This window comes from Gymnoscopelus microlampas (assembly GCF_963454915.1).
Source record: "Gymnoscopelus microlampas genome assembly, chromosome: 10".
Lineage (NCBI taxonomy): Eukaryota > Metazoa > Chordata > Actinopteri > Myctophiformes > Myctophidae > Gymnoscopelus > Gymnoscopelus microlampas.
In genome coordinates, this window is record NC_139947.1 from 53,187,338 (window position 1) to 53,331,516 (window position 144,179).

Genomic DNA, 144,179 nt, shown 5'->3' on the forward strand with positions numbered 1-144,179 from the left:
GAGAAGGAACTATGGATCAACACACACACACACACACACACACACACACACACACACACTCGCACGCACACACCATCCCGTCTGGTCTGTCCTGATCATGACGAAACAAATAGCAGATCTACAAGTGTACAACGTGCGTTACATTCACACAGCGATACGTAGTATAGGGCCTGCTCCATGACTGAGGCACTGGCACTTGTAGATCAGCTATTTTCGCTACAGATGTGACTCCTTCGTATACGACAAAGTACAGTACAAACGGGTCTCAAACGGTGACTCAACGGCCTTTGCTTCCTGGAGACAATTGAACAATGTAATACGGGCCCACGTGCACGCCCACGTGCACGTTCCGGCCTTTTCAAAGGCAGAAATGATTGTGGCCAAGTTAATAGTTAACAATTAAAACAACAAATCAATGAAGTCGATAACAAGTAATAGGTCTGAGAGGTTCGAACAGGTTCTTGTATCAAAATAAAACATTATTGTCTAGAAACAGAGACCTGAATTATTCCCCCTCTGTGTGTGTGTGTGTGTGTGTGTGTGTGTGTGTGTGCGCGCGCTCGTGCGTTTCATGGGAAAGTCTCCCCACACAGGGCCTATGGGAGACATTGAGGAACCATTGGGCTGTGTCATTGGGGTAGCGACACGCACGCACGCACGCACGCACGCACACACACACACACACACACACACACACACACACACACACACACACACACACACACACACACACACACACACACACACACACACACACACACACACACACACACACACACACACACACACACACACACACACACAGAGGGAGGATATCCTCAATCACAATGAACAAGCTAGCTGACAGACAGACAGACAGACACACACACACACACACACACACACACACACACACGGCTGCATGGACGCACTAACAACCTGTGGGATTACTGTAGTGTATAACACCCTGTTACCACACACACACAAACACACATTCAAAAACATCGAAAGTAGCAGTCAGATCTACAAGCTCCAAACACGTAAAAACATACATTAACCACTTTAGCCCTATTTTATAAGCTATTTGAAAATGGCAGATCTACAAGCTCACAACGCGTCGCATTGCGACGCATTGTGAGCTTGTAGATCTGCTATTTTCAAACATATTAGTACTTTTACTTTTGGTACTCTAAGTACATTTTGATGCCAACACTTTTTTACCTTTACTCAAGTATTAATAAAGTATTCAATCAATTCATTCCTGCATTTTTACATGCTCAAAATGGGGCCACCAGAGGTCAAGTGGGTCCATGTGGTGTGTGGTGACATCATCACCATGTTGTCATCATCATTAAAGCTCTCATTGTTTTTAATCCTCCAGCTGCTTGTAAACCCAAACACCTCAGTGTCCCTGCACCCCTCTATTCATAACCTACAGTAGGATCCTCTATTAATAACCTACAATAACCTACAGTATATCTGGACCTCCTGTCAACAAAGAGAGCTGGTTCCCTCGCATGAAAATAACAGGATGAGACAAAACGGTTCAACCTGTTTGATGTCAAAGCCACTGACAGTATCTATACTCTAACAGGTCTATACTCTGACAGTATCTATACTCTGACAGTATCTACTCTGACAGTTCTATACTCTGACAGTATCTATACTCTGATAGTTCTATATTCTAACAGGTCTATACTCTGACAGCTCTATACTCTGACAGTATCTATACTCTGATAGTTCTATACTCTACTGACAGGCCGCTGAACATTTTGTATAAAAACTTCACACGTGGCACGACTGAGGCTCATAGTAGTTATTCAGATTCAAAATTGTGAGTCCAATTGTCGAATATGTATAATTTAACCACTTGAAACCATACTCTAGTGTCCCTCCCTATTCTGGGCTGAATATTCTGTATGAAAAAAAAAGGCATGACCTTTGACACGATCTAAATGTCTCAATAGAATAGCAGGGAGACCAAATACAACCACCCCAACTGTATAAGTTATATTGTATTAACATACAAACAAAAAATGACATGGTAAAGCTTTAAATAATAATAAGCTTTATTTGTATAGCACCTTTCATGACATGAGATGCAGCTCAAAGTGCTTTACAGAGCAAGAATAAAGCACAAGAACAGAATTTAAAGGAATAGTTTACCCCAAAAACATTACTTTAAAAAACAATCTCCATGAATTCAAGGCTTCATGGGGCGTGTAAAATAAGTACTTTTTTGGGTGAACTAGAAAGAAAAGAAAAGCAAAGGCGTTCTTCTCTTGAACATATTTTTCACTCTTCATACCAGTAACCTGTAAGCTGATTGTATGACATTCTGTAGTAGTGTGTATATCTGTCTGTCTCTTATATGTCATCATGATGTGTGTGCATGGGGATCTAATCTTAAACAAGCTCAGTGCTTAATGAGTCTTCCAGTTTAGTAGACCTTGTATTGTGAATTTGTACTTCCATGTACTGTTGTTCTCATGTCTTACTAAATAAAGTACATCAATCAATCAATAAAACAACATTAAAATAATAGCAAAAAAGTAAGTGAATCAGGCAAAACAGTGAAGACATAATTATGAACAACACCACCACACCACATGGGGGCGCTGTGCCTTCAACAACACTGGAGCCCAGATACTGTACGTACTGTATATAGTACACATGGAAGGTGTTGACAGGAAATCCTCTGTGATTATGAAACAGTGAAAGGTAAAGCTGACGGTTAGTCCAGCAACAGAGGATGATTCTGCTCTTAATGCTTCTCGAGGTGAGTATAGACTTCATAAGAGAAACATTTAGAATGCATGTGTGACTGTGTTTGTCTGGGAGACAGTCAGTCATCTGACTGCTGCCCATTCTTCAGGAAAGCAGAATGTGTATGTACTGAATACAGAGTATGTCTGAATACATGTCAGAGCTTAAATCGACATGTAAATATGAAATAAATGCATTAACATGTAGCTAAGATATAAGGTTATGGCTAGCAACCTCTATTTCAAGTGGTGTTTCCTCTACTTAAGAGTTTTAACTTGACTTCAGTTCTATAAGCTGTAGTTTCAAAACTATTCACTCAATTAACCAATATATCCTTATTTTGCTATGATTCCCTGCTTTCATATGACGTGAAAAAATGAAAATGAAAAAATGCTAGATGACTGTCTCCCAGTCAAATTTGGCCGCATTTAAATAACCACGTTTTATCTGCATTATTTTGACCAGGCACACGAACAAAGTTGATGAAGTGATCAGATCTCATGATATAATCTTATCCATCAAGTGTTTTCGTCTCTGTCGGGGGGAAAACCGAAACCTCATGCATTCAAAACTGTTAGTTTGAGTCAAATTCAAAAATAGCAGATCTACAAGCTCGAAACGCGACACTGTGGTATGATCCGTGGTGTATATAGTAATTAAGTACATGTACTCAAGTAATGAACCTAGGTACAATTTTGAGTTATTTGTACTTTACTTGAGCATTTCCCATTTCCAATACTTGTACTTCTACTCCACTACATCTCAGAGGCAAATATTGTACTTTTACTCCACTAGAATTATTTGAAAACTTGAAGTTACTAGTTACTTTATAGATTTTGAATACTATTACAAAACATATTAACCACTTCGGCTTTATATACATTTCGACCATTTGAAAATAGCAGATCTACAAGCTCACAATGCGTCGCGATGCGACGCATTGTGAGCTTGTAGATCTGCTATTTTCAAAGAGTACTTTTACTTTATGATGCCAATACTTTTGTTCTTTTACTCAAGTAGATTTTAAATTCCTGGACTTTTACTTGTAACTTGTACTTTAACTCAAGTAAGAAATGTGAGTACTTTTTCCACCACTGTGGTAATATGATCAAGTATGGCGTGAAGTGAATTAGTTTGTGTTTTGTTTTCAGCTGCTGGCGTGTTCAGCCACAGATGTAAATGTGTCACAGATCCAAGCGCAGTGCAAACAGGATGTCTCTCTGCAGTGTGAAGGCAACCCTCACAGCAACCACATCGACCGCACTGTTACGTGGTATAAGGTTAGACATCATTTAGAAAGAAATACATATTCTATCCACTGTGTTATCTTTTCCAACCCATTAAGACCTGGAACTGTGTCATTTTTAGATTTGAGCTAAAAAAGCATTATTTTACACTTTGGGCTATTCAAAAATAGCAGATCTATGAGCTTGTAGATCTGCTATTTTTGAAAATTTGTGAAAATGTGTGCAAATCTTTGAATATATATTTTTTAAAGCGAACATTTTTAACTCAAATCTTTGCTTCTGGGGGGTCCCTGGAACAAAATATTTTGATGGGGGTCCGCGGCCAAATACATATATTTTTGGGGATCCTTGAAATGAAAAAGATTGAGCACCACTGATATAGTTTTTCAGAATACTGTTGAGATTTAGGAGACATGTAGAATCAGCTTCAGGTCTCAATGGGTTAAAAGGACCATATCTGTCATGGCCTAAGTCTTTTTTTATGAGGAAAATTATATTTTTGCCCAAGTCCGCTCTTCATGACACTGGCCACCTCTGGTAAAAATGGCCTATCTCCTAATTCAGGGGTCGTCAACGTTTTCAGGCCAAGGACCCCCTAGCTGAGATAGAGAGATGAAGCAGGGACCCCCTACTCTATATTGTATAAAATTGTGTTTCAGATTAGTTTGTTTTTTTACTTAGTCTGCTCTTTTTTCCCCTCTACACCTATAGCCTCTTTGCCAAAAAATAGCCGATCTACAAGCTCTCAACGCCTCGCGCTGCTATTTTCGGCTAATGTTCCCCTCAGAAAAGGAATTCTCGGGTTCAAGTTGTTAGATTTGGCGGACCCCCTATGGTAGCTCTGAGGACCCCCTAGGGGTCCCGGACCCCCCTGTTGAAGACCCCTGTCCTAATTGAAAAGGATCATGCTGTTCCCTCCTCTGTTAGTATAATGGCCTAACTCCCTAGTGTGACTTAAGCCAAAATAGTCTCTTTTTTTTGGCCTAAGTCACATGGTTTTGTGAAAATTGTAAAAAAAAAAAAAGCCTAATTATTTGACCTAAGTCAGATGTAATCCTATTTAAATCTCTTATGTTACATAACTGACAGACAGCGTTATTTTTATTTTAATAGACATCATTTCTTATAAACGTTTTGGGTGAAATGATTAAGAAATATCATATCGTTTTGGATCAGTTTTAAATTGTTCCTGAAAAACTTTAAAAAATGACTTGGGCCATTAGTTTAGCAAGGTGACGATATTGCATGTTCAGCCCGTTGACTACAAGTAATGATGATGTTATAATGACTAGATAAATACAAGCCAAGAAACACACAGCAATGGTATTTAAAGGGATAGTTCACCCCAAAAAAATGAGAAAGACTTGAATTCATGGATAAGTATTTTAACTGTTGTATTTGACATGCAAGTGTATGTGAGTGCAGAGAAAAATACCATTTTAGGTGGTGCAGCTAGCCATTTGAAATAATGTCTTGGAACCACTTTTATTTGAAATTGCGTGGGGTGGTGGGGGGGGGGGGGGGGAGACACTGCAGCAAATATCCTCCAATTGAAAAAATTGAACCCCCCCCCCCCCCCTAACCTACTGACATATAGTTTCCATCATATTGTAAATGTTGCACTCTGTGGTGACTCAGAATTTCCCCCCGCTGGGCGTATAGCGTAGGACAGGGCTTCCCCAAAATGATATGCATTTGGCTGCGGACCCACATCTCAACATATTATTTAAGCTGCCGCACGTACATCTACAGTTTTAACCATAAGCATTAGACATCATTTACAAATCAACCCCATACCATAAAAACATCCCTTGCCGGTCACGCTGGCTCCCACTCTGCTCGCTCCATGTTCAGTCTGGCTTTGTGCCAGAAAACATTGCTTTGAAAGGGCACTGGCACCACACCCACAAACACCTGCAAGCAATGAAACAAGCAATTAGTTGGTCTGAATGACACACCCACACATAGACACCAATACATGACACATCAAAACTCCACCCGGTTACAAGTATATGTGACCATTTTTGACTAGAGGACAGTCATCTCGCTGGTGCCCATTGTTCAAGAAATTTGTTTTATACAAAATAAAATAAAGAGTTTATAGCCCAGTGAGACTCTTCACATACTACAGTATGCCTGACAGAAATTTCAGAGCTTAGATCAACATGTAAATATGAAATAAATGCATAAACATGTAGTAAAATATAAGGTTAGAGCTATAGCATTGCTAACCAAATCCTCAGTTTCCATTCAAACATCGCGAAATTGCGGTAGAATCCGCTATTTCTACCCGATCGTTTTGTAAGTTATCACTAGTCTGTTGGCTTGTGTCTGTGACTGTTTGTACTTTTAAGTTAATTCTGAATTCTGGACTTTTATTACTTGTAACAGAGTATTTCTACATTGCAGTATTGATACTTTTACTTGAGGAAAACATGCGAGTATACTTTTTCCACCACTGGTAAAATGTGGGACATTATCGTGTGGGAGGTTAGAAGAGGGACAGTCCCATCTGCTCACACAACTGCATAGGCAGATCATTTAAGAAAATAGGCAAATTGCATAATTGATTCCAAAATTAAAACAAAAGAGAGGGGAGAACAAGGAGAAAAAAACATACAGGAAAGAAACGGGTGAAAAGAAAATGTTCAGATACTGTATGTACATTAATGCATGTGGCATAAACCAGAAGCTGGTAGTGGACTAAATATGGGCTTAGCATGCACAAACACAGCAATGGCTCTTTAAAGGGATAGCTCACGCAAAAAATGAGTTTTTTTGTTGTTTTGGTCTCATTCCTAAACCAATCATTTGATGACCAGCGGACCTGGTAGGCAGCGGTTCCGGTAGGAGAGACAAAGGAGACTCTATGTGTCTCCTACCGGGACCACTGCTGGTCATCAAATTATTGGCTTAGGAATGAGACAAAAAAATATATCCATGAAGTCTCCATGGAGTGACTAATCCATAGACATTTTTATTTTGGGGGGGTGAATTACTCCTTTAAAGTCACCCATCAGGAAAAAAAATAATACTTTTAAAGTTTGCTCCTTTTTTTTTATTTTACATAATTTACCAGCAGCCATCAGCCACTGCAGAAACTTCTCGCTGTATGTTATGTTGGTGTTTTTTGTTTTGGTTGATGCCCCAAAAATGTCCCATCTAACAAAACAAACAAATGTTACACAATAGTGTGAACAAAGAAATAAGCCAAAGGCTTTCGGTTCTAAACAGAGACCATGTATGGGGAGACACAGTGGTGGAAAAAGTACTCAAATGTTTTACTTAAGTAAAAGTATCAATACTGCACTGTAGAAGTAGTACTCTGTTACAAGTAAAAGTCTGGAATTCTAAATTTACTTGAGTAAAAGTACAGAAGTATTGGCATCAAAATGTACTTAAAGTACCCAAAGTAAAAGTACAAAAATGTTTGAAAATAGCCGATCTATAAGCTCACAACGCGTCGCAAAGCGACGCGTTGTGAGCTTGTAGATCTGCCATTTTCAAATAGCCTACAGTATGTATAAAATAGGGCTGAAGTGGTAAATGTATGTTTCGTAATATCATAATTTATATCTGAAAAGTAACTAGTAGCTAAAGTTTCCAAGTAATTGTAGTGGAGTAAAAGTACAATATTTGCCTCTGAGATGTAGTGGAGTAGAAGTAAAAGTATTGGAAATTGGAAATACTCAAGTAAAGTACAAATACCTCAAAATTGTACTTAAGTAAATGTACTTAGTTACTTTCCAGCACTGGGGAGACACCACACAAAACCACACAGTGAGGCAAGAAGTCCAAAGTCAATGTTCTTTTATTCAACCTAAAAACTAATAAAAGCAGAGCAGTGGAATGGGGCAGGGGCGTAGGGAGGGGAATGCACAAATCCAATGGGGAAAGGGGGACTTTCAGAACCATCCAGTGTTAAAAGCCATTAAAACTGTAAGATGCAGAGTCATTAAATGCCATATAGGTTCTAGTGTCTAAAATCCAATCACAGCATAATAAAGTGTCTTGTGCATCTACTTGCCTTTCCAATGGGGGGTCCAGTTAGTTGGTTTCTTCCAACCTCTTCCAAGTCCTCCTCCTCTGCCCTTGCTGGAGGTCTGTGTGTCTCTGCATCTGGAAGAGTCTGACTCACTCTGCAACAGTGGCTCTTAAATAGGGAGAGCCTTCCTAATTAGCTCATGCCCTGCACCTGTTCCACTCACTTATCCAATGGGAGTCCTCCATGCTGAACTGCTACCATAGACTGGCTTCAAAACACTGCAACTCAAAATGAAATAATAAAGAAAAGCAAACATGCAAATAGGAATTGAAAAGCCAGCTATAATCAGTGGTGGAAAAAGTACTCAAATGTTTTACTTAAGTAAAAGTACAAAGGTATTGCGATCAAAATGTACCAAAAGTAAGTACTGAAATGTTTGAAAATAGCAGATCTACAAGCTCACAACGCGTCGCGGTGCGACGCGTTGTGAGCTTGTAGATCGGCTATTTTCAAATAGCTTAGGTATGAAATAGGATTTAAGTGGTTAATGTATGTTTTATAATGTAACAATGTATATCTGCAAAGTAATTAGTAACTAAAGTTTTCAAATAATTGTAGTGGAGTAAAAGTACAACATTTGTCTCTGAGACGTAGTGGAGTAGAAGTAAAAGTATTGGAAATTGGAAATACTCAAGTAAAGTACAAATACCTCAGAATTACAGTATTTGAGTACATGTACTTTGTTACTTTCCACCACTGGCTATAATACAAACGAATAAGCAGTCAGCATGACAAAAACACCAAAATACATCAAGAGGGCCGTGTGTTTCTGCAGGTAAACACCATCACACTACTGCAGTGGCTGATGACTGCTGGGAAATGATTGGTATTAACACAATGGCTGCCAATGACGTATATATACATCTTTTAATTATCAGCTGTTGTCCGCCAAAGACGTATATATACGTCATGGAAAAACAGGGGAAAAAAAAAAAATTTTTTTTTTTTTTTTATTTTTTTTATAATTTCAACCCTTGTCGAATTACGAACAGATTAGGAGCTAAAAATGTTCGAAGATTTGCTGCTCCATTCACTTCAATGTTAAAATTCAAACGGACAAACAATTCATGTTTTTTGGTTTAAAACTACTGGTTTTGAGCTATATTGAAACATCAAACAACACATGTCAACGAGGTCAAAATGACCTCGTTGACATTTGTGAAACCACACCTGAATCTCATCTGTGATTAGAAACCATCTGGGGATCAATCATACTGGAGGAAAAAAATCTGTGGCTACGCGAACAGGTACCAAAATCATGGCAAAACCCTGGCAGACAACAGCTAAAAATCTGAAAAAATTAATAGTTTTCATATTGTTTTGTTATGGTAAACACAGGGCAAAGTTATAGACTATATTAACAACAGGTGGTGATCTATATGAATGAATGTGTTCTGTTTTGATGTTCCATTGCAGTGTGAGGACTTGTCAAAGTGTGACCAAGGTAATGGCATCATAAGGAAGAAGGGCAGTGACATCCAGAGGTTTCAGACCTCTTCACGGGCGAGGATCAGAGACGACTGGAGTCTGATCCTGCCCGCTGTGACCCCGGACGACTCTGGCTTCTATAAGTGCAAAGTCGCTGCAAAGATAGGAGGGCAGACCTATGAGCGCTACGCCAACCTGACTGTTCTAGGTTCAGTATACGCTTTGAACTAACATCTACCTGTGAAAATATATATGATCTCTGCTGCCAGGTGGAAACCTTTTAAAATGTTACTTTCACTTTGAAAATGTTTCAAATATAGCAGAAAATAGCAGATCTACAAACCCGCAATGCGATCCGTTGTGGGCTTGTAAATCTGCTATTTGTGCCATAGGCCTACTATTGTGCGACATTCGCCCGAAGTAGGACATTCATTTACGATTACGGCAAAAGTTGAACTTGAAACAAGAAGATACAATGTTTCTGCCAGACAGCCATGATATTCCTCATGGACGATATAAGGAAATCTTGTCTGGCAGAAACCTTGTATCTCAAAAGAACAGCAACAACAACAAAAAAGATTTTTGGATCTCTTCTCAGCTCCACACAGCTCCTGCACTAATGTTTCATTTCCCATTTTTTGGACATTTCCCCTAAAGTTTAAAGGTGCAGTAAGTGATATTTGTTTGTTAAGACAAAGATCTATATTGTGATAATAATCATTGCTATAGAGTGTGTTCAGTAACAGGAGTCTCCACGTCTCTCCAGCTCTTTATTAAACACAAAATTCATTTTTCAGGTCAGGATACCAATTTTAATCAAATCAGGAGAGAGAACTCATTCAGTATATGAGTATAAACACATGAAATTGGAAGTGATGACACACAGAAATGAGCAGACAGAATTAGAAATTGAACACTATACAAACTAAGCTGACAAATGGGTTCCCTCTCCTGATTGGTTGAAATTGGCAACCCACATGAAAATGTATTTTCTGCTTACTAAAGAGCTGAACTCTTACTATCACAATATAGACGTTTAACACGTTAACAAAATAACATGAAATATCACTTACTCTTATGAAAGTCCACAAACAGTGCATTTTGCTGTCAATATTCTGTCTGCTTTCAAACTAAAATAAGATCATTTTATTGCATACTAATGTGTTTAGCCATTTACACATTCCCTCAGACGTACACTTAGTTTGTCTGTCTTGTGAACCTGTTGCAGTGTGTGTGACCCCGCCTCCAGTGACATCATCACAGGTGACAGAGGTGACAGGTGTCACTCATGTCACCACAGAGCAGCCTGCGGCGTCCAGACGAGACGAGCTGATGAGGAAGAGTGATGAAGACGAGGGCTTTCCTGTCACCTGGTGCGTGGTGGGCTTCGTGGCTCTGCCGCTCGTCAAGATCCTCTTATCTGTCGCCACCGTGAAGGTACATCTTTCTCTTTTCATCTGTTTGCATCGGGGGTCTTTTTCAGCCCAAGGACCCCCTAGCCTAGCTCAATCGTTCTCAACCTTTTCAGGTCCACGACCCCCCAAAATAATAATAATAATTTGAACTGGGGACCCCCCACCCTGACAAGCACTTGGAATTGTAGGCGGTTGACTCGGTTTCACAGATACATATTGTGAAAATAGCAGATCTACAAGCTCACAAGCTTATAGAATGTAGATCGACTATTTTCTAAATGTTTGCCTCTTTCTTTGTTGATTACTTTTGATGCAGTACTGGCCTTTTTTCTGAGGTACTAAAAAGGTTTTAAAAGTCCTTAAATTGTCACTTCACTGTCATCTGGGGGACCCCCCCCGGGACCCCCCCCCCCAACCCCCCCAAAATCAACAGTTTGTATTTCGGCCCTAAAATAGGGATTTTAGGGTTCAAGTGGTTATTGTAAAATATAATAGTTTTGTTAACGGTTATGAAAGAATCACGGTTACAGTTTATAATCTACTCTGACAATACAATACAATACAATACAATACAAACAAGTGTCAATTTAACTCTGACACTAAAACATTTCATTTAACTTAAATAAAAATCTTTTTTTTAAAGGAACACAGCAAACAAACAGCACAATTGAATGTAAAACCATCTTGGTTTTAGTTTCCCCACCATAACATTCTTTCATCTTTTCAGCTTCTACAAATCAAGGCTTTTAATACTGTACTTGAAAAACTCAAACTGAACTAAAAGCTCCCAAACTTATAAAACTATTTATACATCTGAGGAGAACTGAAAGCTGAACAGTGTACTACCTCTGGGTACAAATGGAACCAAATGGACCTGTATTTGGTTTCATTTGAGTTCCAACAACACTGCAGAATGTGATGGTGCAGTGAGGTTAGTCATGTTTGACTTGTGGTGAAAATCATGTGATGATACACAAGAAGAAGCTGTGTGTGTGTGTGTGTGTGTGTGTGTGTGTGTGTGTGTGTGTGTGTGTGTGTGTGTGTGTGTGTGTGTGTGTGTGTGTGTTGCATAAATGAGGTTGTGGGTTTTCACATCTCGCATGTCGGGTGAGAGGTGTGTGTGTGTGTGTGTGTGTGTGTGTGTGTGTGTGTGTGTGTGTGTGTGTGTGTGTGTGTGTGTGTGTGTGTGTGTGTGTGTGTGTGTGTGTGTGTGTGTGTGTGACAGCACTGTAGGCGAGCTTGGTAACTGTTTTGAAATGGCATTTCCTCAGTTTCCTGGCAAGTACAGTACCAAGGTAGGGGTGGGGGGGGGTTGTTTTGTTTTTTCATTCTATTTTTTGGTATCCTTCCAGATTGTTGGGGCCATTTCTGAGAGGTGCTGGAGAGGAACAGAGGACAGCCTGTCACGTTAAAGAGCTGGAGAGACAGAGACTCCTGTTACTGAACCTACACTCTATAGCAATGATTACTATCACAATATAGTGCTTTAACCTATTAACAAAAAAAACGTTTTGTTTTCACCAAAACATATCACTTACCCAACCTGTAAAGTTGGTAGAACGGCCAAGATTGACAACATCCATGAATTACATTTTTGTTTTTATTCCTCCCCAAAACACCCTCCAACAAAAGGTCTGTGCAGCCTATGCACAGTGCAGGCCTGGAACAATTATAAGTATAACTTGATGGAAAAATAAGACTCGCAAAAATTAAGAAATGCGAATAAACACTTGAAGGCAAAACTATAAGAAAACAACCCAAACAAAAACTACAAAAAAAATGTACCAGGCTAAACCTTCTGCAAAGGCCCTGACAGTTCTCTCCTGGGTGTCGTCACCTGCTTGTTGCTTCAGGACTAACCACACTGAACACTCAGGACTTCCAACCTGCCTTTTCTATCAGGTGGAACCTACCAAGTGACATCAATTAGTAATTGGTAAACCCTTAACACTCATAAGAAGCAAACACATGGCCCATGAGTCATTTACCCAATCACATGACCTTTTATATACTAACCCAAAGACATTTCCAGGTACCCATGCAGTCACAAGACTAACATTTATCTTAAACATAGAACGGAACACCCCTCCTCCTCTAAAGTACTTGGCACCCTCCTACTGTAAACCTACAGAGGCATGCCAGCACTGCAGAGGAGAGACAGGTGTCAACCATCAATACAAGTACAACAAACCAACATGTTTAAAATTACAGTCCTTGTTATGTGCAGTGGTGTAAAGTAACTAAGTACATTTACTCAAGTACTGTACAATTTGGAGGTACTTTTACTATTTCCAATTGTCTATCCTTTTACTTCTACTCCACTATATCTCAGAGGCAAATATTGTACTTTTACTCCACTACAATTATTTGAAAACTTTAGTTACTAGTTACTTTGCAGATATAAATTATTACATTATAAAACATACATTAACCTCTTCAGCCCTGTTTTATACCTAGGCTATTTGAAAATAGCCGATCTACAAGCTCACAACGCATCTTGCAGATCTGCTATTTTCAAACATTTTAGTACTTCTCATGGTATCACAACACCACTAAGGCCTTAAAAACAAGGCTCCAGACATCCCAAAACAAACTGGTAAGGCTACTTCTTGGCCTCAATCATACAACCCATCTAACCCCTGCTTATTTTGCTAGGGTTGGATGGCTCAGGGTTGAGGACAGAGTACAGCAACTTGCTTTGGGCCTGGTCTACAAGATTCGACTCAACATTGGGATCCCCCTGTATTTGTCTAAATACTTCCAAAACGTAAATGAAGTCCACAATCATAACACCAGAGGCAGCTCCACTGATCATGTTCAACCCAGATTTGGCACAAACAAGGGAACAATGAACTCTTTCTCATGCTATACAACAAAAATGTGGCATGCCCTACCTAAATGAGTAAAGGAGAGTAAAACCCTACTCACTTTCAAAACTGCCCTAAAGAATCACCTTCAGGAGGCTGCAATTCCAAACTGGCCCCTGTCAAAGTCTTAACCTACCCCCCCCCCTCCTCCTAAAACTGTCTATTGTATATACTTCTTGTTTTTCATACCAGTAACCTGTAAGCTGATTGTATGACGTTCTGCATAGTAGTGTATATTTGTATGTCTTCTTAAATGTCATCATGATTTGAGTGCACAGGGATCTCATTTTAAATAAGCCATTGTTCTTTTATTAGCGATCCAGTTTAGAGGACCGTGTATTGTGAATTGTACTTTCATCTACTGTGTTTCCATGTCTTTCTAAATAAAGTATTCAATCAATCAATCAAACACTTTTACTTCTGGTACTTTAAGTACATTTGGTTACCAATGCTTTTGTACTTTTACTCAAGTGCATTTTTAATTCCGGACTTTCATTTGTAACAGAGTATTTCTACATTGCAGTATTGATACTTTTACTCAGGTAAAACATTTGAGTACTTTTTCCACCACTGGTTATGTGTACATTGTCCAAGAATGCATTCCTGTGTTAAGACATGCAGCACAGACTACGGTACTTAAACAAGACACTTGTCTATTTTGTCTACAGGGCTCAGGCTGCCCCGTGACACTGCCTTTATGTTTTACTGGATAACGTGTACAGAGGCTGAGAACCGATATCCAAAGTGCCAGAGTGTTCATACTAGCATGAGTCCCTAGAAAATACGTTTAAAAACAGTGAGCTAGTAAGAAAGTAAACTGAGTTCAAGAAGATACAATAAAACACATTTAATAGTCAATATGTTTCATGTGTTGTAAGGATGACTGGAGAGCGTGGGTACAATTCTAATAATACAGAGGTATGCTTGCACCATCTAGTGGTATAATACATGTACAGCAGACAGATGACAACAGATTGCAACATTATAACTCACACACACACACACACACACACACACACACACACACACACACACACACACACACACACACACACACACACACACACACACACACACACACACACACACACACACACACACACACACACACACACACACACACACACACACACATCAAGGAGAGCATACAAGGACACAAATGGTAAATGGTGAATTTACAAATGGTGCAAATGGTAAATGGGGCGGCAGTGGCTCAGTGGTAGAGTGGCCGGGTAGAGTGAACTGGAAAACCACAAGGTTCCCAGTTCGATCCCGGGCTGGGGCGCTCCCCTAGAGTTAGTGTGGAAGTGTCCTTGAGCAAGACATTGAACCCCTAATTGCTCCCGGTGAGCAGGTTGGTGCCTTGCATGGTTTCCTCCACCATCGGTGTATGAATGTGTGTGTGTATATGTGTGTGAATGGGTTAATGGCACAATCAATGTAAAACGCTTCGGATAGAAGCGCTATATAAATGCACAATTTACCACAAAAAGGTACAGTTACGGTTACATTCACAAAATCATGTCACTCAGTACTTTAGAAATGTGCAGATACAGGGTATCTGCACATTTCTAAAGTGACAAGTTAAGGACTTATAAGACATGTTTAATACCTCTTTAAGAACATAACATAAGAATACTGCATCACAAGTAATCAACAAACTATACAATAAAATATGGTCAAACATTGGCCAAATTGTCAAATATAAGAAAGAGGGGAAAATTTGGAAAATAGCTGATCTACAAGCTTCTGCTATTTTCACTATATTTATCTGTGGAACCGAGTCAATCTAAATGTAATGCCTCAACTCCTACAATCCCAAGTGCTTGTCAAGGTCGGGGGTCCCCAGTTCAAATAAGATTATTTCGGGGGGGTAATAATGACTACTGTCATAGAGCAGTGGTTTTCAAACCTTTTAGTGCCAAGGACCCCCAAAATTATATGTATTTGGCCTCGGACCCCCATCTCAAAACATTTTGTTTCAGGGACCCCCAGAAGCAAAGATTTTAGTTACAAATGTTCCTTTAAAAATATATATATATTCAAAGGTTTGCACAAAATGTAATAGCAGAAATAGCAGATCTACAAGCTCATAGTGCTTGTGCACTAGCACACTATAAGCTTGTAGATCTGCTATTTTTGAATAGCCAAAGTATAAAAGGTTAAAGTGGTTGAAATTATAGTGACGCTATATTAACACATTTTGCTGGGGACCCCCTGGAACCCCCCCAAGGACTTTGAGAACCACTGTCATAGAGGACACACGGTGTTGCAGAGGTCTCCTGACGTGAACAGGTCAAACACGTTGACCAGCGGGAACATGGTGACCGAGCCCACCAGCGAGCCCATCTGTGCCGCCGCTCCGCACCACACGAGGGCGCTGTGGCTCCTGTCTCTCAGGATGACCCCCACCATCACCTTCACGAAGGACAGACTTCCGGTGAAAGAGACCCACGACACCACCTGGAGACGACAGAGTCATCGCTCAGTCACTCTTTAACTATAACACCAAGGAGCCGCTCACACATCTGTGTGTGGTAACGTCAAAGACCTTTTTGAGGAAGATCTGCCATCCCAAATGGAGCCACTAGAGGCGAAATGGGAGACAAATCCTATAAATGGTCTCCTAAGTGGGCGACTGAAAGTCACGTGACTCCCATAGGAAATTAATTGAAACTCCCATTACACCTAAGACTCTGTGGATAGCTTTAAATTACACCTAAAACAGGCAGCCTCATAGCTTTAAAGCACCATTACACCTAAGACAGACAGGCCTCTGTGGATAGCTTTAAAGCACCATTACACCTAAAACAGGCAGCCTCATAGCTCTAAAGCACCATTACACCTAAGACAGGCAGCCTCTGTGCATAGCTTTAAAGCACCATTACACCTAAGACAGACAGACCTCTGTGCATAGCTTTAAAGCACCATTACACCTAAGACAGACAGCCTCTGAGGATAGCTTTAAAGCACCATTACACCTAAGACAGACAGACCTCTGTGCATAGCTTTAAAGCACCATTACACCTAAGACAGACAGCCTCTGAGGATAGCTTTAAAGCACAGCTCAAGACCTATTTCTTCACTCTTGCTTTTAGTTGATTTTTAAATCTCTGTGTTGTTATTCATGTCCTCGCTGTTTTGCCTGATTCACTGCCTGTTTTGCTATATATACTGTATATGTATGTTGTTTTATGCCTTTGCTTTCCTTTGTTGCTTTATTGTTAAATTATTTATACTATTTCTGTAAAGCACGTGTGCTTTATTCTTGCTCTGTAAAGCACTTTGAGCTGCATTTCCTGTCATGAAAGGAGCTATAGAATAAAAGCGTATTATTATCATTATATTCTATCGTCACCACTTACAATGAGAGCCTCTCCTATGGTAGAGCTGTGAAGCAGGGGACATGGACTCATGGCTGCCATGGCCATGTTGTAGCCTCCAAACCCAGAGCCCAGCGCACACAGCATGCCTAAGAAGACCAGAGACCTGCAAACAACACAACAGCTTTAGCAGAGGTGGAGGACAGTTCATAAACCTGCCTACCAGTGACATCATCAATGGGGAATCGAAGCCAACAGAAACCACACGCTTTCTATTCCTGGAAAGTTAGCGTTCTAAAATGGAAGCCATTGTTCTTGCCTTAATACAAATTTAGAGAGCCCTGGAGTGGCCGTTGAGGGGGAAAGAAATCCCCTCAACGGCCACTCCAGGGCTCCGTACAAATTAAAATAATTCTTTGAAAAAAAAAACCCTGCCTAACGATGATGTCACTGGTAGGCGGATTTCTGAAGTGTCCACAGCCCTCCCATGTGACACAGACCGAGTAGAAAAGAATGGTACCATTTTATCATGAGTATTACTGAGGACGAATTATATGAAGATACAGTAGGTTGAAAATGGGTGAAGTCGTCCTTTAAAGGGTAGTTACTAAGGTTACTTTGCTTGAAATAGTTGTTAAATAGCTCTGATAGTAGTCATTGCTATAGAGTGTTTGTTCAGTAACAGTGTTAAATAGCTCTATATTCTGATAGTATTCATTGCTATAGAGTGTTTGTTCAGTAACAGTGTTAAATAGCTCTATATTCTGATAGTATTCATTGCTATAGAGTGTTTGTTCAGTAACAGGAGTCTCCATATCTATCCAGCTCTTTATTAACCAAAAAAAAGGAAAAAAGTCAGGATACAGATTAAACAAATGTAATTGGAAGTGATGACACAAAAACAATGAGCAGACAAAACCTAACCCCTGACCCTAACCCTGAATCTGGAACACTATAAAAAAGAAAATGATAGATGGGTACTCTCCCCTGATTGGCTGAAATTGTGTACCTGAAAATGTATTTTCTGTTCATTAAGAGCTGAAGAGACAGGGAGACTCCTGTTACTGAACAAACACTCCATATAAATGATTACTGTCACAATATAGTGCTTTAACCTTTTACCAAACAAAGTTTTAACCAAGAAATATCACTTACCCATCCCTTAAAGAAATACCAGTGGGTGACCACCAGTACAGTAGTACCTGTTTGGAAAGAACATGGCAACGACACAGGCCAGCGGGTTGGCCACGGAGGCCAGGGCGGCGGACAGGTGGTAGGCCAGGTTGCCGTAGGGCATGCAGGAGTAGGTCTGCACCGACGGCAGCAGCCCGTTGGTGGCGGCGTTGATCCACACCACCAGGAAGTAGATGAAGGCCAGCTGGTAGACGGAGTGTTTGGGCCGGGCCAGCAGAGGTCTGCTCTGACCGCTGTCCTCGCTCTGCAGCTGCTGCTGCTGGGACGCCTTCACGTCCTGGGCTGTTGCTGCTGGACAGTTTGTTCACAAAACGACATGATCACTTCTGCACCACTTTTTAAAAAAAAAAGCTAAATCTATTATCTGTTTAAGTTTAAACATACTTCCCCAACGCCATTCCCAACCTCAGTGGCGTGCACAGGCATTTTGAGGGGCAGGTGCTCAAGTAAATTATACTTTTTTTTGTTTACTTGGTCTGCTCTTTTTTCCCTCTACACCTATACCTCTTTGCCAAAAAATAGCCGATCTACAAGCCCACAACGCCTCGCGCTGCGAGGCGTTGTGAGCTTGTAGATCGGCTATTTTTGGCTAAAGTTCTCCTCAGAAAAGGGATGCTAGGTTTCGAGTGGTTATGGTAAAAAGAAAAATCATATCACACAAAGATTTGGCGGACCCCCTGTAGTAACTCTGAGGACCCCCTAGGGGTCCCGGACCCCCTGTTGAAGACCCCTGCTGTAAACTGAAAAAAGGGCACTTCTGGTCAAGAGGGCAAAGGGCAGGTGCTCCAGCGACACCTAGAGTCTATCTGTGCAAGTCCCTGCCCTTACAAACCTTTCAGTAATTACTTCCAAACAAATTCTCAAATACACAAATACAACTCTGCCAAGCCAAAGTGCAGTAACTACGAATACACTGAAATCACTGAAAAATGGGTTTAAAAGTGATTCAACTGGTCAGCCAAATGAGATATCGGCATATAAATGATATTACACTAATTGTACATCTCTTCTTGAGGTAATTGTTTATCGCCCAAAATCACAAAGGCTAATTTGACGTTTTGGATACACAAATAAGTCGGTGTGTCCAAAAACATAGTTACTGCACTTTGGCCTGGCAGGGCATAGACAGGCTACAAATCTTGCTTGTATCTGCTATCTTTTGGCAATATCATGGCAAATCTTTGAATATATATATATATTTTAACTCAAATCTTTGCCTCTGGGGATTCTACAAATGTCTTCTAAATCCTAACAGTTGTTTGAAAAAACATGTTGTAATCAGTGGTTCTCAAACTTTTTCATGTCAAGCACCACCCTCAAAGAATAAAATAGGGTTGAAGTGGTTCATGTATGTTCTGCAAACTAACCAGTGACTAAAGCTGTCAACTGGCATTGGGCTTCTGAGATAGTGGAGCAGAAGTTTAAAAAGTGTCCAAAAATGGAAACACGTAAAAAGTAAATGTACCTCAAAACTGTTCAAAACTGTAACCACTTTCACCCCAGTATCCATATTCTGGGGTGAACATAATAGACTAGCGATTAGACAGAAACAATCTGTCACGGTGCGGGGCAGAGAAGTGTAGGACCCAAGCGCAGACAGTGAGCGGAGACAGAGCGATTCAGATGCAGGGGGGTTTATCAACTAAACAGGGAATACTAGGTAACAGACAGAACACTGCAACAACATTAATGAACCAACACAGACTGGAAACAGAGGGGCATATAAATAGACAGGGACTAACTAGGCACAGGTGAGAACAGGACAATTAACACATGATTGGCTGGAACAGAACAAGACACAGGTGAACTACAATTGCAAAGACATACAGGAGAGACAAGACAGGAAACAGCAACTAGGGCAGACAGGAAACACCAAGACAACACTACAGAATAAAGGTACAAGGAGAACAGGGAACAATACAACAGGAAGAGTGGCCAAAAGGGTCCAAAAGGGTCCAATACCGTATAAGGTCAGACAATGGCTAAATAATAACGTCACAGTCCACGGTCCGAGGAGCGGACCGTGACACAATCGGTCAAAGTACAGTAGTAACTCAAGTCCGGTTTCTCTAAGACTACGGGGTCTAAGTGGTTAAATACAGTACCTACTTAGTAGTAAATATACTTAGTTACTTTCCCCCACTGCTGCTGGGTTGTCCAGGCCAGAGGGGACGGACGCCACGGCGCCGGTGGACACCAGGTTGGCGGTGGACAGGTCGTAGGTGGACACCAGGTTGGCGGCGGACGGGCCGGCGGTGCGAGGGAGTCGGTCCAGCGCACAGAACGCCGCCAGGCTCACGCACATCATGGCGGCCAAGAAGAAGAAGAAGACCTCGGTGGAGAAGTGAGGAGGAAGGTACTGCGTCTGCAGGAAACAGAAGCAGTTTTATTGTCACAATGCAGCCTTTACAGGCGTAAAGAAGTTGGGAAATTATGTTTTTTGTGCAAGCTACATCGTTTGTTGTTTTCAGGGGAAACAAAAAAAAAATTGGGGGGAGGGCAGGGAGAGGAAGAGCGAGGAGGAAATTAGAAAAGAAACGTGTGTAAATGAAAAGTCTAAGACAGGGAGGGGTGATGCAACTTTGATGATGGAGAGGGCCACTATATTTCCACACTCACTCCAGAGGGACACATTGTATTGTCGGGCAGACGCCTCTTATCTCCGTATTTTAACTTTTTTCGTAAATGAATGCCGTACTTCGGCATTCTATGTCAAATTATATGGCAAAAACAGCAGATCTACAAGCTCAAAACGCGTCGCAGCGCGTTTTGAGCTTGAACTTGTAGATCTGCTGTTTTTGCAATTTTTGAATAGGAATCCTGAAAAGTAACATTTTCAGTTAATTTCAAATGCATTTAGTTATACTTAATTATGTTAACTTTTATTAAAAAAATACATTGGATATGAAAAAAGACAATAGCATTTTAATACTAGTCATTAAGCTACTAATAGACTGAAGTAATTAAAGTGGGTCATGTTTGCATGTTTGGAATCATAACAGCCGAAATCAATAATATGTCAGTATTCTGATATTAACCTGTGGGCCGCATTAAGTGAAGGTTGGGGCCGCATGTGGCCCCCGGGCCGCCAGTTGCCCATGTATGGTCTAAGATATGCACATTTATAAGAGCATGAGGTTAGACATAAGGTGCAAAAAGTAGCAGGTACTGTTTGTACATGAGGATAGAAATAAGGTGCAAAGGCGCTCGGGTGGCGCAGTGGTAAAGTCCCTACCCACCACCACACGGAGGTTGTGGGTTTGAATCCACCGTGGTGCATGCGGCTTTGTCGGCCGTCTATGTGAACAGAATTAGGCTGGACCTGTCAGCAGGGAGTGTTGGGCGGGAGGAGTAGGACGAAGACCCTACGTCCCTCCCGGTGGGGGCTCCTCACTGGCCGGTGAGTCAGTAGGATAAAACAGCAGTGACAACACAGCAATGTGTGTGGGGAGGAATTAATTGGCATAACGACTAAATTGGGGAGAAAAATGGGGTAAAAACAATTGGCTACTCTAAATAAAAACAAGATATGACACAGTCATATTATACCAGGTTGCTCTCTCTCAAGCGTCCCCGCACGGAACCAAATGGACCCGTGGTCCTGTACCCTTTCGCTCGCGGACTAACAAAAACAGCCAAAATGGCAGTAAATAGTTTATGAACGGAGCTAAATCAGTTTGTGTGCCTCAGTAAGGGCTTGTGTGCGTTGTCTTGTTTTTTCTGGGTCGCTGTTGGAGGCGGCGCTGTGTGTGTGTGTGTGTGTGTGTGTGTGTGTGTGTGTGTGTGTGTGTGTGTGTGTGTGTGTGTGTGTGTGTGTGTATGATGAGTCAAGTCAATAGTTTGTTTGGTGGCGACGACCACACTTTTGCAACAGCGCCATTTACCATAGAGATACATACATTGGGTCGTCTTTAGATCCCATATTCTGAGAGGACATTGAGCCCTCATTGGCTAAAGGACCAGCCAATGAGGAAAAAGTCACGCAAAAGTCAGGACTAGCGAGTGTAGATGTAGACCAGGTTTTGCAACCTGGTAAAAACACTAGGTTAGACATAAGGTGCAAGAAGAGGTATGTATACATGATACTGTACCTGCAACGAGCTGGAGTTGGCCGTGGCGTTGGTAGTAGTGACGTTGACACACTTGGCGATGCCGACGCCCTGCGCCAGAGCCACCAGGCCGGGGATCAGACCGCTCAGGCCCTCGCCGATGAAGTAGGTGGTGACGTAGTGGGCGGGAAGCTGCATCATGAACGGCAGAAAGGTGACGGACGAGGTGCAGTCCACCAGAGCCAGGAAGAAGGTGATGACGAAGAAGGCGGTGCTACGTTTGGCTCCGCCCACCACCGTGGTTTCATCCCAGAAGAAGGCGAGCAGGAAGCAGGACACCACGCCGATGGACAGGATGCTGGGTGGTGGAAGAAGTACTACATCGTTTTTACTTGAGTAAAAGTATCAATACCACCATTTAGGAATACTCTGTCAGAAGTAACAGTCCTGTATTCAAATTGTACTTGAGTAAAAGTTAAAATACCTCAAAAGTGTACTTAAGTACAGTACTTGAGTAAATGTACTTAGTTACTTTCTACCACTGCTGGACATAGATAAGCCTGTCACATACATGTAATTATTTGAGATAATTGCAATATTTTGCATGTATCTGTATGTGTATGTATCATACATTTCATACACAAATAGCAGATCTAAAATACCATATATACGAAATACCATTATTGTTGTACTATATTATATTATCATATACTATCTTACGCAATTATATTTGCTATTATTGATATTGCTACTTGTGTCTCTCCTCTGCCTCTCCCTCTCCCTCTCTCTCTCTCTCTCTCTCTCTCTCTCTCTCTCTCTCTCTCTCTCTCCTCTCTCTCTCTCTCTTCTTTCCCCCCGACACGGTCGAGGCAGATGGCCCCTCCCACCCTAGAGCCTGGCCCCTCCCAGCCTAGAGCCGAGGGTCTGCCGGACGTTTCTTCCAGTTAAGGGGGAGTTTTTCGTTGCCACTGTCGCAAAATGTCTTGCTCAACGTGGGACTGTCGGGTCTCTGCTCTACAGGTTAAGTGTCTTGTTGCTCAGGGTGGGATCGTGGGGTCTCTGCTCTACAGGTTAAGTGTCTTGAGACAAAAAGTGATTTGACACTTTAATAAAATTGAATTGAATTGAATTGAACGTTGAAATCACTAATCACAAGTATTGGCATGACAATGAATGGTTAAACTAAAAAGCCATGGTGGTGACAGGCCTGCTACAGTACAGTACCTGTAGATGACGGCGTTCTCTCTCAGCAGGCCCGGGCGCGCTCTGTGCATGACGGTGACCAGCAGGGGGCCCAGGTTGGCCAGCTGGATGATGACGGTCAGGTAGGAGGGAAGCTCCCAGCCCTCCGGGAGGACGTTGACGATGAGCGGCAGCTCCACCCACAGGCCGTTGACCGCCACCCAGGAGCCCAGGCCGAACGCACAGGCCAGGAGATGGACCAGCAGAGCCATGGTGATGATGCTGAGGAGGTCTGGAGGAAAACAACACACTATCAACCTGATATACTGTAGTCCAGTGGTTCTCAAACTTTTTCATGTCAAGGACCCCCAAATTGACACTTATTAGCCCACGGACCCCCCATTTGAAAAGATAAGCCAGGGACCCCCATAAGAGAACTTTTTTACGGCTCTAGCAGTGATTCTCAACCATTTTAATTTAAAGGACCCCCCAGTTTGACATGCATTAGGGCTGTGGACCCCATTTAATAGCATCTCTATCTCTGGGACCCCAATTTTTTTGTAAAATCAATGTTAATGTAACTCTGAGAGTGTACAAATGGAACCAAATGGACCCGTTAGGGTCCATTTGGTTCCATTTGTACGCTTTCAGAGTTACAGACCCATAAGGGTCTATTTGGTTCCTATCCATCATTTAGCTGGGGACCCCCTGGAACCCCCTCAAGTACCCCTGGGGGTCCCCGGACCCCACTTTGAGAACCAATGCTGTAGTCTCTGGAGCCAGACTGTTCGACACAACGTTCAAATGCTTCCATCAGAACAGTCTGTAAAAACGAAGCGCTGAAATGTCCCGCCCCTTCCTCACTTTGTTTCGTCTGTGCCCTCGCATACATTTGACCTACTGTAAATCAAATCTAGTCTAATCGAGTCTAAGCATATCGTTGCTGTCGGGCAGAAACGTTGAATCTCCATATTTTTACTTTTTGTGTTTTTTTCGTAAATTAAGGCCCTACTAGATCATACTACAGCGTCACACAAAAGCATCAGAAGTAGCAGATCCACGAGCTCGAAACGAATCCACTGCACGAAGCGACGGGTTTTGAGCTTGTAGATCTGCTACTTTTGAATAGCAAAAGAAATCTAAAATGAAACAGATGCGTTCCGGGATTGAATGAGGGTTAAATGAGGACTCAAATTATGTTTCAAATCAAAACAACAGCGTTCACACGAACAGATGCTGACTGGCCTCTGCTGTATATTCACACTGCGTTTTCGAGCTTGTAGATCTGCTACTTTTGATGCTTTTGTCTTTTGTGTGACGCTGTCTGTCTGTCTGTCTGTCTGTCTGTCTGTCTGTCTGTCTGTCTGTCTGTCTGTCTGTCTGTCCACAACGACTCAATACAGTGTGTCATCATCATCAAATCACAACTCAAGGATATGAAACTTCATAAACGCGTCGCAGTTGGAATCCAGATATAGTTTTTGCTATTTTTGAATTGGAATCCTAATACAAATACATTGGACATAAAGAAGACAATACCATTTTAATACTAGTCATTAAGCTACTAATACAGACTGAAGTAATTAAAGCGGGTCATGTTTGCATGTTTGGAATCATAACAGCTGAAATCAATGATATATCACTATTCTGATATTAACCTGCGGGCCGCGAAGGTGGGGGCCCCCGGGCCGCCAGTTGCCCATATATAGACTAGATGCTGTCCTTAAAGAAGCAACACCCTGAAAGGAACACAGTATGACATGAACTGAAAGTGTTTGTGTCCCAGAATGACCTCAGCACAAGTAGGTCAGTCGCTTTAATGCTTAATGTGGATTAATTACAGATTAATATTCCCATTCCTATACCTTTTATACCTTTTATACCTTTACATATCTGCTAGTACTGTCTTTTATTTTAGCATAAGAGAGTGAGTTACCATGTCATACACTTTATGTACATTCTATGTTTCATAGTTTTACTTTAACACTTCAAAATGTTTCTGTTAATTGCAGTTTTACGTGAATAATTGCATCCACTATTTTTATACCAACATGGTGTAAACTTGTTGTCACGTGACAATGATGTGAAATTGAAGTTTGTTGTTATATTGCTGTCATGTTGTTTAATTAATAGTCGACCCTAACTAACCCTAACCACAACAGTCTGGTTAATTATTTACAATTTAGCTATAATATAGCTAAATATTATTTAGCTATAAAATCATAGGCATAAACTTTGTTGGATGACGGTGTTGCGAAAACAGCAGACCTACAAGCTGACAAACGTGTTGCACAGCAATGCATTGTCAGCTTGTAGATCTGCTGTTTTTCGCTATTTGATTGTTTGTGTTTAGTTTTTATGAACAATTCTGGGAAAAAAACGTCTCCTTTAATGACTTGCCCGCAGCAGAGAAACATGAGGGAAACAGAAAGAAAACAGAAATAGGAACAGAATGATTCACATGAATGAGCTCCTTCCTCATCCATATTGTCAAGCAGCTGTTAAAGCTGTGCAGCATACGGAGCCATTAGTTTGTTTATGAACAGAACAGACATGTGGTCTGTTGTTTATGAACAGAACAGACATGTGGTCTGTTGTTTATGAACAGAACAGACATGTGGTCTGTTGTTTATGAACAGAACAGACATGTGGTCTGTTGTTTATGAACAGAACAGACACGTGGTCTGTTGTTTATGAACAGAACAGACATGTGGTCTCTGTTGTTTATGAACAGAACAGACATGTGGTCTGTTGTTTATGAACAGAACAGACATGTGGTCTGTTGTTTATGAACAGAACAGACATGTGGTCTGTTGTTTATGAACAGAACAGACATGTGGTCTGTTGTTCATGAACAGAACAGACATGTGGTCTGTTGTTTATGAACAGAACAGACATGTGGTCTGTTGTTTATGAACAGAACAGACATGTGGTCTGTTGGTCAGGTTGGAGCGGGGTCTCATTAGCCTGGTAAACCCCCCCTCCCTCCGGAAATCTCATTTGCATTCCGGAGGGAGGGGTTTACCAGGCTAGGGTCTCGTGACGAGTGAAGACAAAATGTAAACATGTCTCACGTGATGATCAGCCTAACCTAGTTGGCAAAACCTTGTGAAACAGCAGCTTTATGGAGAAACCATTGTCCTCATTCTTACTTGATATTATCCTTAGTATCCTGAATCATTTCACATGTGTAGCCTCATTTTCCAGAAGCACACATACATAATGTTGTACAATGTACACACAATGTAAAGAGCTACAAACGACAGTATTGAGCAGTACAGTGTAACTTCATTCATACTCATCAGTGTGTAGTTAGCTGTTATGATGTGTAGTTGTATAGTTGTGTAGTTGTAAGGATGTGTTCATACTCACAGGTGTGTAGCAGTTGTTATGATGTGTAGTTGTCTAGTTGTGTAGTGTTAATGATGTGTTCATACTCACAGGTGTGTAGTTTGTTATGATGTGTAGTTGTATAGTTGTGTAGTTCAAATGATGTGTTCATACTCACAGGTGTGTTGATGTAGCTGTTATGATGTGTAGTTGTATAGTTGTGTAGTTGTAAGGATGTGTTCATACTCACAGGTGTGTAGTAGTTGTATTGATGTGGAGGTTATCTGTCATCTTACATAGTTGTAGCTGAGAGTCATTCACTAACACACGGGGGAAACACCGATGCCTTGTGGGTAATACAGGTCAGAGTCCAGCCTATTAGTTAACACTACATAATGTTGAGTAATGTGTGTGCGTGCGTGCGTGCGTCTCTGTCTGTCTGTCTGTCTGTCTGTTATGTATTAATTATGTGTTCTTGAACACAGCATGTTGTGTATATTAGGAACCATGATGGAGGGTCAGATAAATGCATGTGCTGTACATGTACATGTTGTTCACTGAATGGCAACAATTCACCTCATTGTTCATGAGTTTAAAATGTAAAACGTGTAATAATGGACTCAGTCAGTTCACTGAGTGAATGGATGTGATGGAATGCGTGAGATCTGAGCATTGTGTCCAGTCATTGGTTGTCAGGAAGATGCAACATTATGCAACCAATTAAAGTAATGTGCCACTTAAAGACATGCATTGCACACGCACGCATCCGCACACACACACACACACACACACACACACGCACGCATCCACACATCCACGCACGCACGCGCACGCACGCACGCACGCACACGCACACACACACACACACACACACACACACACACACACACACACACACACACACACAGGGGCCCTACACACTCAAACAGAGTAGTACTGTCTGAATACCAGCAGACACTCATCAGTAGGCACCACTACTCACACTGGGTGTTATATCTTTTTTCTCCCTCCTTTTCACCAGTAATACTTTATTGTAATTGCAATTACCTCACTCCACCAGGAGAGGGAGACAACAGAAATGAAACATATGGATTCCTACTGGCTTCATGTCAAATAGGCCTAGTGCCTATATAATAAATAGGCATAAATAGTATTTATGAATATTCACCCATGTATTTCTTTTTGGATGGTCTCCAAAACACTCTCATCTCATATTGTTCATCTAATTATTATCAGGAGTAGACGACCTAGCCTGGGACCAGACAAATCTGACAGTGCAAAAAAGAAATTGGCCTCTGTGATTTGTGTCTGGCCCCACTCAGTTGTGAATCCATATCCTGCTCCCGAAGTCTGGGATGACCAATCAGGGCCCAGTATTCAATTATGGGAGACTATAATTGATAGTTGGTTGTAGGTCTAACCAATTGCGTCCAGAGCCATTCTTTTGATCCCGCCCCTTGGGAAAAAAACGTCCTCATACAAGCACCAGACTCATATCCACAAAGTGATATAGTCCAATTATTTGTTTACTAACATTGAGACTGGAAGCACAGGTGATTGTTTCACGCAATCAATTCCCAACCTGTTATTTCGGGCTGCGCACCCCAACCCCCTCTTGTGTGTTGGCTAGTGAGGCGCGTCCTAGCGAGACCTGATAGAATGGGTTTCATTGCACGCATACTGGTTGCACGCATACTGGTTCTTATCAGTGTGACGTCGTCTGTTAAGGGGTCTATAGTCTGGCCACATGCACATAGAAAGATACCAAGCCCTCCTTCTTGAATGATTTTTCCTTTCTCAAATGTAACCAAATGGACCCATTCTATTTGACCCCATGACTCTCTACTAGGCGCTCGTAGGCGGCCCCCTCTATTTCCCCCTCAACACCAAATCTCTTCCCCGAAAATAGCCGATCTACAAGCTCACAACGCGTGGCAAAGTGAGTGTCCATGGCTCAGCGCCATACATCAGTACTGACTCACTGTAGCCACAAACAGCCTCCTCTTGAGGTCTTCTCCCACTTTACTGTAAAAAAAAAGTTTTCCAAAATAATAGATGAATCTGATTCATAAAGATTTGTTGGACTGAAAGTTTGGGAATAAGTGTAGAATGTCTACAGTATATAGAATGTGTCAGAAGTAGTCTACTGTACAATAAGTTAAATTCCTAGTGCCTGATCATGGCCAGTCTATTATGCATAGTTCCAGTAGGCTATTCAATGAAAATAACTCACACTCACAGTTATTTTTAGATCAATTTATTTGCCAGAATACATCGATTGAGCAACACAACATGGTGCAAAATGTGCTTTCTTAATCCAAATATGCAAATTTGAAAACTATATGAAACTAATTCCGATTGGCTCACATGGTAATAACTGTGAGGCCTCTTACTATGGGTAGGCCTTCTGTTGTGTTCCTGAGATCTGGGGTAAGATGGAACTCAGAATGGTGATGCGTTTGGGGTCCCAGACCCAAGTCTCTTCCAAACGGTCTTTCACCATGCTACAATTGGGGGGCACCCAGGCTGTGTCATAACCATGGAGGTGCCAGGTGGTCTTCTTGGCATGGCGTTTGTTATCGATGGTGATCACTTTGCCCACGTTGACTTTCACCTTAAAGACAACGCGCTGGGACTCATGGAGATTGAGGGGGAAGCGGCTGCAGGCTTTCTCCACGTCCCGGCTGAGGTACACCCCAGGGCCCAGCCTCCCGGCCCACGGGGTGAAGCCCTGGGCCAGGATGGACTTGACCCTTTTACTGGTGGTTCCATGGTACATGACGTAGGTTCTATCACATGTTGGAGCTGACGAGTCAAGGCGGCGTTCTACTCCATGTGGGAGAGAGAAGTCATCTTCAGCCCATGTGAACCTACTGTATAAGTGTCAAAACAGAGATACTATTAGCAGGAGTATAAAATGAGCTGAAGTGAAATGCATACAAAATAAGAATATCTTTGAGCAGAATATATATATATATATATATATACATATATATATATATATATATATATACATATATATATATATATATATATATATATATATATATATATATATATATGTATATATATATATGTATATATATATATGTATACATATATGTATATGTATTTTAGAAATACTGCATCGTTTACTCAAGCGGGATGCCCAATGCCTGTCTAAGTTGATGATGTAATTTGTCCATGTGTGGTCCAGCCCTATGACATTTATGGAATGCATGTGCAAATAAAACATATTTAAAATACTGTTGTGATGCTTATATTAACCTTAGGAAGTATTAAGTTGGTTATTATTTGCACATGCATTCCATAAATTCCTTAGGGCTGGACAAATGACATCATCAACCTGCGACGAGCATTGTTCGCTTGAGTAAAAGATGCACTATTCCAAAATGAACTAAAATATTTGTTTAAAATTTAAAATTTTAGTTCAATTTAGAGGTCAATTATAATAGGTTATATTTGGTTTATTAGCCAGGGATCCATTTAAGCTTAGATGTTAATAGGACCAGTTACCAGGGTGTGATGGTACTCAGAATGGTGATGCGTTTGGGGTCCCAGATGCAATTCTCTTCCAAACCGCTTTTCGCCAGGGTTGTAGACTCGGGGGGCACCCAGGCTGTGTCATAACCATTGTAGTGCCACTTCTTCTGCATTGGATGGCCTTGGTAATTGATGGCGATCACTTTGCCCACGTTGACTTTCACCTTAAAGACAACACGCTGGGACTCATGGAGCTGGAGGGGGTAGGCGCTGGCTTTCTCCACGTCCCGGCTGAGGTACACCCCAGGGCCCAGCATCCCGTCCTTAGACGGACGGAAACCCTTGGCCAGGATGGACTTGGTACTTTTTGCAGAGGTTCCATGGTACATGACATAGGTTCTACCACATGTTGGAGCTGAGGAGTCAAGGCGGCGTTCTACTCCAGGTGGGAGAGAGAAGTCATCTTCAGCCCATTTGGTGTCACTGTCAAAACAGAGATATTAGGTGTATAAAGTGAACTGAAGTGAAGGAAGACATACAAACTCACGCTGCAAGTTTGTATGTCTTCTATTTTAAAACATTTTTTAAATATCTTGAAAGTGTGAGAACTATTGATTTAGAACACATTTGTAGAATCAGCCTCAGGTCTTAATAAGTTAATATTGGTATCCCCACCGTTGCGATGAGATCTTGGGTGAGATGGTACTCAGAATGGTGATGCGTTTGGGGTTCCAGACGCAATTCTCTTCCAAACCGCTTTTTACCATGCCACAATTGGGGGGCACCCAGGCTGTGTTATAACCATTGTAGTGCCACTTCTTCTGCAGCGGATGGGGTTGTTCATTGATGGCGATCACTTTGCCCACGTTGACTTTCACCTTAAAGACAACACCCGGCTTGTTGAGATGAAGGGCGTAGTGACTGGCTTTCTCCAGGTCCCGGCTGAGGTACACCCCAGGGCCCAGCATCCCGTCCTCGGACGGGCGGAAGCCGTGGGCCAGGATGGACTTGGCGCTTTCCGCGGAGGTTCCATGGTACATGACATAGGTTCTACCATCTGTTGGAGCTGACAAGTCAAGGCGGCGTTCTACTCCAGGTGGGAGAGAGAAGTCATCTTCAGCCCATGTGAACGTACTCATGTTGGTGACGGTGTCACTGTCAAAACAGACATACTATTAGTAGGTGAATAATATGAGCTGAAGAGAAATGCATATATACTGTATATATATATATATATATATATATATATATATATATATATATATATATATATATATATATATATTAGGGGTGGGCTATATCGATATCGCGATACTTTCTAAATGTACTTTCTAGATGTGAAAATTACATTCATGTGGCTTTTAGATTGGTCCAATCCTCGTTCCAGTTTATTTTAAAACAGCACTTTAAAGCAGCACTATGCAACTTTTTAACAACTATATAGCATATTATGCCCCCCAAAAAAGTATAAAGTTACATGTTTAAGCAATAACAACCATCCTTCCATAAATGTATAGACTCAGGGGGGTCCCTGCTATAGGGGCTTGACTGTATTACTATGTAAAGGGGAGACAATGACTTTCTGGCATATTGCCAAGGCAGAGACTCTTGGTAATGAAGTCAAAGACATTGGCTGACATGTTATTTGTGTCCAAAGTCACAAGTGGCCACTGATACCCCAAACTAGTGATGCTTTAAAGTCAAGTGATACTGATGAATACTGTTACAATATATGTTGACTGTGTCACACAAACAAAAACTGAAAACACTATTCATTCTTATTGGTTTAAAAATATTAAACAAGTATAAAAAGTTTCAACAAAAAATCATGAACTTACCTCCTGAAGTTGGACTACGTCGGTATACAGGCTGACAATATAGAGGTTTGCCTGACTTGCCTGCAGCTTTATACGGTAGTGTCTCTGAGCTGGGCGAGGTTTATCCCTGTAAGTTTCGTTTCACCTCTTTTATTACTGTTTACAATCATATGAAGTCAGTGTGGGCGGAGGCGAGTGTTTAAGCTGTAATGTGTAGACTTTGGTCCAACAGGACACCTGGACCATTAGTCATGTGAATTACTGACTGAGAATAAGATGCCCTGAGAATCACTAGAATCTGAATAATGTAACTAAGTGATGTGATTTTGAATCCAATGTTGCAATCCTAAAACCTCTCTATTAAATGTGGTGACTGGTCATTCAGATATATGTGGATAAACCCTGTGATAAAGAGAAAGTATCGCTCTTGGTTTTTCACTTGTGCTATAGGGAATACTTTCTATAGAATATTTCAAGGAAGGAAACTGGGACTGGTACCCCTGACAATTACATTTCCCATGCTTTGAGAAAATGATAAGCAATTTAGTTTTTCTCTATCACTCCCCTTGAACTTCTTGGCAAATTGAAACTACTCATTTGTTATGATCCGTAGCTTATCAAAAGCCTAATCTCTCAAGACAGATTCAGCTATAGATGAAATTCTTTTTTTTTTTAGAAATTGCCAATGGCTTCACAGATTGTTGCTCACCTACAGTATTTTAAATGAATTTGGAATAAAGCTGAATATTTGTACCAAATAAAGATTTATATTTTTCTATTCTACTTGAGAGTCCTGCCTGTTAATCATGATAGCGGGGTTACACTGATATCCTGACATTCTGCTTATTGCACAGCGTTTTATCTCTAAAGGTCAAAGTTTGATTTGATTTAATAACCAGTTTACACAGTAACAACGAAGGAGTAAGGGGTGGGCTTCTGTGGCCTCCAAAGGCACAGATCAATTAAAAACAAAAAAAAATGAAAAATATATAGCCTACAGCAGGGGTGTCGAACTCATTTTGGGGTCCGGGTCACATTGGTCAAATGGTGACTTGATGTGGGCAGAAACCAGTTGCGGACGCACATGTGCGCTCACGCACAGGGCCGCTTCTCCCTACACGCACACTACGCAGGTTGCGTGGGGCCCTGCCTACCCGCCGATCAAAGAGGCCCCCTCTCCGCCCCCTCCCTTCAGCAGAAAATAACGTGAATTACTGCGTTCACATCAGCGCAGCCTGCGCAGCACACTAAAACCGAAATAAAGTAACAAAAAAAGTAACTTTATCCCCGGGAGTCCCTCGCGCGCATGTGTCCCGTATCCTGCGTAGGGCCCCTGTGGAGTCTAAAGCGGCACTGCTCACGCATGTGCTTTCCCGGATTGAATGGTTTAAATACGCTCAATTAACACTGAGGATTTCACTGGGCAAGCTCCTGAGAAATAAAAGAAGCAGCTTTGATACATTTGTAAGTCTTTAACACATATATGATTAATGCTTCTAACTACTAGCCTGGTTCCAGACCATAGACCCCGCCCACTCTCTGAGTGAGCTCCTCTTGGTCTGGTGTCATAATGTGAGCCTAAGGCTTTTCACGATCAAAGAAAAACCTGTCAACTCAGAGTCGGGGGTGGGGGTGGGTCTAACGACAAGCCAATCAGCGAATATCTGCTAAAACAAGCTGTGCGATGACGTCAGATGTAGACGGATCCGTAGATCTCTTGTGATTGGTTTAGGGAAATTTGAATCCCCTCCCCCTAGTGATCGTGGACATTGGAGCCAATTTCAGACTGAAGCTCTACGCAGCTTCAGGCTGATAATAAGGCTATCTAACTACCTAATACCATTATTATATTTTTAAAAATATCCAAAATGGCAAATTTACATGGTGTAGCCAGCATGAAATTTCATCTAAATCACTTGCTGCTTCCAGACACCTGACATCTCTTTGCTTTAACCAACTTGTCAATGTCAGGAACCAGTTATTTTTATAACACTGCACTACGTTCACGTGTGTGTGTGTGTGTGTGTGTGTGTGTGTGTGTGTGTGTGTGTGTGTGTGTGTGTGTGTGTGTGTGTGTGTGTGTGTGTGTGTGTGTTTCAGACAGACAGACAAAATTCACGTCTGTGCTAGGCTAGCCTCGGAAACCCATGGCTTTAAATGAATACCAGTGAATACCAGTACACACGTAAACAGAGTAGTACTGTCTGAATACCAGCACACACCCATCAGTAGGCACCACTACTCACAGTGGGTGTTATATAGGTTTTCTCTCTCCTTTTCACCAGTAATACTTTATTTTAATTGCAATTACCTCACTCCACCAGGTTAGGGAGAAAAGATGAAACGTAGGGATTCCTGACAGCTTCATGTCAAATAGGCCTTGAGTAAGTGAGTACCTAGAAAGGCGCTATGAAAATGCAATTTATTATTATTATTATTATTAGTGCCCATTTATGAATATTCACCCATGTATTTCTTTATGGATGGTCTCCAAATCATCTAATTATTATCAGGAGTAGACGACCTATCATATTCACATGCAAATAGAAAGATACCAAGCCCTCCTTCTTTAATGATTTTTCCTTTCTCAAATGTAACCAAATGGACCCATTCTATTATACCGGAGTCCCCCAGGACTGTCTACTAGGCCCCCTCTTTTTTCCCCTTTTTTAACACCAAATCTCTTCCCCAAAAATAGCCAATCTACAGTGATTCATACTGTACCATACACACATTGAGCTACTTGTTGTACATGTACAGTACCTGCATCTGCACGCGTGCGTGCGTGCGTGTGTGTGTGCCTGTCACTAAGAATGTTCAAGCTGACGATAGCAGTCTGCGAGGAGGAAACGTTCCTGTAAGTAGCAATCTGATTCACAAAGATATGCTGGACTGAAAGTTTGGCAATAAGTGTAGAATGTCTACAGTATATAGAATGTGTCAGAAGTACCGTACAATAAGTTAAATTCCTGGTTTCTGATCATTCTATGATATCTGTAGTTCCAGTCGGCTATTCAATGAAAAAAACTGTTCTCACACTCACAGACTCACTCAAAGCTCACTCTTTTATTTTTAGATAAATTTATTAGCCAGAATACAGTGATCGAGTAACAAGACTTCGTACAAAATGTGCTTTCTTAATCCAAATATGCAAATCTGAAAATGAGGCTATGTGAAACAAATTCAGATTGGCTCACATGATAATAACTGTGAGGCCTCTTAATAGTGGGAGTCCTGCTGTTGTGTTCCTGAGATCTGGGGTGAGATGGTTTTCAGAATGGTGATGCGTTTGGGGTCCCAGACGCAATTCTCTTCCAAACCGCTTTTCACCATGCCACAACCGGGGGGCACCCAGGCTGTGTCATAACCATGGGCGTGCCAGGTGTACTGCTTCGGATGGCCTTTGTAAGTGATGGCGATCACTTTGCCCACTTTGACTTTCACCTTAAAGACAACACGCTGGGACTCCTCGAGATCGAGTGGGTAGCGGCTGGCTTTCTCCAGGTCCCGGCTGAGGTACACCCCAGGGCCCAACATCCCCTCCTTAGACGGGGTGAAGCCCTGGGCCTGGATGGACTTGGCACTTGTCTTGGAGGTTCCATGGTACATGACGTAGGTTCTACCATCTGTTGGAGCTGACGAGTCATGGCGGCGTTCTACTCCAGGTGGGAGAGAGAAGTCCTCTTCAGCCCATTTGAAGATGACTTGACTTTGAATACGAAACTTACTCATGTTGGTTTCACTGTCAAAACAGAGATACTCAGGTGTATAAAATGAGCTGAAGTGAAATGCATACAAATTAAGAATCTCTTTGCGTGGAATATATATAAATAATGCATTTAAACGGCCTCTGCACAATCAAACTAAACTTTTTTTTATAGATTAGAGCTACAGTAACTTTAAAGCAGCTCTGTGTAACTTTTTAACAACTATATTGCATATTATGTCCCACAAAATTATAATGTTACATGTTTAAGCAATAACAGTCATTCTTCCATAAATGTATAGACTCAGGGGGGTCCCTGCTATAGGGCCTTGACTGTATTACTATGTATACATAATAGGAGAGACACTGAGTTTCATCCTGTATGTACACAGTTCATGAAAACTAAAAAGAATTAATGGATCAAAGTGTTCCCTACATTTCTTTGAGCAGTACACAATACAGATTATATTTTAAACAAGTACAACAAATGAGTTGCAACAAACAATCATGATCTTACCTCCTGAAAGTTGGACTACGTTGATATGCAGGCTGACAATACAGTATAGGAGGCTTTATACAGTAGTAGCCTGGCGTAGACAGACTATATCACTGCGTGGATATGAGTCTGGTGCTTCCATGAGGACGTTTTTTTTCCCCCAAGGGGCGGGATCAAAACAATGGCCCTCGACGCAATTGGTTAGACCTACAACCAACTACCAATTACAGTCTCCCATATTCGAATACTGGGCCCTGATCGGGCACACACGTCTTCTGGAGCAGGAAATGGATTCTCTATGGAGCGGTGCCAGACCGCAGAGTGCAATTTTTTTTTTCACTCGCAGATTCGTCTGGTCCCAGGCTAATACAGTAGTGTCTCTGAGGTGGGCGAGGTTTCTGCTTTTAAGTTTCGTTGGCTTCATACAGTAGTGTCTCTGAGCTGGCCGAGTTTCTGCTTATAAGTTTCGTTTCACCTCTTTTCTTACTTTTTTATATCATAGGAAGTCAGTGCGGGCGGAGTCAACTGTTTTCTCAGAAGCTGTAATGTGTCCCCAACAGGACCAACAGGCATTTAACAAGGGGTTAAATTTGTTCTCCTGCTATGCCACAAAAATGTGGAACGCTTTACCAACAGTCGTGAAGGAGTGTAAATCCTTACTCTCCTTCAAAACCGCTCTAAAAGAGTACCTACCGGAGGCTGCAAATCGAGTAGAATCTGAATAATGTAACTGTAACTAAAGTGTGATCTTGAATCCTATGTTGCAATCTTAAAATCTCTCTATTAACCCATTAAGACCTGAGGCCGATTAAAAACAATATCTTCTAAATCGTAACAGTTTTCAGAAAAAAAATGTATTTGGTCTCGGGCCCCCCCATCTCAAAATATTTCGATCCAGGGACCCCCAGAAACAAAGGGTGTGTGTGTGTGTGTGTGTGTGTGTGTGTGTGTGTGTGCACGCGCGTGCGTGTGCGTGCATGTGTTACACAAGACCTATGATAGTGAAGGTAGTTGTGACACTGCATTCCTTCAAATCCTGTCATGTCACAACTATGCATGGCCTAAGACTTTCTCACATGATAGAAGATTTCTCATCAAGATATCACCGTAATGGAAACCACAGCTACCTTGCCAAACCAAAAAAAATAGTTTTGGTTTTGGTAAAGTAGAACTGGTAGAACAAGCCAGCAATCTCTATAATGACACGCACCCCCTCACCTCTGCACATAAAGGGCCCTTTGCTCATGTGCGATGGTAGCACTGTACTGATAAGACCCACCTATTAAAATCCCAAATACGGAATACACTTCCATCATGCCACATTTAATGTGTGTATCTGGTGGGGGGGGGGGGGGGGGGGGATAGGCTGTATTAAGTGGTGTGGCGGCCGCGGTCCCTGCACCTGGTGCTGATCCTATGAAGCCTGAGATGTAGTGGAGTAGAAGTCAAAGTACTGAAAATTGGAAATACTCCAGTAAAGTAAAAGATACCTCAAAGTTGTACTTAAGTACAGTACTTGAGTACATGTACTTAGTTACTTTACACCACTGCTAGTGGGACAATGGTGTTGAAAGCTGAGCTGTAGTCCACGAACTGAGCAACATACGCACGTACTTGTCGTTCAGCTTTTTGTCATCCATGTGTGACAGGACGGTGCAGTGTTGCCAGATGGAAAATGTTGCATTATCGTACCGGAGGCTTAAAGGTGTAGTGAAATGAAAAATATGTTTTTCACACTTTTAGAGCATATCCGTGGTCATCATATGGGCATACCATACAATAGATGCCAAAAAAAATGAAAAAAACCCATTTTTGTGTATTTTTACATCTAAAGTCCCTAAAAAGCCAATCTTAATTACTTCCTGTAAACGAAAACGTGCTGCGTGATGACATAATACAGCCTTCACGAATATAAATGAATCTTGATTACATGCACCTGTTTGATTCCCATAGCTGCACGTTCTTCAAACACAGCTGATTTTAATTACAGAGATACTCCGTTTTGAATCTCATTGAAGATGAGTGTATTACTCATTTTAAACTTCATCTGCACACTAAAATATGTATCTGAAAACATTATAGGTTAGAAATAAGCCAGGTAGTAGCAAACGTGCTTCACTGGCCGTCTCTCTCTCTTGTAAACAAACACTAGCCGTGTGCCAGCACGGCTGAAGTGATTGAAATCCAACGTCCCATAGCCTGAAGGGATGGGACCTTCTGATTGGTTTAGAGTCGTTGAGCCGACGTTTCGGGCTGAACCTTCAAAATAAAATGACCGAAAATGTCACTTCAGTGCGTCTTTAAAATGATCGTATTTGAAAGAAAACTATCGTACACAGCCAAAAAAGATAAATCACATGTGTAAATATGTCATTTAAAAAAAATAGCGTATCAAGTGTAAGAAACAACCCTGTTTGAGACTCCTACGTGACAAAAAAAAAATCACTTATGCTGCGTGGAAGCAGGCAACTTCCTGTACCTTACACAAATAAAAGCGTGAAACTGGACTGGAAAGACGCGACCGGTGTTTTTAATGCCTCCAAGTATAGATCTAGGGTCAGATTTACTGATTTACTGACTTATTTTGAAAAGCTTAACCGGATCCTGAAGCAGAAGCCAGGGAATGTAGTAAATTCACACACTATTTTTTGTGATATGGCGAAATTATCATACCTTTGGGCATTTTTGGAATTACTGATCGTACATCGTACAGAGGGTGAAATTATAGTACAAATAGGATAATTATCGTACATCTGGCAAGTACTGGGACGGTGAGAAGAGCCATGGTAATTGCATCATCGATGGATCTGTTTTGACGGTGTGCAAGCATGCCACGGGTGGAGTGAGGCAGGTAGCGTGGAGCAGATGTATTCCCTCTCCAGCTTCTCAAAGCATTAGCTGACTATCAGGGTGAGAGCGACAGGTCTCCAGTCGTTCAGACATGTCACCAGACTCCCTCCCCAGTCACAGTTCAGAGTTCTCTCTCACACTTATGCCAGTGTGCCAGTGATTACCCTCCCTGTGTCAATGTTGGCACAGAGATGGTTGCCTACCCCTGGATTAGAGTGTAATGTTGTGAGAAGAAATTATAAAGGTGGTAATGCAGTGATAAATTGAGCTTTGTGTGTGTGTGTGTGTGTGTGTGTGTGTGTGTGTGTGTGTGTGTGTGTGTGTGTGTGTGTGTGTGTGTGTGTACTGTGTGCGTGCGTGTGTGAGAGTGAGAATGACGATGTGTTCTGCAGTGTGTTGTGCACCACAAATGTCAGATCTACAGGCAGAACTGCGTGGCATCACGACAGCATTGAGAGCTTGTAGCTCGGCTATTTGTGGTGCGTGTGAGTGACCCCCTGCCGCAAGGGTACATGAGGCAACAGCAGAGCGACAGCGCATGATAGAAATACTCCTGTCTATATCTGTCCAATCTCGGAACCCAGATTCAACTGAAAAAGGAAAAACAGCGACCTCTGTTCGTCCCTCCTCAGTTGACTCTGGGCCAATGCTAATGTGGGACCCGTGCGCACGGAAATGGGGTTTAAGTCTGCCTTCAGCGCTCCACTTCCGGGTGGTGCGACTATGTTTTCATTCCCACTAACAATATTTCTACACGGAACACTAACACCACTTCTCCCAGAGAAAATGGATTGTTTTGGTTATAAGCCCACTTGTTTCTATGATGAAAGAGTAAGTTAAAATGTGAATATCTTTCCGTGGTTTTGTCTGCTCCGCGGACGCTATTGTTAAATTAGTTTTGGTTAGTTTCCAGTAGGGAAAGCTCGACGGACACGTGAATCCCGCCCACTACATTTGATTGGATAAAGCGCAGCCTGCTTCCTGATCTGAAGGCACGCCCACTCCCACACAAGTGTACACGTTAGGACGAAGCTTCAGGACAGATTCTCTCACGCAGTGCAGAATCTGTTCTTGAGAGATTAATATCTGTCTATCTGTCTATCTGTCTATCTGTCTATCTGTCTATTTGTCTATCGCTAATAATTAGGGAATTGTAACAGCCATTCGATGTCATTCAATGTTTTCACAAAGTGTTTTGAAAAAAGGAGTCTAAAAACTAGTAGTTGCAACACAACACACACCATGTAGAGTTTGCTGTTTAACGTTCTTCAGATAGCTAAGCAACAATTCTAACCCATTGTGTTGATATCCATGCCCGATGTTGGCAAGGAGGAAGGCAAACTGTTGTGCTTCTTACCATATCACCTCCTTCACATGGCAAACCTTACTCTACAAGTGTGAGCTAGCCGTCCCGTCAGTTTAATCTACCCCCCCACCCCTCTCTCTCTCTCTCTCTCTCTCTCTCTCTCTCTCTCTCTCTCACTTTATTTTAACCAGTGCATTCTGGGTTATGATATTTAGACTGCCATGTCAACAGACTAGGGAAACTGAGCAAATTGAGTCTGTGTAGGATCTGTAAAAGAGAGTCATCAGGGACCTGTCAACATGAAACTTGGTGAGTTTACTTAGGCAGAAAAGGCTACAAACCATGAAAAGTGAGATTGTTATTGATTAATGAACCAAGGTATTTGTTCCTCTTGACCCTCAGTGATGGTGTTCTGAATGAAAGGACCATTATGTCTTTTTTCTTTGATACATTGAGTTGAAGGAGTTTGTTTTTGCACCAGTTTGAAAAATAATCAACCACAGGGCCATGAATGATTCATCGTCATGGTCAAATTGTCAATCTTCACGATATATCGGTTATCAAACTGGCCTGACAGTCATATATAATATAGATGAGTAAGTACAGAACACAGCCCTGGGGTGAAGCAGTAGATGAACAGAGCTCACCTGACATGCTCTCATTCAATTCATCCAATCAACACAACTAGAGTCAACACCAAAGTAGTTTACAGAGTTCATCCAGCTTGGCATGATTCTGAACAGGGACGTGCACAGATAGACTCTAGGTGGTGCTAAAGCACCTGCCCTTTGCCCTCTTGACCAGAAGTGCCCTTTTGGAAAAAAAAATGTTTTTCTTTTCTCAGTTTACAGCAGGGGTCTTCAACAGGGGGTCCGGGACCCCTAGGGGGTCCTCAGAGTTACTACAGGGGGTCCGCCAAATCTTTATGTCATATGATTTTTCTTTTTACCATAACCACTCGAAACCTAGGATCCCTTTTCTGAGGAGAACTTTAGCCAAAAATAGCAGATCTACAAGCCCACAACGCCTCGCGCTGCGAGGCGTTGTGGGCTTGTAGATCGGCTATTTTTTGCAAAGAGGTATAGGTGTAGAGGGAAAAAAGAGCAGACCAAGTCAACAAGAAAAAGTATAATTTACTTGAGCACCTGCCCCTCAAAATGTCTGTGCACGCCACTGATTCTGAATAAAAAGGTGACAGTAGCGTCCTGTACACCCTGAAACTCCTATATGCAAACAGAACATGAAACAATAACAATCTTTCTAAACAATACATTCAGGGGGCTTATTTATCAACTGTCAGGGTAGGACTGCTGATCTACAACCTTATCATTACTTTTAATGACATGTAAAACAGGTCACAGGTCAGCGCACCACTATGCACACATTGGTCCAGGTCTGGGCTTTTATCTCTAGACTGGCCTTTATAGACAGAACGTTTATCTAAGTCATTAATGCGTGTGTGCGTGCGTCCATATGGACAACATAAAGAAAGCTATTCTGTATTCAAACAGACATTGATTATATAAATGATACAAACCAACAGCAGAGGTAGGTTATATGGAGGAAACAATTATTTTTAATTAATCATTCATACAGTAAATATTTTTTAATTAATCACTGTTACAGTAAATATGTATGCTAATGAATATTATGTTTCAGAGCACTCATCTCTAAGTATCACTTATTGTTTCCTGAATTTGACATTTATTCATTTTTATCTTTGCATGATCATCTGGAACTTCAACAATTTCAATGATATTCATGACGAACAAAAACCTAACCAATAAAAGCCAATGAGGCCAATTTATTACCACAAGCAATCCTGAATAGCAGGTTTGAATAGAAGAGAGTAAAACATGTGGAGAAGAGAAAACTGATAATTTCTAACTCCCCTCCTCGTCTTTGTACTCAGACTCAGCATCAGAATCAGAATCATCTCTGAAGGTGATCTTAAGGAACATCTCAGAGTTCTGACTCCACCTGTGCTTGGCCCTCAGATTGAGATCATTGCTGAGCCACTTGTACTTCCCCTGGTTCTTCCCCACATAGTCCACATTGCACCACAGCTCGGACATCTCATTTGTATCGGACACAATGTGTTTGATGTTGGTCGAGTCCTGTCTTGTCACTACGTTTGAAACCTCAATACCGGCAGAAGCATCAAAAGTAGCTTTTGTTAGTGGACCTTTACCTTCAGCAGAAGCGCTAACCCCCCCTCCCACTGTGACAGCGCTCTCTGTTTCCTGGGTGTTGCCGCTCTCGCACGACTTCACGTTCCTCTTGAAGGTGATGGTTCCTCCGCAACCCGCCGGGGTCCCCGAACACCTCTCTATACGGATCATGCCGGGTTCCTCCGCCGCCACCTCGCCGCCGTCCAGCACCGGCTGCCCGTGGTCCAGGCTGGTCGGGTGGTTGATGATCACCGCAGCGTTGCCCATTCTAGACTCTAAACAAAAAGACAACCGTTTGAATCTGACCAGTAGCTGGGAGCAGTGTTGATTTCGATCGACTAAAACTAAGACGAAAAATCTTCGTCGACTACCAGTGACACTGACGGAAAATAAATAAAAACGAAATAAAAATCAAGCTGTGATGACTAAAACTATGACAAAATATATTGACAATTTCGTCAACAAATAAAAACTAGACTAAAATGTTTGGGAGGGACTATAGTGGAGAAGAGATCCAGTACAACTAAGACAAGTCATCATGGATGCACGCGGGTGTCACAGACCGAAATTAGCCGATCTACAAGCTCACAACGCGTCGCAGCACGTTTCTAGCCTCTAGCGTCACGCGCCTAGCCTCTATTGGAGAGGATCCAATCAACACAACTAGAGTCAACACCAAAGTAGTTTACAGAGTTCATCCACAAACAGGCGGGGTTGAACAGTGTTGAAAGATGATGAGAAATTGTCGGGAATAATAGGGGGTCCTTGGTCTCCTTGGTATAGTAGATTGGTAGAAATGAAGGCACTCTCAAACCCGAAGTAAGTTATAATAGGAAAGGTTTATTACAGCAAGCTCCAACGATACAGCAAACAAGGTCGTCGCGATATTCTCTGACTCTAATCCATATATATCTTTTGGACTTTCCCAATGCCTCCTCCTCTCGTTAGTTATTTTCCAGGCATTATCTCATTCTCACTGTCTCTAACTATGATCTTAATTATTATTGCTCAACATTCGTTCTCCTCTGCTGTCCCAGCGGACCGCAGAGGAGAACACAACATGTTATTGTCAGGCTCTTTCCCGTTATGTCCCCGAGATCACGTCCCCGATCACCCTGACTTCACCTTATTGCTCAGTCAATACTCTTATTTCTCATCCAATTCTGCCCCCCTCCCTTTCTCTTCTCCTGATTAGCCGACTCAGCTTTTCTAACTCTGGGCAAACGCTATCATGTGGAATGTTTTGCTGTGTACTCCACAATACAGCTCTTCTTTAATGTCCCAATCTCTCCATCTTTCCATTTCTCCCTGTATGGCCTTTAAGCTGTGTCTTGCACCCACAAAATATACAAACAGCTTGGCATGATTTTGAATAAAAGATCATGCATGGTGGCAGTAGCGTCCTGTACACCCTGCCACTCATATATGCAAACAGAACATTAATATACTGTACGATACAACGGTCTTTTGAAACAATAAATTCAGGGGGCTTATTTATCAACTGTCAGAGTACACAAATTGTTTTCAGGATACAAATTGAAGTTCCCAAAAAGTGTATGCTTTTCAATCAATAATTCACTGTTGTCAAAATAAACATCCCTTTCAGAACTCTCTAAAACTGGTTTTAAATATTTGGGTGTAAATGTTACTCTAAAGATGTTTGCCTTACCACTGGTGTCTGGCTGCTGTTCTGTGATGTAATCTGGTTGAGTTCAGCTGCTGATGAGAAAAGTAGAGATGCTCCTGTGTTTTTATAGCCTCCTGCATCCTGTACACGTACAGTATGTGGGAGGAGAATAGGGTTGGACCAATGCAAGCACAGTTGTTTGCAACTGAATCTGACTCCATGTTATTCATCAGCTGTCAGAGTTCACAGTTATCATTGTCTCTTACACGATAGGTTTGATTGATTGCCGTGTGTCTTATGTTTGGATGCCTCCCCTCGTGTTTGATTGATATCAACACTGGATGTTTCGCAAACAACTTTTTCATGACATAAACCCGCAGATTAGACGCCCTTATTATACGGCTTGGTTGAATGCTCGATTTTGATTGGTCAGTCATCGGTCATTATGACCGATGAGCTCTATAACGGACCGATGTGTAATCAGAGACTCAGAACACCTGCTCATATCAACCTGCTGCTTGGTTTTATGCTTCATCCAACATGACAGCCTTGTAAACAAACAAACAACGTCATTTACAACTAAACGTTGCTCTCAAGAATGTTTTTGAAAACATTTGAAGTGAGAAATAGACGATGCAAATTAATAACCGAAAAGCCATTCTATTTGATCCACTACACTTCCTTGTTTATCTGGCGCAACAACGGGGGAATACCAAAACGCTCGCCCCAAAACACAGTTGCCCCGGGGGCAAATACGGCGGTATTACAGGCAAATCGGCGGTATGTAGAATGGGGGGCGAGTGTGTTTTTGGGGCGAGTCTTCCCGGTACCTTATGGAATACTGTCATTTGTTTTCCGAGGCGAACCTGTCCGCCCAGCCCAATACTTATGGAATACTTTCATTGCCGTAAGCAAGGAAATACTTTGTTTTGTTGTTACTTAAGGTGCAATATAAGTGATTTATTTTTTGACTCATAGTTTATGTTTAGGCAAGTTCAATTATGTATTGTTACAGTATGTTTCTGTCTTATTGTATAACTTAATCTGCTGTGTTTTTACTTAACCTGCACACTGTTCTTTATTGTATTATTATCATTGTTACATGTCAGGGATTATGGATGTAAATAAGCTTATATTGTATTATCATGTCGGGTTTGTATTGTTACATGTGAGCTAATATGTTTATCACATCACAAGTTTACTGGTACAATTATTTTTCATACAAGCTGCACACACACTGAAGTTACATATAGATAATAAGAGTAGAAAATGTCTATGAAATATCACATTTCATAGACAAAGCAATATCAAATCTCAACGTAGTGTATGAAAATAAACACATAAAGGCTGTGTGTGTGTGTGTGTGTGTGTGTGTGTGTGTGTGTGTGTGTGTGTGTGTGTGTGTGTGTGTGTGTGTGTGTGTGTGTGTGTGTGTGTGTGTGTGTGTGTGTGTGTGTGTGTTTTTTTTTTTTTTGTCATTAAAAGTATCATTCATCGCCTCCTCACCTTGTAATAAAATACTTTCACCAGTAGATGGCAACAACTACACAGCAATAACCCACCCATCTCCCAGAATCAGAATCCTCATTGTCACATCACAGGTTTTCAGGTGTTAAACAGTGGGTGGAATAATTGTTTGTGGTCTTTTTGGTTGAGAAGAGAAAGAAATACAAACAGGCGGGGTTGAATAGTGTTGAAAGATTATGGAAAATCTACAAACAGCTTGGCATGATTCTGAATAAAAAGGTGACAGTAGCGTCCTGTACACCCTGCCACTCCTATATGCAGGCAGTACATGAACAAATAAGGATCTTTTGAAACAATACATTCAGGGGGCTTATTTATCAACTGCCAGAGTAGGACTGCTGATCTACAACCTTATCATTACTTTTAATGACATGTAAAACGGGTCACAGGTCAGTGCAACACTATGCAGACATTTTATCTCTAGACTGGCCTTTATAGACAGACCTTTTATCCCAGTCATTCATTTTGATCATCTGTTCTGCTGGTTACAGACAGTGTAGTGTAAATGGAATTGCATAAATATGTATTGTGTGTGTGTGTGTGTGTGTGTGTGTGTGTGTGTGTGTGTGTGTGTGTGTGTGTGTGTGTGTGTGTGTGTGTGTGTGTGTGTGTGTGTGTGGGTGGGTGGGTGGGTGGGTGTGTGTGTGTGCTGTGTATCCATATGGACAACATAAAGAAAGCTGTTCTGTATTCAAACAGACATTGATTACATGAATACATAATGATACAAACCAACAGCAGAGGTAGGTTTATGGAGGAAACAATTCTTTTTAATTAATCATTGTTACAGTGTATGTATGCTTAATACATTATTGTTTCAGAGCACTCATCTCTAAGTATCACTTATTGTTTCCTGAATTTGACATTTATTCATTTGTATCTTTGCATGATCATCTGGAACTTCAACAATTTCAATGATATTCATGAAGAACAAAAACCTAACCAATAAAAGCCAATGAGGCCAATTTATTACCACAAGCAATCCTGAATAGCAGGTTTGAATAGAAGTAACGAGGGGGTAAAACATGTGGAGAAGAGAAAACTGATTATTTCTAACTCCCCTCCTCGTCTTTGTACTCAGACTCAGTATCAGAATCAGAATCCTCTCTGAAGGTGATCTTAAGGAACATCTCAGAGTTCTGACTCCACCTGTGCTTGGCCCTCAGATTGAGATCATTGCTGAGCCACTTGTACTTTCCCTGGTTCTTCCCCACATAGTCCACATTGCACTTCAGCTCGGATATCTCATTTTTGTCAGACACAATGTGTTTGATCTTGGTCGAGTCCTGTCTTGTCACTACGTTTGAAACCTCAATACCGGCAGAAGCACCAACAGTAGCTTTTGTTAGTGGACCGGTAGCTTTAGCTTCAGCTGTAACCCCCCCTGCCACTGTGACACCGCTCTCTGTTTCCTGGGTGTTGCCGCTCTCGCACGACTTCACGTTCCTCTTGAAGGTGATGGTTCCTCCGCAACCCGCCGGGGTCCCCGAACACCTCTCTATACGGATCATGCCGGGTTCCTCCGCCGCCACCTCGCCGCCGTCCAGCACCGGCTGCCCGTGGTCCAGGCTGGTCGGGTGGTTGATGATCACCGCAGCGTTGCCCATTCTAGACTCTAAACAAAAAGACAACAGTTTGAATCTGACCAGTAGCTGGGAGCAGTGTTGATTTCGATCGACTAAAACTACGACGAAAAATGTTCTTCGACTACCTTTTTTCACTGACAAAAAAGAAATAAAAACAAACTTAAAATTAAGCTGTGATGACTAAAGCTATGACAAAATATATTGACAATTTCGTAAACAAATAAAAACTAGACTAAAATGTTTGGGAGGGACTATAGTGGAGAAGAGATCCAGTATAACTTAGACAAGTCATGGTGGCTGCACGCGGGTGTCACAGACCGAAATTAGCCGATCTACAAGCTCACAACGCGTCGCAGCACGTTGTGATCGTCACGCTCATAGCCTCTAGTGTCACGCTCATAGCCTCTAGCGTCACGCTCATAGCCTCTAGCGTCACGCTCATAGCCTCTAGCGTCACGCGCATAGCCTCTATTGGAGAGGATCCAATCAACACAACTAGAGTCAACACCAAAGTAGTTTACAGAGTTCATCCACAAACAGGCGGGGTTGAATAGTGTTGAAAGATGATGAGAAATCTACAAACAGCTTGGCATGAATAAAAGATCATACAAGGTGGCAGTAGCGTCCTGTACACCCTGCCACTCCTATATGCAAACAGAACATTAACTGTCAGAGTAGGACTGTGTGTGTGTGTGTATATATATATATATATATATATATATATATATATATATATATATATATATATATATATATATATATATATATATATATATATATATATATATATATATATATATATATATATATATATATATATATATACATATACATACATATGCATACATATACATATATATACATATATATACATATAAATATATATATATATATATATATATATATATATATATATATATATATATATATATATATACACACACACACACACAAATTATTTTCAGGATACAAATTGTATGTTATGTTAAATTGTAAGTTCCCAAAAAGTGTATGCTTTTCAATCAATAATTCACTGTTGTCAAAATAAACATCCCTTTCAGAACTCTCTAAAACTGGTTTTAAATATTTGGGTGTAAATGTTACTCGTTCTCTTGCTTCCTTAGAGAACATACAGCATTTCACAGCCTTGCACAATCCCCAGCTAATCTAGGGGTGCAGTACGTTAGTCCGACAGCGCATTCCTCCGACAGCGCAGCGCTCCGACGTTTCAATACTAAACCCGAACCAAACCCGCACCCTAACCGCACGCGGATGCCACATAGTCGGAGAAAAGGTCTGTCGGCTAGCACATGCTTTTTGGTCCTAAACCCTGAGATGTTTGGTCTACCTTTTTTTTAAATGATCTCTGTAATTCTTGAGGTGGGGCTCCTCCTTGTGCGGACATAGCCATCTTTGGAGTGCCCGAATCGGTTAAGTCCTTCACATTAAAGCTAGGGTGAGTGATATTTTTGGGTGAAAAGGTTAACGCTCTATATTGTGATAGTAATCATTGCTATAGATAGAGTGTTCGTTCAGTAACAGGGGTCTCCCCGTCTCTCAAAGAAAATACATTTTCAGGTGGGTTGCAAAATTAGAAATTAAACCTAAAGATGTTTGCCTTACCAGTGGTGTCTGGTTGTTGTTCTGTGATGTAATCTGGTTGCATTCAGCTGCTGATGAGAAAAGTAGAGATGCTCCTGTGTTTTTATAGCCTCCTGCATCCTGTACACGTACAGTATGTGGGAGGAGAATAGGGTTGGACCAATACAAGCACAGTTGTTTGCAACTGAATCTGACTCCATGTTATTCATCAGCTGTCAGAGTTCACTGTTATCATTGTCTCACTTACACGATATGTTTGATTGATTGCCGTGTGTCTTATGCTTGGATGCCTCCCCTCGTGTTTGATATCAACACTGGATGTTTGGCAAACAACATTTTCATGACATAAACCCGCAGATTAGACGCCCTTATGACAGACAGACATTTCAGAGGTTATGACAGGTCGCCATTGTTTTTCTAATGTTCGTCGTCTTTTTAATACAATTTACTCGTCACCTTCCTCAGACGCAGCCCAAGTGGTCTTCTCATTGGATGCAGAGAAGACATTTCTACATTGAGTGGAATGGGATTATTTATTTGCTATTTTGGTGAAATATGGCTTTGGGGATTATTTCATTCGTCCGCCTACAGACTTTCCCGCAAGCCAGTGGCATCACACATAAAATACAATCATTTTGCCCTCTCACATGGTACTCATCAAGGATGCCCGCTCTCCACACAACTCATGATTGCCAGCGAAACACTCCCCATGCGATGCATCCAAACACTGTCTTTATATGAAGACCATTTATTATATTATTATTATATATCTTAGATCCTGTAGCCTTTGTTTTAGTTTTTCAGCATATAAATTGAATTTCTAAAAAAAAGTGCCTTTCAATAAATATTTCAGCACTGTTGATTGATCAAAATAAGCATCCCTTTCAGACCTGAAAGGGAAGCTAAAGCTGGTTTTAAATATTTGGGTGTAAATGTTACTCGTTCTCTTGCATCCTTACATACCACATTTCACTTCCTTGCACAATCCCCAACTAATCTACTGTAACACAAGATTTTTGGTCCTAATGTTTGGTATCTACCAACTATCTCCACTATCTTTAATACATCAGTGCTATAGAGCGTGCCAAAAATCCTGAAGGAGGCGTCAACAAGTGTCTTTTGGTAGCAGCGGACATCTTTGAGGGGTATAAACCAGGTTGACTTAACATTGCCCAAAACAAACATGTCTGCGCTACTATGCCACACCCCCCCCCCCCCCCCCCCCCGTGGTGACGACACGTTGGCACGCTCTATTGAACACCCTATTGAACACCCTTTACGTTTGTGTCGGTTTTACAAATATTGAACCAATGAAAAGTATTAGAAAGCGCCTCTGACTAAACCTCCTAACTCCATTGGATCCCAAACTGTCAAACCATCTAACTCCCAACTTGAGGAGATAGTTGTTTTGTCCATCATTGATTAGAATGACCGAGTCAGATGGAAAAAACAACTGTCTCCACATTAATGGTCAAAAACCTCCTATAACTCCACTTGAGCTGTATTCGGGTAACGCGATGATAATATAAGGACACAACCTGACACAACCTTCTTAGAAATGAAACAATAAGGTTCCTGGCCCTGAGCTGGACAGGGAGCCATCTGGCGCCAGCCTTGTTTATATAAACAATGTTGTTTATAATATAACACAGCTCTCTTTAACCTGCATGCCCACATATCTACTGTGTGTATTTTTATACTACTAGATTCTGACAAGTCCCGGAAAATACGCGCTGTGATTGGCCAGTAGTTTGGAAGCTTGCCTTCTCCAAAATGGCGCCCGAGATACAGACGCCTCAGAGCCCGGAGGAGGCGTCTATACCCGTATAAGTCTATGTTAGGCACAGCCACAACTGAATGAGTGATTGAGTGAGTGAGTTATGATGTAATGGCCAAACGCAACATCTACACAGTGTGTGCGCGTGTGTATGTGCGCGTGTGTTTGGGTGCGCCTGTGCGTGTGTGCGCGCGTGTGTGTGTCAGCGCCATTGGAGTTGGTACTGACCTCTGACCTATGACATTGAACTATTTAATGCACACATCTGACCATTGTACATCACTTCGTGTTTAGCTTTGTTTTTCCTCTAATTTCATTTTATTTTGTATTTACTTTTATAATACAGATTTCCATGCTCCCAATAACTGTTTGTCTTTTTTTCCGGCCTAGTATGTTTTTTTTTTAAATTTCTTTATTTCGTACCGGATTAAAAGTACTGCTACCTTAAGTACTCATATTATGAGCAGTGAGTACTACTAGTGACAACAGGACAGAAAGGCAGTACTCTAGGTCGGGACGTACCCCCCAGATGATTCAGAGGATTAGCTTAATGTGGGAAAATTCCACGTGCGGGGGTCCCCAGTTCAAACATGATTACTTTGGTGGGGTCACAGCCTGAAAAGTTTGGGAACCCCTGCTCTAGGACAATGGTCCTCAAACATCCTTGGTTTCAGTAGCCTACCCCTTTTACCCAACTACACAATTCTGCTTATAAAACTTATAAAACATAGAAAACGACAGAAAAAAAAAATCTCCCCTTCTAGCACTGACCAACACCAAGAGGCAGAGAGGCTTGAATTTCAAAAAACGTCTTTTATTTACCGGAATTCAACAAAGGCGGGGGGGAGGGTTAATGCAAAACAAACTTAAATCTTCTTCCCCAATGGGGCGTTTGAAACAGAGTCCTTTTTCCCCTGCTTAGTATGAAACTCCGGAGGTTGCCTACAGGAGGAGAGACAACACTGATTAGAATACACCCAGCTAACAACATCTATCTAAGAACAGTGGAGTGTGTGTGTAGCTTACCGCCCGACGCTGCTTTCCTCTCCCTGGAGTTTGAGCCTCTGACCGAGCAGGGTGGCTTCAGTCTTAACCCTGGCTGATCAGTACACAGGTGTCGTCACTTGCTTGAGTAGACACAGCAGTCATCATGTCAGTCTGATTGAGGAGGTACCGGGGAATGTACCGCCCCTCAATCACCCTGCCCAGGGTCAGAGAGCTCCACTTACTCTGGGAGGCCGCAAGTCAGGACGAACCCACAGTGACACTCCACAATATATATATAAAATTATTATTATTATTATTATTATTATTTAGATTTGAAAATAGCATATCTCCATGCTTTGCGTTGTGAGCTTGTAGATCGGCTATTTATGCTATAAATGGTAAAACATTCTGATGCTAAATGAAGTCATTATGTTGGGGACCATGTTATGTTGTGGAATGCCTTCAGTTATTTCTGCTATGTGAATAAACACAATGTACACACTGACCTCTAGGGGTAGAATGTAAACGATACAGAAACATGACATTAGTTTTAGTGGTAGAACGTTGTGTGTGTGTGTTGTTCACACAGAGCACTTCAAACACCTCAAACAGCTACAATGTATCTGTTTGAACTCATTATCATTATATCATTATGTGTACCAAGTCAAGATTTATATTGTTCTATTCTACTTAAGAGTCCTGCCTGTTAATCTTTATAGCGTGGATCAGTAAAGGATTATATTATTCTGCTGACTCTTTTTATTACACAGCGTTTTATCTCTCACGGTCAAAGTTTAATTTGATTTAATAACCAGTTTACTCTGGAACCAATACAAAGGAGCAAGGGGCGGGGCTTCCGTGGCCACAGCCACACATGTTTGCTCCAAAGCCACGAAACTAACATTTGATTTAAATGTATTTCATTTCCATTTTGGGAAAAAATATACAGCCTACAGTATTAGGAACAACCAGAGATACGTTTATTACAAATGTGAGGTTATTATAGGAGCACCTATGTTCCATTCACGTCTCTCTGACTGTGGAGTCAGTGAATGACTACAGCTGTTATATGCAGGGAGCTGATCTACAAGCTCAAAGCAAATGTATTTTATCGTTGTGTTTAATGATAATACACTGACAACGCCTGCTGACCTGTACAGTTTAAACCAATTTAAATCAAAAACATTACTTGCACAACTGTTATTGAGTAGAAAGTAAAACATTTGCAATTATTTGAACATAATTCTAACATAATAATGACTGCTTACTTACAAAAATATGATGTCTTTAACTCCATTTCTTTGTTATGTTATGTTCTTCAAAAGATGGTTTATCATTCATTCATAGCATCTGCTAGTAGGGGGTCCCTGCTTCGTCCCCTAAGGGATCCTTGGCCTAAAAAACGTTGAAAACCCCTGTTCTAGATCATGGCTCTGAAGGCGAACGAGAACGCTGAACCCAGCGTCAGTCCCAGGGATATGAAGAAGACCATGATGGCTCCTGTTGTCTCTGCCTCATGTTGTGCAACCATCTTTGGTCCAAAGCACATGCACAGGCTGGCCAGGTATCCATTGGAGAACCCGAAGAGGATCATGAAGAGGATGTACCAGGAGTCGTGGCCGAACCACACAGGTAGGTAGTGGCGAGGCTGCACGTTACACAGCATGAACAGAGGTACGAAGACCACCCGCACACCCACCAGGATGGGCAGCCAGATACTGTCTGCACCCGGCCACTTACAGACACCCGTCAGGCTCTTACCAACGGTGTCCATCACGTTGAAGAGCAGGAAACATGAGACGGGGATGAAGTAGGTGTCCCAGGCTCCTCCGTCCGCTATCGTGGACTGGACGTCCACTGTGACTGATGGGAACATTCCGATGGTGATGGTGAAGATGAAACACACAGACATGGCAATCACCCAGATCTGTTTGAAGATGGCCAAAACAGATACAACTGGCTTGTCCTCCTCTTCACTCGGACTGACCACAACACCTGTCTTGTCCTGGTTGTTCTCCTGGTCAGTGGATGTCCTGGGTCTGTTGCTCTCCATGTAGTACTGGAAAAACTCCATCCTGGGCAGTGCGAGGTAGCAGAGGATGGCCAGTAGGATGACAACGCAGGCTGTGATGAAGTAGCCAAAGGCACTGTCCTGCAGAGTAGAGCCAGTGGCCAGAGCACAGATCATGGAGACGGCAGCCACGATGCCGGCCAGCCCTTCTCCACTCACGATGGGGGTGGTGTAAGACACAGGCAGCAGCCCTGCCAGTCCATACACGCTGCCCTGGAAAATGGCACCAAAGGAGTTGATGCAGATGATTTTGATGATGGTGAGACAGAAGAAGGTTAATGGTGCCATCTCCACCTTCACCAGCACGGCCGTCAACAGGAAGACCACCAGAATGGCCGTCAGACTGCCTGAGATACGCAGCTTCTGAGGAATCCTCTGGTGGATGAAGGAGTTGAGGCAGCTGAAGATGAGCTTGGGTGCCATGGCAGACAGCGTCATCACGTTGCTGAAGATTGATTCCAGAGCATTCCGTGTGTCGCCGCCAAATGCGGTCCCATTGGCCACAACGCTGCCATTGATGGGCGGGTCCTTCAACCTACTGGTGAAGTACATTGTTGCTGTCATGAAATAATTCCATGGCAACAGACCTCCTAGGCCCAAGATGAAGAAGGTTATCCACACTGCGTGATATTTATCCCTCGGTGCGTTGGTGGCCATCAGAAAGTCTGTGAAAGTTCTTCAATAATACTGGGCAGCAGTGTTATTTATTAAAGGTTTCTACCGCGCTGATATCTGATTCTGAAAGTAATGCCTCTGACTTCATATCAGCTGTGATCATAAACAGATAATATAACCTAGACAAACCTATAGTCCAATCACAGATGAGCTCACAGTTTATGCAATAATGAAGAGGAATTTCACATGGCTACCCTGAAGTACACACACACACACACACACACACACACACACACACACACACACACACACACACAGCACAGCACAGCACAGAGGGCAGGAAGCCATATCATCCTTGGCTATAACAGCAACAAAGGAAGATTGACCTAATTCACAGACCAATGGTGGAGGAAACCATGCAAGGTGCGTCAAAGAACCATCACAAAATGTGGAACCCTATAGCCTTTTAAATAACTATTTAAGAACCAATATTTTTGTGTGTAAAATGAGAGGAATGGAGCCACACATGACACCATCATCAAGTACTGTACGCGGACGACACGACAGTGATAGGTCGGATTGTCAAGTCTGCCTATAGAGATGAGATCAACTCACTGGCACTCTGGTGCCGAAAGAACAACCTCGCCATCAACGTTGAAAAGACCATGGAGCTGATCGTGGACTTCAGGAGACCGCGGAGAGATCATGTGCCCATCCTCATCGATGGTGCTGCAGTGGAAAGGATCGGCGAGTTCAAGTTCCTTTTGAGTACACATCGGGGAGGAGCTCAAATGGGAGACACACACCACACACGTGAGGTGTGGTGTGTACTACTGAGCTGTACTACAACAGCTCAGTTGAAGGCGTTGTATCAGGCTGTGTTACGGCCTGGTATGGAAACTGTACGGCCCGAGAAAAGAAAAACCTACAGCGAGTGGTGCGATCGGCAGAGCGCATAATGGGAGCTCCCCGCTCTCCAGGAACTGTACAAGAAGAACTGTACAAGAAGAACTGTACAAGAAGAACTGTACAAGAAGAACTGTACAAGGAGAACCGCGGCCGGGCGAGGCCTACCACAGTATCAAGGGCAACATCACCAGATTCATGAACCACTTCCACCCGGATACCGTCAGACTGCTGAACAAGGCATGATGATCACCGCCTGTTGTCAGGCTGGTCTTATGCTTTTTCTCTTCCTTGGACCTACCTGGATTATACCAGGGACAGTGTTTTGGACTTTTTTGCTCTTCCTCGTGGACCTACCTGTATTCCAAGTAATTGGCAAAACGTAAAGATTTGTGAAAAAAGTACAAAGGTATGTTGCGTTAGTTATTGATCAACATGCTCTGAAAAAGCATGAGGCAGCATTTTCCTCAAGAGAAATGGTTTGTAAAAGATGCATGTTTGGGGGGTTAGGCTTAGGCTTACTGTTTGTGTTAGAATTAGCTATTTAAAAGTTAGGTTTAGGGTTGGAGTTATGCCTGATTTAGACATAGGCCTACCTTGCATAATACCTGTGTTTCCGGACAGAGAAAAGCCTGTAGATTGGCTATTTTCAGCTTTAGACTTAGGGGTAAAAATGGCACACAAAATAAAATAATGATAATGGCATTCATAAAGTGCCATTCTTAATAATGTTGATGTTCTCACGAGTATAGTAATACAAACCTATTACTATACTGTCAAGTAGGGCCTAGTTCATGCTTTTTCAGTTTACAAAGTTCATTGTAAGCCAAAACTGTTTCAGACTTTTAAACTCAATGAGTCTGGTCTTGCATATACCAGGACTTGGAGAAATGTATTTTCTTTGCAATAAATATATATTATTGCTTGATTTTTTTTTTTTACAATACTTGTTTTGCATGTTGGCCAGGTGGAATCATTGTGATGCATAACTAAACGCGGGTTGTGCTCAATCTCACTGATAATTAGGCATAGATGCCATTTTAAGTTCCCCTTTTCACCAGTAATACTTTATTGTAACTGCAATTACCTCACTCAGACAGAGACAATGGATAGGCTATAAAATGTATGAATTCCTGGTGGCTTCTACTATTTTTAATTCTATGACTATAACTGCGTATGAATATTCACACATGCATTTCTCCATGATCTCTACAACACTCATATAGTTAATCTAATTAATATCATGAGTAGACGACTATCATCTTCACATGCAAATAGAAAGGTACCAAGCCCTCCTCCTTACGTATTAACTGCATGTTGAATTCAGATACTCATTGACATTACAATGGACAGAAAGAGGTTGCTGGTTTTAGTTCCATTGTCAAGCATGGTTTTCTTTTACATGAATGATGGTCAACATTTCTCCATAGATATTCCTTATAGATGTTCCTTCCCTTGGTGTCCTCTACAGCATATTATTTGGCAAAAGTAAACTCATAACTCCATCTTGGGACCAGAATTTCAAATCCCAAACCGAATAATTAGACCGCACATTTTTCACTTTTGCCCCTGTATCAATCAATATGAAAAGGACCCCCCCCACCCACCCACAGCACTGATTCCTAAAAGACAATGAACAGATGTGCAATTATGTTTTAGTAATATTGTTCCTGCATGCTGTTCTACATACTGCCCACCAGGTGAAGACATCACACACTGAGGCTTTAACCATTGTTGATTATACAAAAGTTATGAAATATCCTAGACTATTAAGATTTTATGGAAAATGCTTCTGAACATATTGCTAGTTTGACCATTACAAATGCTTAAAATAATAACCAAATCCTACCAAGTCAGTAGGATACAACAGCAGTGACAACACACAGGAATGTGTGTGGGGAATTAATTCATTGTCATAACGACTATATTGGGGAGAAAAGGGGGGAATTCTTTGTAGCTGTCCATGTTCACTCCAGCTCTCTCTGTACCTGCCTGTCAAACACCCCATGATGCAAAACTCAGGCCATTGTGATGCATGGATCATGATCAAAATCCTTGAAGCTACTATGCTGGAGGTAGGTAGGCGTGTGTGTGAGTGTGTGAGTGAGTGTGTGAGTGAGTGAGTGAGTGAGTGAGTGTGTGTGTGCGTGCGTGCGTGCGTGCGTGCGTGCGTGCGTGCATGCGAGAGAGAGGGGGGGGGGCGGGTAAACGAGATAAGATATAAACTGTCAGTGAGAATGTTCAAGGCTGACGATAGCAGTCTGCGAGGGGGAAACTTTCCTGTATAAAAAAAAAGTTTTTCAAAAGAATAGAGTTCCGAATGATTTGTTGGACTGAAAGTTTGGGAATAAGTGTAAAATAAGTGTAGAATAAGTGTAGAATTTCTACATTATATAGAATGTGTCAGAAGTAAGTAATAAGTTAAATTCCTGGTGTCTGTTCATGGCCATTCTGGAGTTCCAGTAGGATATTCAATACAAAAATTACTGTTCTCACACTCACAGATTCACTCAAAGCTCACTCTGTTATTTTGTATCAATTTATTAGCCAGAAAACAGTGATCCAGTAAGAAAACTTGGTACAAAATGTGCTTTCTTAATCCAAATATGCAAATTTGAAAATTAGGCTATATGAAACAAATTCCTATCAGCTCACATGGTAATAACTGTGAGGCCTCTATTGGTAGTCCCGCTGTTGTGTTCCTGAGATCTGGGGTGAGATGGTACTCAGAATGGTGATGCGTTTGGGGTCCCAAACACAATTCTCTTCCAAACCGCTTTTCGCCAGGGTTGTACAATTGGGGGGCACCCAGGCTGTGTCATAACCATAGTCGTGCCAGGTCTTCTGCATCGGATGGTTTTGGTAATTGATGGCGATCACTTTGCCCACGTTGACTCTCACCTTAAAGACAACACGCTGGGACTCAAGAAGATGAAGGGGGTAGCGGCTGGCTTTCTCCAGGTCCCGGCTGAGGTACACCCCAGGGCCCAGCATGAGCATCCCGCCCGTAGACGGGTGGAAGCCCTGGGCCTGGATAGACTTGGCACTTGTCGCGGATGTTCCATGGTACATGACGTAGGTTCTACCAGATGTTGGAGCTGACGAGTCATGGCGGCGTTCTACTCCAGGGGGGAGAGTCAAGTAATCTTCAGGCTCAGCCCATTTGAACCTATAAGTGTCAAACAGAGATACTATTAGCAGGTGTATAAAATGAGCTGAAGTGAAATGCATACAAAATAAGAATCTCTTTGCGTGGGAAAAAAATATATATATATATATATATATATATAAATAAATAATGGATTTAAATGGCCAATCCTCGTTTCAGTTTTCACTCCTTTTTTCACATTTTGTGTGAAAAAGATTAAACAGATTCCGATCGGCTCAGATGGTAATAATGTGGGGCCTCTTAATATTGGTAGCCCCACCGTTGTGTTGAGATCTGTGTTTTTTTTTATTATTATTGAATAATATAATACTTTATTAACAGTTTGCAAATAGTACAGTAGTATGATTATTACTCAAAATAAATGTGTAAGAATAGCTCTTCTAGCCATTTGGCTCCATCTGCTCCTCTGTTTAAAAAAGTATACTTTTTAATAAGACCAGTTACCAGGGTGAGATAGTACTCAGAATCGTGATGCGTTTGGGGTCCCAGACGCAATTCTCTTCCAAACGGCTTTTCACCATGCCACAATCAGGGGGCACCCAGGCTGTGTCATAACCATGGAGGTGCCAGGTGTACTGCTTGTCATGGCCTTGTTTATTGATGGCGATCACTTTGCCCACGTTGACTTTCACCTTAAAGACAACACCAGGCTGGGGCTCTTCAGGATGAAGGGCGTAGTGGCTGGCTTTCTCCACGTCCCGGCTGAGGTACACCCCAGGGCCCAGCATCCCGTCCTTAGACGGGCGGAAGCCCTGGGCCTGGATGGACATGGCGCTTGTCGCGGAGGTTCCATGGTACATGACGTAGGTTCTACCAGATGTTGGAGCTGACAAGTCATGGCGGCGTTCTACTCCAGGTGGGAGAGAGAAGTCATCTTCGGCCCATTTGAACTTACTCATGTTGGTGTCACTGTCAAAACAGAGATACTATTAGTAGGAGTATGAAATGAGCTGAAGTGAAATAAATGCAAAATAATAATCTCTTTGTATGGAATATATATTTAAATAATGCCTTTAAATGGCTTCTGCACAATCAAACTAGAATCGTCTGCTGTTTTAAAGATGAATTCATGTGGCTTTTAGATTTGTCCAATTCTCGTTCCAGTTTTTACTCATGTGATGTGTGAAAAATATGTTTTTTTCATACATACAATACAGATTAGAGCTAACTTTAAAGCAGCACTAAGTAACTTTTTAACAACTAAATAATTATGTCCCACAAAATGACAAAGTTACATGTTTAAGCAATTACAATCATCCTTCCATAAATGTATAGACTCAGGGGGATCCCTGCTATAGGGGCTTGACTGTATTACTATGTACAGGAGAGACAATGAGTTTCATCCTGGCATATTGTCAAGGCACCAGACAGAACTGCCGGACAAAGCAAAGACTGGCCAATCACAGCGCATGCTCGCCAGACAGAGACTCTTGGGTAATGAAGTCAAAGACATTGGCTGACATGTTATTTGTGTCCAAAGTCACAAGTGGTCCACTGATACCCCAAACTACATAGTGCTGCTTCAAAGTCAAGTGATACTGATGAATATTGTTACAATATATGTTGACTGATGCAAACAAATGTCAGTTATGTCACAAAAAACTACTGAAAATGTATTCTTATTTGTTTAAAAATACAGATTATATTTTAAACAAGTACAACAAATCAGTTCCAACGAACAATCATGAACTTACCTTCTGAAGTTGGACTACGTCGGTATGCAGGCTGACAGGCTGACAGGCTGACAATATAGAGGTTTGCCTGACTTGCCTGCAGCTTTATACGGTAGTGTCTCTGAGCTGGGCGAGGTTTATCCCTTTAAGTTTCGTTTCACCTCTTTTATTAATTTTTCCAATCATATGAAGTCAGTGTGGGCGGAGGCGAGTGTTTTATCAGAAGCTGTAATAGACTTTGGTCCAACAGGACACCTGGACCATTAGTCATGTGAATTACTGAGTGAAAAAACACCCTGAGAATCACTAGAATCTGACATATTTCACTAAGTGTTTTTTGAATTTTGAATCCTATGTTGCAATCCTAAACTCTCTCTATTAACCCATTAAGACCTGAGGACGATTCTAAAAAATGTCTTTAAATCTTAACAGTTTTCAGAAAATAATTGTTGCTTTATCAATGGTGCTTAACTTTTTCATGTCAAGGACCCCAAAAATTATATGTATTTGGCAACGGACCCCCCCATCTCAAAATCTTTGTTCCAGGGACCCCCAGAAACAAAGTGTGTGTGCGTGCGTGCGTGCGTGCGTGCGTGCGTGCGTGATCTATGCTAGTGAAATAGTTGGGTGTGTGCTGACAGAAATATGGGCTCTCTCCACCCTGACACGCCACATGATCAGAATCCACTGAGAGACGTGGAAATGACAGCTGTGGTAAGAAACTAATCAATACCAAAGCAACAGATGAGACATCCCCAACCCCAACCCCAACCCCAAGCACAAGCACAAGCACAAGCAAATAGAAACCAAAGACAAGAAAGGCGAACAAAGATAATAACATGCAAAGGCCATGAAGAAAACCACAAAAAGGCGTTTTACACAAAAACAGGCCTTCACTTCATTCAAGCTCCTGTGATAAAGACAAAGTAAAGTGTCACGCTTCACTCTTGGTTTTATAATTCTGCTAATAGGGAATGTTTATTTCTCTCTCTATCACATATGATTGAGTTGATTTGCTTCAGGACCAGACTCATGAAGCACAAAACACGGTCACATTCGTGTCAGAAGAGCCAGCATCCCATTCACTTCCATTCTAATGGGAGCTAATTAAGGTATGGAGGTTTGACACATCTCATGGAGTTCAGCATTGGTAAACTTGACCGGGTGTCAACCAATAAGGTTGCCTCTAGAGGCATTTTGTTAGCAGCTTTCTTTCAAAATGATATGCATTTGGCCACGGACCCCCATCTCAAAATATGTAGTTCCAGGGACCCCCCAGAAGCACAGATCGGAGTTAAAAATCTATATTCAAAGATTTGTTCAAATTTTCAACACTTTTTCAAAAAATAGCCCAAAGAAATCTTAAAATGACACAGATGCGTTCCTGGTGCGCTGGTTACTCACTAGAGCATGTTTTTTTTAATGTTGTCATTGCTCACCTACAATATTTTACATTCATTTGGAATAAGACTGACTTTTATTGCAATTCCTTATTTGTACCAAGTCAAGATTTATATTTTTCTATTCTACTAGAGAGTCCAGCCTGTTAATCTTTATAGCGGGGTTACACTGATATCCTGACATTCCATCTGGGGATCATTAAAGGATTATATTATTCTGCTGACTCTGCTTTTTATTACACAGTGTTTCATCTCTCAAGGTCAAAGTTTAATTTGATTTAATAACCAGTTTACGCTGTAACCAATACAAAGGAGCAAGGGGCGGGGCTTCCGTAGCCACAGCCACAAATGTTTGCTCCAAAGCCACAAAACTAAAATAAAGATAAAGAATAAAGAAAAAAAGATATAAATACATTTCATTTCCATTTTAGGAAATATGTATAGCCTACAGAATATTATAAGAACAACCAGAGATATGTTTATTACAAATGTGAGGTTATTATAGGAGTATGTTTCCTTCACGTCTCTCTGACTGTGCAATCAGTGAATGACTAAAGCTGTTATATGCCAGGGAGCTGCTGATCTACAAGCTCAAAGCGACTTTGGGTATAAAAACCCCCCTGGGGGTACATGAGAGAAAGTGAAAGAATATAAGAATGTATTGTATTGTTGTGTTTAATGATAAAAAACTGACGTTTGTGTGAACCTGCTGATCTGTACAGTTTAAACCAAATTAAATCAAAAACATTACTTACACAACTGTTATTGAGTAGAAAGTAAAACAATTGCAATTATTTGAACATAATTTGAACATAATAATGACTGCTTCCTTACTAAAATATTATGTTCACAGTCTAAAATAAATCTCCACAGGAGGCACTGATTGCAACTCTTTAACTCCATTTCTTTGTTATGTTACAGCATGTTCTTCAAAAGGTGGGTTGTCATTCATTCATAGCAACTGCTAGTAGGGGGTCCCTGCTTCGTCCCCTAAGCGGTCCTTGGCTTAAAAAACGTTGAAGACCTGTGTTCTAGATCATGGCTCTGAAGGCGAACGAGAACGCTGAACCCAGCGTCAGTCCCAGGGATAAGAAGAAGACCATGATGGCTCCTGTTGTCTCTGCTTCATGCTGTGCCACCATCTTTGGTGCAAGGCACATGCACAGGCTGACCAGGTATCCATTGGAGAACGCGAAGAGGATCATGAAGAGGATGTACCAGGAGTCGTGGCCAAACCACACAGGTAGGTAGTGACGAGGCTGCACGTTACACAGCATGAACAGAGGTACGAAGACCACCCGCACACCCACCTGGATGGGCAGCCAGATACTGTCTGCACCCGGCCACTTACAGACGCCCGTCAAGCTCCTCCCAACGGCGTCCATCACGTTGAAGAGCAGGAAACATGAAACGGGGATGAAGTAGGTGTCCCAGGCTCCTCCGTCTGCTATCGTGGACTGGACGTCCACTGTGACTGCTGGGAACGTTCCGATGGTGATGGTGAAGGTGAAACACGCAGACATGGCAATCACCCAGATCTGTTTGAAGATGGCCAAAACAGAAACAACTGGCTTTTCCTCCTCTTCACTGGGACTGACCACAACACCTGGCTTGTCCTGGTTGTTCTCCTGGTCAGTGGTTGCCCTGGGTCTGTTGCTCTCCATGTAGTACTGGAAAAACTCCATCCTGGGCAGTGCGAGGTAGCAGAGGATGGCCAGTAGGATGACAACGCAGGCCGTGATGAAGTAGCCAAAGGCACTGTCCTGAAGAGATGAGCCAGTGGCCAGAGCACAGATCATGGAGATGGCAGCCACGATACCGGCCAGCCCTTCCCCACTCGCGATGGGGGTGGTGTAAGACACAGGCAGCAACCCTGCCAGTCCATACACGCTGCCCTGGATAATGGCACCAAAGGAGTTGATGCAGATGATTTTGATGATGGTGAGACAGAAGAATGTTAATGGTGCCATCTCCACCTTCACCAGCACGGCCGTCAACAGGAAGACCACCAGAATGGCCGTCAGACTGCCTGAGATACGCAGCTTCTGAGGAATCCTCTGGTGGATGAAGGAGTTGAGGCAGCTGAAGATGAGCAGGGGCACCATGGAAGACAGCGTCATCACGTTGCTGAAGATTGATTCCAGAGCATTCCGTGTGTTCCCGCCAACCACAGTCCCATTGACAGGTGGGTCCTTCAACCTACTGGTGAAGTACATTGTTGCTGTCATGAAATAATTCCATGGCAACAGACCTCCTAGGCCCAAGATGAAGAAGGTTATCCACACTGCGTGATATTTATCCCTCGGTGTGTTAGTGGCCATCACTAAGTCTGATCAAAGGTCTGTGAAAGTTCTTCAATAACACCGGGCAGCAATGACAAGGTTTGTACCGCGTTATGGAAATATATTGTCCATCCGAAAGGTGAATGCATAAGTCCAAGTTTATTCAGAAGAACAGCAACAAGCAAACAGCATCTCTCCTGTCTGGTATCCCCCAAACAAGTCTCTCAGTCAACCTTTTATCCTAATTTCTAAGCAGGAATTGACACCACCCCCCGGCCAGGGCAAACCAGATCTTTGTCCACCCGAGAGTTACTCCCCTGGCCACCCACATCAGTTGGTGTGGAGCAAATGGAACCTCATGATATGCATACAATCAAGAAATGATAGATCAATATTTAACAGTCCAATATTGCCCTAACAACCGCGCTGATATGTGATTCTGAAAGCAATGCCTCTGACTTCATATCTGCTGCGATCATAAACAGATAATACAACCTTGACAAACCTAAAGTCCAATCACAGATGAGCTCACAGTTTATGCAATAATGAAGAGGAATTTCACATGGCTAAGCTGAAGTGTGTGCACGCACGCACGCACGGATGCGCACGCACGCACGCACACACACACACACACACACACACACATACACACACACACACACACACACACACACACACACACACACACACACACACACACACACACACACACACACACAGTAAGCCATATCATCCTTGGAAACAAAGGAGGACTGCCTTTATGTGCAATACATTCACTCACTCACACACCGATGGTGGAGGAAACCATGAAGGTGCCTCAAAGAACCATCACAAAATGTAGTACCCTATAGCCTTTTAAAGAACTCGGATATTGGCGGATCCCAGTGAGAAATTGTTCAGTAGAAAAGGCTTGTATTATCCATTCCAAGTTGTATTAGCCTTTGGTCGTGAGGTTAAACTATGTACCCGTATCCCATGGTTTTCTTTTACATGAATGGTGGTCAACATTTCTACACTAGGCCATTTCGCCATAGATAAGATGTTCCTTCCCTTGGTGTCCTCTATACTGAATATTATTTGGCAAAAGTAAACTCTTATCACTCCATCTTGGGACCAGAATTTCAATTCCCAAACCAAATAATTCTGTACCTGGAAATTAGACCCACATTTCTCACTTTTGCCCCTGTATCAATCAATCTATTGTTTGTTTTTTCTTTGGATGGATTAAAGCAAAAATAAAATATCACGACTGAAAATGTTTGTAAGACCAAGTCCTAATGTGCGATTTGTGAAACAGTATGAAAAGGAATAGAGTTCAGAATGATTTGTTGGACTGAAAGTATAATGTAGAATTTCTACATTATATAGAATTTGTCAGAAGTAAGTAATACGTTAAATTCCTAGTGTCTGATCATGGCCATTCTATGATATCTGGAGTTCCAGAAGGATATTCAATGAAAATAACTGTTCTCACAGATTCACTCAAAGCTCACTCTCTTTTATATTTAGATCAATTTATTTGCCAGAATACAGTGATCGAGAAACAAAACATGGTACAAAATGTGCTTTCTTGATCCAAATATGCAAATTAGAAAATAAGGAAACAAATTCCGATCGAATCACATGGTAATAACTGTGAGGCCTCTTAATATTGGTAGCCCCACTGTTGTGTTCCTGAGTTCTTGGGTGAGATGGTATCCAGAATGGTGATGCGTTTGGGGTCCCAGACGCAATTCTCTTCCAAACCGCTTGTCACCATGCCACAATTGGGGGGCACCCAGGCTGTGTTATAACCATTGTAGTGCCAGGTGTGCTGCAGCGGATGGCCTTTGTGATTGATGGCGATCACTTTGCCCACGTTGACTTTCACCCTAAAGACAACACGCTGGGACTCCTCGAGATCGAGGGGGTAGCGGCTGGCTTTCTCCAGGTCCCGGCTGAGGTACACCCCCTGGCCCAGCATCCCCTCCTTAGACGGACGGAAGCCCTGGGCCCGGATGGAAGCGGCACTTGTCGCGTAGGTTCCATGGTACATGACGTAGGTTCTACCAGATGTTGGAGCTGACAAGTCATGGCGGCGTTCTACTCCAGGTGGGAGAGAGAAGTCATCTTCGGTCCATGTGAACTTACTCATGTTGGTTTCACTGTCAAAACAGAGATACTATTAGTAGGAGTATACAGTAACATGAGCTGAAGTGAAATGCATACAAAACTAGAAAAAGGACTCGGAGCACAGGTCTCCGCCAGGTCAGGTAGGTTAATGTGGGACAGCAATGTTCGGAATCAGGCGGGAATGTGAAAAAGTAGGCGGATCCGTCTTGATCACTTGACTAAAGAGATAATATGTACCGATTTGCGTGATGTTTTGACAACATTTGCAAGAGGAATATAAAAATAATGTTTAGCAAAAATCGGCCTCCTGATGGCGTTATAATAGAGCAATGTTGAAAGGGTGGCATTTGTTCCTCAAAGTAGTGCAAATATACGTGCAAAGTTTCACCACAATCGGACGCTGCGTTCATGATTTGCTGCATTTTGTTCAAAATGGGCCACAATGTCAATCTTAGCCAATCATGATGGAATATGAAAAATAAAACAGATCCGTCTTGATCACATGACTAGATCATAGAGATCATGTGTACCGATTTGTGTGAAATTTGGAGAAAATCTGAAGGAGTAATATCCAAACATGTGTTTTACATAAGCCTCCTGGTGGCGCTATAAAAGGCAGATGTGAAAAATGCAGTTTTTCCTTGGCCTATAGGGAGTGCACTTACAAAGTTTTGCACCAATCGGTGCAGTTGTAGGTAAAAACACGAATCGGCCTGTTATAGCACCACCATGAGGCTGATTAAAAAAATTCAAGTGGCATTTCTTCCTCGGCCTAGTGATGTGCATGCCAAATTTTACGGAAAGTGCATGCTGTGTTCATGATTTGAGGCATTTTGTTCAAAAGGGAGCACTCCTGCAAACTTTAAGAGCCATTCTTAGCCAATCAGGATGGAATATGAAAAATCTGAAAGACTACTTTGTAACCTTTTAACAACTATATAGCATATTATGTCCCACAAAATTATAAAGCTATATATTTAAGCAATAACAACCATCCTACCATAAATTTATAGACTCAGAGGGGGTTGACTGTATTAATGTACTATGTATAGGGCAGACAATTAGTTTCATCCTTGCATTTGCCAAGGCACCAAGGCAGAACTGCCGGTCAAAGCGAAGACTGGCCAATCACAGCGCGTCCTCGTGCTTGCAGAGACTCTTGGGTAATGTAGTCAAAGAAGTTGGCTGCCATGTGATTTGAACCCAAAGTGGTCCACTGATACCCCAAACTACATAGTACTGCTTTAAGGTCAAGTGTTACTAATGAATATTGTTACAATATATGTTGACTGATGCAAACAAATGTCACAACAAACTACTGAAAATACTATTTATTCTTATTGGTTTACAGATTATGTTTTAAACAACAAGTACAACAAATCAGTTCCAAAATCATGAACTTACCTCCTGAAGTTGGACTATGTCGGTATGCAGGCTGACAGGCTGACAATAGAGGTTTTCCTGACTTGCCTGCAGCTTTATACAGTAGTGTCTCTGAGGTGGGCGAGGTTTATACCTTTAAGTTTCGTTTGCTTTATACGGTAGTGTCTCTGAGGTGGGTGAGGTTTATACCTTTAAGTTTTGTTTACTTTATACGGTAGTGTCTCTGAGCTGGGCGAGGTTTATGCCTTTAAGTTTCGTTTACTTTATACGGTAGTGTCTCTGAGGTGGGTGAGGTTTATTATGCCTTTAAGTTTTGTTTACTTTATACAGTAGTGTCTCTGAGCTGGGCGAGGTTTATGCCTTTAAGTTTCGTTTCACCTATTTTCTTAATTTTTCCAATCATATGAAGTCAGTGGGCGGAGTCAACTGTTTTATCAGAGGCTGTAATGTGTAGACTTTGGTCCAACAGGACACCTGGACCATTAGTCATGTGAATTACTGACTGAGAAAACACCCAGAGGAACACTAGAATCTGAATAATATAACTAAAGTGTGATTTTGAATCCTATGTTGCAATCCTAAAATCTTAAGCCATTAAGACCTGAGGCTGATTCTAAAAAATGTCTTTAAATCTTAACAGTTTTCAGAAAATAATTATGTTGCTATATCAATGGTGCTTAACTTTTTCATGTCAAGGACCCCAAAAATGATATGTAATTGGTGTGTGTGTGTGTGTGTGTGTGTGTGCGTGCGTGCGTGCGTGCGTGCGTGCGTGCGCGTGCGTGATCTATGATAGTGAAATAGATGGGTGTGTGCTGACAGAAATGTGGGAGATGAGACATCCCCAACCCCAACCCCAAGCACAAGCACAAGCAAAGGAAAATGGACACCAAAGACAAGAAAGGCGAACAAAGAAAAGAACATGCAAAGGCCATGAAGAAAACAATAAAAAGGCGTTTTACACACAGACAGGGCCTTCAGGTCAAGCTCCTGTGATAGAGAAAGTAAAGTGTCACGCTTCGCTCTTGGTTTTATACTTGTGCTATAGGGAATATTTATTTCTCTCTCAATCACATATGGCTCAGTTGATTTGTCACATTCATGTCAGAAGAGCCAGCAGCACTTCAGTCAGCACATTCACTTCCATTCTATGGAAGCTAATTAAGGCATGGAGCTTTGACACATCTCATGGAGTTCAACATTGGTAAACTTTGACCGGGTGTCAACCAATAAGGTTGCCTCTAGAGGCATTTCGTTAGCAGTTTTCTTTCATCGTGTCAACCATTCCAACCCAACTTAAACAAACTACACATGCACCGTGGCCAAATACATATCTAAAAAATGTTTTCTAAGTCCTGACAGTATGTTGCTATATCAGTGTTGCTCCAACTTTTCCATGTCAAGGACTCCCAAAAGGAAAGAGGCATTTGGCCGCGGACCCCCATCTCAAAATAAGTTGTTCCAGGGACCCCCCCCAGAAGCACAGATCGGAGTTAAAAATCTATATTCAAAGATTTGTAAGAATGTTCCACAATTTTTCAAAAAATAGCCCAAACAAGTCTTAAAATGACACAAATGAGTTCCCGGTCTTACTGGATTAAAGTTGCTCAACAGAGCATGTTTTTTTTTATGTTCTATTCTATGTCATGCTTGTACCAAGTCAAGATTTATATTTTCTTATTCTGCTTGAAAGTCCTGCCTGTTAATCTTTATAGCGGGGATCATTCAATGATTATATTATTCTGCTGACTCTGCTTTTTATTACACAGTGTTTTATCTCTCAAGGTCAAAGTTTAATTTGATTTAATAACCAGTTTACTCTGGAACCAATACAAAGGAGCAGGGGGCGGGGCTTCCGTGCCCACAGCCACGCATGTTTGCTCCAAAGCCACAAAACTAACATTTAGATTATTTTCATTTCAATTTTGGGAAAATATATAACCTAAATAATATTATAGAAACAACCAGAGATAAGCTTATTACAAATGTGAGGTTATTACAGGAGTATGTTTCATTCACGTCTCTCTGACTGTGCAATCAGTGAATGACTAAAGCTGTTATATGCAGGGAGCTGATCTACAAGCTCAAAGCGACTTTGGGTATAAAACCCCCCCTGGGGGTACATGAGAGAAAGTGAAAAAAATGTAAGAATGTATTTTACTGTTGTGTTTAATGATAAAACACTGACAACGTTTGTGTGAACCTGCTGATCTGTACAGTTTAAACCAAATTAAATCAAAAATGTTACAATACTTACACAACTGTTATTGAGTAGAAAGTAAAACATTTGCAATTATTTGAACATGATTTGAACGTAATAATGACTTACTAAAATATTATGTTCACAGTCTAAAATAAATCTCATCAGGCGGCACTGATTGCAACTCTTTAACTCTATTTCTTTGTTATGTTACAGTATGTTCTTCAAAAGGTGGGTTATCATTCATTCATAGCAACTGCTAGTAGGGGGTCCCTGCTTCGTCCCCTAAGGGGTCCTTGGCTTAAAAAACGTTGAAGACCCCTGTTCTAGATCATGGCTCTGAAGGCGAACGAGAACGCTGAACCCAGCGTCAGTCCCAAGGATATGAAGAAGACCATGATGGCTCCTGTTGTCTCTGCTTCATGCTGTGCAACCATCTTTGGTCCAAAGCACATGCACAGGCTGGCCAGGTATCCATTGGAGAACCCGAAGAAGATCATGAAGAGGATGTACCAGGAGTCGTGGCCGAACCACACAGGTAGGTAGTGGCGAGGCTGCACGTTACACAGCATGAACAGAGGTACGAAGACCACCCGCACACCCACCAGGATGGGCAGCCAGATACTGTCTGCACCCGGCCACTTACAGACGCCCGTCAAGCTCTTACCAACGGTGTCCATCACGTTGAAGATCAGGAAACATGAGACGGGGATGAAGTAGGTGTCCCAGGCTCCTCCGTCTGCTATCATGGACTGGACGTCCACTGTGACTGATGGGAACATTCCGATGGTGATGGTGAAGGTGAAACATATAGACATGGCAATCACCCAGATCTGTTTGAAGATGGCCAAAACAGAAACAACTGGCTTGTCCTCCTCTTCACTCGGACTGACCACAACACCTGGCTTGTCCTGGTTGTTCTCCTGGTCAGTGGATGTCCTGGGTCTGTTGCTCTCCATGTAGTACTGGAAAAACTCCATCCTGGGCAGTGCGAAGTAGCAGAGGATGGCCAGTAGGATGACAACGCAGGCTGTGATGAAGTAGCCAAAGGCACTGTCCTGAAGAGATGAGCCAGTGGCCAGAGCACAGATCATGGAGACAGCTGCCATGAAACCGGCCAGCCCTTCTCCACTCGCGATGAGGGTGGTGTAAGACACAGGCAGCAACCCTGCCAGTCCATACACGCTGCCCTGGAAAATGGCACCAAAGGAGTTGATGCAGATGATTTTGATGATGGTGAGACAGAAGAAGGTTAATGGTGCCATCTCCACCTTCACCAGCACGGCCGTCAACAGGAAGACCACCAGAATGGCCGTCAGACTGCCTGAGATACGCAGCTTCTGAGGAATCCTCTGGTGGATGAAGGAGTTGAGGCAGCTGAAGATGAGTATGGGCGCCATGGAAGACAGCGTCATCACGTTGCTGAAGATTGATTCCAGAGCGTTCTGTGTGTTCCCGCCAACCACAGTCCCATTGACAGGTGGGTCCTTCAACCTACTGGTGAAGTACATTGTTGCTGTCAAGAAATATTTCCTCGGCAACACACCTCCTAGGCCCAAGATGAGGAAGGTTATCCACACTGCGTGATATTTATCCCTTGGTGCGTTGGTGGCCATCACAAAGTCTGATCAAAGGTCTGTGAAAGTGCTTCAATAATAATGGGCAGCAGTGACAAGGTTTGTACCGCGTTATGGAAATAATATATTGTCCATCCGGAAGGTGAATGCATAAGTCCAAGTTTATTCAGAAGAACAGCAACAAGCAAACAGCATCTCTCAGTATATAAATGCACCATTTACCTTATAATTTCTAAGCAGGAATTGACATAAAGGAGGTGTCATACCTCCTGGCCAGGGCAAATCAGATCTTTGTCCACGCGAGAGTTACTCCCCTGGCCACCCACATCAGTTGGTTTGGAGCAAATGGAACCTCATGATATGCATACAATCAAGAAATGATAGATCAATATTTAACAGTCCAATAATGCCAACAACCGCGCTGATATCTGATTCTGAAAGCAATGCCTTTGACTTCATATCAGCTGTGATCATAAACAGATAATACAACCTTGACAAACCTAAAGTCCAATCACAGATGAGCTCACAGTTTATGCAATAATGAAGAGGAATTTCACATGGCTAAGCTGAAGTGTACACACACACACACACACACACACACACACACACACACACACACACACACACACACACACACACACACACACACACACACACAGTTTAACAATGTATTTATGTCCACACACAGGGAAAGCATACAGGGGCACACATATTATAAGCGCAGTAAAGGTTACATTAACAAACTCATGGATATACAGTATGTCCTCATGATACAACACACATGTCACTCAGCCCTCCAAGTAGCAGCGGCTCCTCCACATATGGCAGCAGAGACAGCACAATACTTTGCCAGCCTTTCTGCCTCGTCTTTGGACATCCCAAGTTCGAACCCTCCAACAACCAGTGCGTGGGTATGTCCTAGGCTGGATCACCAGAGGAAACAAAGTTTTTAGTCTTGCACTGCTGCTTGGTGTTAAAGCTCTCTCTGTAGTTGTTCTCGTGGGCCTGAGATCAACTCACTGGCACTCTGGTGCCGGGAGAACGACCTCGCCCTTAACGTCGACAAGACCAAGGAGCTGATCGTGGACTTCAGGAGGCTGTGGAGAGATCATGTGCCCATCCTCAATCGATGGCGCTGCAGTGGAAAGGGTCAGCGAGTTCAAGTTCCTTTTGAGTACACGTCGAAAAGGAGCTCAAATGGGAGACACACACGTGAGGAAAAAGGCTCAGCAGCGACTGTACTGGCTCCGCCGGAGTAGGACACCCAGGGCCGGCGCGTCCATTAAGGCGACCTAGACGGCCGCCTAGAGCGGCAGTTTGGAGAGGCGGCAAAAAAAGTCGGGAAAAAATAATAATAATAATAAATCGGTAAAATTAAATAACCTAACCCTAAACCTAACCCTAAAACCGAAATAAAGTAGCCAAAAACGTATCATAACCCGCCCAAAACCCGAAAAATTCGGGCGCGCAAGGGACCCGCGCGTGCGGGAGCCTATCAGAGGAATCTCGCCTAGAGCGCTGATCAGCCTAGAACCGGCCCTGAGGACACCGCATCCTCAGGCTGCACTACAACAGCTCAGTTGAAGGCGCTCTATCAGGCTGTGTTACGGCCTGGTATGGAAACTGTACGCTGTACGGCCCGAGAAAAGAGAAGCCTACAGTGAGTAGGCTTCAGACTTAAAGTCTTGAGCCAGCGCATCATCAAGGACAAGCACCACCCAAGTCACAAACTGTTGAAACCCCTACAACGACCGCTGCTGTCAGACTGCTGAACAAGGCATGAGCCTTGTTCAGCAGTCTGATGACAGGCGGTGCTGTCAGGCTGGTCTCGGACCTTTGCTCTTTCTTGGACCTACTTGTGGATTACACCAGTGTCAGTCTACTGTATGTGGATTATGTGGTCGACACGCACTGACATGTTGCACCTTAATCCCATGTACAACGCACTGACTTTTGTCTTTTTTATTGTGTGTTTTCTAGCACCTTAACTAACGTCCATGAGTATATAATTTATACTACAGTACACATCTGATGCTATGCTCACGCACCTTTATATCTCATCTCAGGTATCATGTGTAAATATGCAGATAATCTGTTTGTTTGTTTTTTTGTTCTCTTGTTTGATCTCCTTAGTCTGATGGCCTTTTTACTGTAAACCTGTGATGTGACAATAAAGCTTACGCTGATCTACAAGCTTGTTGCTGCGTTGTAAGCTTGTAGATCTCTCCATTTTGAGGAGTGGTGACGTTTTTCGTCCGACGTAGGATGTTCTCGATTACCTTTTATGGTCTTAAATGGGGTGTGGCAGAATGCAAATGATTCTCCACGTGAACAAGCCTTTCAGACAGAAATCAGGAACATCTGCGATACACACATATCAGGGTTGTACCAAGGGGCAAGGCTGAGATATTTACTATGAGGCCAACCCGGATGTTTAGTAAATGTCCAGCGAGAGGCGCTGTTTCACCCGTGCCGACCTGTGAGTTCAGAAAGAATTTATTTTAACGCAAGCCTATGGGTTTTTACCAACTTTCAGACTCGATTTTCTTACTGTAATAAAAATTGTCATAAATTCTATATGCTTCCAGTCGCTAGTTTAAAGTCTCCTTTCAATCATCAGGATATGCGTTTTGCTAAATTATGGTTCTATTTATTATAAAATTGACGATAAAGTAGGCTATTCTCTAGGAGGGGCGGGATGATTTGATTGACACGCTACACAACCAATAGCATTCATTCCCCGCCCCCCGCTCTTGATTGACAAGTTACCCAACCAATAATGGTCTGAACTCATTCTGACGCGTAGTGAAAGATGGCGGAGCCACAGTCTGCAGCAAAGGATTCATTTTCGGTCTGTAGAAAGCAGCGGAGGGGGTTTGTCCATCTCATTTATACAGTCTATGGGTTGTACACGCCATTTTGTGAATCTCAAGTCAGTTTGGTTGATCAAAAACCTACACTACACCCCTTTAGTCACTTTATTTACACGCTAATTAGGAACAGCTTAGTGAATGAGGCCCATCAAAAGCAGCCTGCCACAAATACCATGCAGGCCTACGTTTGCAAGGCACACTGCAACCAACCTGTACGCACACTCACTCACACACACACAGTTCAAAGACGGTAATGATTTATGAGTTTTGTGTTAAGTTAAGAGCAGTTAAAACAGACAGGTCAAACTTGACTGGTAACACTGACATGGGGGGGGAGTGCGGGGGGGTTCAAACATGCTTGTCTTTAGAGTTAACCTTACATTAGGAAAAGATTCAGGTTAGTGTTAGGATTAGGCATGTATAGGCCTATTCTGTGCTTTGGACCTAAAATAGCCAATCTACGTACAAGCCGAGCTGGCAAAACAAATTAAAAATGGCATTCATAATGTGGCATTATTTATAACATTGATGTTCTCACGAGTATAGTAATAACGAGTATATCAGGCTAATACTGACATTTGGGAGATGGAGGGAGCCCGGCTGAGTTTTGTCATCAGAGCCACCAGCCACGTATGACGTGCTATACCTTCACCTCAAAACTTGAAGCTGTGGTTCAGAGAAGATCCCGCCTGTGCCCTTTGTCAAGCACCTGAAACCCTAAGGCAGTGGTTCTCAAACTTTTTCATGTTAATAGAAAAATAGACACTTATTAGCCCGCGGACCCCCCCATTTGAAAATATATGCCAGGGACCCCCATAAGAGAAGATATTTACGGCTCTAGCAATGATTCTCAACCATTTTAATTTCAAGGACCCCCAGTTTGACATGCATTAGGGCTACGGACCCCATTTAATGGCATTTCTATCTCTGGGACCCCAATTCATATTGTAAAATCAATGTTAAATTAACTCTGAGAGTGTACAAATGGAACCAAATGGACCCATTAGGGTCCATTTGGTTCCATTTGTACACTCTCAGAGTTACAGACCCACAAGGGTCCATTTGGTTCCTATCCATCATTTAGCTGGGGACCCCCTGGAACCCCCTCAAGTACCCCTGGTGGTCCCCGGACCCCACTTTGAGAACCAATGCCCTAAGGCACATTCTATCAGGGTGCCCTGCTAGGAGGCTTGCCCTACTTGCCCGAGGCCACTATACACTTGGCCACATAAATAATCAAGTAGTGGCATCAACATCGGAACAGAGGCGAACCACAGTAAATGCTCTCCCACACAAAGATCATCAGAAAAAGGACGACTTCACACCAGTCGTCCCAGCAGGCCAACCTCAAGAGCAGCATACGTCAAATGATGGAAGCATTCAGCGGTCTGCTCCAAATTGGAGAATGGAAGTGGACGTCGACAAAAAGCTTGTATTTCCACCAGAAATTTAAAACAGCATTTAAAACTCACCTTTCTGGAGGCAAAAAGGAGGTAATACCATTTTCCCGTTAGACAGACGACCCCCCCCCCTCCCCATTTTTTTTTACATGTTTTTTTTTAATGCATCTTTGTTTTTTTTGTACATATAGTGTTATCTTCGCTGTATTTTGTGTTGATATTTGAACTGTTTGGTTGCTACTATATATGTCTATGAACTGAATACCAAGGACCTCAATGGAAACAAGACCGCAAGGACTTTTTTGGACGGACCTTTTAGACAAAGTATTATAAATGTAATTGTGATGTTTACTTTTTTTTTGCCTAATAAAATATTCAATCAATCAATAAAAACCACGGGAAGAAGGGGTTGAAGAAGTGTATGAGGTTTAGCAAATACAACCCAACCCACTTTAAATCTGAGGCTTTTTTGTATACTATTTAAATGGTTTTGAGAAAAAAATATTTGTCCCAAAGTGACTGCAAAAGATTAATGCCATCTGTCCCAAAGCTCTATACCCTGTAGATATAACATGTACATAACATAGCTGTTTACACAGTGCTGTTCCCCCTACAACATTTCCCCATTTCAACTGTTTTTAATACTTTATTGTAATTGCAATTACCTCACTCCACCAGGAGAGGGAGACAATAGATATAAAAATGTATGGGTTCCTACTTGTGAATATTCACCCATTATCATCTATATCTACTTATGAATATTCACCCATGCATTTCTTCACGGATGGTCTCCACAACACTCCTATAGTTCAATAATTAACATAATTAATATCATGAGTAGACGACTATCATCTTCACATGCAAATAGAAAGGTACCACGCCCTCCTCCTTACATATTAACTGAATGCTGAAGTTTGAATTCAGATTCCAACTGATTGACATTACATTGGACAGAGAGAGGTTGCTGGTTTCAGTTAAATTGTCAAGCATGGTTTTCTTTTACATGAATGGTGGTCAACATTTCTCCATAGATATTGTTATAGATGTTCCTTCCGTTGGTGTCCTCTACGGAATATTATTTGGCAAAAGTAAACTCCTAATTCCATGTTTGGACCAGAATTTCAAATCCCAAACCCAATAATTCTGTACCTGGAAATTAGACCCACATTTCTCACCTTCGTTTTTTTTTTTGGATGGATTAAAGCAGAAATAAAAGTTCACGACTGAAAATGTTTGTAAGACCAAGTCCTAATGTGTGATTTGTGAAACAGTATGAAAGGGATCCCCCCCCCCCCCCCCCCCCCACACATACACACACACACGAGCACCAATTCCTAAAAAACAATATATATATATATATAAAATGGTGTTTTAGTAATATTGTTCCTGCTGTTCCACATACTGCCCACCAGGTGGCGCAGGCAGACTGAGGCTTTTAACTTTTGCTTTTAAACAAAAGTATGAAATATCCTAGACCAGGGGTCTTCAACAGTGGGTCCGGGACCCCTAGGGGGTCCTCAGAGTTACTACAGGGGGTCCGCCAAATCTTTGTGTGATAGGATTTTTATTTTTTTTACCTTAACCACTTGAACCTTAGCATCCATTTTCTGAGGAGAACTTTAGCCAAAAATAGCAGATCTACAGGGCAAAGAGGCTATAGGTGTAGAGGGAAAAAAAGAGCAGACTAAGTAAAAAAAAAAAAGTTAAATCTGAAACACAATTTTATACAATATAGAGTAGCGGGTCCCTGCTTCATCTCTCTCTCAACTAGGGGGTCTTTGGCCTGAAAACGTTGAAGACACCTGTCCTAGACTATGAAGATTTGATGGAAAATGCTTCTTAACATATGGCTAGTTTGACTACAAATGCTTAAAAATAACCGAAAATATCCGATCTAACAAGCGACGCATTGAGAGCTTGTAGATCGGCTGTTTTACTCTACATGCTTCCATAGAATGCAAATGACCGACTCATCAGTCATGGAGACTGAGAACTTTAATACACAAGTTCTCAACCTTTTCTGGATCAGGGACCACTCTGAAATCTTCAAAGCGTTGGCGGCCATGCCCATCTGACCCCGTAAATATGGAAGTTGACTAGATAGATATTTTGGTGACGAGCAGCAAAATGAACTATGCATGAATATGGTCTGTCAGCTGGGAACCATGTATGTCAACGTTTTTTTTCTGGAAAAAAAGGGAGAAATAAAGAACCTGTGTTTCAATGGATCCAATGTAGTTATTATTGCTACGTTTGCTTATTTTTGCGCAACAATCTAGTACGTACATGGGCAACTGGCGGCCCCCACCTTCACTTAATGCGGCCCACAGGTTAATATCAGAATAGTGAGATATTATTGATTTCAGCCGTTTACGATTACAAACATGCAAACATGACCCGCTTTAATTACTTCAGTCTATATTAGTAGCTTAATGACTAGTATTAACATTCTATTTGTCTTTTTTTATGTCCAATGTATTTGTATTTAAGTTCATAAAGTTAACATAAGTATAACTAAATGCATTTGAAATTACATAAAAAGGTTACTTTTCAGGATTCCAATTCAAAAATGGAAAAAAGAAAAACAGGATTCCAATTCAAAAATAGCAGATCTACAAGCTCAAAACGCGTCGCGCTGCGACGCGTTTTGAGCTTGTAGATCGGCTATTTTTGCTACTTTTGTGTGACATAGAATGGCGGAGTACGGCATTAATTTACGGGAAAAAAAAGTTAAAATACGGATATAAGAGACCCAAAATAAATAATGCGCACCACATCAGACGACGCCAGGCGCTTTTGCGTACCAACAGCTGGGACAGGAATTTCCAAGCTTTTATTTTTTAGCAAAACTAAAAAATAAAAGCCTGGAGATCGAGGCTAGGAATTTACTTCCTGAAGCCACACTCACACAATCACTCTAAAGCACCCGTCGGCCCCATGTACAGCCATTAGGCGCAGGGGTAGAGGACGCATGCTGCACGTGATTGTATGAGTGTTGACTCGCGTCGCCTCGCATCGCCTCGCATCGCTTCGCTGCGTGCACGCAGCCAGCAGCGGCTGTTAGAGGCACTCGTCACCGATGATGAACGCACCGTAATGGTGCAAAATATGCCGTGAACGTCCCAATCTGGCGGATAAAATCAGCGCCGCAGCACAGAGCACCAACCTTGGGGGCTTTACCTAACAGCGTGAGAGAAAAAAACAGTAGGGCCTTAAAGTAGGGCCTTAATTTACAAAACAAAACAGTAGAAATACGTTGAGATACTTAGTTTTATGGCCGAACAACCAACGACATCATATCAACATACTATTATTCTCAACGTCATCATGCCAAAACAAAAGGCCACACACACACACACCGTGGTACACTCAATAAGATTATTTATGTTATTGTACAATCTGCATTTATAACAAATAATAAAAAAAGATTAGTTAAGATGTACAGTATTTGAATGATCGCGCCTGGTGTGTGTCTCACACACACACACACACACACAACTCCAGTGATGGGGAGGGGGGGGGAGGAGGAGAGGAGGAGGGGGGGGCGTCAGCGCCTGAGAATGAATGTGTGAACAGTAAGTGTGTGTGTGTGTGTGTGTGTGTGTGTGTGTGTGCGCTAATTTAGGTATATACCCATGTATGCTTGTGTATATCTGTTCTCATCGCGCGTGTGTGTGTGTGTGTGTGTGTGTGTGTGTGTGTGTGTGTGTGTGTGTGTGTGTGTGTGTGTGTGTGTGTGTGTGTGTGTGTGTGTGTGAGAGAGACTATACTTGTGAGGGACAGAAATAGACATACTAGTGAGGACACTTGTCCTCACAGTAAAGATGGTCGTTGTATGGTTACCTTATTGTTTTGTTTTACATTCAGGTTTGATTTACACTCAAGTTGTTGCGCTGCGGTCACGCCCCCCCAAGATAGCCAATCTACAAGCACACAACACGCGGTGTGAGCTTGTAGATCTGCTGTTTTGGGGGTGCATGATGACACCGGTGCACAAATTAAACTCAGGCTTTAACTTCAGGATAAAAATGGGCAAAAAACGAAAATGGCAAAGATGACATTTTTGAAAATGTACCGTCCGAATGTGTAGATGTCTTCACAAGTATAGTGTGTGTGTGTGTGTGTGTGTGTGTGTGTGTGTGTGTGTGTGTGTGTGTGTGTGTGGCCAAGCGTTGGCGGGCGACTGAATGTCACGAGATGAGAAGATGGAGGGATGAAGTCAAACGGAAAAGAGAGGGCGGGAGAGAGAGAGAAAGGAAGGAAGAAAAGAAAGGAGCGGGAAAACAGAAGGTTTGGAAATTTGGAAGTTTTCATTGGGCAGAGAGTTTGGAAGTGGTGACGACGGTTCTGATGGTTCTGCTTGGTTCAGATTTTGACCCTCTGGTTGGTTCTGATGGTGTGGGGGGGGCGTTTGGATTCAGTTGGTGTAGAATTTACCCCTCTGGGGGGGTGGGGGGGGGTGTTTGGATTCAGTTGGGTGTAGATTCTGACCCTCTGGTTGGTTCTGATGGTGGGTGGGTGGGTGGACTGTGGGTTCAGTTGGTGTAGATTTGACCCTCGGGAGGTTGAGGCAGCTTCATGTTCTCCTTGCACATCATCAGTCGTCTGAGCTCCTGCAGAACCACCCGGATGCTGTACGAGTTCTGCCACTTAGCCAGCGCAGACACCGCCCTGGTATCCACCTGGTAACAAAACAACACATTATATATGACACCGCCCTGGTATCCACCTGGTAACAAAACAACATATTATATATGACACCGCCCTGGTATCCACCTGGTAACAAAACAACATATATGACACCGGGCGTGATAATTGGACTGTACCGTAAGACCACAAACCGCGACCATGCAGATGACACGGTCATATACTGTGTCGCTGACTCGGCTCATCTTGCCACCAGGAAGCTGCAGCTTGCTTTTAATGCTCTCCAGGCTGCCCTGGTTGAGCTGAGACTGGTTTTAAATGCAAGCAAAACCAAATTCATGCTGTTCACTAGAGTTAAAGCCACCAACCTTAGCAACATAGTCATAACCTCTTCAAGTGGTGCTACAATAGAAAGGGTCTCGGAATACAATTACCTGGGCATCTGGCTAGATGAGAAATTGTGTTTTAAATTTCACATTGATAACCTTGTCTCCAAATTGAGACAAAAAATGTGGTTTCTCTATAGAAATAAATCATGCTTTCCTGCATCCAGTAGGAAAACAATTATTGAAGCAACTTTTCTCTCGGTCTCTCGGACTCATCACTGTACACTATACGGGAATGCAGGCTTATCCTCTTTAATTGAGAGGCGTGATAAGCACTGGTATCTATTTATTTTTAAAGCCATATCAGGAATGCTTCCACCTTATATTTGTTCTATGTTTGTAAAGAACCCTATTACATATCAGACCCGCTCGAGTGATCTCCTGACGCTCAAGGTTCCTTTTGCGCAGACGGAGTTAGGCAAGACAGCATTTTCTGTCAGTGCTCCATCTGCCTGGAATGAGCTCCAGAGGTCCTTGAAAATCAAATCATCTTTAGGCAGTTTCAGGGAAATGATTTCCAACATTTTTATTCAGGATTGTAACTGCTTTATTTAATTAATTGATTATCATATATATGTTCTAGTTCTTTGACTATTTTTAGTTTTTTAGTTCTTTCTGTATTCTGATTCATGTATTTATTGCTGTATGTGAATGTCTATTCCTGTTGAATTACTGTGTTCTGTATCTCGGCTACATTGAAAATGAGGGCCTGCCCCTCAACTGTATGTACTCCGAGCTGAAATAAAGGTTATGATGATGAACTCATCGCAAATGATTTACTCGTACAGTATGAGCGGTAGTAAAAATAAAACATTTATATAATCGCACAGTGAATGGCCGCATTAAAGCAAGCTGCTGTGGCATGCAACCCTGCGATCAGGGGGAGAGAGAGAGACCCATAAAATGTTGTGACTTGTCAGTGGGGATATCTAAACGGACGAAGGAGGAGCCCAGCCAGGAGGCCACCCACAGAGCCTAGTCCCTCCACGTGCCAGAGCCCCTGTCTGGCCCTATTAAGAGGGCTGACCGTGGGGTAGCTACTGGGAGTCGTAGGTCGGGGCTTGATCAACCCCGGCTGGGTCACCTGGGCGAGGGCGTATGTTGTTGTTGCGAGACCCCCCAAATACCCGATGAACCCAGGCTACAACACTGATGATACGTCTCAGGTGCATCCATGTGATGTTTTATTTATAACAGATCATTATAAGTAACACATTACTAACAATTAGGGATGGAGCTCATTAATTTTTATTGATAATGAGCACCTTATCAAGCCCGCTTATCGAACCGAGCTTTTATCGAGCCCACTATCGATCTTTTTCTATTATTAAGAAAAAAGACGTGAGACGAAAAACTCTGAACAGAACCGGTATCTTTTTTTTATTGGCCAGCTGTAACAGTGAGTTTGTGGCTGACCACTATCTAAAATTAAATGAAGATGACAAAAGTAAAAAATATTTTTGCCTATCATTAAAACAACCATTCATATAATGTGCAATAAGTGTTAAATGGCTTTATATTATGAATAGTACTGTAATAATTACTATAAAATCTCCATGTCTCTTCAACTTTTTATAAACAAAAAATGCATAGTTATTTTTTCTATTCTTTTTTCTTTGTTTTAACCAAAATATATCACTTGCACTACATTTTACTAGGGCCTTCAAATACAGTACTTTTCTAACAGACAGAAGGCAAGTGACCTTTTTACTTTTGGAAAATAATATTGAAGAAACGGTTAATGTGTGTACTGTCACTTTAAAAGCGCAATGTATACTTCATCGTACGACGGTGTCACGCACCAAAACATGGCCGATCTCCAAGCTCACACTGCGTCTGTTCGCACCACGTTGTGAGCTTGTAGATCTGCCATTTTTGGCAACGATAGACTGAGGGACGGACAGCACTGTTTGGCACAACTTGCAGCTATCAATACACTTTTAGACCAACATGTTTGTGCCAGCGTGGGTGATTAGATTTATTTCTTGATCGCCTCTTGTATTGATAGTTTAGACATGACGTCATGGGCCGCTACACTCGATAACAGACTCGACAAGCCTAAAGCTTATCGAAAACCGGGTCTCGATAAATTCATGCCCGGGTATATAATGGACCCGGTTTTCGAGCTCCATCCCTACTAACAATGAGCCTGCATCTACCAATCATGTCACTGCACCAATATGAAGAATTGCCTTTAAGACTTTTGAAAAACCTAAATGATTACATTCAAATACAAGTGGGGAGATCGTCCATATTATCCATTAAGAAAAGTGTTTAGAGACTGACTAGTGGGTCTAGACTGTAGAATGAACCGGTTAATCTCCAATTAAATCATACCATAAATAGTTCTTGGTCTTTTACTGACAAATGTGAGAGGAAACAGTCTTAAAGGGCAGCAGCAGTAGTCATGTCAGTGATACGGTTGGACGATATGGCAAATATATTGGCAGTCGGCGATTGGATGAGTTCAATCGTCGGTTGTTTTTATGGGCCGATTTTCTTTTTGTCCTTTTATTTAGCAAATGTAATGGTCTGCCTCCTCGAGTGATTAATGCCTCCGTGGGTGATTAATTGATCCAGCAGCGGCAGGATTTATTATTTATTATTCGTGCCGTGAATGGTGCAACGTGTGGTAGAGTACTCTCCTTCAACTTCACTTCATCTCCTAGCTTGTGATCTTAGCCTAGTCCTGAAAATGATATCCTATGGGCCTATGGAGTGATACGTTTTACAATTCTTCGTTTTATAAAGATGTTTTACTCAGTGAAGTGCATGGCAGCAGAAAGACAGTCATGTCATCTGGTCTCTGTTCATTGACAGCACACAGTCATGTTACTATAGTATCCCGACACTGGCACAACACCTTACAGACAAATCTATACTTGGTCGACGGCCGTGCGCCGAAAACAACAGATCTACAAGCTCACAACACGTCGCGGACATGACGCATTGTGAGCTTGAGCCATTTTCGACACGCAGCCCACTGTACGGCGAAGTATGAGTCCAGCTGGGGAGCGGAGCTGTTCTCATATTATTTCACTTTTTCTAGTGTGAATGTATCGCCAATGTGCGACTTTTGGGCTGATGGTGGCCGATCAACCTTCGTCGGTGATGACAGCAGAAACATGACTTTCACTGCACATGTGTTTCATGCTCTCATTTTAGTACAAATATTTTGGTCGTGTAGAACTTCCTCCTCAGGTTCGAGGGACCTGAGGAAACGTTGTTGCATTACTAAAACCTTCACTTGAACGGTCAAGAGGCAGTGTGCGGGTATATCTTTACTAAAACCTTCTCTTGAACGGTCAAGTGGCAGTGTGTGTGCGGTAGTGATGCGCGGGTTGACCCGTAACCCGCGGGTCAACCCGCGGCGCGGGTGGGTCGAGTCAGAATTTCAGTGGCAATTATGCGGGCAAGGATTGGATTGGGGGGGTAAGTCCCTGTGACATACTAGCGTCATGTGTGTCCAGTGCTTGTACATCAAGCGCCTCGCGCTACAGAAACAGGAGATAGGCTCCTGCCCTATGGGCCACATGGCTCACTAGGCTTACTTACTTTACTTAACTATTTTAGAAATGGATCAGCCCAAATACTCTCCTCATTTACTTACATTGTAGGGTGAATCAGCTCTCAAAGTCACACAAACAAAGCTGATTCTGCCAATATATAACATAACAAAACCCAATACGAAGAGGGTTTTAATCAAAAATGTTAACTTCCTGTTGATTTTAGCCATCTGTGTTAGAAAGAAGACCAGGACTTGATTCGAGGTAGAGCATTTTTATATTTTGGTACGTACGGTTACTTTTACTTCAGTGAAAAGAAAAAAGGAACTCAGTGTACTTCTTCCACCCCTGTGCTGTGCTGTAGCAACAAGTAGACATTCTACAGGAGCGTTGCATTTCATCAAGCCGTCAGGTTAGACAGGTTTCTACTCACCACACCATTGGAGTTGTGGACGCCATTCAAGTTTATCTTCGTCACAAATCTGACAAACGGCGGCGTGTCTGGGTATCTGGGCCCGCATTCCACCTTAAGACTGTACATACGATTCTCATAGATTGTCTGTGGATCACAAACACACACACATTATATTAACATTCCACCTTAAGACTGTACATACGATTCACATAACATTGTCTGTGGATCACACACACATTATTTCAAACTTCCACCTTAAGACCGTACATGCAACAATGTATATGTGCTTTTCATTAACCCATTAAGACCTGAGGCCGATTCTACAAATGTCTTCTAAATCCCAAAAGTATTCTGAAAAAAAGCGTATGTTTCTATATCAGTGGTTCTCAAACTTTGTCATGTCAAGGACCCCCAAAATTGTATTTATTTGGCCGCCGACCCCCATCTCAAAATATGTTGTTCCAGGGACCCCCCAGAAGCAAAGATTTTAGTTAAAAATGTCACTCTAAAACAATATATATTCAAAGATTTGCACACATTTTCATAATTTTCCAAAAATGGCAGATCTACAAGCTCACTTGGTGCCGCGCTATGAGCTTGTAGATCTGCTATTTTTTAATAGCCAAAGTGTAAAAATAATGCTTTTTTTGCTCAAATCGAGAAGTGACACAGATGCGTTCCAGGTCTTAAAGGGTTTAAAGGTGCTGTGCTATTTTTTGTGTTTTTTACGTGCTAAATAGCTCTATATTCCTGTAGTAATCTTTGCTATAGAGTGTTTGTTCAGTAACACAGGTCTCTGCGTCTCTAGTCTACAGCTCTCTAGAAAATAGAAAATACATTTTTCAGGCTGGGATACCACATTTCGTCCAATCAGGAGAGAGCTCACCAGTTATACTCGTCTATCCTGTATCCTGTGTGACTGTCACCAGAGACAATTTAAACTGGAACAACAAGCCGATTAATGATCTTTGTGGGATTCTCAATCATGATTGGAGTAAATTGTCAACCCACCTGAAAATACATGTTCTGTTTATGAAAGAGCTGGAGACGGGGAGACCCTGTTACTGCACTATCTGAGAGTATACAAATGGAACCAAATGGACCCTTACAGGTCTGTAACTCTGAGAGTGTACAAATGGAACCAAATGAACCCTTACAGGTCTGTAACTCTGAGAGTATACAAATGGAACCAAATGGACCCTTACAGGTCTGTAACTCTGAGAGTGTACAAATGGACCCGTCCATTTTGTACACTCTCAAGAGTCATTATGGAGGTCCTTGACAATAAAAAAACGTTTCACAACCACTGGGTCTATGGTTATGTGTTTGGTTGTGAAGCGGTGGGTGGGGCAGTGGGGTGGGCCTCGCTCACCCTCGGGGGTCCGATGATCATCCCTCTCCATCGTGTTAAGGTCATGTCCTCGTCGTCCTCCAGACCCCAGCTGACCGTGCCGTCTCCCACGCCTTTCTGACCCTCCTCCAGCTCTTCAAGAAGCCGGAAATTACGAGGAACCTTAACGCCTGTGGAGGACAGATCAAACACCATGTCAGGGATGTACCCATACATCCTTATCTCCATATTCTAGCCTTTTTAGTTGTTTTCTTGAATTAACGCCATACTTGATCATACTATCTACAGTAGGGGTTTTCAGGCCAAGGACCCCCTAGCTGAGAGAGAGATGAAGCAGGGACCCCCCTCTATATTAAAAAAAGTGTTATCTTAAACACTATTTTATATGTTTACTTGGTCTGCTTTTTCCCCTCTACAACTATAACTCTTTGCCAAAAATAGCAGATCTACAAGCTCACAACGCCTCGCAGCGCGAGGCGTTGTGAGCTTGTAGATCTGCTATTTTTGTCTAAAGTTCTCCTCAGAAAAAGGGATGCTAGGGTTCAAGTGGTTAAGGTAAAACAAATAATCCTATAACTCTGAGGGACCCCCTAGGGGTCCCGGACCCCCTGTTGAAGACCCCTGACCTACAGCGTCACACAAAAGCATCAAAAGTAGCAGATCTACAAGCTCGAAACGTGGTGCATTTCAAGCTTGTTGCAGATCAGCTACTTTTGCCGTTTTTGGAATTTTAATCCTGAAAAGCAACAGTCTTGGACATTTCGCCCGACACAGACCACATCAGCCGCTATGCCGGGTTTCGGGCCAATATTTACCTCGCTGACCAGCATCAGCGTGTCAGCAAATAAGTTTACCTTCACCACCGATAATTATTATTGATTAGACCTCTTTGATACCACAAGGGTGATATTTAGTTTCAGCTTCACCCAGGTTAGGTGGTGCATTGCTCAGGGACACCTCGACACACTGGGAATCGAACCTGTGGGACCTTCCGTTTCCCCAGGCGGGCCTAAGTCGGCGCTACTCATTCAGCTATGGCCCGCCTTCATTACCGATGGCAGAGGCCGATGTTTATCTGTTGTTTTTGTTGCTGTGATGCAGCATCCATTTTGTGCGGGCTATGTGTTGGCTAGGTTATGACTCATGAGTCATCTGAGCGCTACATGATGAACATTTATGTCTCCTTGGTCACAAAAAAAGGGGGAATTAAGAACAACAAGACCGAAATGATCAGATATCAGTATTGGTGTTGGTTTTATTGGCCAAATTGTTATTTTTGACATCCAGTATCGCCCCAGAATTTCCGTATGGGCATTGGGCGCTGGGGTTGGGATTTGGAACCGAAGGATCCGGATCCAACATTGAGGAATCCATAAAATGTGGAACCATTTCCAGAACTGGATTATCACACTGCCAGAACTGGTATGTGGATAGTAATCATTACTATAGTGTGTGTTCAGTAACAGTTTTAAATAGATCTATATTGTGATAGTAATCATTGCTATAGTGTTTGTTCAGTAACAGTGTTAAATAGCTCTATATTGTGATAGTAATCATTACTATAGAGTGTGTGTTCAGTAACAGTGTTAAATAGCTCTATAATGTGATAGTAATCATTACTATAGAGTGTGTGTTCAGTAACAGTGTTAAATAGCTCTATATTGTGATAGTAATCATTACTATAGTGTTTGTTCAGTAACAGTGTTAAATAGCTCTATCTTGTGATAGTAATCATTAAGGCTGCAACAACTAATCGATTAATCGATTAATAATCGATTACTAAATTAGTTGCCAACTAATTTGATAATCGATTAATCGATAATCGATTAATCGATAATGGAATGTAATTAATTCAATGTAAAATTGGCTATTTTATCCAAAATGTTAAAAAAAAAATAAAAAATTGGAAAGTGTTTGAGTAAATTAAAGTATACATGATTAGAACATGCTTAAATATTCGACAATTAAGGTCTAATATTTCTACAAAACTACAAATTGTCTTTATTTTTAGATAAAACATGCCTTAAACTTCAAAATTATAAGGTAATTGCTTAATAAGTGCGATAATCCGATTAATCGATTAATCGTTTAAATAATCGCCCGATTCATCGATTATGGAATTAATCGTTAGTTGCAGCCTTAGTAATCATTGCTATAGAGTGTTTGTTCAGTAACAGGGGTCTCCCTGTCTATCCAGCTCTTTAATACACTCTAATGCAATGATTGTCACAATCTAGAGCTATTTAACACTGTTACTGAACAAACACTCTATAGCAATGATTACTATCACAATATGGAGCTATTTAACACTTAAAGTATCACTTCCAGTACCTTTAATTCTACATATAAGACAGATGGTCATAAATAAACAGCTCCGTCACCAACAGCTTTCCCCCCTCTTGTCATTATTTCACACAAATTGATGACAGGTCGAGTCAAAGTAAATGTCACTCACAGCTGTGGCAATGACGAGGCTTTTAGTCGGTCATGTGGACCACTGGTTCTCAATGTGGGGTCCGGGACGGGGACCCCTAGGGCAGTGGTTCTCAAAGTGGGGTCCGGGGATCCCCAGGGGTCCTTGAGGGAGTTCCAGGGGGTCCCCAGCTAAATGATAGATTAGGCACCAAATGGACCCTTATGGTTCTGTAACTCTGAGAGTGTACAAATGGAACCATACATTGACATAGATTTTACAATTTTACATTGGGGTCCAAGTGATAGAAATGCCATTAAATGGGGGTCCGTAGCATAATGCATGTCAAACTGGGGGTCCTTGAAATTAAAATGGTTGAGGATCACAGCTAGAGCCGTAAAAAAAATCTTCTCTTATGGGGGTCCCTGGGATATCTTTTGAAATGGGGGTCCGCGGGGTAATAAGTGTCAATTTGGGGGTCCTTGACATGAAAACGTTTGAGAAGCACTGCCCTAGGGGACCCTTTTACGGGTATGCAACTCTGGGAGGGTACAAATGGAACCAAATGGACCCGTTACAGTCTCGAGAGTTAAATAAACCCTGAACTCTGAAGATTTTACAGTGTTGTAGATTGATCTGAAATGACTGGTATCAAATAATGCCCAAACTGGGGGGGGGGGGTCCTTCACATTGAAAAGGTTGAGAACGTATCATACATTCGTATCATACATTATGAATGTATGCCGGTTCAAAGCTGCTATAAATGCCAGGTTTTTATGGTTCTAAAATAAATGTTGCATCATTCTTGTTGCCACTGCAGTGAGTGTGATTCATTCATAACCCATTTAGACCGGGAACGCCTCTCTGTCATTTTAAGATTTATTTGGCTATTCAAAAATAGCAGATCTAGAAGCTCATAGCGCGGCACTACCGCGCTACGAGCTTGTAGATCTGCCATTTTTTTTAAAAATCGTGAAAAATGTGTGCAAATCTTTGAATATATATATTTTTTAAAGCGAACATTTTTAACTCAAATATTTGCTTCTGGGGGATTCTACAAATGTCTTCTAAATCCTAACAGTTTTTTTTTTAAAACATGTTGCTATAATCAGTGGTTCTCAAACTTTTTCATGTCAAGGACCCCCCCAAAATGATATGTATTTGGCCAAGGACCCCCCCATCTCAAAATATGTTGTCCCAGGGACCCCCAGAAGCGTAGATTTGAGTTAAAAATGTTTGCTTTAAAGAATATATATATATATATATAAATATATAAGACATATATGGCAATGACAAGGCTTTTAGTCGGTTAACATTGATTTTATAATATAAACGGGGGTACCAGAGATAGAGATGTCACTAAATGGGGGTCCGTAGCCCTAATGCATGTCAAACTGGGGGTCCTTGAAATTAAAATGGTTGAAAATCACTGCTAGAGCTGTAAAAATCGTCTCTTATTGCGGGTCCCTGGCTTATCTTTTCAATTGAGGGTCCCTGGGCTAATGTGTGTCAATTTGGGGGTCCTTGACGCGAAAAAAGGTTGAAAACCACTGGTCTGACTACAACAAGTCAACCACCTAGACATGAACATAGATGTGTCATCCATGTTCAGCTAGCCACACCCACAGGACCTTATTACTATTATTATTATCATTATTATTATTATTATTATTATTATTATTATTATTAGAGACAGCCAGGTCCATGCTTATCCTAGTGTCCTAGTCTCCGAGTGTCCTTTGTCCTAGGGGGACATGTCCTACTCTCCTATGTCCTAGTGCCCTATGTCCTGGTGTACTATATCCTAGTGTCCTATTTCCTATTATACTATGTCCTATTCTCCTGTGTCCTATGGCCTAGTCTCCTATGTTCTAGTCTCCTAGTGTCCTATGTCCTAGTCTACTATGTCCTAGACCAGGGGTTTTCAACCAGTGGTCTGGGGACCACCAGTGGTCCTTGAGGGGGTTCCAGGGGGTCCCCAGCCAAAAGAATAGTTAGCTACCAAATTGACCCTTATATGTCTGTAACTCTTGAGAGTGTACAAATGGAACCAAATGGACCCTACTGATGATGATACAGTGTAGATTGGGACCCCCAAGAAATCTAAATGGTTGAGTCCCTGGCATATCTTTTCAAATGGGGGTTCCTGGGCTAATATTTGTCAATTTGGGGGTCCTTGAAGCGAAAAAGGTTGAAAACCACTGCCCTAGACTACTATGTCCTAGACTGTCCCATGTCCTAGCGTACTACTGCTCTAGCATCCTAGTGTGGCATGTCAAACAGAACAGAGGATGGATGGCTCTACAACAGGTCAACCACGTCAGATATCACAGACGTGTCATATACATTCGGCAAGGGACACCGACATGACGTCATCATCATTACAGACGTCACGGGACAGCTGGTCGACGCCTGTATGATGTAGTGACTGTACTTTATGCTGCTCTCTGCTCAAAGTGACGCACTACTTATTTCAACGACAAGTAAAAAAAAAAAATGACGCCGCTAAACTAAACGGCTGAACCTGAACGACCGCGTGGCGTCGTTCTTTTTATTAAGCGTTCAAAAATGACGTCATTAGTGTCGCGCGACATTTTTTTTTTGTGTCGTCGTTGTCGCGAGAGAGGGTCGCGTCGTCGCCGTACGGCGAAGTATAGACGCAACAACGCCTACATGCAGCTAGGCTAACGCTAGCTTAGAAGCTAACACACATACACACACACACACACACACACACGCCCTGAACGTGAACTAGCATTATTCACACTAACATAGCCTTTTAGCAATAGCATTAATTATTCATTTAATCGTTAATTAAGCCACAATAAAACGTCCAAATAAACGACACGTTATCGCGAGAAGAAGCTCTTCTTGTGTCATCTTCATCCAAACTGTCCGGCGTTACAAGTAGCGCTTCTTACGTTACATTTTAAAACGCCGTACGTCGGTTAACGTCGCGGTAGCGGCCGCTAAGGAGCCCCCACCGTGACGGCGTGTCGTTATGTAACGTGATGTGAGCGCTATAGTAGCGTTTAGGCTGTTTAGGATTTAACAGAATAAATAGTTTATTTATCTCGGGTCTCGCTTTACCTGATCCGGCGGCGACCGCCATCTTGTCGCTTAATGGCGACGTGCGCGCGCACGTTGGTTTTTTTCTACAATGGAGACGCTGCGTGGTGACGGCGCGGTGACGCGGCCGCGCAGGACGCGTTCCAATGCAAATGCAAACATAATTACACCAGGGGTCTTCAACATTGGGGTCCGGGACGGACACCCCTAGGGGGTCCTCAGAGTTACTATAGGCACTTGAACCCTAGCTTCTCTTTTAGAACTTTACCAAAAAATAGCAGATCTACAAGCTCACAACGCCTCGCGCTGTGAGCTTGTAGATCGGCTATTTTTTGGCAAAGAGGTGTTTGTTTGGTGTAGAGGTAGCTGTAGTAGTATACAACCCTCGTAGACGTATTCATGATTCTGACGTTTTCAATCTACGAGAGTTGTAGGGTTCATGGACACAGGCACTTTCTGCACTATACCCCGTAGACACTCCAAACATGTACAAATTGAAAATAAAGGTGCTTACCCCCACACTCCAAATGTTAACTGTCTCTACGGGGTAGTAGTTTAATGTAATAATCCATATCTTTCAATAAAGAAGTGTTTTAATGCCGTCTGTGGCCGAACGCCATTTTTTCACCCTCGTTTACTTCCTGTTTAGATTGAGTGTAATTCCGGGTTTCACCGGATGCGCCCCCTCACTACCCGTCACTACCGCCCATTGGGAACTTCCGACAGAATCGGCCACAGACGGCATTAAAACACTTCTTTATTGAAAGATATGGATTATTACATTAAACTACTACCCCGTAGAGACAGTTAACATTTGCGGTGTGGGGGTAAGCACCTTTATTTTCAATGTATACACGTTTGGAGTATCTGAGGGGCATAGTGCAGAAAGTCCATGTGTCCATGGGGGGTGAACCCTACAACTCTCGTAGATTGAAAACGTCAGAATCATAAATACGTCTACGAGGGTTGTATACTACAGCTATTGTAGAGGGAAAAAAAGTTAAATCCGAAACACAATTTTTCTACAATATAGAGTAGGGGGTCCCTGCTTCATCTCTCTCTCAGCTAGGGGGTCCTTGGCCTGAATACGTTGAAGACCCCTGAATTACACCCTCTCTGTCTCCTCAGCCATGGTTCACATGACGTTCGTCTGTCACACGCGTCATGGAACCACTTGTTCCTGGTTTGCGACTTCTTTTTACATTGAAAACTCGTACATCTACGAAACGTTCAGATTTCAAATATAAAGTGCTGACCCCCCAAGCCACGGATGTAACAAGTTGAGCCGCAACCCGTCTAAGTACCTGTATATTCTGTATTGTTCAATAAAAAGCTTTTTAATTCGATCGCCGGCCATTTTTTCCAAATGTCCTCCGATGCTTTCAACTATGCGACACTATCGGTTGGGAGGTGTATTGCACTCTGATACATTACAAAAAATTAAAAAAATATATAGAAAATGGCCGCTGATCGGATTAAAACGCTTTTTATTGAACAATACAGATTATATATGGAACTTAGATCCGTTGCGGCTCAACGTATTACATCCGTATCCGTGGGGTCAGCACTTTATATCTGAAATCTGAACGTTTATGTACATGTGAGAGTTGTAAATGTAAAAAAAAATCGCAAACCAGGAACAAGTGGTTCCATGACATGTTTCAGTTTCAGGGCTACTTCTGTCTGTGTCCTAGACTAGTGTCCTATTGTCAGTGGTGGAAGAAGTACTCAAATGTTTTGCTTGAGTAAAAGTATCAATGCTGCAATGTAGAAGTGCTCCGTTACAAGTGAAAGTCCGGAATTCAAAATCGACAGTAAAAGTACGGAAGTATTGGTATCAAAATGTACTAAAATATTTGGAAATAGCAGATCGGCTATTTTCAAACAGCCTAGGTATAAAAAAGGGCTAAAGTGGTTAATGTATGTTTTATAACGTAATACTTTATATGGGCAAGGGGGTGGGCAACTTTGATGATGGAGGGGCCGGGCCACTAAACTTCCACACTCACACTCCAGGGGGCCTAATTTGGCTGGGGACCCCTGGTACCGACTCCCCACACCCACCCCGAGGCTCTACAATGAAAAAAATAACTAATAATAAATCCATTACTACGCCAACAAACTAGAAAATACTATAAAATGGTCAAACATTGGCCAAATTGTCAAATATTACAAGTGGATTATTCTAAATATAATGCCTCAACTCCTACAAGTGCTTGTCAGGGTGGGGTGGGGGTTCCCCAGTTGATTTATGATTATTTTGGAGGGGTCATGGCCTGAAAAGTTTGGCAACCCTTGCTCTAAGGACCCCGTACATGAGACGGAGATGAAGAAGCATGGGTTGTCTCCAAGTTTGAGCTTTGATGTCTTTATAGGTTAGTTTGACAGCACTATCATCAGTGTGGGGTTAAATACAGTGTTAATATTGCAATATCTAAGACATATCTTCTAAACATAATCTTGGCCGATTATCGTTACTTATCTTTTGACCCATTAAGACCTGGAACGCATCTGTGTCACTTTAGATTTCTTTGGCTCTATTTTTGAAAAATCTTGGAAAAAAAAGTTAGATTTTTTTTCAAAAAACTGTTAGGATTTAGAAAACATTTTAAAGAATCGCCTCAGGTCTTACTTAATGGGTTAAGAATCAAGAGAATTAATGATCCATCAATCAATCTTTATTCACAATGATTACATAATCCTACATGTAGGCAGTTCAACGTCCAACCCTGTCTATGCGCTAATATTTACACAACATAAATTATGTGCATGCTTATCGAATATAAACTCTGCAATATTCTACATCGACAATCGTTTTAAAAGTTATGCCTCATGTTCATCTGTATAAGACAGCACAGGCCGAGGGTTAGTAAAGAAAAACACATTGGATATTATTGAATCTTTTATTTAGTTTCACTATAAATAGCATCGTAGACACACATCGTAAACCTTCCAGGATGGAAGACAACACAAAGGCATCAAGGTATCGTTTTATATGACATCTAAAAGTCCTTCTTAACCATCATACACCATACTTTACCATCACCACCATCATACCAACAAACATCCACAAATACCTGCCTTACAAATTAGATGGTAAGTAATAGGACAATTTAATAAGTCAAATAGTTTCAAAGATTGCTAGCAAGATTAGCAATAAAATGTAGGAATAAGGAGCATATAAGGCAGTAATAAAAGTCCAAGGATCACTGCACAGTATGTACAATATACACCAACAATTCTGTTTATAAATCTGCAGAGTAGGCTCTATGCGTAACTGTAGTTCCAGGCAAAGACGGTTGATTTGCTGGAACAGAGAAAGGTCGATAATAAAGTCATTTGTGATGTGATTTGTCTCTCTGAAAAAAAGCCATTTTAGTATCAAAATGTTGGGGAGATTGTGTGGCTTGTGGCGATTGGGTCCAATATTTTAGTTCAGCGACCGTGGGGCTAAGGAATGGCTCAGAAGCTGTGTTCACGTTTGTTCACTCTTCCATTGGAATGAATAGACTCGAACCTGCTTCCGGTCTCCTAAGACAGTGGTTTTCAACCAGTGGTCCTTGAGGGTGTTCAAGGTGGTCCCCAGCTAAATGATGGAGAGTTGGTAACCAAATGGACCCTTATAGATGTTTAACTCTTGAGAGCGTAAAATGAAACCAAATGGACCCTTACGGGTCCATTTGGTTTCATTTTACGCTCTCAAGAGTAAGATTATTGTTAGACATCTGCATTACTTAATTAAAGAACTGTTATTTTGATCAACGTTGCCCGTTATCTCTTCTATGGAACCAACATCAATACAGGATGGAATTGTGGACAAAATCGTATCCAATAATAACAAAATATTCTAAGTCTTTGGGTCTAAGAGTCTAAATCTCATCAAATGGTGGTCCGTGGCTCAAATGCCGAATAAATAATGGTCCTTGATATGAAAAGGGTTGAAAACCACCGTCCTAAGAGGCAACCGCCTACTTCACGCAGATCCAGGAAGTAAACCGGAGATGGCATGTCTTTCTTTTTTTCCCCTTTTCTCTTGGTTCAGGTTTTCAGTAACCCTCGCATCACCAGTCTTTCCACCTCGGAGGAAAGCCTGGTCTGCGTTACTAAAGACCCATATGATCCGGTCTAGGCCACGCCTACTGAAAAAAAAAAAAGAAAGAAGAATCTTTCCAGATTCTGCCCATCCGGTTTTGCGGTGCCGCTTTGTTTTGGTTCCCCAATCCCTATTTAAATGGAATAGAATTTCCCCGTGGGATAATACAGACGCTAAATAGTCTCCGGATAGTGCACGCACATTTACATTTAAAAAATAAGCTAAACAATGCCGTATCAAGGATTTTATTAGGACGGACCTATTTTGGGGTGAGACGTCTTTCCGGTTCTGCCCATCGGGCCACTTTTCTTTTTTTTTTTACTTCCGCTCCCGACCGGATCATATACCCGAAAAGGAACGCTGCCCAGGCTAGGTTTTCAGAATTCTTTTCATAGCTGTGTTTGATTGGCTCAGCAGTCGATTTGAACTGGAAACACACTGGAAAGGTGTCGCGTTTCCTGCTTCAAATCTGCTGCCGAGCCAATCAGACACAGCTAGAGGAAAACCCGTGACCAAGAAACCGGTTTGCCAGAGTCTGCAAACGTGGGACTGCAGTTCTGCACAGAGCCTATCAGAACTTATATCCATATTCTAACCTTTTGTGTTTCTGTCTCCGTAAATTAACGCCCTACTTGATCAGACTACAGCGTCACACACAAGCATCAAAAGCATTGGGCAGCAAATATCTCTTATCTCTAAATATCTTGAGTGTCAGTTCAACTATAACCTTAAAATTCACATGTCCCAACTTAAAAAATATATATACATTGTCTTGAAGCAAGAAAAACTAAAACATTCTCTTTTAATTATCAACTATAGGCCCTATAAGTCATTTTAATGAATGGATTATCACACAGCCCAAGACAAATCAGGGATGGAAAATGAACAACGTAATCTCTTCAGCACAGCAGTAAACAACTCAACACTCCTCAACATTACAGAGAGGACGTTAAAGGAATTCTTTTTGACAAATATTTACACCAACGTTACTCCTGAAGCTAGTAGTTAACTAGGTATAAAAATGTATTCAATAAATGTGTCAAGTTTTCCTCATTTCCAAACTATTTAAGGTATGTCGTATCACAACATTCTAACCATTATCATGTAAAAGGCATCAGTTAAAATGAATTTAGACCGCGTACGTAAACTGCATCAATACAACTAACCCAACGAAAGCATTTTACATAAGCAGGGCATCATAAGGCCATAATGATAAAAAAATTAAGTGCTCTCCTCTCCTAAAACAAAACTCACAAACTGTTTAAGTGCTTTTATAACGATTACCAACATTCTTATAACGTAAAACTGGATACATGGACTGAAAGAAAGAAATATGCAAGCCTCAAATAATCACGTGGGCCGACGACGCCCATCATCCATTAATCTCCATTCATTTAAATTATAGCACAAATTACAAACTAACCATCGTTCAAAAATAATAGAGGATATGCGTGTGACATCATCATCAAACCCGGAAGTTATGCAGGAATGCCTACTGAGTGTCAAAAAAATACTTTCTGGCCTTGACAGCCCATCCATCCAAACAGAAAAGTCATATCTGATTGCATTAAACAACATTAAACAATGTTAAACTCATTTTGCATGTTTCTTTGCCACTCGATGTGCCATTCACTTTAAGCATGCGCATATCCTCTATAGAATAATAGTACAGTATGTGAACCGAATCAATCCTCACTGGTCAGTGTCCGTCTCACACCTATTCTAAAACTGTATTGTTACACTCCATCGCACGCCTGCGTCGCTTGCCAACAGGAGTCAGTTCTTGTCGGCGAGCGACCCCCATTGCAGTGTTGCCAGGTCTGCTTACTATAAGCGACTTTGGGCTTGTTTTTCTGTAAAGTTTTGCCAGGGACAGGGAAAATGTTTAAAAAATATTCCAAATATCGGATTTATTTTTTTAAGATGTTTTGGGAAAGTAGCAGATCTGCTACAGCTGACGTATATAGGTTTAAAGTGCTTTTGGTCTAGGTTGCTTCTTTTGGGCTTGTTTTCATAAACTAGGTTGCTTATTTCTCTCGCAAAATCTGGCAACACTGCCCCATTGCACTATGGAGCATAAATTCAACTTAAGGAAAGCCGGTGACTGGATATTTCTGCTTAAACGAGCCGACATGCTAACATGTGTGCATGCGTTTCCTAAGCCCAGGTAAAGTGACATCTTGAGCATTTTTTAAAATAGTTTTGTCATGCAAACGTTTGTCAAGCGGTTACTTTTTAAACTAATATTTGCCTCCTTTGCAAATCAAGAGTAAAATACAGAGAAAAAGGCGTGACGGCTAATCCGACTTTAGCTTCTGATATAAGACATTGTTGAGGGCATCTCTTTATATTATACATTTACAAATTAATCACTAAAGTATGAACTAACTTTTAACGTTATGCATCTTCAGCACTCAATTAATTAACTCGTTACTACCAGCCCTCATTAATAACCAAGTACACTTATCAAGGCATTAATGTTGCACTTAGGCAACATTACTCAATGTGCTAAAAACGTTACAAAAAGATGTGGTGTGTAAATGCCTGGCACGTAACAGATATGATTAATATCTACACAAATCCTAGTTTAGCAACGACTTCCACAAGAACATTACAAAAGTGTGCTGCTAAGTCAGTGGTGGAAAGCAACTAAGTACATTTACTTGAGGACTGTACTTAAGTACAATTTTGAGGTATGTGTACTTTACTTGAGTATTTACAATACTTATTACCTCTACTCCACTACATCTCGGATCCAATTATTGTACTTTTACTCCACAACATTTATTTGAAAACTTTAGCTACTAGTTACTTTTCAGATATAAATGATTATATTAGAAAACATACATAAACCACTTCAGCCCTATTTTATACCTATAGGCTATTTGAAAATAGCAGATCTACAAGCTCACAACGTGTCGCGATGCGACGCGTTGTGAGCTTGTAGATCTGCTATTTTCAAACATTTTAGTACGTTTACTTTTGGTATATTAAGTTCATTTTTATGCCAATACTTTTGTACTTTTACTCAAGTCAATGTTTCATTCTGGACATACTTGTAACAGATTATTTATTTTTATATTGCAGTATTGGTACTTTTACTTAAGTAAAGACCTTGTGTACTTTTTCCACCACTGCTGCTAATAAGAACAAACAAACAAGCAAACATGAGACAACGCACAATTACTGCATGTGTGGTAGGAAAGGCTGCAGCCGTCTCCACGGCGACCACACACACACACACACACACACACACACACACACACACACACACCTGTTGACCCAGTAGAGCAGTGGTTCTCAAAGTGCGGTCCGTGGACCCCCAGCGGGTTCCTCCAGTGGGTTCCCAACTAAATTATTGATAGTTGGGGATTAGGAACCAAAATGGATGCTTTTACACTTAATCACAGGTTATGCAACTCAGAAACATGGAACCAAATGGACCCGGTGAAACGGGTCCTTGAAATGTTAAAACGTTTTGAGAACCCCTGCAGTGTAGCGTGATGATGGCCAAAGCACACACAATAATCTGAGGGCCAGAAAATTACATCAGCAAAAACATACAAATTAACAACAAGTAGATATTTGGCCAAATCGTTCTATAAGCCGAGTCCTTGGCTCATTTTCAAACTAATAGAGTTTCTCTTTCTTTCTTATTTTTCGGTAGATAAAATGCAAAGAAGCCAGGAGGCGCACAAACAACTTGACCTGAAGGCTTTTTTTTTGTCCTTGTTGTAACTAAATTCAAACAACCTGTTATGAAAACTGTAATATTGCAATTTGCTCGTAAATGTATGCAACCTTCAGGTAACCAGGAGAAATCACATTGAGGTTGGATGGAGACCTCATTTTCAAGTGAGACCTGGCCCAGACGAGGCTTAATTATTCTTCACTCTGAATTTAAAATATTCAGAATGGTCAGCCGAGCCCTACTACTACACTCATACTTCTTTTAGTCCTGTATACATTTATTTATGTATTAAGCCAGTAGTTACTGGAAAAGACTCATAGGAATGATTTTTTTTGTTTTGTTTTTTTAAGAAAAAGATTATTTGGAACCCAGGCGCATTGTCATCGTCTCTGAAAAATATGTAACTTTGGCTTTTGGAGAAAATACAATAAACGCTGCAAAGGAAGTGAGTTTTCTTTTCTCTTTTTTCAAGTAAGCTTGTTACAAGGTTTGCGGGTTTTCCAAACTCTTCTCCAATTAGCAACGGTGTCTGTCTGTCTGTCTGTCTGTCTGTCTGTCTGTCTGTCTGTCCACACATTCTGACAGGTCGTCACCTTGAGGAAGCGGGTGAGTTCTGTTAAGGGAACAACAACAGCGTTCAAAGTATGGGGAGAACCCGTCGAGGGAATTTAAGAGATTCCGCCATTTAAAACGAAGATCTCCCGCTCGTTCGTTTTGGTCGTTTGTGACAGATTCCCCATCGAGTACTCTTCAGAGAAAACGTGCTGCTGCTTTGCTGAGACGTAAAAAGCTTTGGCAACGTGTTTGGTTAAAGTTTTGTCTGCCTGTGTGTAAGGTTAAAGAGCAGACACAAGAGAGCCAGGGTAGCTGTGTGTGACTGTGAGGTACAGGAGGGAGGGGTTCTGCTGCTGAAGAAGGCCTTTCTTTTACTTGACCTTCTGAGCCCAGTTCAGGTCATCCGAGCGGGGCTTCTCTCCGCTCACACTCTGGATCAGGTCCTCCAGGCTCTTCCAGAAGCCCAGCCTCTCCAGAGGGTAGTTCAGCCAACCTGGCAACGCAAACGCAACACAACGTAACAATAATATCAGCTCACAGTCACTTTTCCATCACTTATAACTGCACCAGTGTTGATTTCGTCAAACTAAAACCATGACGAGAAACTAAAAGACAAGGCATTTTATGTTTGGTTGCGCTCAGGTGTTGTGCTCTGAAAATAGCGGATCTACAAGGTCACAGCGCGTCGCGCTGCGACCTTGTAGATCCGCTATTTTCATCATGCAACCAAGTGTAAAATCAGCCTTTACGACGCCATCAAGGCACCGCCGATTAAATCAACTGTAGATTTAGTCGACTCTAATTTGAGTCTGTGTCAAAACGTTATTGACAAAAAACTATGGCATGGGGATAAAAAAAAACGATGTTTTAATCTCAGGCAGTCAATGTGTTAACACATCGGGTGCCAGCATTTTTTCATAACAACTTACCGTGGGTGCCAGCATTCTCCCCATTGACTGCGCTTTGCTGTTTAAAGTTTCCGCGTGCGTTACAAGCAAATCCACGCAAAAAAAAGCATCGATTCATGTTCTGCCATGAGCCTGGCTACAGCCTGGAACCATAACATTCCCCTCGCGAGTTACAACGGGGGGGATCGCGCATCGCGCATGACCGGTTTTCCCCACAAGAAACAGATTCAGAGATATAGGCGTTTCAAAGTAGGAAATAGACAGGAAGCGGATGGGGAAAAAAATGTGTTCCCAGTGAGCGATCTGGCACTTCCTTCGCAGGATTACAATGGGTGCTCCCAGAGCTGCTCTAGCCCCGCCCGTGCGGAGAAAAACGAAAAAAACAAAAAGACTAAACTCACGGTTCAGACCGTGTTCGGCACCCGATGTGTTAATAAGGTGTTAATAATCATAGAGGTGAACCTGTAGTGATGCAGAAGTAGGTCTCGTGCGGGGACACGTGGTGGACGCGGTGGTGTTTGCGGGGCAGGATGATGTGTAGGTCCTGCAGAAGGACCACCCAGCGAGGCAGCCCGAAGTAAGTGTGGGACCACTTGTGGATCTGGTTGGTCAGCGTGATGAAGATGGCCAGAGCAAACAGGTAGCAGTACCACGGGTAGTTATGGTACACCTCCACTAGAGATATAATAAAACCAGATAGTTATGATACACCTCCACTGGAAATATAATAAAACCACATAGTTATGATACACCTCCACTAGAAATATAATAAAACCAGATAGTTATGATACACCTCCACTAGAAATATAATAAAACCAGATAGTTATGATACACCTCCACTAGAGATATAATAAAACCAGATAGTTATGATACACCTCCACTGGAAATATAATAAAACCAGATAGTTATGATACACCTCCACTGGAAATATAATAAAACCAGATAGTTATGATACACCTCCACTAGATATATAATAAAACCAGATAGTTATGATACACCTCCACTGGAAATATAATAAAACCAGATAGTTATGGTACACCTCCACTGGAAATATAATAAAACCAGATAGTTATGATACACCTCCACTAGAAATATAATAAAACCAGATAGTTATGATACACCTCCACTAGAGATATAATAAAACCAGATAGTTATGATACACCTCCACTGGAAATATAATAAAACCAGATAGTTATGATACACCTCCACTGGAAATATAATAAAACCAGATAGTTATGATACACCTCCACTAGATATATAATAAAACCAGATAGTTATGATACACCTCCACTAGAAATATAATAAAACCAGATAGTTATGATACACCTCCACTAGAAATATAATAAAACCACATAGTTATGATACACCTCCACTAGAAATATAATAAAACCAGATAGTTATGGTACACCTCCACTAGAAATATAATAAAACCAGATAGTTATGATACACCTCCACTAGAAATATAATAAAACCACATAGTTATGATACACCTCCACTAGAAATATAATAAAACCAGATAGTTATGGTACACCTCTACTAGAAATATAATAAAACCAGATAGTTATGGTACACCTCTACTAGAAATATAATAAAACCAGATAGTTATGGTACACCTCTACTAGAAATATAATAAAACCAGATAGTTATGATACACCTCTACTAGAAATATAATAAAACCAGATAGTTATGGTACACCTCTACTAGAAATATAATAAAACCAGATAGTTATGGTACACCTCTACTAGAAATATAATAAAACCAGATAGTTATGGTACACCTCTACTAGAAATATAATAAAACCAGATAGTTATGATACACCTCTACTAGAAATATAATAAAACCAGATAGTTATGGTACACCTCTACTAGAAATATAATAAAACCAGATAGTTATGATACACCTCCACTAGAAATATAATAAAACCAGATAGTTATGATACACCTCTACTAGAAATATAATAAAACCAGATAGTTATGGTACACCTCTACTAGAAATATAATAAAACCAGATAGTTATGGTACACCTCCACTAGAAATATAATACAACCAGATAGTTATGGTACACCTCCACTAGAAATATAATAAAACCAGATAGTTATGGTACACCTCTACTAGAAATATAATAAAACCAGATAGTTATGGTACACCTCCACTAGAAATATAATAAAACCAGATAGTTATGGTACACCTCCACTAGAAATATAATAAAACCAGATAGTTATGGTACACCTCTACTAGAAATATAATAAAACCAGATAGTTATGGTACACCTCCACTAGAAATATAATAAAACCAGATAGTTATGGTACACCTCTACTAGAAATATAATAAAACCAGATAGTTATGGTACACCTCTACTAGAAATATAATAAAAACAGATAGTTATGATACACCTCCACTAAGAAATATAATAAAACCAGATAGTTATGGTACACCTCTACTAGAAATATAATAAAAACAGATAGTTATGATACACCTCCACTAGAAATATAATAAAACCAGATAGTGCCGCGCTATGAGCTTGCAGATCTACAATTTTTTTGAAAAATCTTGAGAATTTGTGCAAATCTTTGAACATATGTATTTTTTTTTACGCAAACATGTTTTACTAAAATCTTTGCTTCTGGGGGGGCCTGGAACAAAACATTTTGAGATGGGGGTCCGCGGCCAAATACATATCATTTTGGGTGGTCCTTGACATGACAACGTTTGGGAACCACTGATACTGTATATATAGTAACATACGTTTTTTTCAAAAAACAGATTTTGACGACATTTGTAGAATTTCACGATTTTTCAAAAATTGGCAGATCTACAAGCTAGAGCTTGTATATCTGCTATTTTTGAATAGCCAAATAAATGTTAAAATGACACAGATGTGTCTAGTCTCACCAGGGGAGAGGACCATGAAGCTGTAGGTCATGTGAGCCAGAGGGACGATGGTCAACATGCAGTTGTCTCCGTTGGTCTCGATGAAGTCGTGGCGAGTGATGGCCGTGGGGTCGATGTGGTGTTCCCTGAACGGTCTGATGAACGCCTGCATGGGGGGAGGGGACAAATTAACTTACAATGTCAACACCAGTTGGTTCTCAAAGTGGGGTCCTCCGGGGACCCCCAGGGGGTCCTTGAGGGGGGGTTCCAGCCAGGGGGTACCCAGCAAAAGTAGTTAACACAGCATCACAATCATCTTAAAAGGTAAGGTAAGTTATTTACTTTGGTTTAAAAAAGTGTTAAATAGCTCTATATTCTGATAGTACTCATTTATCCATTTATTTATCCAGAATCCATTTATATGTTGGCTATTTAAAAAGAATATACAAGCTCAAAGTGCGCTGCAAGCTTGTAGATCTGCTATTTAAAAAAATAAAAAGTTTGGGAACTTTTGATTTTTTTTTTTTTTACATGCATGAATAGCAGATGTACAAGCTCGCAGAGCAGCACAAAGTAACACGCTGTGAGCTTGTATATCTGCATTTTTTTAAATAGCCAACGTATAAAATATGGCTATGCAGTGGCTCAGGAGGTAGAGTGTCCGCTTGGAAATCGGTGCCACACTATGAGCTTGTATATCTGCTATTTTTGAACAGACAAAATATAATGAATGGGTTGATGGACTAAATGAGTGTGATGTGGGCTCTATTCTACATGTGGTTCCCAGTATAAAGTAGATGAGTGTTCAACTTCCCAGTATAAAGTAGATGAGTGTTCAACTTCCCAGTATAAAGTAGATGAGTGTTCCCAGTATAAAGTAGATGAGTGTTCCCAGTATAAAGTAGATGAGTGTTCCCAGTATAAAGTAGATGAGTGTTCCCAGTATAAAGTAGATGAGTGTTCCCAGTATAAAGTAGATGAGTGAGTGGGTCTATGTTGTCGTACCTTTCCAAACACCGGCAGGTCCACGGAGCCCCAGGTGTCGGCCCCCCAGTGGACCAGGCCCGACGCAAAGTCTGCTGTGAGGATTCCTGCCGCTGGAAGAGACAAAACAATGTCAGGAAGAGACATAAAACACAGAAGAGACATAAAACACAGAAGAAGAGACATAAAACACAGAAAAGAAGGGGCACGAGCAGGAATTTGTGCTTTCAAAATGAACACAAAGTAATAATGAAAAGAACAAGGTGGGTGGGCTGTGGTGCAGTACTCACCGATGGCCACCAGGATGCTGGTCACATGGCCGAGGTGGAAGTTGGCGAGGAGGTGGATGAAGTTGAACGCCATGAGAGAGAAACACAGCAGCACACAGATCCACTCCTGACAGCGTTTACCTTCAAACAAAATTAAAAGACACATTAATATAACTAAGCTACTAATGCGTGTCTAATCCGATAGAGAAGATGGAATCATGAGATCGTGGTGGCACAGTGGTAAAGTGACCTGCCCAATGCCCACCACCACAGAGGCTGGGGGTTCAAATCTACCACAGTGCATCTGGCTTTGGGGTTAGGGAAGCCTGGGCGGGGAGGGTGATATTTACTTATTTGTAAAATATGTTGTTCCAGGGACCCCCAGAAGCAAAGATTTGAGTTACAAATGTTACATATGTAAACAAAAATATATATGCAAAGATTTGCACACATTTTCACGTTTTTTCCACAAATATATTTTTGAATAGCCAAATAAATGTAAAGTGACACAGATGCGTTCTCTGTCTTAATGGGTTATGGGAAATATGTCTTTTTTGTGACAATTTAGAGTCACACATTAAACTTCCTGTCCTGTTGATTGATCTGGCATCTCAGGGTAGGTTGTGTGACGTCATGACACAGTGACTGGCAGGAGAGCTGATAAAGGGCTGTAGAAGTGTGTACATGCAAACTGCCTTTTCCTGTGTTGTTGAAGCGCAAGGGGGCGGGGGGGGGGGGGGGGGGGGCTGGGTGGGGAGAGAGAGAAGTCAAGGCTCAGACTACTGTGTTGTTGACGGACAACTGATGCACGCTTATGAGAAACAACACAAATAAAACCTGGCAAAACAGTTGCGTGCATCAGCGCAAGATGAGGCCTTTTCATAAACGATGTATTTAGGCTGTCCTGAAAGTTTATAATATTTAGAGAAATGTAAAGCCAGTTTCAAATACAAAAGTAGTAGTAGTAGTTGTTGTGAATTATCAAACTGGACATTTAGACTGAATGTTTCATTAATCCTCATCTTGCTATAATGCACGCAACTGTTTCTCATAAGCGTGCATCCGTTGTCTGTCAACAACACAGCCGTCTGTGCCTTGACTTCAGTGCGCTGACTCTCTGAATCAGCGCACTGAATCACAGAATGTGAGTCTTAATGGTTTCTGTTACATCACTGGCAAATGTCTGCGGCCTGCCTACAAGCACCTGATGGTGACATAACACCGACCACTCCAAAAGTCAACAATAAGGCTTTATCACTTTCTCATGTACAGTTTATCGCCCTGCCCCATGTCTTTCTTTAACAGCCGAGACAACGCTGCATGCTACAGTACGAGATATGATACAGTGCCTGTTGGACTTTAGGAAAAGCACCTGGGCTGGTTAATATAATGCTCGTCTAGTTCTTAAAAAAACACAAAAAACAGAGCTTCAAATGTAACAACTGGTGACGACCACATTCTGTCAGAACCAGCACCCCAAAAACACGCCAGGGAGTGGGGATCAAATCATTATTATCATCATCGTCACGTGACCACATGGCCCCGCCCAAGAAGTGATTTTCAACAGCTTACATCATACATGGGCAACTGGCGGCCCGGGGGCCACATGCGGCCCCCACCTTCACTTAATGCGGCCAATTCAAAAATAGCAGATCTACAAGCTCAAAACGTGTCGCACTGCGACGCGTTTTGAGCAACGTTATTTTTGCTACTTTTGTGTGACATAGAATGGTGAAGTACGTCATTAATTTACAAAAAAGTTAAAATACAGAGAGGTGTCTGCCTGACAGTATATGTAATGTGTTCCTCTGGAGTGAGTGTGGAAATATAGTGGCCCTCTACATCATCAAAGTTGCATCACCCTGGGTTACATCATACTAGCAGCATACAGCAGTGGTGGTTACTTTTTCCAAGTCTAGGACCCCCAAATTGATATGTGTTTGAACGCAAACCCATATCTGAAAAGGTTTTGTGTCAGGGTCAGGGCCCCAGAGGAGAAGTTTCATGTAAAAACTGTTTAAAAACAAATCTAAATCATTCAAAATTCTCGATAGTTTTCCAAAAATGTCCAAACATAGCAGATGTACAAGCTTGCAGCACAGCACAAGCTTGTACATCTGCTATTTTTGAATAGCCTACGTGCAAATGGATAAAGTGGTTAAAACGATTGTGATGCCCCCCAAACACCTGGGGGTCCCCGAACCGGACCACGGGTATTACAGTACAATGAGGTTTAAACAGGAGAGTTCCAGCAAAGCCACAGGTGTGTGTGTGTGTGTGTGTGTGTGTGTGTGTGTGTGTGTGTGTGTGTGTGTGTGTGTGTGTGTGTGTGTGTGTGTGTGTGTTGTCTCTGTAGGTAAACAGAGAAGCTACTGTCAGAGGAACACAAGTCATCCTCAGTGCTCAAAACTAAACATAAAAATAACTTATTTTTCCTCAAAATACAAGAGAACATAGTTCCAAAATTAGCAGTACATAGCCATGTCTGCCATGTACTTTACATTACTCTTACATAAAGAGTAATAACATTATAATTTATATGTCTCTTATATGTCATCATGATGTGTGTGTGTGTGGGAACTCATCTTAAACCAGCTCAGTGCTTCATTAGTCTTCCAGTTTAGTAGACCTTGTATTGTGAATTGTACTTCCATCCATGTACTGTTTCTCATGTACATACAATACATTAACCTACTATTATTATTACACACTAACTAATAGTTTGCAACGTTTGACAGTAGAATAGTTGTGTTGAACACAATGCTCTGTCTACTCCCTACAAGCATAATAATTCATTTTATAATATGTTGACACTTGCTGTGGTAATGTAATGTAAACGTATGTTTTACTCATGCCAATAAAGATCCTTTGACTTGAAATGTGAATCAAAACAATAACATCACAATAATCATAAACATTATTATTACATCACATTCATCTGAACTCAGTGTTATAAAAGAATGTCAGCCCGAGTTAAACACTTCGCTCGTACCGCGGTGCGTCGCACGCTCGCGCCCGCCCCCGCCCCGGGGAAAATAGCAGATCTACAAGATCACTACGCGTTGCGAGAGCGACGCGTCGTGAGCTTGTAGCTATTTTCCGGTTGACATATGTCGCGCGTTTGAGACCGTTTTGACTCGAGACTCTCTCTCTCTCACCTGACGAGTACAGAGTGGCCAGTTCTCGGGCCCCGGCGTGCTGCGGACCCCATCTCTTGGCCCCCACTGCCGGACCCCCCTGTGCCTGTTGTGGTGGTCCCGCGGACCCCCGGGGTCCCTGAGGCTCTGGGGGTCCCTGTGGCTGTGGCCCCTGGGGTTCTGAGGGACCGCCACGCCCGTCCATAGCAGTGTCTTCCTCCTCCATTCTCCTCCTCGTCGTCATGTTGTTTTTTTTATTATATTTTACTTCCGTTGTTTTTTGGGTGCTTCTGTTCTGGCCCCGCCCCCCTCTGACGGACAGCCAATCAGCGGATCGCCCCACGGAACGCGTCAGCTACGCTTTGACCAATCACGCCCCCCGCGCCCGATTAAACAGCCAATGAGCTAAATGTATATTTTATTTCATTTATGATTTCATTTCATTTTCCTTTTTTTTTTATTTTTTTTTTTTACTTTTTTTATGATAATAATCATCATTATCATCATTATTTTAATAAACAACCAATGAGGTTGCGGGGGGCCGGGGGGGGGGGGAAAGACTGCAGTGTATTTCATGCACTGGGATCGATTCACTTTGCCGGTTTTGCATATCCGGTCTAAGGGAGGAATCAGCGGATACGGAAACAGACAATACCGGATACCGGTGTGTTTAGTTTTCTTAGTAGGCGGAGCTCTCGAGAACCTCGAGAACGGACTGACGGCAGTCACGTGACCTTTAACGTCATATTTTGACGGCGACCGGCGGAGGACAAACTTCATTGAACCACAACATTGTCGAGTTTGATGAAAGTCCACGTATAAAGAGTATGATTGTTTTATTAAAGACATGAACTATCCCTTTAAAGTTATTATGGCATAAACAATTAGTCTTTTTGTTTGGTGAGGTGAGAATCCCTGGAAGGACCTCACATTACATTATATTACATTACATTACATGTATTATTAACACAAAGTATAAAAAATAAACTAAAACAAAACAAAACAGAAAAACAACAACAAATACAAAGAAGAAGTACAAAAACAGATGTTTCAAAGGCACTACTGTAACGTAATGTCTGGTTGATTCGTTGTGTCAGTGTTCAGTTTATTTATTACTTTTCTTTGTAATGTCTTGACAGGTAGGATGAGCATTCCATAATGTGACTCCAAACTGCCCCCTAGTGGTGTAACATCTGGTGTTAATGTGAATGGAGCTTGGAGTTACTTGGTGTCAGTATTGTTGGAAGTGACCTCTGACCTGGAAGGTTGACCTGGAACATTGGTTCTCAAAGTGGGGTCCGGGGACCCCTAGGGGTCCTTTAGGGAGTTCCAGGGGGTCCCCAGCTAAATTATAGATAGTTAGGAACCAAATGGACCCTTATGGGTCTGTAACTCTGAGAGTGTAGAAATGGAACCAAATGGACCCTTATGGGTCTGTAACTCTGAGAGTGTACAAATGGAACCAAATGGACCCTAAGGGTCCATTTGGTTCCATTTGTACACTCTCTGAGTTAAATTAACATTGATTTTACAATATAAATTGGGGTCCCAGAGATATAAATGTCATTAAATGGGGGTCCGTAGCCTAATGCATGTCAAACTGGAGGGTCCTTGAAATTGAAATGGTTGAAATCACTGCTAGAGCCGTAAAAATCTTCTCTTATGGGGGACCTTGGCATATCTTTTCAAATGGGGGTCCGCGGGCTAATAAGTGTCAATTTGGGGGTCCTTGACATGAAAAAGTTTGAGAACCACTGATCTGGAAGGTTGGCACTCTGGATGTTTGTTTGTAAATCAATGGTTCTCAAACTTTCACGTCAAGGACCCACATCCCCAAATGACATGTATTTGGCTGCAGACCCCCCCCCCCCCCCCCCCCCCCCCCGCCCCCCCATCTCAAAACTATTTTGTGCCAGGGACTGGGGAGGCCCAGAAGCAAAGATTTGAGTTAAGCATGTAAACTTAAAAAAATATATTCAAAGGTTTGCACAAATGTTCACGATTTTTTCAAAAATGCCAGATGTACAAGGGTCCAGAACCCCTAGGGGGTCCTTAGAGTTTACTACAGGGGGGCCACCAAATCGTTGTGTGATAGGATTTGTATTTTACATTAACATTTTACATTTTTACATTTTAACAACTTGAACCCTTAAGGGGAACATTAGCTGGAAATAGCAGATCTAAGCTCACAACGCTTCACAGAGAGCTTGTAGATCGGCTATTTTCGGCAAAGTGGTTTGGTGTAGAGAGGGGAAAAGGAGCTGACCAAGTACGGAGCCAAAGGTCTAAGTATTGAGGGTTTAAGTGATATGTCTGAAATAAACAAAAAACATTAATTTACTCAACACTGATAGACAGTGAATGAAATCTACGAAAAAGTTTAATCTGCAACACCATTCTATACAATATGTATGAAGCAGAATTAGGACTAAACATGAGTTATTTGTAAAAAAAAAAAAAAATCCAAATGTTTGTAAATGTTCTTACAGTGTAAAAAAAATTATTGTGAAATATTCTAATTGTGGTCAATGAGTATATAGGCTATGTAACACCTGGGATTCAAGTCAAATAGTCCAGTTTCAATATTGATTACATTACTATGGCTTTACCAAAACATACACTAGTGTCTATTTCCAAGTCTCTCCACTTAGATAAATAAATGAAGATAAATGTCTTTAATATTCTTTGGAGGCCTATAATGGACTTTAATTGCATGAATTAAATAAAAGAAAATGTTGCAATCCAATGTGATGTTACATTTTCACATCTTCCTACAAATGTGTTACCAAAAAGTCTAAAAGCGGGGCCTGGAAATGTGTCTGTCTAAGTCATATATCATACATATTCTAGTGCAGTGTTTCCCAAACTTCTTCAAGTCATGGACCCCCAAATTGACATTCTTTTTAGGCAGCGGACCCCCCATCTGAAAAGGTTTTGTGCCAGGGGCCCCCAGAAGAGAAGATTTATGTTAAAAACATTTCCAAACATTTTCGATATTTTTCAAAGACTTCAAAATAGCAGATGTACAAGCTCACAGCAGCACGTCACTTGGTGCCACGCTGTGAGCTCGACCCCCCCCCCCCCCCACCCTGACAAGCACTTAGAACTGTAGGAGTTGAGGCATTACATTTAGTTTGACTCGGTTCCACGGATAAATATTGTGAGCTTGTAGACCTGCTATTTTCACAAATGTTGCCTCTAATATTTGTCCAATGTTTGACTATTTTTCAATTGAATTTCTTTGAGGTATTAAAAAGGTCTTTAAGGTCCTTAAAATGTCACTTTATAAATGTGCAGATACCCTGTATACACTTATACTGTAGAATGTTTGTTTACTGTTGAGTGAGAAAACAGTATGTAGGCCTACTACACTACAATCAACAAGAAATAGTTTCAAATGGTGGCTGAAGTGTTTTGAAAGTATACCACAAGGTGGTGCTGTATGACCAGCTTTTTTTAGAGTCACTGCTTCCTTATGGTTGAGGATCTCAACACCTTCTCATGTCAAGGACCCCCAAAATCATATGCATGTGTCTGCGGACCCCTGTCTCAAAAGATATTTAGTGCCAGGGACCTCCAGAAGCAAAGATTTGAGTTAAAAATATTTGCTTAAAAAAGAGAGAAGAAAATATATCCATATACATGTTCAAAGATGTGCTCACATTTTCAAGATATTTTTAAAATAAATAGCCAAAGTATAAAATATGGTCATAAAATATACAAGTAAAAGTCCAGAATAAAAAAATTACTTGAGCAAAAGTACAAAAGTATTGGCATCAAAATGTCATCAACGTGTCGCATCGCGACGCGTTGTGAGCTTGTAGATCTGCTATTTTCAAATAGCCTGTGTATAAAATAGGGCTACAGTGGTTAATGTATGTTTCATAATATCATAATTTATATCTGAAAAGTAACTAGTAACTAAAGTTTTCAAATAATTGTAGTGGAGTAAAAGTACAATATTTGCCTCTGAGATGTAGTGGAGTAGAAGTAAAAGTACTTATTGAGACATTTGAGAACCATTATGTTTCATGCTATGGTTGATGCCCAACAGCGTTTTGATGCAACCCACCTCTTCCTGTGTGGTGTTACTGTACCCACTGTATAGTAGATTGGATCATCAATCACTGTTGTGTTCAACTGTCATACTTTTCCTCTGACTGTAGTTTCAGTGGAAAAGCTGTTTGCTGGATTGTGCAACCTTTTGTCTCCAGATACAGAGAGACAGTTGTACATCATGTGTAATAATGTTCTATGTCACAGAAATGTCCTGTTTGGAAAAACGTGTCTTGCCTCATGCTGACTACCTGAGGATAGAACTTACTACTGTATAGTGTGCATAGTGTGCAGTTTGTGAAGGAAGTATCAATGATTTGTGTGTGTGTGTGTGTGTGTGTGTGTGTGTGTGTGTGTGTGTGCGTGCGTGCGTGCGTGCGTGCGTGCGTGCGTGCGTGCGTGCGTGCGTGCGTGTGTAATTCATAATGATATGGTCCACACAACATTTGCATATACAGTGAAATGTTCTCTGCATTTAACTCCTCATGGGGCAGTTATTATTTAATTAGGCCTTCAGTGCCTTGCTCATGGACACTTAGACACGTAACCCTTCGGGCCTGGGATGTGAACCAGGGACCTTCCTATAGGCGTGTCTCTCTACCACTCAGCTCATCACACACACAGTGCAGATATAGTTGTTGTCGAGCAGAAACCTCTCATCTCCATATTCAAACTTTTTGTGGTTTTTCGTAAATTAACTCCCTAATTGATCACACTACATCGTCACACAAAAGCATCAAAAGAAGCAGATCTACAAGCTCTTCGTGCCACGTTTCCAGCTTGTAGATCTGCTACCTCTGATGCTTTTGAATCCTGAAAAGTACCAGTTTTGGAACATATGAGGTTTCCACCCGTCAGATACGATATGCAACAACATGGCCCCCTGGAGTGAGTGTGGAAATGTACTGGCCCTCTTCATCATCAAAGTTGCATCACCCCCGGTGTAGAAGGAAACTAGAGCAGACCAAGTGCAGAGGCAGTGAGTATACTTCACACTGAAACACATGAACACAGGGTTCATGTGATTAGTGTGTGTTTAGTGTGTGTTTCAGTGTGAAATGTTGCAAAAGGAGGGATATTAATTATTCTCATGACCCATATTAATGGGTCCATTACCCAGAAATGGGCCCCGACCCATTGTTTGGGAACCATTGCTGTATAGGTCAGTGTTCCCCAAACTTTTTTATAACTTGAGACCCAAAAGAGATATTTGATGTTCTCTCCGGGACCCAAACTAGTGAAAATAGCCGATCTACAAGCTCACAACGCGTCTGCTAGTTTCACTACTTATTAAACTTTTTATTTATTTTTCTAATTGATGGAATTTCTTTGATTTGTCTTATTTATTCGTGAAATTCTTTGGGACATTTTTTGAAATATCAGGAAGAACAAAACTTTAGGAAAGAAAAAAATAATAACAAAAGGCAGACATTTTACAATGACAGTTGTAACCATGGGTCCACGATGACCCCAAAAAACTGGGTCTCCCTGAGCCACAGTGAAGGAACCAGAGCTGCATGATGATCAGACCTGATCACCATGCAGTGTTGTTGGTGTCACCTCATCATGCCCTGCTCAACGGGCCAATGTGTGCCTGGCAGTTACTCATTAATAACATGGAACTTCCCAGGAACACAGTCAGCCTTAAGGGAGGGGGGGGGGGAGCGTGGGGGGGGGGGGGGGGGCGGCCTCTGGCTGTAGGTCCAGATCACCCTCTGGCAGGGAGCCAAGCAGCAGGCATACAGGCAGGGATCAGGAAATTCCTGAATGAGAAACTCGTACCGGATGATAAATGACTCAATGGGAATGACTCTGCACTTTTCTGACAGCCTCTCCGGTCCAACCAATCAGCGTTGGGCCGTCAGAGAGGGCCATGTCATGGTCTATGTTCTATGGCAGAACACCATGTCATGTTCCTCCTCCTCCTCCATGCTTTCCTCTCATCCTCCTCCCCCCTTCGTCCCCCCCTTGTTCATCTTACAACCTCGCAGTGGTGGAAAAAGTACTCACATATTTCACTTAAGTAAAAGTATCAATACTGCGATATGAACATACTGTGTTACAAGTAAAAGTCCAGAATTCAAAATTGACTTGAGTAAAAGGACTAAAGTATTGACATCAAAGTGTACTTAAAGTACGAAAAGTAGAAAGTACTCATTATGCAGAATGTTTCAAATGTATAAGAATCTTTTGAAAATAGCAGATCTACAAGCTTACGTCGCGTCGCAACGCATTGTGAGTTTGTAGATCTGCTATTTTCAAATGGCCGAAATGTATGTAGGGCTGTAGTGGTTAATGTATGTTTTCTAATAACAAAATCTGCAAAGTAACTAGCAACTTAAGTTTTCAAATAATTGTAGTGGAGTAAAAGTACAATATTTGCCTCTGAGATGTAATGCAGTAGAAGTAAAAGTACTGAAAATTTGAAATACTCCAGAAAAGTAAAAATACCTCAAAATTGTACTTAAGTACAGTACTTGAGTAAATGTACTTCGTTACTTTACACCACTGTGTAATAGTCGTTTTGTTTTTGCTTGCAAACAAGCTGAGTCAACGGGCCTAGAAAGCAGCCGACGTTGTTTACATACAAACATTATGTAACAAACATATTGCTGCTGTCACGCCCACAACCTTCTATCTCCATGTTTCTACCTTTTCATGTTTCATGGCACATAAACAAAATCATGTTCATTCATGTGTTTATATATCCACTGATATATAAACACATGAACCATGAAAACAATTGCCAATATACCAGCTATTTGGAGTATGTTTTGAAAAATGTGGAAATTGGTTAAGTTTGTCTGTGGGTTTCATGAATGTTGAACCCATGAAAAAGTATCTTGTGACTAAACAATATCTACACTGGATCCATGGGAACACAGGTTATTTTTTTTTACTTTTCTTTTTTCCATTTCCTGAAAAGTCTACGGTTGTGGACATACAGTACAGTACAAAGGTTGTGACAGTAACAATAATATAGTGTAACAGTGCTTCTTCTCCACCCATAAACCTCATCCACCACATACACAATGAGACATGGATGAGTCATGGGAACAAACATCTTAACATTATGGTCCCGTGGGACCCCCAGAAAAAGAAACATTTCAATATACAGCAACGCAATCAGTATTCAAAAATAGACCATCTGGGGAAGCAAGGTTTTTGGATCTGATATTTTTGTGGAAATCAATTAAAAACCTTGAAAGAAATGTCCAAAATTGATTTATTGATTGAATACTTTATTAGCAGTTTTCAAAAAAAAAAGTACAGTTCAATACAAGGTCTGCTAAGGGGATTTAAAACCCCAGGAAGCCTATGACTTGCAGCCTCCTGTAGGTACTCTTTTAGAGCGTTTTTGAAGGAGAGTAGGGTTCTACACTCCTTCACGGCATTTGGTAGGGCATTCCACATTTTTGTGGCATAGCAGGAGAACAAATTCAAACCCTTGTTTGAGACAAATCTGGGTTGAACGTGATCAGTGGAGCTTCCTCTGGTGTTGTGATAGTGGACTTCATTGACGTTTTTGAAGTGCTTTGACAGGTGTCTTATCGGTGTAGTGCAGGGATCTTCAACAGGGGGTCCTCAGAGTTACTACAGGGGGTCCGCCAAATATTTGTGTGATACGATTTTTCTTTTTACATTAACCACTTGAACCCTAGCATCCATTTTCTGAGGAGAACTTTTTTCGCGCTGCGAGGCGTTGTGAGCTTGTAGATCGGCTATTTTTGGCAAAGAGTTATAGGTGTAGAGGGAAAAAAAGAGCAGCAAAAGTTTATCTGAAACACAATTTCATACAATATAGAGTAGGGGGTCCCTGTTTCATCTCTCTCTCAGCTAGGGGGTCCTTGGCCTGAAAGCGTTGAAGACCCCCCGGTCTAGTGTATCTTGTAAACCAGGCCCATTGGAGCAGCAGCGTGCTCTGTGCCTTTAAGGTCGACTTCCGGAGCGGTGTGGTGGTGGGTGACGCTTGGGGGCCACTCCCTTTGACAGTACTTTTCCCATGTCTCCGTGCAGACACAGACAGACATGTGCAGTCAGGCAGCCTTGACGTCAGAGAGAGGCAGAGACAGAGAGAGAGGCCTGGGCCCGGTGCTCTCAGTACAGTGGAGTTAGCTGGGACTGTGTGGAGGGAGTGCTGTGTTGTTGTGCGTTACTCACACTGGAAGTTGCACATTCCAGTGCACGGTGTACCAGTGTGGTGTGTGTGTATATCCTGGGTGGATATCGGTGCCTCCCTCCCTCCCTCCACACTCCTTTAATCCCATTCAATCCAGGAACGCATCTGTGTCATTTTAAGATTTCTTTGGCTATTCAAAAATAGCAGATCTACAAGCTTGTAGGTCTGCTATAGACAAATGTCTATATCCTAGCAGTGTGTTGCTATATCAGTGTTGGTTCAACCTTTCTATGTCAAGGACCCCCATCTCAAAATATGTTGTTCCAGGGACCCCCCAGAAGCACAGATCGGAGTTAAAAATGTTTGCTTTGAAATATATATTCAAAGATTTGCACACATTTTCCACGATTTTTCAAAAAATAGCAGATCTACAGGATCATAGTGCGGTGAGCCTTTAGATCTGCTATTTTTGAATAGCCAAAGAGATCTTAAAATGACACAGATCCCGGTCTTAATGAGCTAAAACAGGAGGTCAACCTGTGAGCATACAGTGGCATAAATGGTAAATGGTGCATTTATATAGCGCTTTTATCCAAAGCGCTGTACATAGATTGTGCATTACATTCACCCATTCACACACACACACACACACACACACACACACACACACACACACACACACACACACACACACACACACACACACACACACACACACACACACACACACACACACACACACACACACATGGAGGAGGAAACCATGCAAGGCACCAACCTTGCTCATCAGGAGCAGTTAGGGGTTCAGTGTCTTGCTCAAGGACACTTCTACACTAACTCTGGGGGAGCCCGGGATCGAACTGGGAACGGCCGCTCTACCCCTGAGCCACTGCCGCCCCTGCATACCTATTGCTATGCTCATGTATCATATGTCTTAACCTCATGAACACACTGTACTGGATATGGATAATATGTTCTGATGTGTAAATATGATGTTTCAAAAACTCACTGAACTTTCACAAAGAAAAGAAAATCAACCTCCTTCTTTATTTGTTTCTTTTTTTACACCCGTAAACCTGTGATGTGACAATAAAGATGATCCTGATTCTGATGTTGCCGGGTAGACTAGCCTGAGACTAACAGCATGGTTTAAAACCACTTAACCCATTAAAAACCGGGACAGTATCTGTGTCATTTTAGATTTAGATTTAGATGTTTTATTTTTTTCACTTGATGCCATATTTTTCTAGAACAGCTGTTTTCGTTTTTGCACAAATAATGGAAAAAAACAGTTTGTTGTTGTTGTTGTTGTTGTTGTTGTGGAAACCCACAGCGGATCATTCTGTGCGCAAGGTTTGATCTCCGCGGTGGCGGTTGTCATGGCGACCACCAATGAGCGGTTGTCCTTTCACTTCCTCTTCCTGTCCCTGATTGGCGACAGGACACATTGTTTGTTGTCAATGTCACCACTGGTGGAAAGTACATGTACTTTATACTTCTACTCCACTACATCTCAGAGGCAAATATTGTACTTTTTACTCCACTACAATTCTTTGAAAGCTTTAGTTTGACTAGTTATAAGCTTGTAGTATGTATGCAACATATACATGTCAACATACAGGCCTTTTACTTGTAACACAGTATCTTCATATTATGGTATTGCTACTTTTACTTAACCCATTAAAACCGGCAAAGCATCTGTGTCATTTTTGAATTTTTGCTTTGGCTATTCAAAAATAGCAGATCTACAAGCTCACAAGCTGCTATTTTTAAACATAACAAAAAAACTACGATTTTGAAGGCATATGTAGAATATCAGTTTGAAATCGGAGTACTTCTTCCAATCACTGCTGTGCTGACGGTGACATTTTGTGAACAGGACAAATTGTTTGTTGTCACCCTGCTAAACCGGAAGGCCTCCCCACCACACCACACCACAGCACAGCGTAGCTTAGCGTAGTCTAGCGTAGCGCTGGTGGCTTGTGACATGATTTGACATGCAATGTAGGTCATGCCCCCCCCCCCAACCTCAACCTACTTCCTTCCTGTCGTGTGCGTTGACTTGACGCAGGCGTGTGTGATGACAGACATGGGGTCGTGCACATGACATAAACATACACACTGTGTGTGTATGTTTGACCTGTGTACGTGTGTCACCTCACACAAACATACACACTGTGTACGTATGTCACGTACCTCACACATAAACAAAACACCGTGTGCACATACACATACATGACCTCCTTGCGTACACCGCACGTACACACCTCAGACACAAACACCCTGCACACGCTGCCTTATGCAGGTATGTATGATGTCCACTTTTACTTGTAACAGAGTATTTCTACATTGCAGTATTGATACTTTTACTTAAGTAAAAAACTGTAGTACGTTTTCCACCACTGTGTAATACATAAGTACCTCACCTTGTCAACAACTTTGGGCTGTAAGGAGTTGGTGTTCAATCTTTAATGTAAATATCGGTGTCATTGGTAGATGCCCCACATTGTGCTAGTGGTGATAGAATTACTCAGATATTTTTACTTAAATAAAAGTACAAATATCTTACAGTTTACAAGTTGTTGACAAGTAAAAGTACAAAAGTATATTAGGTGGACCAAAAGCACCCGTTCACCATGATTAATAAACAAATACACATCAAAGCTGTGTGTGTGTGTGTGTGTGTGTGTGTGTGTGTGTGTGTGTGTGTGTGTGTGTGTGTGTGTGTGTGTGTGTGTGTGTGTGTGTGTGTGTGTGTGTGTGTGTGTGTGTGTAGAATGCTGTCACTCCTCCCTCCCACGTTGACAGAAATATGTGACCAAACTCACGTTTACAACCAGCCTCACCTTTCACCTACTTCTGTTCATAGAAACTATTAAGAATGGTGACGTCACATGGCCTGTGTATCAGTGAATAGAAGAGGTTAATGATGCAAGTACAGCCTATGTTACACTCTAACACAATACATATCCTTAGTATTAATGTAACCCTGTAATAATAATAATATTAAGACATTTTTATTTATAACGCACTTTACATTTTTACTTTCTATTACAACTATTAAGCCATTAAGACCGGGAACGCATCTGTGTCAATTTAAGATTTCTTTGGCAATTCAAAAACAGCAGATCAGCGAATCAAATCTTTGCCTCTGGGGGGTCTCTGGAACAAAACATTTTGAGACGGGGGTCCTCGGCCAAATATGTTTTTTTTCTAAATCCTAACAGTGTTGCTATATCAGTGGTGCTCCAACTTATCATGTATTTGGCTGCGGACCCCCACCTCAAAATAATGTTGTTCCAGGGACCCCCAGAAACACAGATCATGAGTTAAAAATGTTCACTTTAAAACACAAATGTTCACAATCTTTCCCAAAAAAATAGCCAAAGAAAGAAAGCTTGTAAATCTGCTATTTTCAATTATCTTGTTTTACTTTTGGTACTTTAAGTATATTTTGATGCCAATACTTTCGTACTTCTACTCAAGTAACATGTTGAACACAGGCCTTTTACTTAGTAACAGAGTATTTTTATATTGCGGTATCGCTACTTTTACTTAAGTAAAATATCTGAGTATGTCTTCCATCACTGGAACACGTTGCAGTAAAATGTGTGTCTGGGCTGAAAACATGCTTTAGGAAGCTAGAGGGCACTTTCCTCAAGGCTGCTGTATAGTCACAGTCAGTCAGTGGCCTGAAGAATCCCTCACTCTTTGCCAAAGTGATTTTGTTTCGATTGCAGACATAAATCTTCTGTTTGATGTGGAAACATTTCAAACTCATTGCATCTGTCGTAGCGAGGTTCGACGGACGGACGGACGGACGGGGGGGTTGGGTGGGGGGGGTGGTCAGTCTATCAACAGTAGCAAAACATTCATATATGTGTCAATGATGTCAGAGAAAAATGATTGTCTACTCAGTGGTGTGAAGTTACTAAGTACATTTACTCAAGTACTGTAGGCTACTTAAGTAAAATGTTGAGGTATACTTTTACTTTACTGGAGTATGTCCAATTGTCTATACTTTTACTTTTACTCCACTACATCTCAGAGGCAAATATTGCACTTTTACTCCACTACAATTATCTGAAAACCTTAGTTACTAGTTACTTTGCAGATATAAATTATTACATTACAGAACATACATTAACCACTTTAGCCCAGCCCTATTTTATACCTAGGCTATTTGAAAATAGCCTATCTACAAGCTTGTAGATCTGCTATTTTCAAACATGTTAGTAGCCTACTTTTACATTTGGTACTTTAAGTACATTTTTACTACATAACTACATCTTGAATTCTGGACTTTGACTTTTACATTGCAGTATGGACTTTTACTTAAGTAAAACATTCGAGTACTTTTCCCACCACTGACTACAGTTATAAATGTCTCTCAGCAGAGATGATTGACTTTTTTGGGGCGGGGGTTGTAGAGGTGAAAGGTCAAAGTAAAGAACATGTGTACATGATGCTGGAGGTTCACACAGAGTTGAATTTGTGATATCCTGAAAATACAGCGAATGGACGCCATAGTATTGCTTCATATCATTTATTTTATACTTAAATGCTGAACCGATCAGAGTTCATATAGTCACATCACAGTTATTGTGTAAAAGTTGGTGGAACTGGTGTTTTGTTCAGGCGCTCAGTGTTGCAGTTAAAAGAAAAGTAAAAGTAAAAAACACAGACAAAAAGGAACACAAAGTGTTTAAAAATAGCCGCTGGTTTAAAAGTCACAGATCAGGGGAGAGCTGTGTGTTCTCAAAGGGTTCCTAATGAAAAGCCCTTAGGCTGACTGCATCCCTATGGGCATTAAATGTCTTCTAAATCCTAACTGTTTTTTGAAAAAACGTATATTACTATGTCAGTGGTTCTCAAACGTTTTCATGTCAAGGACCCCAAAATGTATATGTATTTGGCCGCGGACCCCCATCTCAAAATATACAGTTCCAGGGACCCCCCAGAAGCAAAGATTTGAGTTACAAATGTTTGCTTAAAAATATATTTATATTCAAAGATTTGCACAAATTTTCACAGTTTTTCGCGTTTTTTTTTTGAATAGACAAAGTGTAAAATAATGCTTTTTAGCTCAAATCAAAATATTACACAGATGCTTCTCCCGGTCTTAAGTACCATAACAAAGTCACATAGAAAGGCATCGCATTACAACTATTTATCTACAGTGCAATAGTCATAGTCTTTCGTTGGCAGTGTAGCCTAATGTAAGACACTCACCTGTGATGTGAACAAAACAATAATAATTCTGCCTTTTTTTTTGTTATTATATTTTATATTTACGTTCAAATAAATTGTCATTTGTGCAAATGGCAGTGTAGATAAATGTAACCAGATGAGAAACAGTGCATCTGTCCAGGTTAAATGTAACCAGATGAGAAACAGTGTATCTGTCCAGGTTAAATGTAACCAGATGAGAAACAGTGTATCTGTCCAGGTTAAATGTAACCAGATGAGAAACAGTGTATCTGTCCAGGTTAAATGTAACCAGATGAGAAACAGTGTATCTGTCCAGGTTAAATGTAACCAGGTGAGAAACAGTGTATCTGTCCAGGTTAATGTCAAAACAATCTGAAACTTCAATGTGTGATTGTCACATGACGATGTACCGACGGGCCATAAATACTACATTTTAGGAAGGAAGGAAGCCACGCGCCGTACTGTAGGACATCTACCCTCGTGTTATCATCAGCCCCCGAGCAGGACTCTCTGTCATAGATAAATACATGAAGACAATTGAATGACCAAACAATTGATACTGTAGACCTGGAACGCATCTGTGTCACTTTTCGATTTGAGCTAAAAAGCATTATTTTACACTTTGGCTATTCAAGAATAGCAGATCTACAAGCTCATAGCGCGGCACTACGAGCTTGTAGATCTGCTATTTTAGAAAAATCGAGAAAATGTGTGCAAATTAATATATTTATATTCTTTTAAAGCGAACATTTTAACATTTTTTTTTGCTCCTGGGGGTCCCTGGAACAACATATTTTGAGATGGGGTCGGCGGCCAAATTCATATACATTTTGGGGGTCCTTGACATGAAAAAGTTTGCAAAACCACTGATATAAAAACATATGTTTTTTCAGAAAACTGTTAGGATTTAGAAGACATTAGTAAGAATCGGCCTCAGGCCTTAATGGGTTTAGCTGTTCGTTAGGTCATAATGCTACTATCATGTGGCTTTGCGACGTTCATTTCACGATACGAAACATGATATTAGGCTCACAATAACGACGTGAAGCAGTATTCTATTTATTTATTAATGTATTTACTTATTGCCCGTCATCTTCACTTTTCTGTGGTGGAATGTCAGTTAAAGCTGCACTACAGTACGTAGCTTTCCTCTTCTACCCCGGATTTGAACCCGGTTTCCTGCACAAATACTGACTTTTTTTTCCATTGAGCTAATAGAGCCGGCCTGCTTGCTCAGGGGATAAACTGAATCCTGACCATCAGGTCCAAATCTGTGTCAGATCCTGTGTCTAGGTGAGACATGACCTTTGACACCATCTAAATGTCTCAATAGAAGAGCAGGGAGACCAAATACAACCACCCCAATTATATAAGTTATATTGTATTAACATACTCTACCATACAGATTGTATAAGTTATATTGTATTAACATACTCTACCATACAGATTGTATAAGTTATATTGTGTTAACATACTCTATCAATCAGTTTGGACAAAATTGCTTTTAATTAATTAAGAAAAAGTTACATAGTGCTGCTTTAACAATACAATTAATTAACTATTTAAAGCCCTTGATTCCATGATACCAGAGAGTTGTGCTCCTAAATCATTTGATGCAATCTTAGATGTATTATTAAAGGGTTTGTCCTTTCAATAAGGTTACTATGTATTTAATCACACATAAATGAAGGTACTATGTATTTAATCACACATAAATAAAGGTACTATGTATTTAATCACACATAAATAAAGGTACTATGTATTTAATCACACATAAATAAAGGTACTATGTATTTAATCACACATAAATAAAGGTACTATGTATTTAATCACACATAAATAAAGGTACTATGTATTTAATCACACATAAATAAAGGTACTATGTATTCAATCACACATAAATAAGGTTGCTATGTATTTAATCACACATAAATGCAGTGTTATTGCCTCTTGCTGGACCTCACACTGAAGTAGGTCAACCAGGAAGCATGTCAGCTGTGAGTCAGTTTCATTTCTCCACAAAAAGCCCTTGAAGAGGATGGAATGTGTTCATAGTCAGCTTTCATTTCATATAACACACCATATCCACTCCTGTGACTTTCACCAGCTAAATACAACAGAAAATAAATAAAAAATATTGTGATAGTCTTTTGTTTTGACGATACATATTGTCACGTTTTAATATCACGTTACATTGTGCCAGCCAGCTATGCATGTAATAGTAGTAGTTTATTTTGATCATAAAAGGAAGGCTGAATCCAATTGCTTATTTTTCCTTTCCTTTTCACCAACATTCTCTCTGACACGCACGCACGCACGCACGCGCACACACACACACACACACACACACCTGGACAAGGTTCTTTTATTTAATCACTTTATCCATTTATACGTTAGGCTAGTTAAAAAGAGCAGATCTACAAGCTCACAGCGCGTCACTTCGTGCAGCCTGTAGATCTGCTATTTTTTTTTTACATTTCCGAAATGTGTCCAAATATACATATCAGTTTGAGAACTCTACTACTTATTTAACAGAGTTCAGAGTTCATGTTTCAGGTGTGGAGCTTCATCCTCTTGCAGTGAAAACAGAACAGGATGTAGAACTGAACCAAAGAACCCTCAGCTATTCTGGTCATCTAGGAATGTTTGAGCGGTGGGCCTTTGTGTCCTTTGAGGAACAGGGCCGTCGCTCATCGAAACTCAGCCGCCGTTGGGATTGTTCCCTGATTCATACAACATGCTCTACATCAGGGGGTTGGGCAACCTTTAGGCCCAGGGTGCCAACATGTTGGCACAGGGGAGGGCGATCACTGGCACCCTGGCATTGGTGTGAGAGAGAGGCTAGTGGTGGAAGAAAGGACACATATTTTACTTAGAAAAGCACTAGGGTGTAACGATACGTTTTAACAACGATTCGATACGTATCACGATACTTGGGCGTCGATACGATACATGAACGATACAGGTTAATATAGAACAATATGATACGCTTCGATTCAGGGATTTAGTCGATACGATACATGAACGATACAGGACAGGTTAATTTAGAACGATACGATTCGATTCAATGATTTAAAATCGATATAGTAACTATTTATTTACCCAAAAATTCAGTGAGAAAAATAAATACCTGGATACTGGATATAAACCCCTCTTTTTCTTTTTTCTTCTTAAAAGTACTTAGTATTGATAAAATTGTGATTATTTGCATTGCAAAACGATTCGATACGATACAAAGTCAAACGATACGATATTTTGCTGTTTGCATATCGATATAGTAGATCGTTGAAAATTCAAAACGATTTTCCGATGCAGTTACTATATCGTTACTCCTCTAAAAAGCACCAATACCAGAATATAAAAAATACTCTGTTACAAGTAAAAGGCCTGTGTTCAAAATGTTACTTGAGTACAAACGTACAAAAGTATTGGCACCAAAATATACTTAAAGTAGCAAAAGTAACAACAGCTTGTGTATTTTTACTTTATCTTTGTGGACCTGCTCACAGAACATCTTCTATCTATCTATCTGTCTGTCTATCTATCTGTCTATCTGTCCGTCTGCTCACACAGGAAGTGACTTCTTATCTGACTGTGTGGTTCATTTGCCAACAAACCATCTTTGTTTCTAAAGGAAGAAGAAGTCAAACCTTTTAGCTCAAGACACAAAGGAGAAATTAGACCTTTGCCAGGGACCCAAACTAGTGAAAATGGCAGACCTACAAGCTCACAACGTGTCGCTTTCGTGCCGCCTTGTGAGCTTGTAGATCTGCTATTTTCACGACTTTATAAACATTTGTTTTAATTTATTTGTGGACATTATTAGATGTTTTCATTTTATTTATTAAAGGTAGGGTAAGTGATATTTTTTGGTATTTTTTGTTTTTTTTTTGTTAAAAAGGTTAAAGTACTATATTGTGATAGTAATCATTGCTACAGAGTGTTTGTTCGGTCACAGGGGTTTCTCCAGCTCTTAGTAAACACAATATAAATACATTTTCAGGTAGGTGACAACATTTTAAGCCAATCAGGAGCGAGCACTGAAAATGAGAAATGCATTTTCTGTTTAATAAAGAGCTGAACAAACACTATGTAGCAATCAGAATATAGAGCTATTATTATTATTTAACACTTATTTTAACCAAAGTAAAACATGTGAGTACTTCTTCCATCACCACCTTTAACCTCTCTCTGGGTAATATAAGTTCTCCTTTTTCTTTTTTGCAAGGCCAAGGGTGGCTTAGCCAGGGCCCGGCCTGCCTGGTGTTTCACAACACCGCCGCAGGTTGCCATGCCGTTACCACAAGCGTCAGGGCTCTGCGTCTGCAGCAAACGTCCAAACGTTCAAATAGCAGAAGTTTAGGAGGAAGATGTTGAAATCTGGGTTCAGATCATGTCTTGGTCACTTTGGCTTACGGTAGCTCGTCCTCTCGGGTTCCCGTTATTGCACCCTGTGTAAAAGCGGATATCCGCTTGTTCTTTTTTTTCACACACATAGACAAATCCTCCCATGGCTTTTGGTACAACTCTCCGGGGGGTGTGTGGGTGTGTGAGCTATGTGGTTCTCCTGTGGGCTCTAACCACTTGACCCCTGTATGGTTGACCAGGAGTCAACCATACTAAGTACAGGCTCTGTACTACTGTGTCTTTTCTGTTTTTGCTCCAGATCGACCCATTAAGACCTGCTGGGGCCGATTCTACAAAATGCCTTCTATAAATCAGTTGTTCGTAATTCAAATATTATTCAACATTTCTCAAGATTTTTCTAAAATGCTCACAGCTGCATGGAGCTTGTAGATCTGCTGTTTTTGAATAGCCGATGCAAAAATCTAAGATGCTTTCCCGGTTTTAATGGGTTAAAACCCCCCCAGAAAAGCGTTTGCTGGGGTTTAAGTGGTTAATCGCTTAAGTGTGAGCTTGAGCTTTTTAATCGCTCAACAAGCTCAAGTATGTCTTCAGCTTGTAGATCTGCTACTTTTGCTACTTTTCTTTGACACTGTGGTATGGCAAAGTAGGGCGTTTATATATATATATATATATATATATATATATATATATATATATATATATATATATATATATATATATATATATATATATATATATATATATATATATATATATATATATATATATATATATAAACAAGACATTAACAAGTCATCTCAGGGGCCTGTGCATGGTGTTGTTAGCCAATTAATGACATCATCAGGTCTCATATGCATTTAGACGCACTCAGTCAGTCAGTCAGTCAGTCAGTCAGTCAGTCAGTCAGTCAGTCAGTCAGTCAGTCAGACAGTCAGTCAGTCAGTCAGACTTATTGGTGAAGACACTCAGTATCTTGGAAAGAGAAGATATGTATAGATAGATAGATTAATAGATAGATAGATAGATGGTTAGTCAGGTAGATAGATATCTTCTGGGACACACAGTGCTTCACATTGTAAGTCAATCCAGGACGTGTCTGCTCACTGAACCCCCTGGAGAGACAATCAGGGACAGTGATAAGCCATGATGGAAGGAGTATTCACACATAAATGTACTTAGTTACTTTGCACCGCCGGTGATAAGGACCAGACGCTTTTATCTGCAGGCTTTTAGTTGCATAAACGACGTCTCTCCTGCCGTCCCATCCCAATATCAGCCACAGACAGACAGACAGACAGACAGACAGACAGACAGACAGACAGACAGACAGACAGACAGACATCATGTTGTTATAAGGGCTTATCACATGTACCTCTCAGTCTATAATGGGTTTGAGATCACACTTCATGTGTCTCATGCAGTAGCCACTTAATTAAGCCTCTGGTTCTGAAACCTGAAACCCCCAAATTGATATGTATTTGGCACCGGACCCCCCATCTGAAAGGGCTTTGTGCCAGGGACCCCCATCTGAAAGGGCTTTGTGCCAGGGACCCCCAGAAGAGAAGATTTATGAAGATTTAAAGAGAAGATTTATGTTTTCTTTTAAACGATATTTTTCTAAAATTCTCAGAACAGATCTACGAGCTCACAGCACTGTGAGCTTGTAGATCTGCTATTTTTGAATAGCCAACATATAAATGGATGAAGTGGTTAAAATGATTGTGTTGCTGCATTAACTACTTTAGCTGGGGACCCCCTGGTGCCCCTCCAAGGACCCCTGGGGGTCCCCGAACCCCACTTCGAGAACCAATTACTGATTTACAAGCTCACAAGCTGGGTGAGCTTGTAGATCTGCTATTTTCATTAATTCATTTGGAAAAACCTCTGACCAAATTATTTAGGAAAATCTTAAATCTTATAATAATGTCATGATGTAATATATATTACCTATAATAATGTCATGATGTAATATATATTACCTATAATAATGTCATGATGTAATATATATATTACCTATAATAATGTCATGATGTAATATATATATTACCTATAATAATGTCATGATGTAATATATATATTACCTATAATAATGTCATGATGTAATATATATATTACCTATAATAATGTCATGATGTAATATATATATTACCTATAATAATGTCATGATGTAATATATATATTACCTATAATAATGTCATGATGTAATATATATATTACCTATAATAATGTCATGATGTAATATATATATTACCTATAATAATGTCATGATGTAATATATATATTACCTATAATAATGTCATGATGTAATATATATATTACCTATAATAATGGCATCATGGCCTCAAAATAATATGAACAAGTGGTTCATAAAGTATTGTAATGCAGAACTAGTTAATTATTAACCACTCAAACCGCAACATCCGTATCGTGGGGAAAGCTTTGGCTGAAAATAGCAGAGCGTCGTGAGCTTGTAGATCTGCTAATTTCAGCCGAAAGCTTTCCCCACAATAACAGAAAAAAAAACAGAAAAGACACAGGTATTGAGCCCTGACGGACTCCGGTCACCCATATGGGGTTGAAGTGGTTAATGATTAATTATGACTCTTCATAATGTTATGGTGCAGGAAGAAGAAGAACAATTCAGAAGTAACAATAAGGAACAAATGTTCATATAAAACTCTCTCAGTACAGATTACAATGAAAGGAGGAGGAGGATGGAGGGGGATTGCTCTGTTTGTATTGCTTTATCAGCAGAGTCTTCCAGAGGGCAGTTTGGGGGGGGTTATGGAGGGGGGGGGGTATGGGTGGTTGGGTGGGGGGGGGTTGTGATGCAACGGGCTCAGTTTTACGGACACACACTGTCGGCTGCCGGTAAAAATGTGCAAAAACGGGGCGGGCGGGGGGGTTGGGCCTAAAAACTTCCAAAAAGAGGTTGTCCTGTTTTAGTGGGAAGTTCCCTGTGTGTGTGTGTGTGTGTGTGTGTGTGTGTGTGTGTGTGTGTGTGTGTGTGTGTGTGTGTGTGTGTGTGTGTGTGTGTGTGTGTGTGTGTGTGTGTGTGTGTGTGTGTGTGTGTGTGTGTGTGTGTGTGTGTGAGTGTGGGGGGAGAGAGCAGGAAGGAGGCCGTATCGAAGAAAGAATGTTTAGAATGCTTGAATCCCTCTGTTTCAGAACTGAAACAAGATTTATAAAAACACACACACACACACACACACACACACACACACACACACACACACACACACACACACACACACGATACAGGCTTATGTCACTTTTGTCCTGCTGTCATCCACTTAAGCAGCCATTAACTTCTAATCTACTAAATCTAACTAATCTACACGTTATCTGACCTTCTTTATCTAATCTACTGGTGGAGTGCTGCTGGGAGCACCACCACTACTTATCTGATCTACAAGTTCACATCATGTTGTGATCATGTGACGTGGTGCAAACTTGCAGATCAGCATTTAAATTAGAGAGGTCAGAGTTGAGATGGTTCACTTGATGACTTGTTTGCTCGTGGAAACCTCATACGTCTAAAACTGTTACTTTTCAGGATTCAAATGCATCCAAAGTAGCAGATCTACAAGCTCAAAACGCGTCACTTCGTGCTGTGTTTCGAGCTTGTAGATCTGCTCAGTGTTGCCAGATTATGTGAGAGAAACAAGCAACCAGGTCTAGGAAAACCAGCCCAAAAGAAGCGACTATATGGGCCACATGCGCACTTTAACATATACATCAGCTATTTGAAAATAGCAGATCTACAAGCTCACAACGCGTCGCGATGCGACGCGTTGTGAGCTTGTAGATCGGCTATTTTCAAGTAAAATCTCGTGGGGAATCAGGTAGGGCGTTAATTTACGAAGACAAAAACACAAAAAGTTCAAACATGTTGATAAGAGGTTTCTGCGAGACAACAACAACATAATGTATATATTATTCTTGTATTGAACAGTACTTTCCTGTGCTTTTTTTTTGGAAACAGCTAATAAAGTATTAAATCAATCAATCATTGACCGTTTTACGTTTTTTATGTAAATGAACGCCCGACTTTGATCGTCACACAAGAGGGTGGTACAAGTGTAGTCAAAATGACAGATCTATAAGCTCATAGATCATCAATATTCACTATTTTCACAAAAAGAAAAAGAAGTATAATACAAAATGAACGGTTTTGGTCGTATAAGGCTTCCTGATAGAGACGATATATTGTCGCTGTCAGGCAGAAAATAAATCAGTGCTACTGGACAGTGGACACCCTTTACTCTGTGTGTGTGTGTGTGTGTGTGTGTGTGTGTGTGTGTGTGTGTGTGTGTGTGTGTGTGTGTGTGTGTGTGTGTGTGTGTGTGTGTGGGGGGGGGGGGTTTTACAAATATTGAAGCAATGAAAAGAATAAAAAGCTCTTATGACTAAATCTCCTGACTCTGTCAAACTGTCGTTCAAAGCAGCTAACTCCAACTTTTCATTCTATTCCATGATGGACAAAACAACATCTCCACATTAATGGTCCAAAACCTCCACTTGAGCCGTTGACAATATAAAGACACATTCAGGTATCTGACAGTGTATAAAGACACAGTCAGGTATCTGACAGTGTATAAAGTCACATTCAGGTATCTGACTGTGTATAAAGACACATTCAGGTATCTGACAGTGTATAAAGACACATTCAGGTATCTGACAGTGTATAAAGACACATTCAGGTATCTGACAGTGTATAAAGACACATTCAGGTATCTGACAGTGTATAAAGACACAGTCAGGTATCTGACAGTGTATAAAGTCACTATACCAACTTTGATGAGACAGTATTGTGTTGTTTTACAAATACTTTGGACATAGTTGTTTTCTGCTCGACAGACAGCAGAGATATAATGGTTTTCTAAGTGACTACAGTGTGTGTGTGTGTGTGTGTGTGTGTGTGTGTGTGTGTGTGTGTGTGTGTGTGTGTGTGTGTGTGTGTGTGTGTGTGTGTGTGTGTGTGTGTGTGTGTGTGTGTGTGTGTGTGTGTGTGTGTGTGTGTGTGTGTGTAATGAGTTCAACATTGTGTTCAGGGCGTAACAACAGTGATGTGCTCAAACCAGGGGGATGTTGCACAATATATAAAACATTTCACTGTTTCACATGCATGGGAAGTATTGAGAAATCCACTGTAGCTCTCTCTCTCTCTCTCTCTCTCTCTCTCTCTCTCTCTCTCTCTCTCTCTCTGGCTCTCTCCTCTGGCTCTCTCTCTCTCTCTCTCTCTCTCTCTCTCTCTCTCTCTCTCTCTCTCTCTCTCTCTCTCTCTCTTTCTCTCTCTCTCTCTCTCTCTCTCTCTCTCTCTCCTTTGGCTCTCTCTCTCTCTCTCTCTCTCTCTCTCTCTCCTCTGTCTCTCTATCTCCTCTGGCTCTCTCTCTCTCTCTCTCTCTCTCTCTCTCTCTCTCTCTCTCTCTCTCTCCTTTGGCTCTCTCTCTCTCTCTCTCTCTCTCTCTCTCTCTCCTCTGTCTCTCTATCTCCTCTGGCTCTCTCTCTCTCTCTCTCTCTCTCTCTCTCTCTCTCTCTCTCCTTTGGCTCTCTCTCTCTCTCTCTCTCTCTCTCTCCTCTGTCTCTCTATCTCCTCTGGCTCTCTCTCTCTCTCTCTCTCTCTCTCTCTCTCTCTCTCTCTCTCTCTCTCTCTCTCTCTCTCTCTCTCTCTCTCTCTCTCTCTCTCTCTCTCCTCTGACACAGGAATGGTGTTCAGGGGTCCTCAACCTGTGGCTCGTGGGCCCACTGGTGGGTCGTTAGGATATTGGCAAATCAATTGGCAAAACAAACTTTTTTTGTTGTAGTTCATCATTTTTTTACCCCCTTTTTCTCCCCAATTTAGTCGTTATGCCCATCCTCCTCACACACATGTCTGTGTTGCTGTTTCCTAATGACTCATACCAGTGAGGAGCCTCCACCGGGAGGACGTAGAGCCTTCGTCCGTGCACAAGTTGATCCTAAAATTAAATATGGAGCTTAATGTACCGGATCAAAGAGCCTGGAGGGCCTTCAGTCTCATGTGATTGTAATGCTCTTGTAATCCTCTTCGCCTTTGCCTACTTGTTAAGTTGTACGAACTCTTGTTTTATTGTTGTATTGTTTTATTGGATCTTGTTTAGTCGATACGCTTTTTGTATTAGCTCCTGCTCATTTTATTTTGCTATTTTGTCTCATCTGTTTAAGAAAGTAGGTAGCTGATATATTGCACTTTTACCTTAGCACTAGGTATACTCTTGGTTGCTTGTTTTTGCAGAAAATGCACTTCAGACTTCTGGTGATTAGTAGTTTTGTTCCCTACCTATGTTGAATGCACTTATTGTAAGTCGCTTTGGATAAAAGCGTCTGCTAAATGACTGTAATGTAATGTAATGTAATGTAATATATCACCCTCCTCCCCGTCTGGCTTCCCTCCCCTGAACACGGGCCCATTGTGTTCGTATAGCTATAGAAGCCCCAAAAAGCCGGATGCACTGCGACGGGTTCGAAACCACAACCTCCACAGTGATGGGCAAAACACTACGATTTTAACGATAATATAACATTAATATAAGAATAATAAAGTACAAAACACTTTGCGCGAAAACTTTACGAGATTTGAATAGCCAGAGAACCACTGGTCTAAATAGGGTGATCTCACTGTGTTTTGTGCTTCATATAATAAATACCATAATGCAGGAGTCTTCAAAGTTTTCAGGCCAAGGACCCCCTAGCTGAAAGAGAGATGAAGCAGGGACCCCCTACTCTATATTGGATAAAATTGTGTTTCAGATTAGACTTTTTTTCTTTTACTTGGTCTGCTCTTTTTTCCCTCTACACCAAAACCTCTTTGCCAAAAATAGCCGATCTACAAGCTCACAACGCCTCGCGCTGCGAGGCGTTGTGAGCTTGTAGATCTGCTATTTTTGGCAAAAGTTCTCCTCAGAAAAGGGATGCTATAGAGTTCAAGTGGTTATAAGGTGAAAAATAAATCTTATCACACAAAGATTTGGAGGACCCCCGCATAGGGGTCCCGGACCCCCTGTTGAAGACCCCTGCCATAATGTGTCTTATAGTACTTCATATAATAATGCCATAACGTGTCATAATGTTGTAAATGTGCCCCGTCTTGAACGTCTGTCGTCAGAGCTTTGGTTCAGTGAGTGTTGTTTTAGTGAGACGGAGAAGGACTGTAAACACAGCGTCATGTCTCATCACGTCTGCCCTGAGAAAATACACCCTTCTCTCTCCCTGTTTTATTCACAACCTGTTTTATTATTGAATATTGGTTTAGATTTGTTTAGATTAGATTAGATGTCTTTTTTTTTGGCGTCATGCACCAACCGTGCCCAGCCCACATGGATTTATAACACACAACATATAAATCATTGCACAGGTGAACAATATAGAAATATTAAGTTTTTCATACATGCGGAACATGCTGTCTTTTTTTTCTTCCCAAACCTTGCATTATAAAATCTGTTTAAAAGAAAATACCTTTCCTAAAACACTATTCAACTCTTTCATAATCCTCTAACCCAGTGGTTTTCAACCAGTGGTCCGGGGACCACCAGTGGTCCTTGAGGGGGTTTCAGGGGGTCCCCAGCCAAATTAATAATTAGCAACCAAATTGACCCTTATATGTTGGTAACTCTGAGAGTGTACAAATGGAACCAAATTTGGTTCCATTTGTACACTCTCAGAGTTACATGAACACTGATGATGATACTACTGTGTAGATTGGGACCCCCAAGGAATCAAAATGGTTGAGTCCCTGGCATATCTTTTCAAATGGGGGTCCCTGGGCTAATATATGTAAATTTGGGGGTCCTTTGACGCAAAAAAGGTTGAAAACCACTGTTCTAACCAAAGAACACAAATAGATGACATTTTACCAAACAAAAAAATGTCTTAATTCCTCTTATAATGGACAGTAAAAGTATATTTCTTCCAAGTCACATAATAATCACATTTGCATGTGGTCATACGTTTAATGAGTTGTGCTACGGACCACCTGTCTGCTAACTCAAATGTGATTCTCAAATGTTTTTTTATTACAAAGACCCTCAGTTTGATACTCAGTGTTGATTTTGTCAGCAAATTTTGATTTAGTTTTAGTCATAGTCTTTTGAATAAAATTCCATTTAGTTTTAGTCATTTTTAGTAATCTGAAATGTTCTAGTTTTTGTCTAGTTTTAGTCGACTAAATATCACAAAATTATAGTCGACTAAATCTACAGTTGATTTAGTCGACTAAAATGTATTTCGTCGGTGCCTTGATGGCGTCTTAATGGCTGATTTTACACTTGGTTGCATGCTGAAAATAGCCGATCTACAAGCTCACAACACGTCGCAGCGCGACACGTTGTGAGCTTGTAGATCTGCTATTTTCAAAGCGCAACACCCGAGTGCAACCAAATATAAAATGACTTCCCTCACTAACATTTTAGTCAAGTTTTTATTTGTTGACGAAATTGTCAATATATTTAGTCTTAGTTTTAGTCATTAAAGCTTAGTTTTATTTAGTTTTTATTTAGTTTTCGTCAGTGAATAAAGGTAGTCGACAAGCATTTTTCGTCATAGTTTTAGTCGACGAAATCAACACTGGTTTGATACCTCTTTGTCTCATCTCTGGGACCCCAATAATCTACAATGTAAAATCAATGTTAATTAAACTCTTTTTTTGAACCATTTTGGTTCCTAACCATCAATCATTTAACTGGGGGGGGGGGTGGAGCTCCCTCCTCAAGGACCCCTGGGGGTCCCCAGACCCCACTTCACCACTGTGCTATCTAAAGGTTAGACAGCAGATAATGTTGTGGTAATTGGGTTAGATTCTAACCCAATTACCACATCATTACCTGTCACTAGCAGTGTTGCCATGTCCGCTTATTATAAGCATCTTTTGGCTTGTTGTTCTGTAAAGTTGCTTCTAAATATTGGTAGTTGTGGGTTGTATTTTTTTTTCATGTCAAGGATGAGCTTGCTTGTAGCTCTGCTATTTTCAAGTTGCCAATAGTGCTCATGTGGCCTAGTCGCTTCTTTTGGGCTTGTTTTTATAGACCTGGTTGCTTATTTCTCTCACAAAATCTGGCGACACTGGTTACTATGCTGCTTTTTTTTCAATGCAGTGTTTCCCAATATGGGGTCCTGGTCCCCTCGGGGAGGGGGGTCGCCAAAGTGTGTGTGTGTGTGTGTGTGTGTGTGTGTGTGTGTGTGAGAGAGAGTGTGTTTACGTGTGTGTGTGTGTGTGTGTGTGTGTGTGTGTGTGTGTGTGTGTGTGTGTGTGTGTGTGTGTGTGTGTGTGTGTGTGTGTGTGTGTGTGTGTGTGTGTGTGTGTGTGTTTACGTGTGTGTGTGTGTGTGTGTGTGTGTGTGTGTGTGTGTGTGTGTGTGTGTGTGTGTGTGTGTGTGTGTGTGTGTGTGTGTGTGTGTGTGTGTGTGTGTGTGTGTGTGTGTGTGTGTGTGTGTGTGTGTGTGTGTGTGTGTGCGTGCATGTGGGGGTTTCAGTTTCAGGTTGTGTCAGATGTAACAAGGGGGCGGGCCTCCAAGGAGAAACATTTGGATAACAATGATATGCATGTACATTAATACACACCTATCATTCTCATGAATGTGTCTGTGTGTCTACAGTATGTAGGCCTATACATGTTTATTTATCTACCTACCTATCTATCACACTGTTCAACAAGGCATGACCCTCATCAGGCTGGTCTTTCCTCATGGACCTACCAGTGGATTATACCAGTAAACATCTTTCCTCATGAACCTACCAGTGGATTATACCAGTAAACATCTTTCCTCATGAACCTACCAGTGGATTATACCAGTAAACATCTTTCCTCATGCACCTACCAGTGGATTATACCAGTAAACATCTTTCCTCATGAACCTACCAGTGGATTATACCAGTAAACATCTTTCCTCATGGACCTACCAGTGGATTATACCAGTAAACATCTTTCCTCATGGACCTACCAGTGGATTATACCAGTAAACATCTTTCCTCATGGATCTACCAGTGGATTAGACCAGTATAAGTAATCTTTTGTGGACTATGTGGTTGAATTTGACACTCACTGATACTCTGCACCTTAATCTCATGTACAACACATTGAAACTCTTCCTGCATTAATGTCTGTGTTATTAACAGCAGTATAAACCAGCCGCAGCATACATGATGTTTGGATGAATATGCTATGTGTAAATATGTAGATACCTTGCTGTCTCTCTGTACTTACGTACAGTACTTGAGTAAATGTACTTAGTTACTTTACACCACTGCCCACTTGTTTACCAACCTGTAAACCTGTGATGATGTGACCATAACTCTGATTCTGATTCTGAACGTGTGCGGTGCTGCTGAGACACAACAAATATGATTGTGAAATGGACCCTTCTGCATAATGAGTACTTTAAATAAACTTTAAATACTTTAAGTATATAGTACCTGTACTTATAGTTGACCTTAGTTGGCCTCCGTCTGTTTTCACAGCATAGGCTACGCTAAATAATGTCCCTGTGGTCTAGCACATTGGTTCTCAAAGTGGGGTACGGGGACCCCCAGGGGTACTTGAGGCGGTTCCAGGGGGTCCCCAGCTAAATGATGGATAGGAACCAAATGGACCCTTATGGGTCTGTAACTCTGAGAGTGTACAAATGGAACCAAATGGACCCTTATGGGTCTGTAACTCTGAGAGTGTACAAATGGAACCAAATGGACCCGTTAGGGTCCATTTGGTTCCATTTGTTTCCATACACTCCCAGAGTTAAATTAATATTGATTTTATAATATAAATTCGGGTCCCAGAGGTATAAATGCCATTAAATGGGGGTCCGTAGCCTAATACATGTCAAACTGGGGGTCCTTGACATTAAAATGGTTGAGAATCACTGCTAGAAAGCCGTATAAATCTTCTCTTATGGGGGTCCCTGGCATATCTTTTGAAATGAGGGTCCGCGGACTAATAAGTGTCAATTTGGGGGTCCTTGACATGAAAAAGTTTGAGAACCACTGGTCTAGCATACGTATACAGGACAAACTAATCCACCCGTTAAAAACAAAGTATATCAGAGCACAAAAGTGAAAACCGTCCAGGAAATATGTATCATGTGATTGCAAAACATTATGCTGAAGCAGATCATGTCACACCTCAATTCTGTGGGATTAAGAGAGAGGCGTGGCCCATCAGAGGGAGTGATATTCTACAGAAACTGAGCCCAGAGGGAAATGCAGTGGAAATACACACTCACTACTCTGACACCCAATGGACTGAATGATGATTATAGCTTAACCCATGAACGCATCTGTGTCATTTTAGATGTCTCTGGCTATTCAAAAATAGCAGATATACAAGCTCATAGCACTCTGTGCGACGGTGCTGCTATGAGCTTGTAGATCTGCTATTTTTGGAAAATAATCGTGAAAATTTGTGCAAATCTTTTAATATATATACATTTTTAACTCAAATCTTTGCTTCTGGGGGGTCCCTGGAACAAAATATTTTGAGATGGGAGTGCGCAGGCAAATACACATCATTTTGTGGGGTCCTTGACATGAAGAAAGTTTGAGAACCGCTGATATTATAGCAACATAAGTAAAGATTTAAGAAACAACAACAAACACATTTTCACGATTTTTCAAAAGGAATAGCAGATCTACAACAGATCTACAATGCGACGCATTGTGAGCTTGGAGATCGGCTATTTTCAAAAGATTTTTATCCATTTGAAAACTTGTGTAATGGGACATTCAGCATAATGAGTACTTTCTACATTTTGATACCAATAACTTTGTACTTTTAATCAAGTAAATTTCTATTTCTACATTGTAGTATTGATACCTTTCCTTAAGTAAAAGAATGGAGTCTTTTTTCCACTACTGTGTGTGCCAATAAAGAAGTGAAAATGTGAGGACTGTGAGATTTGGGATGTGTTACCTTTTGGGGATTTTTTTTTTTCAATTCCTATTTTTGATTGCTACACTATAAGTATCTTTGTAGAAAATGGTCGATCTACAAGCTGTTGTCAGCTTGTAGATCGGCTATCTTTGCAGAGCGTTGGCCCTCAGAATAGGGACACTAGAGTTCATGTGGTTATAGAAGCACTCCACTCCCAGTTCATGTTAATTATCAACAGAGTTCTCCTTTATCTGGGTCTGGTGGCCAAGACGTATTCATTCAATTCACTTTTCCTCAACACATTGTGTGAATGTTACTGACTGCATACTGTATCACTGCTGACTGGAACTGATTGTGCTTCTCATTTCTTTGTACATTTACAATACACAAGTACATTTACTCAAGTGCTATACTTAAGTACAATTTCATGGTACTTTGACTTTACTTGAGTATTTCCATTTCTTGACACTTTATACTTACTTCACTGCATATCAGAGGCAAATATTGCACTTTTTACTCCACTACATATATATTTCACAGCTTTAGTTACATGTTACTTTGCAGATTTAGAGTATTATTAATTCAATCAAATTATTAAACACAAATCATCCAACAAGTTTGAAAATCTACTAGCTCACAACACCTCGCATTGCGACGCGTTGTGAGCTTGTAGATCGGATATTTTTGAAAAGTATAAAATATTAAAAGGTAATGATCAATAATTATAATCCAATCTAAGTACTTCTTCCACCACTCGCTTGGATAGTTAGTGTTCAAGTGGCTGTCATCCCCCAGCTACTAGAGGCCCTCTGTGCAGCGATGCCAGACTCTGTGAGAGAAACAAGCAGCCAGGTCTAGGAAAACAAGCCCAAAAGAAGCGACTATAGGGCCACCCGGCCACATGAGCGCTTTAAACATATACATCAGCATTCGAAAATAGCAGATCTACAAGCTCACAACGCGTCGCATCGCGACGCGTTGTGAGCTTGTAGATCGGCTATTTTCAAATACAATCTTGGGGGGGAAATTATAATAAGCAGACCTGGCAACGCTGCCTGTGTGTCAGATCATCCTTAGAGGCCCTGTCTGTGTGTCAGATCATCCTAGAGGCCCTGTCTGTGTGTCAGATCATCCTAGAGGCCCTGTCTGTGTGTCAGGCTGCGTGTGGCGTTTTAGTTGCTGATTAATTTCCCTGCAACCTTGAACCCCTTCCTGGACCAGTGGACCCTCCTGCAGTCTGTTTGCTGACAGGGCTGAGTGTGCTAAAGATAAAGCTAACAATATATATGTGTGTGCTGCCTGGCCGCCTGTCTGTCTGTCTGTCTGTCTGTCTGTCTGTCTGTCTGTCTGTCTGTCCGCCTGCCTGTCTGTCTGTGTGTGTCTGTCTGTCTGTCTGTCTGTCTGTCTGTCCGTCTGTCCGTCTGCCTGTCTGCCTGTCTGCCTGTCTGCCTGCCTGTCTGCCTGTCTGCCTGTCTGCCTGTCTGCCTGTCTGCCTGTCTGCCTGTCTGCCTGTCTGCCTGTCTGCCTGTCTGCCTGTCCGCCTGTCCGCCTGTCCGCCTGTCCGTTTGTCTGTCTGTCTGCCTGTCTGCCTGTCTGTCCGTCTGCCTGTCTGTCTGTCTGTCTGTCTGTCTGTCTGTCTGCCTGTCTGTCTGTCCGTCTGCCTGTCTGTCTGTGTGTCTGTGTGTCTCTTCCATTCAGCATGCACATTTACAACTGGATTAAAGTGTCTCAAACCACAGTGGAATACCCCCCCTGGTCAGTTTCAAAGCATTATGGTCAAAACTAAATGAAAACATCAGCAATAATAAAAGCATGACTTTGTGTTTGTGTGGAGAGCCTTTGAACTGTGAATACCAGAAGACAAAGCCAGTGTTTAGAAGGAAAAAAAAGCTTGTACCTTCAAAATGTAGATAATAACTTACTGGGATGTTTGCAGATTAATGCTGTCATGTGTAAACCTCATATGTCCCAAAGCTGTTACTTTGCACCATTCAAATGTGCAAAAGTAGCATGAGCTTGTAGATCGGCTATTTTTGCTACTTTTGTGTGATGCTGTAGGGTAGAATGATCAAGTAGGGCATTCATTTACAAAAATAAAACCAGTTAAAATATGGAGTTAGGAGGTTTTTCTGACTGACAGCATATATGACAAACGTTTCAGTCATGCTATTGAAGCCAATAGATAAGCTGTCCTATTCTGAGGATGGGGGGGCATTGTCAATATTTGTAAAACAAACACAGGGACTGCTGAGTGCTCACACACACACACACACACACACACACACACACACACACACACACACACACACAGTCACAATCAATAATTTGTGCAGAACTATTAGTTTTGTCTGCACTGATGAAATACACCCCCACGTAGAAGCATATCCCTGTGGCATTAATGTTGTTATTACACTGCATGGGGGGGGGGGGGGGGGGGGGTATTTTAACCATAAAAGCTGAATAAAGCATCCACACATCACCCAGAGCGTGGTCTGAGATGATAGTTTGCAGAATAATGTGAGATAGAAAGTGAAAACATATTCTTGCGGTCTATATGTGATCATGTGCCTGCATGGCGTAGACCTGAGGCTAGCATTTAAACATGCACCAGTCCTGTCTGTCTGTGTCTGCAAAAAGACACGCTTTCCCACCCAAAGGATACAGAAAAATATACGGAAAATAAATACCAGTCAATGTCATGATATACAAAGTATAAATTTGTTTAATTCAATAAAATATCAAATGCAATTAAAACATTTCACCTTGGGAATATTAAATAATTAGACTTATTTCATTCATTGCCAATACTGTTACAATGAGTTGCATCATTTCACCGCAGTGCAACTCTTCCTTTGCACGACCATTGCTCCAGATAAGGAGGAAAAAATGTACAAAAAAGAAAAAGAAAATCACTCTCATGTGTGTCAAAGCTGCACAGGGAAATACTGCATTCATACAAATTACGATAAAAAGGCGACATATCAATAAAAAGCTGACATATCAAGTCTTCACTCGTTTTCAAAGTGTCCTTGTAAACTGACAGTGGCAGCTTGTGTCTGCACATCGTACCATTCTCTCCCCCCAAACATTGTCCACTTCAATCCTCCTCGCCCCCCCCAAAAAATAGCAGATATACAAGATATAAGCCATGTTTTTCTGGGTGGCAAAGACATTTAGTGTAGTCCATGATGATGATGAGATAGCCTACTGTCCACTTTTTCTTTGTATCTGACCCATAATAATGCTGCAGACAGACATCAATAAAAAGGGCTTTTTAAAAAGTGGTCAATATCCCTCCAGCCAAAGCTTTCAAGTCAATCAAAGGTTTCAATTAACCGGGGGGGGGGGGGGAGGAATCGATTGATCGACGCCGGCACGGTGCGGTTAATGAAGCGGTTGACTAACCGTATAACCGCGTTCAAACCCCTGGTTGTAAAAGTACCTTTAACACTGCCCGGTAGCGGACAGTAAGTTCCTCAGGGTGGTCAGCTCTCTGCTCAGCTGCTCGACGCGCTTCACCAGCCGGTCGTTCTCGGCCGCCAGCTCCAGAACCTTGTGCTGGGTCTCCATGTTCCTCACCTTGGCTTTATCGCGGCTCTTCCGCACCGCCAGGTTGTTCCTCTCGCGCCGCACCTTGTACTCGTCGCTGTCCTTGTCCAGGCGCTTCTTCTTGCCCGACGACATGTGATGGTGCTTAGTGTGGGAGGAGGAGGAGGGCGACCTGTTGGCCGAGGTGGTCCCCGAGGAGGAGCCGGGCGGCCCGGGGGTCCCGGGGGGGCTGGTGGAGCAGGTGGAGGAGGCGGAGGTGGCGGAGGAGATGTTGCCCAGGCTGCCGGACACGGACTGGTACTGGTGGAGGTAGGAGCGCATGTCGAACCCTCCACCTCCACCTCCTCCTCCGTCCATCTTCCCTCTGATCTCCTCCTCCTGGCTCTGGCTGGACTCCTGGTCTCTCTCTCTCTGGTGGTAGCGGCTCTCCTCCAGGAGCTCCGGGCTGAACACGGAGGAGTCGGAGCCCCCCCGTGTCTCCTGCAGAGCCTCCGGGTAGCCCAGCCTGAAGTTCGTGTTGTTGCTGCACTGAGAGGACTCCAGCTCATTCATGAATGCGTAGCTCTTATAGTTGTGGTGGTAAGAGGAGGAGGAGGAGGAGGTGGTGACTCCTCTCTTCTCCAGGAGGAACTCCGCGAAAGACTGCTGGTTCTGCTGGTTGTTCTGGAGGCTCTGGTGGAGGTGCTGATGGAGGTGCTGGTGCGCCTCCGCCGCGGCCAGAGGCTGGTGAGGCTGCTGACAGATGTTCTGGTGTGAAGAGGAGAGGGAGGGGGGTTCTCCTCCTCCTCCTCCTCGTCCTCCTCCTGTTGAAGGGTCCAGGTACACCGCGCAGAAATCCACCGTCTTCTGGTCGTCGATGCTCAGCAGCTCCGTCATGGAGTCGCTCAGCCGCCTGTAAGAGGGGCTGATCACGGTGCCTCTGTGGTCGTACAGCAGCCCCGTCGTCGTCGACCCCGCGGCCACTTCCATAGGAATCCTGTTTCTGCTGCTGCTGCGGCGGGACGGGTCGGATATCTTTGCTATAGGCTCTGCTTCTTCTGGATGTATGTGAGAGCCTGGTGTTTGTATAGCTTTAAAAACACACTGATAAATAGTGACACAGCTCTATGTGCGTGTGTCTGTGTGTATGTGCGTGTGTGTGCGTGTGTGTGTGTGTGTGTTCAATAGGCTACAGGGTAACTTTCTTAAAGCAGTATAAAGTGCAGACAGACTGACTGACTGTTGACACTCACACTGACTGCACTTTATAGGCGGTGTGTCCAAACCTCAAGAGTGGGCGGGGCTTAGGTTTTGACAGGTAGGGCTTCGTGACGTCGGTGGTGGTGTGTAATGTGTGTGTGTGTGTGTGTGTGTGTGTGTGTGTGTGTGTGTGTGTGTGTGTGTGTGTGTGTCGAAGGACTGACGTGTGTGACTCACACCAAACTATGTTCTGTTTCAATGTGTTAAACCACAAGAACATTACACAACAACAACACAACAGGGGACTGGGGGGGTTGCTCAACACGCGCGCGCACACACACACACACACACACGCACGCACGCACGCACGCACGCACAAGCACACATTTATTACACCATGAAAACTAAGAAGTTATATTTATGGTTCAATAACCCCCCCCCCCCCCCCCACACACACACACACACACACACATTGAAAGTAATGTCAGAATCAGTGCACACACAGGTTTTTAACAAAATATTAAATAGTCGAGCAATAAAATGTAATAATAATTCAACAGTTAATGATCTTTTAAACGTGTAATACGTGCATTATGTGCTCAATGTTCTGGCATCAACATGTTCAGATAGGACATACTGCCATCTGGTGGTGAAGAATTGTACAAATACAAAAAGTCAACTTAGACGCGCCTGTCCGTTCACCACACCGGTGGTTCTCAAACTTTTTCATGCCAGGGACCCCCAAATTGACACTTATTAGCCCGCGGACCCCCATTTGAAAAGATATGCCAGGGACCCTCATAAGAGAAGATTTTTACGGCTCTAGCAATGATTCTCAACCATTTTAATTTCAAGGACCCCCAGTTTGACATGCATTAGGCTACGGACCCCCATTTAATGGCATTTCTATCTCTGGGACCCCAACTTATATTGTAAAATCAATGCTAATTTAACTCTGAGAGTGTACAAATGGAAGCAAATGGACCCGTTATTTGTACAGTCTCAGAGTTACAGACCCATATAGACTCCGGGCATAGCGACGTAACATGGTCGCCACGCCCTTAAATCGTGCCACTTCCGCCGCCATCTTGAGGGAGTAGATTGACAGCTGCCACAAGTGTAGAGTAGTGTAGTGTAGTCTGTAGTCCTGTGTTTGTTGTCCAGCAAGTAGACGGTGTACATTATTATCTATCTCTAACTTGTCTGTTGCTCTAATTTAGCAATGGTACGACAGTGCTGCATTATCGGATGCAATGCCAAGGTTTCAGACGTTAAATTAAAAAAGTTAAATTGCACACATTTCCAACCTGGAGGAAAAGCTGTTGGAGATCAGATGTCGGAGATATCAAAGAAACGGCTTGGCATGGGTATCTTAAATACAAATGGGTATCTTACATACAATGAGATTGAGCTAACAGCTAAATTGTGTTTCTCTATGTGTCCAGTCTGAGAAACGTAGTCTAACGTGGGTCTAACGTGGGTGGCTCACGGTCACGGTGGCTGAGTAAACAGCTGTCTGTCTGTCAGCAAGTGTTCAGACGTCGGAGATATCAAATAAATGTAGTATGGCTTGGGTGTCAGCTGACGAAATAACATAACCTTCAACAACATTCCCAAACACATATAAGCTCAAACGAGCATGACAGCACACAATCAAACATATAAACATCTGTTGGAGGCGAGGTTAGGATCAGCATCAGCGTTGCCATGTCGGCTTATTATAAGCGACTTTGGGCTTCTTTTTATGTGAAGTTGCTTGTAAAATTAGTAGTTTTGTATGGCTTATTTATAAAGTGTACTTGCTTATTTAGGCTTATTTAGGTGCTTGCTTATTTAGGCTTTTTTTTAAAAACAAAAAAAATTAAACCAGTGGTTCTCAAATCTTTTCATGAAAATGTTTTGTGCCAGGGAGCATTTGTGTTGTTAGAATGTTTTAAAAAATATTCCAAATGTTCTTTATTTTATTGCAAGAGTTTTTTTTAATAACCTATGTACAAGCTCACGTGAGCTTGTAGATCGGCTATTTTCAAGTAGTCGATGTATCTAAGCCACTTCTTTTGGGCTTGTTTTCATAGACCTGGTTGCTTATTTCTCTCGCAAAAT

At 41.6% G+C, this 144,179-nt stretch overlaps 14 protein-coding genes across 15 annotated transcripts; 1 reads left to right on the plus strand and 13 right to left on the minus strand.

Annotated features, from left to right (window-relative positions):
* Positions 1-2,693: 2,693 nt before the first annotated feature.
* Positions 2,694-14,202, plus strand: LOC311053815 (uncharacterized protein). Its single transcript, XM_084069503.1, has 5 exons — positions 2,694-2,758; positions 3,897-4,025; positions 9,454-9,673; positions 10,694-10,902; positions 12,233-14,202. The coding sequence occupies exons 1-5, from the start codon at positions 2,732-2,734 to the stop codon at positions 12,290-12,292; spliced, it is 645 nt and encodes a 214-aa protein (XP_083925629.1). The 5' UTR covers positions 2,694-2,731; the 3' UTR covers positions 12,293-14,202.
* Positions 14,203-15,997: 1,795 nt separating this feature from the next.
* slc52a3-1 (solute carrier family 52 member 3-1) lies at positions 15,998-23,767 on the minus strand (the record flags this gene model as incomplete). The annotated part of the gene is made up of 6 exons (XM_084068617.1): positions 15,998-16,210; positions 17,113-17,236; positions 18,273-18,555; positions 20,398-20,629; positions 22,356-22,671; positions 23,538-23,767. 6 exons carry the CDS (start codon positions 23,765-23,767, stop codon positions 15,998-16,000), a joined length of 1,398 nt encoding a protein of 465 aa, XP_083924743.1.
* Positions 23,768-29,229: 5,462 nt separating this feature from the next.
* LOC311054491 (uncharacterized protein) lies at positions 29,230-31,459 on the minus strand (the record flags this gene model as incomplete). The annotated part of the gene is made up of 3 exons (XM_084070503.1): positions 30,984-31,459; positions 30,342-30,791; positions 29,230-29,695 (listed from the first exon to the last, which is right to left on the minus strand). Coding segments are annotated over exons 1-3 (1,380 nt in total), but the record flags the coding sequence as incomplete, so codon positions are not given.
* A 3,751-nt stretch (positions 31,460-35,210) lies between these two features.
* Positions 35,211-36,467, minus strand: LOC311054492 (uncharacterized protein). Its single transcript, XM_084070504.1, has 2 exons — positions 36,349-36,467; positions 35,211-35,867 (listed from the first exon to the last, which is right to left on the minus strand). Exon 2 carries the CDS (start codon positions 35,855-35,857, stop codon positions 35,345-35,347), a length of 513 nt encoding a protein of 170 aa, XP_083926630.1. The 5' UTR covers positions 35,858-35,867; positions 36,349-36,467; the 3' UTR covers positions 35,211-35,344.
* A 5,652-nt stretch (positions 36,468-42,119) lies between these two features.
* Positions 42,120-44,456, minus strand: LOC311053580 (uncharacterized protein). The gene is made up of 2 exons (XM_084069188.1): positions 44,324-44,456; positions 42,120-42,929 (listed from the first exon to the last, which is right to left on the minus strand). The coding sequence occupies exon 2, from the start codon at positions 42,919-42,921 to the stop codon at positions 42,367-42,369; it is 555 nt and encodes a 184-aa protein (XP_083925314.1). The 5' UTR covers positions 42,922-42,929; positions 44,324-44,456; the 3' UTR covers positions 42,120-42,366.
* Positions 44,457-46,567: 2,111 nt separating this feature from the next.
* Positions 46,568-49,069, minus strand: LOC311053848 (uncharacterized protein). The gene is made up of 2 exons (XM_084069583.1): positions 49,018-49,069; positions 46,568-47,423 (listed from the first exon to the last, which is right to left on the minus strand). The coding sequence occupies exons 1-2, from the start codon at positions 49,058-49,060 to the stop codon at positions 46,861-46,863; spliced, it is 606 nt and encodes a 201-aa protein (XP_083925709.1). The 5' UTR covers positions 49,061-49,069; the 3' UTR covers positions 46,568-46,860.
* A 4,111-nt stretch (positions 49,070-53,180) lies between these two features.
* On the minus strand, positions 53,181-54,488 carry LOC311052944 (equilibrative nucleoside transporter 1-like; the record flags this gene model as incomplete). Its single annotated transcript, XM_084068263.1, has 1 exon — positions 53,181-54,488. The coding sequence occupies one exon, from the start codon at positions 54,486-54,488 to the stop codon at positions 53,181-53,183; it is 1,308 nt and encodes a 435-aa protein (XP_083924389.1).
* Positions 54,489-57,886: 3,398 nt separating this feature from the next.
* Positions 57,887-58,458, minus strand: LOC311054494 (uncharacterized protein). The gene has a single exon (XM_084070506.1). It carries the CDS (start codon positions 58,422-58,424, stop codon positions 58,029-58,031), a length of 396 nt encoding a protein of 131 aa, XP_083926632.1. The 5' UTR covers positions 58,425-58,458; the 3' UTR covers positions 57,887-58,028.
* Positions 58,459-58,878: 420 nt separating this feature from the next.
* On the minus strand, positions 58,879-60,238 carry LOC311054493 (uncharacterized protein). Its single transcript, XM_084070505.1, has 2 exons — positions 60,216-60,238; positions 58,879-59,430 (listed from the first exon to the last, which is right to left on the minus strand). The coding sequence occupies exon 2, from the start codon at positions 59,418-59,420 to the stop codon at positions 58,962-58,964; it is 459 nt and encodes a 152-aa protein (XP_083926631.1). The 5' UTR covers positions 59,421-59,430; positions 60,216-60,238; the 3' UTR covers positions 58,879-58,961.
* Positions 60,239-62,625: 2,387 nt separating this feature from the next.
* Positions 62,626-63,915, minus strand: LOC311053808 (equilibrative nucleoside transporter 1-like; the record flags this gene model as incomplete). The annotated part of the gene is made up of 1 exon (XM_084069496.1): positions 62,626-63,915. The coding sequence occupies one exon, from the start codon at positions 63,913-63,915 to the stop codon at positions 62,626-62,628; it is 1,290 nt and encodes a 429-aa protein (XP_083925622.1).
* A 1,489-nt stretch (positions 63,916-65,404) lies between these two features.
* Positions 65,405-67,593, minus strand: LOC311052964 (uncharacterized protein). Its single transcript, XM_084068285.1, has 2 exons — positions 67,393-67,593; positions 65,405-66,020 (listed from the first exon to the last, which is right to left on the minus strand). The coding sequence occupies exon 2, from the start codon at positions 66,008-66,010 to the stop codon at positions 65,522-65,524; it is 489 nt and encodes a 162-aa protein (XP_083924411.1). The 5' UTR covers positions 66,011-66,020; positions 67,393-67,593; the 3' UTR covers positions 65,405-65,521.
* Positions 67,594-69,897: 2,304 nt separating this feature from the next.
* On the minus strand, positions 69,898-71,187 carry LOC311053810 (equilibrative nucleoside transporter 1-like; the record flags this gene model as incomplete). The annotated part of the gene is made up of 1 exon (XM_084069498.1): positions 69,898-71,187. The coding sequence occupies one exon, from the start codon at positions 71,185-71,187 to the stop codon at positions 69,898-69,900; it is 1,290 nt and encodes a 429-aa protein (XP_083925624.1).
* Positions 71,188-78,785: 7,598 nt separating this feature from the next.
* On the minus strand, positions 78,786-107,965 carry peds1 (plasmanylethanolamine desaturase 1). Of its 2 annotated transcripts, XM_084069508.1 has the most exons (8): positions 107,737-107,965; positions 104,600-104,719; positions 104,331-104,422; positions 103,347-103,491; positions 100,918-101,130; positions 85,748-85,896; positions 84,394-84,519; positions 78,786-80,103 (listed from the first exon to the last, which is right to left on the minus strand). In XM_084069508.1, exons 1-8 carry the CDS (start codon positions 107,957-107,959, stop codon positions 79,957-79,959), a joined length of 1,215 nt encoding a protein of 404 aa, XP_083925634.1. In that variant the 5' UTR covers positions 107,960-107,965; the 3' UTR covers positions 78,786-79,956. The 2 variants fall into 2 exon arrangements, with proteins under 2 accessions (XP_083925634.1, XP_083925633.1); XM_084069507.1 differs by lacking the exons at positions 100,918-101,130; positions 103,347-103,491; positions 104,331-104,422; positions 104,600-104,719; positions 107,737-107,965 and adding an exon at positions 91,230-91,292.
* Positions 107,966-140,052: 32,087 nt separating this feature from the next.
* cebpb (CCAAT enhancer binding protein beta) lies at positions 140,053-142,102 on the minus strand. The gene has a single exon (XM_084069500.1). It carries the CDS (start codon positions 141,864-141,866, stop codon positions 140,793-140,795), a length of 1,074 nt encoding a protein of 357 aa, XP_083925626.1. The 5' UTR covers positions 141,867-142,102; the 3' UTR covers positions 140,053-140,792.
* Between the last annotated feature and the right edge of the window lie 2,077 nt (positions 142,103-144,179).

What these genes read in the sequence shown, in the direction of transcription:
- LOC311053815 (XM_084069503.1), top strand. Translation starts at nt 2,732, where the DNA reads ATGATTCTGCTCTTAATGCTTCTCGAG. An exon ending in GCACTGTTACGTGGTATAAG is followed by an intron (nt 4,026 to 9,453) that starts GTTAGACATCAT and finishes GTTCCATTGCAG; the next exon opens with TGTGAGGACTTGTCAAAGTG. An exon ending in CGCCAACCTGACTGTTCTAG is followed by an intron (nt 9,674 to 10,693) that starts GTTCAGTATACG and finishes AACCTGTTGCAG; the next exon opens with TGTGTGTGACCCCGCCTCCA.
- LOC311054492 (XM_084070504.1), bottom strand. Translation starts at nt 35,857, where the DNA reads ATGAGTAAGTTTCGTATTCAAAGTCAAGTCATCTTCAAATGGGCTGAA.
- LOC311053580 (XM_084069188.1), bottom strand. Translation starts at nt 42,921, where the DNA reads ATGGGCAACGCTGCGGTGATCATCAACCACCCGACCAGCCTGGACCAC.
- LOC311053848 (XM_084069583.1), bottom strand. Translation starts at nt 49,060, where the DNA reads ATGCAACCAGATTACATCACAGAACAACAACCAGACACCACTG. An exon ending in ACAACAACCAGACACCACTG is followed by an intron (nt 47,424 to 49,017) that starts GTAAGGCAAACA and finishes CTTTTTGTTTAG; the next exon opens with AGTCTAGAATGGGCAACGCT.
- LOC311054494 (XM_084070506.1), bottom strand. Translation starts at nt 58,424, where the DNA reads ATGTACCATGGAACATCCGCGACAAGTGCCAAGTCTATCCAGGCCCAG.
- LOC311054493 (XM_084070505.1), bottom strand. Translation starts at nt 59,420, where the DNA reads ATGAGTAAGTTCAAATGGGCCGAAGATGACTTCTCTCTCCCACCTGGA.
- LOC311052964 (XM_084068285.1), bottom strand. Translation starts at nt 66,010, where the DNA reads ATGAGTAAGTTCACATGGACCGAAGATGACTTCTCTCTCCCACCTGGA.
- peds1 (XM_084069508.1), bottom strand. Translation starts at nt 107,959, where the DNA reads ATGACGACGAGGAGGAGAATGGAGGAGGAAGACACTGCTATGGACGGG. An exon ending in GGCCACTCTGTACTCGTCAG is followed by an intron (nt 104,720 to 107,736) that starts GTGAGAGAGAGA and finishes TTTTGTTTGAAG; the next exon opens with GTAAACGCTGTCAGGAGTGG. An exon ending in TCCACAACTCCAATGGTGTG is followed by an intron (nt 80,104 to 84,393) that starts GTGAGTAGAAAC and finishes TTTTGTTACCAG; the next exon opens with GTGGATACCAGGGCGGTGTC.
- cebpb (XM_084069500.1), bottom strand. Translation starts at nt 141,866, where the DNA reads ATGGAAGTGGCCGCGGGGTCGACGACGACGGGGCTGCTGTACGACCAC.